At 41.6% G+C, this 144,179-nt stretch overlaps 1 protein-coding gene across 2 annotated transcripts; it reads left to right on the top strand.

Annotated features, from left to right (window-relative positions):
• The first annotated feature begins 25,200 nt into the window (after positions 1–25,200).
• Prag1 (PEAK1 related, kinase-activating pseudokinase 1) lies at positions 25,201–78,684 on the top strand. 2 transcript variants are annotated; one of them, XM_026402915.2, is made up of 6 exons: positions 25,201–25,282; positions 30,045–30,461; positions 32,549–34,371; positions 59,533–59,690; positions 70,112–70,869; positions 77,232–78,684. In XM_026402915.2, exons 2-6 carry the CDS (start codon positions 30,132–30,134, stop codon positions 78,366–78,368), a joined length of 4,206 nt encoding a protein of 1,401 aa, XP_026258700.2. In that variant the 5' UTR covers positions 25,201–25,282; positions 30,045–30,131; the 3' UTR covers positions 78,369–78,684. The 2 variants fall into 2 exon arrangements, with proteins under 2 accessions (XP_026258700.2, XP_026258701.2); XM_026402916.2 differs by having other exon boundaries at positions 25,234–25,282; positions 30,024–30,461.
• Positions 78,685–144,179: the final 65,495 nt, after the last annotated feature.

Raw genomic sequence — 144,179 nt, forward strand, 5'->3', positions numbered from 1 at the left:
ATTTGAGAAAATGGCAAACAGTTGATATTGAGGAGCTCACAGTCTCGTGAGAGAAGTGGATAAAAAGGCAGATAATGAAACCTCCTTGCAACGACCAGGGTTAGGCCAGAAGTGCAGAAGATGCTCACGATGAAACACAGGACAGAAGGCTGCTTCAGACAAGGCAGGGTGCTCTCTACACTTCCTCCCCTTACCCAAAACTTGGCTAGCACCTCCAGAAGATTCCTTCTTCTGTCCTGAGATGCATCTGAAACCTGATCACTTTGATCAACTGTCAAATGCATCAGATGTAATGGACTCAATCAAACCTTCCTTTTATCATGTCCCCACGTCTCTTTGTAACACCTTCTACAAGGACATACTAAACTGTTTGCAATAAATCCTTCGAAACACAGTGAAAGTCTTTCTGTCCACTGGCCTTCTCCATATTAAACACATAAAACAGAAAGAGTTTAGAAAAGTGGTCAGATTTAACTACTTCCTGTATTATTTAGGCTAATATCTATCTTAAAAGATTTTTTTAAGGGATGAGAAATATACTGAAATAATTTTTAATACTTTTAGAAAATTTTCTTCTTAGATAACATTTTGTCCTTTTTGAGTTGTGGATGATTTGAGATGCCTGGATTTTACATCAACCAAAGTGATAAACAGCTATCAAACTATCATCTGATAATGCTGAACTCAATGACTGCCTTGGAAAATGAATGACCCCTTTGTAACACTGCAAGGGGCAAAGTGAAAGCCTGTCCAAAAGGTCTTAGTGTCACACTTTTGCTCCAAAACATGCTGAATATCATGGGCTCGTGTCACATTACCGTGTAAGGCAGTGCCTGTGTCGGTACACAAAACCATACTATGTGGAGCAGATAAGAGCCACCAACAAATATTAATAGTGGCATGAGCTCCAAACCCATCAATCAGCTCAGTCTTTCGACTATCAAACTTGGCAGTGCCCTTTCTAAGCAAGGAGTATGCTATTAAAATTCTTATTTATTATTTAATAAAGGAAAGACAGATTTCAGATTTTTTCAACATCCGAGAAGAAAAATTATTTACATATAAATTCTAATTGCCCCGCTGCACTTTACTGCATAAACTGCATCCTGCAGAGAGCTTTCTAATGGTGACTCTTAATTGAAGATACTTTGGAAACCACCAGGGTGTCATCTGAACTCTCCCTTGTGAGAGCCAACCATTTCTGGAAGGAAAGAAGCTGTTATACTTACAGAGCTTCTTACATTACCTGGCTTGAGTCAACCGTGGGTGTGAGTCTGGGTGCAGTTTTGGTTTGTCTACAATAGTTTTGCTAAATAAGGAAGGTCCCGAAGGCAGTTCAAACCTCTGCTCCAGTCCAGACCAAGAGTGTTTTGGGGAAAGAGGGAGCTACAGGCATCACCCCAGGTGACGGACCCTTCCAAGCTTATGGAGGGAGAAGCTGAAGGTATGTTTCCTACTGACTAAGCCACTGTTACCAGAGGAAGAAGCAGGCAGCAGGGAGGGTTTAGAGAGGCTCATGGATCCACAGAAGACACTTTCTCACCCATAGGCCTATTTCCCCTGTTTCCCCCGGCACCATCTACAGGGTGGCTGTGGGCAACAGAGAGAGGCCAAATTCCATCCAGGGAAAGTCATCCAGAAGCAGTGGCCAAGTGGTGGCCCCAGAATCCTGAGCACCTACCGCCCTTCCTCTCTTTCCTGCCTTTCTCCTTCACTTTGTTGGGAATAGCCATTACTCATCCTTTAAGATTCTCATCAGACACCACCTGCACCAAGAAATAGCTCTTGTTCCAGGATAACTCAGAAGTCCCTGGGTTCCCAGTACCAGGTCCCACCCTCAGGGCGGGTGAGCACCCCCTGAATCCTCCTGATGGTATCATCAAGCTGTCTGTGCATGACTATCCCAGTCACCGCCTGAACATTTGTCCAGGCAAATAAATGCTTTAGAGAGAAGTAAGAATGGTGACATTGAAGGGTGAGGGGAACTTCCCAGGGAGGAGAGAGATTTGCAGGATGGATGCAACCTACTCTGAAGTCACCAGCGTCAGTCTCAGCACAGGAGGAAAAAGGCCAGGGCAAATGTGGTCCCTCTCACACGGGAGGGGAAAAAGAAGAATGGCCTTCTGGAAGCCATGGAGGAGATAGATCAAAGTAAATCTCACAGGGAATAGATTGGCACACCCGAAACGTGTGTGTGTGTGTGTGTGTGTGTGTGTGTGTGTGTGTGTACGTACATACCTGTGGGCCCAGAGACATACACACAACATATACATTGTATACATTGCTCTGTAAACCCATGAGCCAGACCGCGAGGGCCTGTTTCCCTTTGCCTCTCAGGGGAATTTTCTTGGCTTGCCATGACTGGCGTAAATTCAAATAAGATAATGCCTGCAAAATTGCTTACCCTGTCACTCCAAAACCCAGAAAAGGTTCCAAGTCTTAAAGTAATTGTTTCTGTCCTCTCAAAGACGATGAGGCCACCCCACTAATTCCCAGTCTAATCAAAATGAGCTCCTTGAGATGTTTGCTACTCGTGATATTGGCCCTCTCCATAGGTTCAGAAGGACTGCTCAGAACGCCATAGGATGACTAATCTCTGTTCAAACATGAGAAACTGGGCCACAGAGACCTGGCAAGATTGTCCCATGTCTCTAAGATTCTCTCAATGTAATACAAGGAGGTCAACTTCAAGATAAATATGTAACAATGTGGTTTCTTATTATCCAGTCTAATTACTTGTGAAGTATTACTGTCGCATTCTCCCCAGTCAGAGGTCAAAGGTCAACAAACTTTTCTAGAAAGGGCCCCATAATACATACTGTCAACTCCTGCAGGCCAAACTGTTTCTGTCACAGCTCTGCCATGGTAGTATGAAAAAAAAAAAAAAAAAAAAAAAAAAAACTAGAAAATATGTTAACAAATGGTCATGGCTATGTTTCAATAAAACTTTAGAAGCACTGTAATCCCACCAGCTCGGGAGGCTGAGGCAGGAGGATTGCAAGTTTAAAGACACCCTCAGCAAAAGAAAGGTGCTAAACAACTCAATGAGATCCTGTCTTAAATACAAAATAGGGCTGGGGATGTGGCTCAGTGGTCTAGTGCCCCTGAGTTCAATCCCTGATACTAAATGAACAAACAAACAAAAAAAAAACCAACAAACTTTTTTAGAAGCATTTAGGTTTCTGACTTTTTTAGAGTTTTTAATGCCGATTCTGTTTGTTTGTTTGTTTGTTTCCTCTAGGTTACAATAATATACCTCTAGGGTAAAGGATTTTATTCTGGATCAGATCTGGATTTGAATGTTTACACTGCCCCTCATTAGCTGTGTGACAATGAGGATGTCATTTAACTTCCTAAGCCTGGATTTCCTGATCAATAATCCAGGCTGACAATGGTACTGATTTCATGGAGTTGCTGGGAGGGTTAAATAAAACAATAGGTGTCAAGCGTGACAACTGCACAATAGTGCTTGTCACACTCATTTATATTATCCTCGGAAATCCACCAAAATATCTGTGTTTATCACCAAGAGAGCCAAGCGCTGCCTCACCTGCTCATGAACGCCAGGTCATCTTGAACTCCACAGGTGGTCCCAGCTGGTATAAGGTTCTGCTCCCTGGAAGTTCTGTGCACTTGCTCACCTAATGATCCCTATTAAGGATAAAAATTCACTAATTGCCCTTAAGCAAATCGGCCTAGGAAAAGGACCTGGGATCTTTCTGCATTTTTTAAAAAAACCAATTTAATGTTGTCATTTAGTTGCACATGATCACAGTTTTGTGTTCTCCTCCCTCTTCTCCTGGGAACAAGGGACTTTTATCTTCCAGTAATTAGCACAGTGCCTATCATACAGTAAGGACTTAGCAAATGTCTTTTAAAGGAATATCGGTCACAGGATGGAATGGAGAAAAGGAATCAGTATAAGGGAAAGTTCCTGTTTGTGAGTCGCAGGGTATTTCCTTGGGACCAGGACTTCCCACCCTGTATCCAGACTTTTCCAGGAAGAGGACTATCTTCAAAGCAAGGAGTCATTTTCTCTAGGTTCTTCCTGGCGATGGACAAAGCAGGCACTCATTCTTTACACTCAGCTGGGCATGAAATGTTTCTAGATTTTTTACTGTAAACTCAACTAAAATTGTGCCTCTCATCCCCCCTCTGTTGAAGAGACTTAACCCAGTCATTCCAGTTTCTCATTCTTACTCCATCATTGCTTCGAAGGCATCATGGGATCTGAGGTTCCTCTAGTCACTATCTGTCCAACCTGCATCCCTGAGAGACCCAGTGTCCTGCCTAGCCTTGGTCATCGTGCGTAGAGGGCAGAGTGTGCCACCCCTCATGGCCACCGCGATGATTCTTCCAATGCAGCACTCTTTCTGTTCTGCCCCTTTCAGAAGTCACAGAATTGACTCTGCTTGTTTCCCATCGCTGGGCAGGAGGCCTGAATGTCCCAGGTCCTTTATGGAGGGAGGCCAAGGATACGTGGAAACGTGGTGGACACAAGCATGCAAAGAAAACTGGTTCGTAGTTTGGAATTATTCTGCCACATAGATCATCCAAATGCAGATGAATTCAACAAGGAGAATGTCTACCTGTGTGCAAATATCTTGCATGACTCCTAGCTACGGAATTAGACTAATGGGTAGAAGACCTTGGGAAATAGTTCGGACTACATGTAACAAACAAAAGGAGATCCTTTGAGCTGTCCTAAAGTAAAAGTAGCTGCTTCAGTGGCCGCTGGGTTACTGGTCAGGAAATATTTAGCTGAGGTCCAGCGCTTGCTTAGGCAGATGCTAGAGAAGAGATGTATGAACAAAGGAGAAGTAATTGTCTTCAATATTTTCTTAAATGTGATTCTTTAGGAAGGAGAGAGAGAGAGAGAGAGAGAGAGAGAGAGAGAGAGAGAGAGAGAGAGAGAGAGAGAGAGAGAGAGAGAGAGAGAGAGAGAGAGAGAGAGAGAGAGAGAGAGAGAGAGAGAGAGAGTGTTTACAGGGAGCAAGAAAGGGAGAAAGATAAAAAGAAAGAGGATTTGGCATATGCAATTGTGGAGTCTTGGTAAATCCAAAATCTTCAGGGAAGGTCAGCAGGCTGAAGACCCAGAGAAAAGCTAGAGTTCAATCCAAAAGCCACTGCTGCAGGATTCCCCCTTGCTCAGGGAATGCCAATCTTTAATTTAAAGTCTCTAATTTATTCCCCACCCACATTATGGAGGATAATCTACTTTATTTGAAGTCCACCAATTTAAATGTTTATCTTATCCAAAATATAAATTAAGTAAACCTTCATAGAAACATCCAGAATAATGTTTGACATATATCTGGGCACCCCAAAACTGAGCCAAACTAATCACCCCTGCTGTGGTTCTCCACAGAAACTCATTCCAGATCCTTCTTGGTTTCCCAGGTCCTGACAATCATGTAACATCATGTGACTCTAATTTTGAAAACAACTTTTAAGATTCTAAGATAAAAGCTGCTGTATAATTACCCAGGTTTACTACTTCCTCCTCCTCCACTCCCTCCTCCCCTTCCTCCTTCTGTGTCTTCTCCCCCAAACCTCTTTTTCTGGAAAGAGGAAGAGGTTGGAGAAAGAAAAGAAAGAAAAGTTTTAACTCGGGTACTTTTACAGTGTGATACCACAGCATGTTACCACCCCATGATGCCTGAGGCAAATGCATCTCAAAGACAAATTCCATTTTGGGTGCATGTGCTATACAAGAAGTCAGCACTTATAGATCTTAGCACTTTGATGTCTTTATAAGTATTTTTCTTCTTACTCAGGCAGGTAATTTTCAAAATGAAACTGTTGGAACTATTAAAGTTTGGCTCCCCATTTTCTATGGGAAAAGTTTAGAAATCATTCACACCTGATTATATCTTCCCTTTATTGCAATTGTGACTGCTGGATCCCAGGCACCTACCTGTGGCTTCTGTTGTCTGAGCCTCCTCAACTGGCAATCTCTCTGCAAGAGGTTCTGAAGCAGGCAAGAAGCAGTGCTATCTTCCTCATGTGGAAGGTCACAGGCCTGGAATGACAAGTGCAGAAGGAAGGGCACCAATTGGGACATCTATGTTTCATCTATGTGGGACACAAATTGCCCCGACCAGCCTGCCTTGGTTATGGTCATATGTCAAAACAAATACTCCAGTGGAAAGTACAATGGAAAGTGCAAAAGACAACTTAATTTCACACCAAACTAAACATGCAATTGCTAATTGCTACATAAGTTATAAATCGCACAAAAACAAACAAAAGATAAATTAACTTACAAAAAAAAACCCTCCAAGGGGCTGGGGATGTGGCTCAGGGGTAGCACGCTCGCCTGGCATGCGTGCGGCCCGGGTTCGATCCTCAGCACCACATACCAACAAAGATGTTGTGTCCGCCGAGAACTAAAAAATAAATATTAAAAATTCTCTCTCTCTCTCACTCTCTCTCCTCTCTCACTCTCTCTTTAAAAAAAAAAAAAAACAAAAAACAAAAAAAAAACCCTCCAAGTGAATTTTTATTCAAAATTATCAAATCCTGAAACAACCATAATGTCCAGTTACTGGTGAATGGAGAAAGAAATTGTAGTACATTCCTGTGGTGGAATATTACTTAGCAATGAAAAAGAATGGATATGGATCTATAAACCAGAACACTGTCCAAGCCCAATCAGCAGAAGTGTTTGGCTACAGGGAACAACCTGGAGAGAACTCAGAAGTATGATGCTGACTGACAGAAGCCAGACTAATATGTTCAACACTTTTATCTAATTCTACTTAAATGACTTTTGGGAAAAGGCACAACTGTAGTATAATCAGAGCAGCAGCTGCCATGGTGTGGGATGGCAGGAGGAGTTGACAACAAAGGAGCACAGGGAACTTGGGAAGCTGAAGGAAGGATGAATGTGGTAGTCCCACGACTTTATCAGTCTGAATCTTTAGAAATGTCACACCTAACAAGCGTGAATCTACTGCCTATAAATCATAGAACCACGACACGGAGAAAGAGTTCACCGTACATAAATGATGCCTCGGGAAATGTGACTCTGAAAAATGATGTATGGGGACGTCAATGTCTGGAGAAAGAGACGGTGGTTCCCGGGAAATGGGCCCTGAGAAAAAGGAAGACCCATTATGGAGCCTTGCTCTCCCCGCCTGCCAGGGCCCACCAAGAGCCCCAGCCTCTGGTTTGCAAGGGAGGTGGGAGGGGTGGAGCAGAGCTCCCCATGCAATCCTAGACTCTCCTGCTGCCCGAGCTTGGCCTGGGCTGTGGTTCACATACAACACTTCCCCTACCTCTTGGAAGGCTGCAAACACAGGAGTCAAGTTCAAATCTCTTTGTGCATACAGAGGATGCCCAAGTGGCCCAGATGCTGGACTTTCTGCACTAAACAGTCTCTCAGCTCCAGAGTCCTGCTCTCTTCTTTCCGTTTCTGGACCTTGTCTACTCGAGTTTGAATTGGTTTGTCCTCTTCAAGGGGGTAGAAATTTAATTAATTGCTGTTTAGAGGTGAGGCCTCTGGGAGCTGATTAGGATTATTAATAACCAGATAAGATTGTTAGAGTGGAGCCTCTATGATTGAATCGTGGTGTCTTTAGGAGAGAGACCCACTCTACCTATCTCTTGTCACATGCTACTCTCTATCCCCTTTGGACTCTGCCAACAAGAAGCTCACCTCCAGATGGGAGCCAAAACAGACTTCTTTTCTTTATAATTTATCCAGTTTGTGGTACTGTGTCACAATACCAGAAAATGGGCAAAGACAGCACAGTGGTCTGCCGTACCAGGAAAACGGAAAAGACGTGTTTTTCATTTGCCTTGAAGAATTGGGGGAAAAAAAAAAAAGGAGAAGAGTTGCCAGAATAAGTTAGCCAAGGAGTCTCAGGGACAGCGACGTGCCACTAAAAGTGCCAGCCAATGTTTCATTTGGACGCAGTCACAGGCTGTGAGCAGAAGCAGAATAATTGAGCCCTGATTACTATAAGAATGGGGAGAGTTCATGAAATGGGGGGGGGGGGGCTGCACAGGGGTGGGAAGAGGGACTTGAAAGATAAGCAGATCTAGGTTTCCATGGGTTGAAATGAATCTCAAATTGCATCCCACTGTGACTTAACTATAGAGCTACCTCCAGAGTATAATTTAAATATCTCCTTTCCCAGTACCAACTAGACTCCTGATTTGCTGATTTTTAAACTTTATTTCTTGGCAAAATGGGGTCATTAGTAAACTCTCTACATTTTCCCCACAGGGAAATGTGATGAAGCCATTTTTTTAGTCCTGATACATTGCTGACTTGCATTGGGATTGCAATCTGTACCTGAGATCTGCAAAACAAACAAACAAAAACCCCCCCAAAAACCATTATTATTATTACCAGGCTAGTTGGTGAGCTCAGATTTGCATAGCGTATAAAGCTGTCTTTTCCAACCTGTGTGTGTGTGTGTGTGTGTGTGTGCGCGCGAGCGCATGCGAGCGCACGCGCGCGCACGTGCGTGCACACGCGTGCATGTGCCTGCATGCATGTGCGTGTGTGTGTGCATGTGTGTGTGCGTGTGCATGTGTGTTCTTTCCTTTACACACCTAAGACCACTCACTGTACTCGCCTGAATGAATCAGGAACCAGCACTTGACAACTGTGCTAAGAGCTTCAGGAGAGGGGAAAAGCCTATCAGAGCTAATTACAGGGAATGACCTTATCTAAGAAATCAATTGAGTCCGTGAGAGTGCTGCTGTTATTAGTAAGTCTAGTTTCCAAGGAATAGTCTGTCTGTCTTGCCTTTCCCCTTCTGTTGGTCATCTTTTCATCACTACAATAAAATGCCTGACATAACCTACAAAAAGAAAAAGTTGATCGTGACTCCCTGTTTTGAAGCTCAAGTTCAAGATCAGTTGGTTACATTGTTTGGGGCCTGTAGGGAGGTGGCACATCTTGGCAGGAATGTAGGGTGGAGCAAAAGCACTTCATGGACAGGAAGCAAAAGAGAGAGGGTCCCACAATTTCCTTCATTGCATGTCCATCGTGACCTAAGTTAGATCATTCCCCTGGATCCCATCTCCTAAAGTCTCATAGCACCTCTCCACAGTGCTACACCAGGGATCAAGCTTTTGACACATGGGCCTCTGGGGGACACTCGTGCAAACCATGAGTGGTGTTTCTCTGGTCTTCTCTATAATTAGGCTCTGCAGAGATGCCTCTCGGTCCCCTGCCAGCAAACTTCAGAGTAGAAAAGTATAAGAAAGAGTCTATATTCTTTTTTGTGTTTGGCGGGGAGGTTACCAGGAATTGAGCTCAGGGGCACTCAACCACTGAGCCACATCCCCAGCCCGTTTTTGTATTTGATTTAAAGACAGGAAGTGCCTCACTTTTGCCGAGGTTGGCTTTGAACTCACGATCCTCCTGCCTCAGCCTCCTGAGTCTCTGGGATTACAGGCATGAGCCACTGCGCCCGGCTTCTATATTCTTTTTAATAGCTAAAACTTCCTTTCTATGTTCATGTTGTGCTGGGTGCTTTCCATATACTACTTAATTTACTGCTAAAAACAGTGCTACCAAGAAGGTAGTGTTAGCATTTCCATTTTCCAGAAAAGGACACAGAGACCTAGAGAAGTTAATGAACTTGCCGAAGGACATTCAGCTACTAAGAGGGTAGAGATGATCGGTGGTCAGTGCATCACCAAAGCTGGAGTTCTTGCCCCCCAAGCAAAGACTGCTTCATTTTTGTAAAGTCATTTCTTTCTGAAGTAATGGGCATCTCTGTGTTGGGCAGGGTGGAGCATACCTCAGCAACTTGGGAGACTGAAGTTGGAAGATCCCAAGTTCGAGGCCAGCCTCAGCAACTTATACCCTGTCTCAAAAAATGGAAAGAGCTGGGGGTGTAGCCCAGTGTTAAAGAACCCCTTTCAGTCCTCAGTAAACAAACAAACAAACAAACAAAAACCAGTAATGGGCATCTCTAAACATTGCTTCCCATCTTTCAAAATTTGAAGGAAATATAATTAAGGGCTACAGAATCCTGTCAAAGGGACTATGCCATCAGGCAGGTTTAGAGTCAGATCTAGGCACAGTAATTTAATGATCATGTGAACTTAAATAAATTGTTTGCTCTCCCCAATTCTATAAATGCTAAAGTTAGAATAATTGTGCTTGTTTCATTGAATTATTATAATAAATAATCCAATTTAATGGGATAGTAAGTGTGACATTATCTCAAAAAATGGTTCATTTTCTTCAAAAAAAAAAAGTTCCCCAACATCAAATTATTGGGTATTTATTTTTTGCAGAGCTGCGGATTGAACCCAAGGCCTTGCACATGTTAGGCATGTGCTGTACCACTGAGCTACATCCACAACGTGGGAACTTATAAACTGACATAAAAAGAAAAAGAAATCTGGATGCACACAAAGAAACCAGTGTTTCTCAAACTTTAGGAGAAACAAATCCTGGTCTTGGTATTCAATTGGGTACTGGATGTAAAGGATGGAAGGAAATTAGAGATGCTTTCTGCATGGCTCCCATCTTTTCAGGAAAGATCTCCTACTGTGAAGACATCAAGACTGATTTGGGACAAACCTTCTCCCTTCCCATACACCACCCACAATCCTGCCTTTCTATAAAATCTTGATTCATCCATTAATTTGAAGCTAGAATCTTATTGATGATGCTCTATCTCCTGGAAGACATAAGTGGATGGGAAAGCATCGTAGACTGGAAAAACCTGGAAACCAAATTGATTTCTGTGTACCACTGGGGAGTGACCAATTTTTAGTTCTGCACAGTACAAGAATCTCTTCCACAATATCTGGATACCTGAACTCAATCTTTCTATCTTAATAATATTAGGAGCTCACTCACCATGTTACAAAGCAGCTGCTTCAATTTTTAAAGGGATAAACCTCCCTCACTGGTTCTAGCTTCCATAAAACGAAGTCCCACCTCCATGTGACTTCTAACATGTGGAGACAAATTGTGATCCTGCTACTCCCTCCCTGTCATGGAATTTTTAGTCAATGCCTCCATGTATTGCAGATTGATCCTGCATGGTCTTCATCCAACATCATAGTCCACTAAGTCCTCTTCTCTGGCTGATAACAGTGTCCAGGAGCTTGGCGGTGTTAGACCTTCAGCTCTGCTATTACCCCACCTCCAACATTGCCGTGAGGCTGATTGTATGGAATATTCTAGAGAGCCCATCATTTTGCTGTTGGCTGACCTCTGAATTTGGGATGATAGAAATTGCATCAGGAACAGTGGTGAGCCCTGGACTCAGAAAAGTGGTGGAACAAGCCCAGTGTTTGTGGTTAGACTGGGACAGAGCACCAGAGTCTATCAGCACCTTGAAGGTCAACCATGCTGTCTGTGGCAGGAGGAGCCCATGAGATTGACAATAGGTAAACACCAGAAAAGCGAGTGGATTAATTTACAATGAACAATCATTGGCTGCTTTAGGGTCCAGAAATGGTTCAGGTTCAACACAATTGTTTCCTCTTCTTTCACACAAAAATGTCAAGGAATTCTTACTCAATGCCCCCATGCATTGCAGAGCAATACTGCCTGACCTTCATCCATCAGCATGAGAGTCCACTAAATCACCTTCTTCATATGGGAATAAGTGGCCTCCACAGTTACTTCAGGGATCCTCTTGCACATAGACAGAAATAATAGAGATCCAAGTGGGAATAAGCTTGATCTAACAAGATCAAGTTAGACTAAACATCTTTTTGACAAAGAATGACAAGGAACCCTCAAAGTCTCTAGAACACAGCATATGGTTAATCTCAGCCCTGCAGGTTAAGACCATATAAAATGAGATAAATCAGGATTTCTGATCTCTGGGCTTTTTGTTGTTGCTGTTGCTGCTGCTGTTGAGACAAGAACAAGAGAGAAAACTGTAAAATGCAAAAGCATGCAAATAAACCATTGATATAAATGGTACAGGAGTTTAAAATGGATTCAATTAAGAGGGCAAGACATGGAGGTCAGAGGGTATGACCTAAGATGAACTTTGAAAAATGAATAGCATTAAGTGGGGGAGAGGGAATGAGCCAAAAAAGAGCTCTCTAAGCAGAACTGATTAAAACAGAACATATGGAAGAAAAACCCATTGGTGGGGTCAATGGTGACATATTTAAGGAAGCATTGTCTAGGGTGAACTTATATACAGAAGCTTAGGGAAGACCAACCAAGAGGGATTGGGAGAAAACCTGCAGATGAGATGAAAGAATGTGAACTGTTTCTCTGGAACCCAGAGAGGAAGTAGGATTACCCTTTGAAGGCAGAAAATGACAAAATTTGGTAAGATAAAGTATTACTTTACAAAGTAGTTGGAAACATTATAGGACTTCTTAATCTTAAAAGATAGACTATATTTTTGTTGTTGTTTCAAAAGGCAGGAATACAAATTTGTAGTTTATACATACTTGATGGGTTACTAAGCGAAGCCAGGGGTGTGTCGGTCCCCTGACTGGTATTAGCATCTCAAAGGACAGCAACATCTTTTCTTAAATCATTCCTGAACGTTACTATCCAATGACAAGACCCAATGAAGCCATTTTTCCAATTGCATGTCTTAAACAGGATTCTACAGATTGCATTTTCTGAACAGAAACGTTTTCTAACAGCTTGGTTTCCCCAGAAGAACACCTGATCCTTTGTCCAGTTTTCTCTGAAGCAGTTTGTGTTAGGAACCTTGCTTTCTCTATTACCTTGTTTATCCATGACACTTTCTGTGCTGTACATTTCTAGATATTCCACCAGCACTTGAAAAGTATTAAACAACAGATTTTTGAGGTAAGCCTAAAGAAGAGCCTTCTGGTTTATGATATGTTGGTTAAAAATAAGTGCACTATTAATATGCCGTTTGGATAGATGACTTATTTTGGTATCACGCACCCCATCCTGGTATTTCAATGTTAGTTACTTGCTTTCTCTTCCAGCACCACAGAGAGCCTAAGAGCTGTGTGTCACTGATAACAAGTTTCCCTATCACTCCCATGTTTCTATTCCACAGAAGGAGAAGTTTCTACTTTTTAAATTATTTATTTTATAAAGTTAGAGGGCTTTTATGGGAGAGAGAATATGTCTCTTACCACTTTTATGTTAAAAATATTTAAATTACATTAGAATTGCAAAGCACGATTTTTATTCCTTTCTTCTAGTAGAGAAACAATGAAAACCCTGGGGTCCTTAATATTATATTTAACGGGCTCTGCATTTAAATTTTTTACAAAAGTGCAAAGAGATAGCTTGGTGCATATGACTGAGATTGGAGGGGAAGCACATTGGCACAGTGTCTTTGGTCACTGTGGCTTAAGGATTAAGGAAATGCCAAAGAGGTTTTCAGGGAAAGCACATTTGTCTTTATACCTGGAGTAGCCACAAGAAGGTATAGCACAGATAAAATAGCCTTGAGGCCCGAATTTCAACTGAATGGTCTGACTTGCTGTGTGTCCTTAATACATAGGAAGTTGTTTCTCTGAAAGGTGTTGTTCCCTGTTTTTTTTTTTTTAACTCATAGAATCAAAATGATATCAGGGAAGAGGTTGAAGGAACAGAGCTCAGCAAAAGCCTCCAGCTTAGCTGCTTTGGGAGCTACAAAGGTGTTGGAGCTGGTGATTCAGAATGGTTTTGAAGTTTTGAACCCTCAAAGGGGTTCGTGTCTCTGGGGGCTGCCCTGCGCTTAGCACAGATAATCAAGTACTGGCTGAAATAACCCTATGGCAATATGGTGGAGAAGCCCCTGCATCTCTCCTAGTGAGTGTCCCTTAAAGAGCAATGGAGACAGAATACTCAGTTGATGATGGTTCTGACCTGGATTTTAATGTTCTAAAAATAATTAAATTGAGCATATTATGAAGTTGAGAACTTACACATAGAAATTAATATTTTTTTCTTTTTTTATCTTTTTCTTTCCTTTATCTCTTCATCTTATTTTTCTTTTTCTAGCGTTGAGGAGACATGAGGGGGATCTCAAATAAATTGTACTTTAGACCTATAGGAACCTTAGTAGATTTTTTTTTTTTCAAACCCTCCCATCATAGACCAGCCATGTGATATAGTCAAAAAACCTGGAACAAACAGCTCTACATTTAAACTAAATTCCACCACAACTAGGTGCATGCCCTGGGTGAATGCCCGACCTTTTGGAACTCCAGTGTTCTCCTGACCAGGGAGAGAATTCAGCTCCAGCCTCTCAGTGCCAGGATCCTTGTGTTTGCTGGAGTATCCTCCGGGCACCTTCCTGTTTGCATCCATAATCCTCTCCAGGTGTTTCTCTGCAGATCACCTGACCTTTTCTCTGGCATTGTCTGTGCCCTTGTGATGCCAAAGGATAGCAAATCAAATCCTGGCAAGCGCCCTGCAATTTAGTTCTTCCCACTGCACACCAATAAATATTCTGATCCTCCAAGAGGATGAAATTAAATGACAACAGACCAGGTACCCTTTCTGGTATCCCATCCTCCAAGTAGCCAAACTGCATCTTTGCAATCTCAATCCAATGTCAAGGAAGGCCTCTTTGACTCCCTGGACTACAGAGTTCCCTAGCGCTATGGCCTCATAGAGGATGGTTCCTTCAGAGCACCTGTCACAATCTGCCATCAAGAACTCGTGACCAGGGCTGTGGTTATAGCTTAGTGGTAGAGCGCTTGCTTAGCCTGTGTGAGGCCCTGGGTTCGATCCTCAGCACCACATAAAAACAAATAAATAAAATAAAGGTATGTGTTCGCCTACTACTAAAAAAATAAAAAAAAATGAAAAGAACTCGTGATCCCACTTGGCTCTGTCCTTCCTCCCACTATACTGTCCCCCTCATCACTGCACCACTCTGGCTCCCCTGGGTCCTGGCTCAGGGTGAGTCCTCAATAAAAGGGCCCCGTTAGGTGAAGGAATGGATTCCACCTTCTGGTGAATGCTCGAAAACATCCAACGTTTACCAAGAGCATGGTATGTGTCAGGTTCTGAACTAGGCACAGCACCTAACTTAGCTTATTTATCTCTTAAAACAATTCCCTGAAGAAGGTATAAGTCTGATTTTATAGGCAAGGAAATGGAAGCTAATGAAGCTCCAAGAAGAGACATCCAAGGCAGCTCCAGGAGGCAGGGAAGGCTTTTCAAAGGGCTGAGTATGACGGCAAATGCACACACACACACACACTATCTATCTATATATATATATATATATATATATAATATATATTATATCTTTACCGAGATTGACAAGTTGCCAGATAAGGTCCACAATTAAATTTGGTTTAAGCAGGACTTGGAAGGAATTAAGCAAGGTACCATCCTACTCAGCATCTTTTAAATATATAATATAATATATATATATATATATATATATATATATATATATATATATATAATCCCCAGATATTTGTGTATGTATTGTATCCCTATATATATATATATATATATATATATATATATATATATATACAAATGCTTACTGAGACTTTATTAACCACAGGAAATATCAACAAATGAGGTAGCCATCTGGGGTTAAATCTGGCAAAGATGATTACCCAAGGAGGGTTTGGGTTTTTTTGTTTTTTTGAGTGTGTGTATTGCTCTCCCACCTTCACCCCACCCAAACCTTGCTCCTTGGAAACCAAGAACTGAGCCCCCTGGTTCTTGTGAGATACTGGCATGTCTGCCGAAACACAGGTTTAGCTGTATTTCACCCCCAAAGCTGGTGGGTCTTCGGATGACCTCCGGCAATACAATAGCATTGTGATGCCCGTCCTTTCATTGGATGACAAACAAAGCAGCACTATGCTCTGATATGAAAGTCACATTTATTTTCTTGCTGGACCCCAGCTCTGTGGGATCTCGAAAGTGAACGCTGCTGTCATCCCGACTCGGACTTAGTCAGCTGAGTTGGAAGAGATTTTCTGTTTGTTTTATTTATTTATTTATTATTATTTTTTAAAAGAATACATGTCTGTTTGAAAGTGAATTCCTTTTTTGATCAAAACACCAGCTCCCAGGCCCGGCTCTGAATCCTCTCTCTCTCTCTCTCTCTCTCTCTCTCTCTTGCATCTTGGGATGCTGACCTAGAGGTGAGAATATAGATAATGGAAGATTTATTTAAAAGAGAGTCAGAGATAAAACTCCACCATTCCCTCATCTCGCAAATGCACATTTTCCTTGTGCTTTTATATTCTTTGGCTACATCTTTTTGGAAGCTGTTTTCTCATTCAAACAACCCCCACTGGGCAAGCCTGTCTGGCAGCGCTGCAGGTGTCCCTCAGTCCCGCTCACAAAGCCTACTTGTTAATCAGCCCCATCACGTGTCTTTTGACCCCCTTCCTACCCGGCTTTCTCCATGTCTCTCCCAGCCAACCACCACTACCACTTCTAAAAGGGAAAAAAACTGAACAGCCAGTCAAAAGAGCTATTATCTTAAAGACTCCTTAACAAGGCCTGGGCTTTCCAGTAAATTAGTCCAATCTTTTGCTTCCCTCCTCCTTTCTAGACATCCCCCCTTAACCCCCATTCTTAGGCCACTGCAAAGCTAGCTATGTTCTGTGGCCGCTGGACATTCTACCCAGTGTCCCTCTGGAAGCCTCTCAGCCACCATTACTGTTTGTCCTCCCCTTCAGAACCATGAGGAATGTAAATCCACAGGCATATCCTCCTCTCCCTAACCCAAGTGTGGCAACCGTGACATTAGACAGATGCTGTTGGGGAACTTACACAGAGAACCTGGAAGACAAATTAAGCATCTCCTGTGCTTAATTACTCAATGGTCTGGCTATGTAAGTCCTTTCCCTCACTTTCCTGGGATGGAAAATGAGAATATTAATTCCGTGCATGATGACTTAGGGAGAGGTTATTTGCTAATAAGAGCCAGTGTTTGTAGAAGGCTCTGGAGTTGGCGTAGCTAGGTTAGAGATGACCTGTGTCCGTTACATACTGCGGACCTGAAAATGAAGGAAAGTTGCAGGGATCTGTAGGTCCTGGGGGGTGGGGATGGGGGTTTTGTTTTTTTCCCCATGTGTCACCAAGTCCCACTCCCACCCTACCCGTGTCGACATCAGGTGACATCTTTCTCCTGAATGAATTCATGCCCTCAGAATCACAAAAAAAAGAGAGCACATTCAAGTTTTTTTTGTTTGTTTCTTTGTTTTGCTTTGTTTGGGTGTGTCCTGTGCCCTGGACAGAAATTGGAAATTTCTTCAGGGTTCCTTGTGCTGTAACCAAATGCGACTTCCTCAGTGTTAGTTCTTAGTAAAATGCTCTAAGAGTCCAAAGAATTATCTTAAAATTCTTTATGGGCATATTTACTGTGAAAATCAAAAGGAAAAATGGGAATGAAGGAGAAAAGGTCATCCCACATCAAGGATGAATAAGTAAAGAAAACATTTGATTTTTTTAACAGATTTATAAAACTTGTAACATATGCAAATAACATTCTTTTTGGATAAATAAAAATCTCTCTCTCTTTTTTTTTTTTTTTTTCTGCCACGGATCAACACTCAGGAATATTTGTTTGAGGGCATCAGGTTCCCTTTTGCAATCCTAAGATATGGTCCATGTCACAACATCTTCACAACTAGGTTTTGGCTAACAATAAGGAGGGGTCAAAGGCAACGTTACAAAGGAGCCTTAGATAGAAGCCAGCCAAAGAGGCCAGAGGCCAGGACTTGCTGGAGTCTGCTGACCTAGCAAAACCCAGACTACAGCTATCTAGGGTGACAATTTTCAGGGGTGGGACTGTGGAGCCACAGCAGAGCAGGTGCCGCTTTCTCATCTAGGGTTTACCAAGCAACTGTAGACCTGGAATTTTTGTAGTTTTATAGAAAGATATGTTGATCCATTTCCTTCAGTTTAAAAACTGATGGCTTTTTAAATCAAACCGATTAAGATTTCTCAAACTTGTTTCAACTAAAAACCAATTCACACAGGTTTTCTCTCTCTCTCTCTCTCTCTCTCTCTCTCTCTCTCTCTCTCTCTCTCTTAAATTGCAATAAAATATATACAATATAACCAGGTGTAGTGGCACATGCCTGTAATCCCAGTGACTTGGGAGGCTGAGGCAGGAGGGGGATTGCCAGTTCAAAGACTGCCTCAGCAACTTAGAGAGGCCCTAAGCAACTCAGTGAGACCCTGAGTCTAAAGAAAATATTGAAAAAAGGCTGGGGACATGGCTCAGTGGTTAAGCGCCTCTGGATTCAATCTCCAATACACACACACACACACACACACACACACACAAACACACATAACCATCTTAACCAATGGCATTTGGTATGTTCACACTATTGTAAAACTATCATCACCAAAACATTTCATCTTGCCAAACAAGATCTGTATCCATTAAACATGAATTTTCTTCTTACCCCTATCTACTTCAGCCCTTGGCAATCAACATTTGACTTTTTTTTTGGGGGGGGGGTGTACTGGGGAATGAACCCAGGGGGGCTTTACCACTGAGCCACATCCCCAGCCCTTTTTATTTTTGATTTTGAGGCAGGGTCTGACTAAGTTGCTTAGGGCCTCACTTAAGTTGCAGAGGCTGGCTTTGAACTTGTGATCCTTCTGCCTCAGCCTCCCAACTCACTGGGATCGCAGGAGTGTGCCACCCTGCCTGGCTTCATTCCCTCCCTTTTTATAAACAACTTTATTAAGGTATAATTTACATAATTTAATTTAAAGTTCAACCATTTAAATGTTCAATTCAACATTTTTTTATAAAGTTGTCAAGTGGTTCCACAATGGTCTCAGGGTGGGTTTGGAACATTTCCATTATCTCAACAAGATCCCTCAGGCCTATTTACAGTTGATCCTGGTGCCCTTTCCTCTTTACCTCCCCAGCCCTATGCAACCACTCATCTACTTTTCTATCTGCATGGATTTGCATTTCTGGACATTTCATATAAATGGAATAATATCATAAGTAGCCTTTTATTTATTTATTTATTTATTTATTTTTATGTGGTGCTGAGAATCGAACCCATTGCCTCATATATGCAAGGCAAGGCAAGCGCTCTGCCACTGAGCCACAATCCCAGCCCTCCTAAGTAGTCTTTTGTGTCTGGCTCCTTTCGTGTTGTAACATTCTTCATTACGGAATAGTATTCAATCGCATTAGGTATTTCACATTATTGTTCAATTCATGAATTGAGGGACATTTGAGCTACTTTCACTCTGCTGTTGCTAATGACGTTATATGGGCATTTGTGTGCCTAACTATGTGTGCAGAAATTTTCATTTCTTTTGAGTGATACCTAGTAGTAGGATTGCTGGGTCATATAACAAAACTTACATTTAACTTTAAAAGAAATTGTCAAATTATTTTCCAAAGTGGCTTTATTGTTTGAAGATTCTCTTTAGGGCAAATGAACTGAAACTTCAAGTGGGTGATGTTTTCCTTTGATTCTGCCTCTTCCTGACTTTGACCCCAGCTCAGACAGAAAACCAAGCCCAGGGAGTCATGAATTAATTCCTCAAATATTTCCCGTTTTCATATCCTTAGCTCACAGCTAAGTTCACATTTAATCCAAACAGCTTTGAAGCCTCAGAAGAAGTCCTATGAGAACTTGGATGAGTCTTGATCATTTAGAGTCTCAGAGTCCGTATATGTAGGGGAAGGATTAGACCCAGGTGATCTCTAATGTCCTCTTTAGCCACTAGCGTCTCTAGAAGGGTCTGTGGACCCAGAGTGATCCTGTGTGCCTTCGATATGCCTCATTCACAGTGTCAGTATCGAGGCAGAGTTTTTCACCTGTGCATGTGCCAATCCAGTAAACAAACCAGCCCTTTCTCCTCACCAGACATCCTGAAATGGGAGACAGCAGCTATAGGGAAAAGAATGACCATTCTCTTCATAGGACAAGCCAAAGCTCCCAATGAGAGAAGGAAGTGACACCTGACCTTCCCATTACAAAGCAATTCAGCAATTCATCCAGAGTGGGTGGGCGCCAATTGACCTGGCTCCCATACATCACATTCTTATGAGTTGATCTTCTGAAAAGACCAGTAGCAATTATATATATATATATATATATATATATATATATATATATATATATATATATATATATATATCGCTCTTTGAGATGCTTTTGTATTGATAACTAGGATTGTTTTCCCAGGGCTACCTTAGCAAAGTACCCAAAACTGGATGACTTAAAACAACAGAAATTTATCATCTCATAGTTCTGAAGATTAGAAGTCTGAAACCAAGGTGTCAGCAAGGCCAGGCTCTGTCCGATGGCCGTAGAGAAGTCTTTCCTTATGTCTCCTTGCTTTTTGGTGATGGCTGGTGATCCTTGGCATTCAGCGCGTGTCTTATACGGGCATTATGCCCATCATGTGACTGTCTACTCTGTCAGTGTCTCTATGCTGTCTTCTCTCTGCATATGTCTGTCTCTGTTCAAGTTCCTCTTTTTAGAAGGACATTGTTTATAATGTTTTAGGGTCTACCCTAATGACCTCATTTTAACTTGATTCAGTCTGTAAAGACCCTACTCCCAAATAAGATCACAAAATACTGGCCATTAGGATTTCAACATGTCTTTTTAGGGGGAAGGGTATACAATCCATAACAGTAAGATTTTGAAAAATGAAGTTTCTAAAAATTTAATAAACATTGAATGTACCTATAATCATTATTATATACAAAAAGGGAAAATGTGTTTTCTTTCTTCAGCAATGACATGAGCTTTATAGTGCTTGAGCCCAGAGAAAGATCATAAGGACCTTGAATCTTTGGCTCTCCATCCCGTGTGGTTTGAGACATGGACACCCAGGTTATTTTTAAATAATACCTTCCCATCTGGGCAGGAATAAAAATAAATAAATAAATAAATATTCAGTGCTTGGAATATAATACCATAAATTATTTATAATGTTTTATCCTCCTAAGGGCTTCCTATGACTAAAATCAGGAAGGAAGAATAAGAAATTGGATAAGGTTTTAAAAAATTGGGACACAAATTTGAGATGCCATGATCACAGAACAGGATCAACTGATAAGATCACTTCAATTTCTACACCTCAGCGAGGGAAGAGAGTGCTTGGGATTTGCCACTGAATGAGCTGGTTGTCGCTCTGGGAGGAAAGACTTTGAGCAGGACCCTGTATGCTTGCTAGACCAACCTTTAACAGGCTTGCAGGGATACAACCATCTAGCAGATCAGAAGGAACCCAGAAGAGCTCCTCACCACAAGGTTTCAGAAGATCTTTCTCCTTATTTCCAATCTCTTCTATGGTGATTTTGGGACCCCACATAGCATCAGGACAGGCCTGGCTTTAAGCCCAGTGTTTAGTGAGCACGTGTCAATGGTTTGCAGATGCCTAAACTCTCTCCTCTGCAGTTGCTCTCTCCGTTTATAAAATACTCCTTATCTCTACTTGCACCCCAATCAAGTTCTCTTTAGCCATCCCATTTGTCCTCAAATCTGACTCCTTTCTTCCTTGGGGTCCTTCTCAACCTCCTGCTGCTATAAACAAAGGAACTAAGAGCTTAATCTTGTGTCATGCACTCTCAACCTGATGCCATTCTCTAAAGCCTGGAATGCCCTTGGTAACACCTCTTCCTTCCGGCTATCTGTCCTCTTCAAGAGACCTTGTTGCAGACTGCTCTGGAGTTTCAAAGGTCTGGAAGAAAAGCGGCCACCCTTCTTTTCTTCATGGCCTCTTTTAGATCACTGTGTTTGGGTTTAGATCACAGTGTTTGGGTGAGGTTTAAGTGGGAGAAACCACGTCAACTATTGGGTACACAGGGCTTGACATAGAGTAAGTGCTCCGTTATGTAATCTAGTTACATTCTCCAAGTCTCCCTCTTTTCGTCTCTCCAAACCATCCATACACCATCCATCTTGCTATTTCCTTCACTGTCTTTCTTACCAAAGCCCACTGCCTCCCATCTGGACCAGGGATAGAAATTCTTAAGCCAGTCTCCTTATCTCCAATCTCTTCTCCTACTCCCTAATTAATATGGATAATGTTACCCTGCTGCTCAGAAATGTCAATGCTTTCTTGTTGGCTTGCTTTGAAACCAAGCCCTTCCTATCCAGTACTACCTCAAATTTCCCAGTGTGTCTTCAACCAGATTATAGTGGGAAGAAAAAGTGGGAAGAAAAAGTCTTCTACCTCTCCCATGTCTGTTCCATTGTGGGTAATCTTCTGTCAGTCTAGAAAGTCTCCATTATCCACAAGTAGCTATCTTATGGTGCAAAGCCTCCTTCTTCCATGAAACTACTTCTTGTGTTTCTGTTTTTTTCCTGTTTTGAATCTGCTCTGTCCCCAGCTCATCTTCCTCTCCTAGAGCTTACATTTTTTGTCTCTTACTCTTTTTTCTTTAGTTTCCCTGTGGAACCTCATCTAGTGCTTCATAAGGAGAAAGCACTCAATAAATACCCACCGACTAAAATTAAACACCTTTCACACTTTAAGGTGAGAGATTCCTCTCTATTATTTGAGATCTATCCTCCAGCTGGGAAAATATCACTCACGGAAATTCCTTGGCCCAGTCTATATGCTGTGTAATCCTTCTCAAACATCCCAGATTGCATTTTTCCAGGATAATTGAATAGTGTGTTCTTTCTAATTCTGCCTTTTTGCTTTTCCAATTCCAAACTACCTTATCTTGCTCACCCAAAAGCCCTACCTGTCCCAACTCCTTATCTTAATCTCCTATAATTTAACTTCCGTCTTGCACAGAATGGTGCCTGTAAACTAAAATACTGAAGAGAATCACTCTTCTTAAAGGTCTGATCTGTTTCAGGAAGCCCAAGCCCAGTAGTTAAAAGTGTAATGAAAATGGACTGATAAGTAGCAGAATGCTGTGTCCACACAAATTGCACTGCATTGCAGGCAGGGTGCAGTTTGGAAGTTCAAGGAGAATTGTTCATGAGTTTACCATAGCTTGATGAAGGATACCTCATACCTAACAGTCACTAGCTGAGCACTGCAAAAGAGGATGGGGATTTTATGCGCATCTAAGTGATTCTTTTGAAATGTCTTTTGATTCTTTTCATTAGGCAAGATGAATCCATCTTTATGGCCATGTTGCTGGCATAAAAAGATGCACATTATATGTCAGCAACTACAGTATAATGCATTTATTTTGTGTGAGCGGAGCAAACCACTTGAGAATAGTTTATTTTGCAGAAACATGGGATTAACACTTCAATTGCTGTCCCAAGCCATAGGACCAGTGGTCTTGTCATGCAAAGACTTTTACTTCTATTTATTATTATTATTATTATTATGTTCTTTAGTCTGTTCCTATATTAAGGATACACTTAGGTTAAAAAAAATTAAAGTATCTCTTATGTGTTTGGCATGACCTTTATTTATCCTGTAAGGTGGGTGTCCCCTTCTAGTGGATCTTACAAAGGAAGAAGTGAAATAGCTAATCTAAATCCTAGGAATCATGAACTTCTCACAAACCTTGATAGAGGTTCCAGTATAATTGAATTGCATGCACCTCCCAAGTGACTTTTGTATTTCTTTAGTGTAAATGACTTTATACCTACCTGCTTATCAATACATTCCCCTCTTGGGTCTTGGTAGATGCATGGACTGGATCTTTCAGCTCATGTGGATGATGATAGAGCCTAACCAAAGTTTTCCTTACATATTTGTTCAAACGATTTCCCCTTGCACTGGGAAGAGAGATAGGGCTGGACTATCACTACTTGGGGAGGGTGCTGTGAACTCACCTGTCAGTGGAATCAGACAGCCCTTGATTCCAATTCCAGTTTTCAGCTGAGAAACCCTGGCAAATAATGTGGTCCTCTGAGCCTCAGTTTTCTTCTCTGTAAAATGGGGTGGAGGACTTTTTTTTTTTTTAACCCTGCATGGGCTTGCTTGACACAGGATATCTACACAAATGTTAGTTCCTCTCCCCTCTCTCTATACCTTCCTTGAAATTCTATCCATACTCTTAGGAGAAATTGGTGACATTGGGGCAGGAAAGTATTCCCTATGTCCCCTTTTGTCATTTTTCTTTTCCCCCACAGAAGGCAAACATGTCTCAAACATGTCTTCTCCTTCTGTTCCCTCCACCTATCCCTTCCCCCTCACTCCTGCTATATAACTGCCACAAAGGGAGGACAGTAAAGGAATCTAAGGACCCAGCTTCCTCCTGTGGTGTTGGTGACTCATAGGCTCATTCTGGAAAAGGACCCTATTTGGAATTTCAAACACTATCTCAGCGTTTTTTGTGGGGTCTTTTCCTGTTCCATTTCTCTCAGCCTAGAGCCCTGGGAGGTGACTTTGGCCTGGACTTTCTGAGGAAACACCCAGGCCAAGGTGCAAGCCTGTCCTACCTAGGTAGCTGGAGGAAGGGAGGGACTCGGAGTTAAAAGACTTTTCGCCGAGGAGGAATATCTCGAACTCTTTCTATCTCGGTGAATGACTCACTGGAACTCGTGTAAACACAGGTGTAATATGGGCCTGCGGAGGACTTATAAGTCCCAGCGCGATGGTAGGCCAGTGCTCTCTTCCAACCCTTGCATTCCACATGCAGAACACTAAAGTTCAAAGAGGTTAAGCAATTTGCCAGAGGCACCCCGCAGGACCTGGAATCTGCAGCCGGGATTCCCAGCCTCGATCCTCCAACCGCACCACCACCCTTCTCCCAGGGTAAGAGGAACTGGCAATGACTGTATCCACGCCGCTTTCAGAGCCTCAGACCCATACCTGGTCATTCCTCTCCGGGCCCCTCACTTCCTTCTTTCTTCCTCCTTCTCCCTCCCTAACCAGGGTCTCTCCAGGCCAACTGGATGAATGGATGCACAGCACCTATTCCCATAACTATACCTGTGCAAGCACTGTGGCTAAGAAAGCCTTCAAACACGGAAGCTTGCTTGCCCCTGCAGAACTGAGCAGAGTCATGGCTGAGGAAGGGGGTGGCCAGAGGGGGTTAGCTGGGGGGTGGGGGGGCGGGGGTCTGCTGGCGCTGGGAGTCGGGGCGGAGCTTCGCGGTGGCAAGCTGGTGGGCAGGGAGCGGGCGGGAGGAGCGGGGCGTGGAGTTTAGAAGGATGGGGGGGGGGCTGGAGAGCTGTAGCTGCTGGGGCGGGCTCGCTGGGCTGGGGGGACGCGGAGAGGCGGCGGGGACTGCGGAGGTGCGGCGCGAGCCGCGGAGGGCGGCGTAACCGGAGGCGGAGGGGGCGGAGCCGCGCTCACAGCTGCCACCCGGCCGCCGGGCCCAGGCAGAGGCCACCCGCCCGCCGCCGGGCAAGCACCGCGCGCAGACACTCTCCAAACAATGCTCCCGGGCGCCCGGTCGGGCGGCGGACGGCGAGGCCACCGACGGCGAGGCCAGAGGAGCGCAGCCCCGAGGTGAGTCCATGCGGCTTTTTGCAAATTCGGGCTCTTTTTGTCTGGCAAACGTGGCCTCACCGGGTGGTGGTGGTGGGTTGCAAGAGCGCTGCGGTCGCCGCGCAGGGACTCCCCTGTCGGTGTCGCCCTGGGTGACAAGCGGCGGATCCCGGCGAGTGGAGCGACTGAACCGCATGCACCCGGGGTTGTGCTGGAGGTGGAGGCGCCGAGCGGGGAGAACTGGGGAGCCGGAGTGGTTTTCGATTCATTCGAGTATCGCGCTCTTTAAAGGGGGAAACTTTCCTTCGAGTTCCGGGAGCGGGGAACCGACTGTTCGGAAGGTGGTACTGGTCTGGCTGCTGTGTGCGATGGGAGACTGAAACGCTTTCCACCGCGAGCATTGTCAAAGGAGCGGAGAAGGAGAGATCGCCCGGGCTGCTCGGAACAGTTCCCTAGGACGATTTGGGAGTTAGGGTAGTTACCTCTTTTGCAGCAGCGGGCCTTGAGAAGCAACTGGGTGATACCTTTTTCCAAGCCCGAGCTGAGCTCCCTAAATGCAGTGAGCAGGTTCTTAACCTTTGCTTGTGCTGCCCCCTCCCTAACCGGCGAAACACACACACACACACACACACACACGGAAAATAGAACCTCTCTACTTTATGTCTTGTGAATGGGAATGGAGCCGCCTGAGTATTCGCAGCAAGCAGCGGCCACTGGCTCACTGTGTGTATTTCTCCCAGGTAAAGCTCAGCCAGCACATGGTTTGCAGAGCCGGTAGCAAAGCCCAAAGGTCTAGGGGCCAGGAGTTTTGCAATGCATTTAGCCCTGAGTCGGGTTTGAAAGGCTTTATTGATCACTGGGCTGAACTATCATTAACAACGCTCTCTCTTCCTTTTCTGAAAAGGAAATGTGACGGGGAACCCTAGGGAATTCTACAGTTTGCTATCTTGGGGTCCTGTAGAACTCAGGTGTCCTTCTTATCAGTTTAGACTGTAGTGGGTGCAGAACCACATTCCTCCTGCCGAGATTAGATTACACAGCATTGGAGAAAGAAAAAAGAAAAGAGAAAGTTGTGTGATTATAACAACTTATCCTCTGTGTGTGTTGGTTGGGAGGGGGGGTAGTTACGATTGCCACTTTCTCTCTTCTGCCTGGTTAACCCTCGCCAGCAAGAGTGTGTTGAAATCCACATGTATTTCCTTTTTCAGATGTTGCATTAATTTAATTGCAATATATAGATTTTTTTGGTTAGAGTTTTCCGGAATTCTGTCACTTTAGAGTAAGGCATAAGTAACTTGCTGTAAATATGAGGGGTATTTTGAGCCAAGATATTTAATTTTATGGATCTGGCCACCGATTTTCTTCAGATTCTTCAAGAAATGGGGTGAGAGTGTATCTGAAAGCTTTGGTCTTGTAAATTGTAGCCACAAATCTAGCGCAGAAGTTTGCAGAGACGAAGCTATTTTGTCATGGCTTAGATCAGAAAGAATGTTGAAATCTTTTTCTAATCTTACACTGCTGCCTCCCACTGCAATGGGGGAATTTGCATAATTCTGGGGGCGCCACCCCTCAGAGGTAAGGAATGTGGGCTGAGAAGGTGCCATTCCCAGGCTGAGGAGCTGGCACCTGTGAGGTGTGTCAGCTCACTCCTGCATGGTGAGCGCCACTTGCTTCATGCTTCACCATTTTTTACTTAAAACAAATAGGAGGTACTTCCAGGCAAAGAAGTGCAACATGAAAAGGGCCCTTTCTGGCCAAACAGACATGGTGGTAAATTCTGTTTGCTTTGACAGAGAAACCAGTTTTAATAGGATATAGTTAGTGATGATGGCAAATCCAGAGCTTCATTTTGTCCCCTTATTTAATGGTGTCCCCTTTAAATACCCCTCCACTCCACCCTCCATCCTGGAGATGAAACTCAGGGGTGCTTTACCACTGAGTTACACCTTCAGCCCTTTTTGTTCTATATTTCGAGACAGGATCTTGCTAAGTCAGTGAGCCTGGCCTTGGACTGTGATTGCAGGTGTGCACCTGGGCAACTGGCCCCTTTAAACACCTCTGTGTCTCTGGGAAGTTGTGTGGTGAAAGTTGAAACTGACCTGCAGAGAATTTCAGAGTTGAGGCTGAGAGCAAAGACAACATCATAAACTAGGGAGGGGGGCCTCAAGGAAACCTGCAGGATAGTTATCCCAGGCCTACCTAACTCCCAGGGCTATTGCAGGCCGATGGCTATAAAGGAGGGTGAGTGGGGGGGGGGCTTAGAAAGTGGGGCATCTGGCACCAAGCAACGTCCCCATCACAAATTTGGGTTCCTGCTGAGGAAGGAAATGAGATGTGGCCTTGCAAAACGGCTTCTTTGTGAATCTGTGGTAGCCGCTGAGGAAGTGGTTAGATGCCAACCTCCTCAGATAGCCCAGCTTGACCAAGAGCTGGCAGGAAGCTGATGAGCCCACACAGAGCTGGTTTCCAAGCTCTCTTCCTCCATCCCACAGAGGGGGCGTGGGAGCCTCTGCCTGTCATAGATGTGAGCCTGGCAGTGTCTTCCGTGACTGGGAAGGTCTAGTCAGCCTTGGCTCATCAGCTTCCCAGGAAGAACCCACTCCCCTCCCCTGAAGACCAAAACACTCCCTCCGCTTTCCAGCTAGCCTGCATCTCTGACACTGTAAGGGAAAGAGAAGCCCTGGGCTATGCCTCCTCTGCTTGTTGAAGCCCATGACTTGTCCTAGAGAACTTGGCAGGGAATGAACCTACTACTTGGGTGTAGTTGGAGAAGAAGAATTGAAATAGCAATCATTAAAGAAAAGGATCAAAGGCTCTAGGTGGCCACTGACAGTCTGTTCTTCTGGCTGTTCCTTTAGCTTAAAGATGGAGTTGGCTTCATTGTTAGCTTGGGAGGAAAAAGGGTTCCATTTAGCTTCAGCACTCCTTGAGTATAAGCACCTCCGTCTGTGAGTGTGGGAGACAAGAAAGAGGGCGCTTCCCACAAAGGCTCTGGAATTTTCTTTGGAGCTCCTGGCACATTCCACCTGGTTAGTCCTGTTGATTGTTTAGAGAACATCAACCTCAAGCAGATTCTCACGGAGCAAAGTGGAGTGAAACCCTCGGGTGAAACCCTCTCTGAGCAGTGAGAATCTGTTCACCTCCAGGACTCAAGGAAGAACAGGAATGAGGAACAGGGAGCAGCAAGCTCCTCAGTATTTCCTCAGTATCTGGAACCATGAGGTGAGATGAAGGACTGCCAGCAAAGTTGCCTTCTCTTGCCAGAAGCACCAAAACCCGTGTCCTTGGACGAGTGTCAGATTTTGTCCTTGCTGAAGTTTGCCCACCTGTAGAATGGGGATCACAGCTGCCGATGGGATGTTATTCAGATGAATTGGCTAATGTTTGAAGCCCTTTGATCTCCTCAGGGGTGAATTTACAGGGGGCATGGTGCAAACTGGGCTTCCAGCTTTACTCTCAGAAGAACTGAACTCTTTCAAGAAGCTGATCTTCACCCCTGAGCTATGATAGGGAAAATACTATCCGATAATCGCTTCTCTTATATTCTGTCCAGTTTACTTTCAGGCCAGGACTGTGATGACCATGCATTTCTCTCTCTTCTGTCTTCCTCCTTGGCTTGCAGCGCCCAGCTTTGATGACCTCACTCAGCTCAGGCAGGGTTGAACCCAAGGAAGAGGAGGGGCCAGAATTCCCAGATGTCAAATCTCCTGACAAGGTGCCCCTGGAGGATGGACCAGAACCACACCTCTTCCTCACCCATTCCCACCTCCACCTGTCCGGCATACGGATGACAATGCCCATTTCAGCCCTTCTATTTTTTTTTTTTTTTTTTGGCTGGAGGGTGGTGCCAGGGATGGAACTTGGTCACTTGGTCACTGAGCCACATCCCCAGCCCTATTTTTGAATTAGATTTAGAGACAGGGTCTCACTGAGTTGCTTAGCACCTCACTTTTTGCTGAGTCTGGCTTTGAACTCAAGATCCTCCTGCCTCAGCCTCTGGAGCCGCTGGGATTACAGGCGTGTGCCATCGTGCCTGGCCCTGCTTTTATTTTAATAGAGTTCTTGATCAAAAATTGTGAGTTATCTAAATGAAACATGTAATCCTGGCTTGGGGCCTGGAGGCCACCTGTCTGCCCTTAAATTGCTATAAGAGACATTACTAGGATAATCAACATCTTAAAACTACGTAAAGGTCTTGAATCAATATTACTTTCTGGTTGTGAATTGTGTGGTTAGACGTGCAAATTATTAAATGGTTCAGGGGGAAAAGTATGTGTATGTGAAAAGATAAAGCAAAGAAAGTCAATGTAATAAATATTAGAAAATCTGGAAAAAAAATTGTGAGTTATCATCTGGAAGCCATTGTTTTAATTTGTTGTACTACTTTGAGGTTCTTCTTTCTTGGGGGCAGCGCCTTATGCTCTGGACTCCCTCTGCAGTATCTTAAAGAATATATCAAGGAGGTACAGGCCTCCCTTCTCAAACTCCATGATTCCCTCTTATAACTGTCCCACACCCTCAAGTACTCAGTGTTTTAAGGACCTGAAATGTCTTTTATTTTGCAGTCTAGTTTTTGCAGCTCCTGATAAGGTCACTCCAGTAGAGAGCGTCCAAGAACATTGTGACAAGAGCGTGAGGGCCCCAGAATAAATGGAATACTCATCTTTACCTTGTTGCTCCTCCTTACCCCACTGTGTCCTCTGTTCTCTTCCCTAATCAGATAATTAGACTCTAATAGCTAATACACCCGTCTTCTAATCAGGCCAGTGATCTGCCTTTCCAGGAGACTGCTCCAGGACCTACCTCTGTCTTCCACAAGACTACGCCAGAGGGCTGGGCACAAGATGAACCAGCACACTACTGGCCCACGATGCTCCAGACCATCCGACTGAACCCTGAGAGCCCCAAAATGTCTGCGTGCAGTGACTTTGTGGAGCATATCTGGAAGCCCGGGTCCTGCAAGAACTGCTTCTGCCTACGGAGCGACCACCAGCTAGCAGCTGGCTGTCCCCAGCCCAGAGCAGGCAGCCTGCCCCCTCCACCACGCCTGCCCCCCAGGCCTGAGAATTGCCGCCTGGAAGATGAAGGTGTGAACAGCTCACCCTACTCCAAGCCCACGATTGCTGTGAAACCCACCATGATGAGCTCAGAGACTTCAGACGTGTGGACAGAGGCCAACCTGAGTGCTGACGTCCAGCAGGTGAGGCTGACTAACCCCTGTGGTATTTTAATAGGGGCTGCTTCTTTTCTAACACTTGGTGACTGGCTGGCAGCCAGGGAGGGCTGTTGGAGCAAGAATCCCGTAGGATGGCTGCCCGTTGGCTTGCCCAGAGATTGCTTTGCCCTGACTGCTGCTATTTGGCGATGGCCACCCTCCTTTGTATCTGTCCCTTTAGGCTAATTATTGTCTCCAGTCCCTCAGATTTCCTCCTGTGATACGGAGACTTGTCTCAGGGCAGACCAAAAATGAAAAACCTCTTTTAAAAATTTCAACTGATGATTTAGCAAGGCCCTAAGCAACTTAGTGAAACCCTGTTTCAAAATACAAAATTTTAAAAAAGGGCTGGGGATGTGGCTCAGTGTTAAAGCACCCCTGGGTTCAATCCCCCATGCCAAAAAATAAAAATAAAAAATTCAACTGACAATTTTAAATGTATATACAATTAGCAGTCATTACATAATGAATCTCATGCACACAACACTCATCAACATAAGCTTCAAAATCCATCAGCTCATGACCAATCTTGTTTCATCTCTGACCTTATGCACCAATTGCATATCATTTTAGTAATGTTAAAATATAAAAGTTTTTATTAAAAAAAAACAATGCCATTACCACACTTAAAATATTAACACTAATTATTTATTATCTTCTAATACTCAGGGAGGGTTCATAATCCCCCCTCTTTTTTTTTTTTTTTGTACCAGGGATTGAATTCAGGGGTGCTTAAATACTTACTAAGCCTCATCCCCAGCCCTTATTTATTTATTTATTTAGAGACAGAGTTTTATTAAGTTGTTTAGGCCCTCAGCCTTCCAGGCTGCTGTACTTACAGGCATATACCACCACTACATTCAGCTTGTAATTTTGAAGCTTGGATTTAAAAAACAGTTTTGATCTAGAATCTATTGAAACAGTTACATCCCTAAAGGTTAGACCTTTCTGCTCATCTCACAGATAACCCTTAGAAAGTAATAATAATTGAGATGACACGTAGACCAGGGCTGCTGGAATTTGCTGACTTGGGACACATCTTGGAGGCTTTATGTCTAAGACATTCCTAAGAACTGCTTGCTCCATGTTGACCTCTTTGCATGTTCTAGTTTTTCTCAGCCAATGTGGTGAGTGGATCAGGAAGGGTGTGTGAGCTTTATGTGAAAACAAAGGTCAATTTTAAATCAGAGGAGGCTTAAATTGAAGAGAGGCATTTCCTGTGGTTGCTCTGAGTTCCATGTCCCTACAGGGCTGTTCCATTTTCCCTAAACTGGTTACACCCATTCGCCAGGCCATTCCCTACACCTTCAACCTTCACCTACATCAGCCAGGGACTCTCTAAGTTCTGAATCCTTTGGGAAAGGAGCCAAATGCAGGCCCTACTTTGAAACTGTTTCTAAAAGGGGTGGTGATAGGGACTTTAGAAGGGAAGGAAAAGGGAGCAGGGATGGGAATGGCTAGTCCACATCTCTCTTTCATAGCCCAACTGGTCCAGTCACTTAGGCAGCTCTGGCTGAGGTAACCATTGTTAACTGGGAAAAAGAGCAGCTTTTTAGCTTTGCCTGAGGCAGAACCCAGCTAGGAGAGAAGAAGCCTGGACTCAGCTAAGAATGATTCCTCACTTCCTGCCCTGCCGCTCCACACACCCCAGGTGTTTAAAAATCATGACTTCTGTTTCTTCTGGAATGCACCGTGACAGGGTTATCAAAAAGCCAACCAACAGAAAGCAAAAACTTAAAACCCAACCCTCTATTTTCCAAGCCTGTAAGAGACCTATTTCACCCAACACTTGTGACAAAGGCAAAATGTTCTCTTTGAGGGTTTGTGGTTTTTTTTTTTTTTTCCTATCTCACAGACTTAAGCCAAAAGCATTACAGACCCTGGGAGGGAAGCTGGGCTCAGTGGGTGCCCCAGCAATGCTCCTCAGCATGGGGAGATCAGAAGGGGGGTGTGCCCGTGAGTCCCTGCTCCCACGTGCTCGCACTGCACCATAGAAGGCAGTTGACAATGTCATGGCACTTGGCTGTCACTTTTTCTCTCTAAGCTAAGTCTTTTCACCTTGGTCTGTGTAGGCACTCTGGAGACGAGCCCCGGGCAAGCTCCCCCTCCCAAAGCAGGAAAACATGCCCATAGTTTACCTGGGCAGCTTCCGCGGCATACAGAAGCCTGCGGCTCCCCCTGCCTGCGCGGATGGTGGCCCTCGCTGTCCCCCTGCCTACGCCATGGTGGGCCTGCACAACCTGGAGGCCCGCGGGGAAAGGAACATCGCCATCCACCCCGGGAGCTTCCCCGACGAGAAGCCTGGACGGGAAGAAAAACCCTCCTTTCCCTACCCAGAGCTGCCCACGGCTCAGGAGAGCTTCCGCCAGAAACTGGCCGCGTTTGCCGGGATGACATCTGGCTGTCCCAAGAGCCCTAGGCCCTGCCCCTCTCCTCAGCCCCTGCGGGAGTCCCTGCCCTCTGAGGATGACAGCGATCAAAGGTGCTCACCCTCTGGGGACAGCGAAGGCGGAGAATACTGCTCCATTGTGGACTGTTGCCCCGGGAGCCCTGTCGCCAAGGATGCTGCTCGTGCGGAGGGCTCCCGGGGCAGACCTGGCGCAGGGACCTGCTCGCCCACCTGCTGGGAGCAGGGAACTTGTGCTGGGCCTAAGGACGAGGAGAAGCGGGTTCTGAGCTTCCCCAGTGAGTGCTGTGGCCAGGGCCCCACAGCCAACAGGCCCCACCTGGGGCCCAAGAAGCTGTCCCTTGCTTCAGACGCCGCCAGTTCTTCCGATGGCCTGTCCTGCGGCAGCACCCACAGTGGCGCCAGCAGCCCCTTCGCTGCCCACCTTGAGAGCGATTACTGCTCCCTGGTGAAGGAACCAGAGTCTGGGAAGCAACAGGACTCGGGCTGCCACTTGGTGACCTCTAACAGATGCCCAGGGCTGGCTGCAGAGCCCCAGGCCCCACCCCACCCCAGGGACGCTGTACAGCCAGAGCCCATCTATGCCGAGAGCACCAAGAGGAAGAAACCAGTGCCTGTGCCTTCCAGGCCACAGGCCAAGGCAGAACAGGCAGCAGCTACTCAGGGCCAGGGCCAGGTATGGACAGGTGATGTCTGGACTCAGAAAACAGTGTCTGGCTGGAGTCAGGACAGGGAAGGCTCAGACAGGACTCCCCAGGTGTCAGCTACCATTACAGTTATGGCGGCCCACCCAGAAGAGGACCATCGGACCATCTACCTGAGTAGCCCCGACTCTGCAGTGGGGGTGCAGTGGCCACGTGGGCCTGTGAGCCAGAACTCAGAGGCTGGGGAAGAGCAGACCCCAGATGGGCAGGGACCGAGCTCCAGTGAGAGCCATCCTCATGATGCGACTGAGAGCACACCCAAAGGCAGGCCTGCCATCCCCCCCAAGCTGTCCAAGAGTAGCCCTGGTGCATCACCGTCCTCTTCCCCACTGGCTGACCCCAGTGAGGGGGGCTCCAGTGGCAGTGGCATCGGACCCCAGCCTTCATCCCAAGGCCCCACCGACCCCACTTCTTCCTGTCGGATCAATGGCATCGTCAGCAATGAGCCTGCCAGATGTCCTCCACCCACCACCTCTTCAGCCTTGGACCAGAGGCGGCCCAGGTTCCAGACTGGTGCCTGGAGTCGTCAGTGCCGGATAGAGGAAGAGGAGGAGGTGGAGCAGGAATTGTTGAGTCAAAGCTGGGGAAGAGAGACAGAAAATGGCATCATGGACCATTCAAATTCCTCTACCTGGCACCGTCTCCACAGCATGGATGGCTCCTCGGGACAGAATAGCAAAGCTGGGATTGGGATGAGCAAATCGGCTTCTTTTGCCTTTGAGTTTCCCAAGGACAGAAGCAGGATGGAGGCATTCTCACCTCCTCCCCCACCTCCCAAGTCCAGGTGAGTAACAGTGTCCTGTGGGAAAACAACTTGGCTCTTAAGGAAAAGTACCTGCTGGCAGGTCCAGGGCCTCTCTCCAGAAAGCTTGACCTTTGCTGCCTTGCTGGAAGGCCTTTAGGCCCAACCTCCAGGCCTCCCCTCTGGGCAGCAGTGTCTGCCCAGAGGCCATTGTGCCTTTATGTAAATTTTGAAGAGGCCCAGTGGAGCCTTCAGAGAAAAAGAATTATTGTTTGTGCTGGAGCTTTGCAAACAAACTTACAAGCAGAGCCCTGCAGGGTTTGGCTATTTGCAATGAATCTTTAAGGAGCTGGGGTTGTGGCTTAGTGGTAGAGCACTTGCCTAGTGGGTGAGGCACTGGGTTCGATTCTCAGCATGTGTGTAAATGAATAAATCATGAATAAATCAATAAACATCTAAGGAACGAATCTTTTAAAGCTAGAGGTATAGCTCAGGCTGGAATGCATGCTTGAGGGGGACTCTGGGTTCCATCCTCAGCATCACAAAAAGTAAAAATGGTGTTGGGGGGGTGAGAAACCCTGCCAGGCTGTCACCCTTATGGTATCCATATTTTTATACCTGGTACTCTTTTGTTCCATATCTTCCTCTCTCTCTCTCTCTCTCTCTCTCTCTCTCTCTCTGGTACTAGGAACTGAACCCAAGGTTGCTTTATCTCAGCCTTTTTTTGCCTTTTTAAAAATTTTCAGACAGGGGCTTGCTGAAGCTAGCCTCAAACTTGCTATCCTCCTGCCTCAGCCTCCCAAGTTGCTGGGCCTGGGTTTTTGTTCTTTTATAAGTGTCTTCTGCAGGATTTTTTTTTAAGGAACTCTGAAGCTTTTTATTTGTATAAGCATGCAAAAGAGGGCTAAAGAAAGCAAAACAGGCAAAGCCAAGTGTGTGCTTAATAAACTATTACCCGGATGGTGATTAGGTACTGGGGCTAAAATTAGAAAAGAGGAAGCTTTGCACTTGGTTAGTAACTCTCAGATGTTTATTTTTTTATTTCATTTTTTCAGTCCTGGGGATTGAACCCAGGGCTTTGTACATGCTAGACAAGCGCTCTACCACTGAGCTACACCCCCAGTCCTCAGATGTGGTTTTTAAAGGGAAAAAAAAATGTAGTTTCATGTTAGCACGTTGAATCTCACAGCTTTTCGCACAGCCTCACTGCTGTCCTGCCAGTTTAAAGTACCTTTCAAAGGCTCCAGAAAAATAAATGCCTTTTTAAAGGTATTGAGCTGTGCATGGGATTTAAATTGTGAGGGGGGAAAAAATCCCTCAGTGAAAGCAAAACTGATTTTATCAGGGGAAAAAAGAAACCTGCTGTTTTTTTAAAAAAAGACAGATTTCTCTAGTCCTGTCATTGCCAGTATTCTGTTTCAGTGGATGTGCCCTAGGTTGATGTCAGAAACAAGGGAATTGACCACAGAGAGAAGCAGCTGTGACACTTGACTTTGAACGTCAAGGCTCTCAGGATGTGATGTGATCTAACGTGGGCTTGTTCTCATGACCATCATCCCTTTGTTCTGGTAATGCATAGGCTGCCTACCATGCAGAATAGACACCTTTCAGATCTTCAGGCGATTGCAGACTCTTTGGCTACAATTTTAACTCCCTGAATGAATGAGCAATTCACCAGCCAAAAATGAACTCCCATCTATATAATACTTCCTAAGGGCCAGGTACAGATTCAGGTATGTTAGACATAATAACTCACTTCAGCCCTAAAGGGGAAGGATTACCATCGCCAATCCCTAGGTGACAAGACAGATATAGAGAGCTGAAGTAACCTGTCCAAGGCCACAACCATACCTAGCAGTCCAGCCCCAGGTCTGTGCTCCTAAACATACAGTACACATGGTCAGGCATAGGAGTATCAGCCCCTTGTATTTGTGTGCCTCTGTTTCTGGTAGGTTGGTGGAAAGTACCATTGTCAGTGTCAGAAAACCAAGTTTATACTCCATCTCTTTTGTTGAGTGGCCTTGCACCAGCTGTTTACTGTGATTTGAGTTTTCGGGTTCCTCTTTTTCTAAAATGGGATGATGATAAGACTTTCATAACATCCTATTATTGAAATAAGTCGAACAACAGAATCTAATGGGGGAGGTAAGTTGTGATGTAGTCAGAATCCACCCAGAGCTGTTAAGTGTGGCAGCAACCACCCATACCCTATAATAGAAACCAGCCTGGTCCGGTCCCGGAAATGCCACCTGAGCCTGGGGAAATAGCTAGAACTTTCTCACTTGAGAATCACAGTGCTTGGAGAAATCCCAGTAACCATAGCAGCATGACTCAGGAAGGGTTTTAATTAGCATCTGGATTGAGATCAGAGTTTTTCAGTCCAATATGTTTTGATAAAACCCTTGGAATAAATTTAGCTCAAATCAGGTAGGAATCTCAGAGGTTCCAGCTCTTAAAGAACAAAACAAAAAGATTAAAAAAAGTTCTTACTTTGGGAGAAAAATGTGGGAAGTAAAATTAACTTAAGGGAACACAGAAAAAAAAAAAGAAAAGAGCATCTTGTATTATTTAAAATAAGCCAAACTAGTCCATTTGAGAAGCATTTTCATTTTTCAAGCATTGCTGACATAATCCTTTGAATCTTCATGTCTCCCCTGTGAAGAGATAAGAGGGAAGGCTTGGGACCATAAGCTGACTTTTAAATCTGGAATTCCTCTGGGGAGAGAGGGTACCATGAAGTCTAAAGCCTTCAAACCTAGCTGATTGAGGTGTAGGCAAATCAAGAGTGTTAGTGAGAATTCAGCCCATAGCTGATTCAGTACCAACACCAGTGTGCACCAGTAATTACGGCAGGCTGATGTCTATTTTCCAAAATGGAAGTTATGGAACATCTTCAAGCAACGTGGGAAGTTAAGCTGATTTCTTGCATGGACCCATCTGTTAAATGCTTTCTGTATCTAATGATTAGATATATGTATGCTTTATGCGCTCTGAACTCGAGAAAAAGAATTACTTCATGCAGGACTATGTTACTTTCCACTTACATGGTGTGGAGAGATGGACAGATTTGTCTGCTTTCTTGGGGCCACCATGGAAGAACAGAGAATGAATTTCTGGGTTGTCTATCATCCCCCTCCAAACTGGAGGGGAAAAAATAGATGTCAAGAATGACTTGGTTTTCCTATGGTCCTGTTTCTAATGTTTGATAGTAGTAGCCTATCTATCTTTGAGATACTGTCCTCTGTAAGCTCCCATTTGCATTCCTGAGAAACCTCTTGCTGTAAGGTTCTGCAGAACCAAGATCCTCCAGGCACATTTAATGTACTGAAGGGTCTTGCTCTGGATGTGTTTAGGGTGCTCCCTCTTTCTGAGCAGGAAAGGAACAGTTTGAGCCTTTCCTGACCCTCTGCTGCTAAGGCAACCTCCTATACCCGAACGCTGTACTTAGAATGATGGGCCACACCAATCTCTGGGTCATTCTGCAGGTTATAAGGTAAGGATTGACAAGTACTGTTGGTTAAGAGTTGAAATACTGCAGGCAAGAGGCATGGCCTGTTAAACATCACCTTCAAGACTTAAGGCAGTTTAATGAGCTGCAGCACCTAGGGAAACAATTAAGATGCAAAAATAATGACATTTCTTTCTGCCCTTTGTTTCTTTGCAGATGCAAACCTAGTTTGAAATGACTTATGACTTTAACAAGTCAGTTAAAGGAGAGTCATCTAGTTAATGCAGATACGTGTTTCACCCCAAATTAGGATGATAGACCTGAGCATGGAGGTGAAATTGAGGATGATAGGTGAATCAGATATGAGACAGGTTTATATAGTTTTAGTTCCCAAATAGTCTGGTCCCAGGTAGATAAGACTAATCAATAGTTTCCTCCAAGAAAGTGAGAGATGTGTTTGTTTTAAAATTATCACTCAGGACCGTTTTAATTTTAACTCACTGCTGGTCAGGTCTCCCCTTCCTCTCAAGGATGCTGGGGAGCAGAGGGTGAGTATGTCCTTGGGCTTTTTCTCCCTCTTACAGTTGCTCCTGCATTGCTTCTTGGCAGACAGGTAGACACAGTGTCATAAATAGAGCTCTTTTCTGTTCACAGAAGTGGACACTTTGCCAACCCAAGGAACCAAAATGACTTTGTTGTGTGGTCTCTCTTGTAACCTGGTCACTCAGCATGAGCCCGGAGAATGACAATAGAGTGAGTGAGGTGGCTATTTGTCTCCAAACTCCATATCCAATCTGATTAAAGCTCCAGGTGCTTTGTTCTGAAGGCTCCCTGTACTGAAGTGAGTTTCAGGGGGTGGTACCCGTTTACTAGGAAATCCAATAGTTTCGGTGCTGCTTGAGCTTATCTGTGTGGCATTTGAAAATCACAGTTTATATAAGGAAGCTCTGTATTTAGATAATCTTCTTTAACTATGTTTAGGCTTCTTGACCAAATTTAAATAATAAATAGGCTAGAATTGGTCAGAGAGAAATGAATCCTGGGCATACTCCAGTGGGAGAAATTGCCCCCTCCCTACTGTCCCTCGCCAGTTGTACACAGAGATTGGGAAGGAAACAAAGCCTGTGTATCAACAGTGCAAGTTCATACTCTGTGTGAAGCCAGAGGCAAATCAAAAGTTAGCCTCTCCTATGAGTTTGTAGATAGAACCTGGACGCATGGGGGACAGTCCATGTGCCATACGCATTGAAATTGATTCCCATCTTCCTGCTCTGTAATATTTAAGAAAAAAAAATCACTGACTTGACAGTAATTTATATAAACTCGTAAGACATTCTAATTTTGAGCATACATCCTTGTCTAAGGCGAGGAATTAGAGATTCTTTAATTCATCAAATATCTACCAATTGCCTGCTTTTTCTTGGGCTCTGTGCAAGGCGTTTAAAACGCCAGTTACTGGGGTTCTGCCCTAAAGATTCTGAGGGTTGAGTTGATATGAATTAAACCAGCAGATGTGCAGCACAACTGTCAAAGGCTGGCTGCTGCTTTGATTTTCTTTGATGAGTTCTGTTCTCAGAGGATCTGGATTCTTTCTCTATAAATTAGGCCAGGTGCTCCTTGACGATAAAGAGCATGCTTAGCCATTCTGGGAGGTCTAGACTGGTTCCTGGCATAGAGTAGATGCTCAAGAAATGTGTTTTAAATGGGACAGTTGTAGGCAGAGACCATGCCCTGTTTATTTCATTTTACAGAAAAGCATCTGACTTCAGGCTTGGCACATAATAGTTTGCATAAGACTTGTTGAGAGAAACAGCCCAGTGGGGCTTTGAATCTGAAGGATCCATCCTGCTTGCCTCGACACTGTGTTCATGCCTGTTTTTGCATGGAACACAGCATGTCTTCTGTTGCGTTAAAATGGGTCCATGTTTGCTTCTCTTGAAGAAATTGTAAACTTCTGGGTGTGCAGGTGCCACAGCTCTTCCTAGACTTCTCTATAAAGTACCTTTCACAGAAATTGACACCCAACAGGTGTTCAATGCAGAATTGAATTTTTAAAGTCCACTGGGCACTATAGATGAAATATTTCTTGATTTGATTTTTTACTGGATATGGTTTATAATTCTTGGCTGTCCATGCTCAATAAAACATTGTCACCCTAAGTTAAAGAAGTTGAGGTTAATAATTGTTCATGCTTCAAGGTGGGCAAACATCACATGGGCACAATACATACTTTCGTGGATTAATCACTCTCTAATGATTATACATTTCACTTTTGCAAGTGGGTTTTATTACACTGCCCCCCCCCCTTTTTATAAAAGCTGAGCAGGTGTGTAGAGCCAGCCCTCTCTGTCACAAGAATGTTCTTTCAGGGAGCAATCATCTAAGAACTTTTTTTTTTTCTTCCACCCAGTAAGTGACCGAGTAATTCTAGGGTGTGGTTTTGCTTCTCTGAGAACAGATTTTTTTCATAGTCTCTGGGGGGGGGGGTGGAAAACACAAACTTGGACTATATGATTGCGCCTCCTCTGTCTATCATGCAGACAGAGGGACTTTGTTCCTAGAACGGCTGGCCTAATTTTTTGGGCACAAAGGTCACCAATTGGTGAGAAATATTCTCTACTAGTGGCCCAAGGAATGTTTGGTCGTTGGATTGTTGTTTTGATTGAATTTGTACTTCTTCTATCAGGGTTGATTAATCAACTATAAAGAATCATTTGTGCCCTTTTCTGCAGCTAATACGTTTCAGAGTTGGAAGATCTATAAAATAGGCCAGGTGCTCCTTGAAGATAAAGTCTTCATTCTCTATGTTTAAAATTGCTCATTATTTCTTCTATTGACTTTTGGGCAGATCCCTAAAGATGCTGGGTGTTACGAGTGTTTGTGCTGTTCCCAAAATTCCTTGCCTTGATTAGCTTGTGTCCAGTACCCTGGATGGCTTATTCTCTGTGCTTCTCTGTCAGGCAGACTAATAGAAACAATTCTCCTTTGTTCAGTGATAAGGGGAACTTTCAGGTTGAAGACTACCTTAAAAAAAAAAAAAAAACAACTTCCCTTTTACTCAGATATTTTGCTGTTGAGTTAATTTTAGTATCTGTCACTATCAAATGATCTCCTTGACTCCCCGGTAATTTGGTTTTTACCCATTTCATACCCATTTATACATGTGCTATAAAAATTTTTCTGACATGCACTTGTAGATCACTAAGAAAAGGGAAGGAAAGTCTGGAATTTGCATCATTTAATATGATTCTTCATATGTACTGATCAAAAGAAAAATAAGATTTTGTGACTGTGTAATCTTGAACCGTGAAGGCAGTTGGGTTGCATCCTCTATACCAATCCTGATCAGTTGGAAGACTGCTCTGGAGCTCCCTGTGGGAACCCACCCATAGCAAAGTTTGCCACCATCAATTGGTACTGTCTGCAGGTCATTTAGAGGTAGGGGTACAGGCACAGGTGCCAGCTACTTGCAATCCAGTCTTAAAATCTAAAATCTACCATTTAAAATGTGAAATACTTGATAGTCAATAACCATTCTCTGTGTTCGATTAAGAATTCAAGAATTCCCTTACTTTGTGGATGGGGTCTGTGGTCTGTCTAGCCCCGTGGCCCTAAGCTCAGTATTTGGCAGAAGATGTCATCCTCTTTGATCACAGCCTCACATTTCAGACAAGATGCCAAAATGTTTTGTTTCCTCCCAGGGAAATTATCATTATAACTACTCTATGAATTTTAACCTTTTGAGAACTCAGTATTAAAATAAACAGCAACTACCCTTAAGTGTATTACCCATTATTTAAAGTATTGTTTTTCTTTACAAACTTTTTCAGTCCTTAATTGTTGAGCAATGACTGGTCACTTAGCCTTTCCTCTTTGGCTTGTCCCTCTGATTTCCTTTGTCCAAAATTAAGGGTGAATTCAGGAGATGGTAGATGCAGAAGGTGTGTCAGAATCCTCTAGAAGGCTAGTTTAAGCATGAAAATTAGGTATTATCAATTGGGGAAATAGAACAAAACTATTGTTTTCATAATACATAGTTCACAGAGTTTTCTAACATTTCTTGACTGTTAATAAGTAGACTTTTTTTTTTTTTTTTTTTTGGCGGTGCTAGGTACTGAACCTAGGGTCTCAGACACGTAACCGCACAGCTTATCCTCCTCAGTGCTTCTCCATTTTTCCTACAAACCATAAAGAAAGATCTGAGAGCCTTGCATCCCAAGTGGGCCAGACCTTGCAGGTCAGGGTCTGAGACTTTTTATTTTTTTTTTAAATCTTGACATTCATTGATTCAGTAAATATTGAGTTGAAACCCAGGGCCTCACTGGGTATAGGTGAGCCCTTACCATTCACAGGTGGGTAAAGTACAGATGACTCATTAGATGATCTTAGCACACTGGTTTACTGTATGTAAAAAAACAAACACAAAACCACATTGAAACTCCGCTTTATATCATATGTGAAGGTGGACTGCAGATAGTCTAAAGACCCAAATGTGTAAGATAAAACCAAAAATCTAGTTTAAAAAATATGCACAGGAGTTTTAAGGTCCTAAAAGTATAAACCATAACATGATTAATGGATTTGAACTCATCCAATTAAAGATTTCTGTGGATTGGAAGTGCCATAGGCAGATAAGAGATGAGAGATTGAAAAAGGTATATAAAAACCTGAAAGGGATTAATATAGAGACTATCTAAGGGTTCTTATAAATCAACTAGAGAAATCTAAAAAAAAAAAAAAAAAAAACAAGAGCAAAGTGGGCGACAGACAGAGTGAACCAAAGGAGAAACCAAAGCGTATGACAGAATAAGAGCTACTTAACCTCATCAATAAGCAGAGATGTGGCATTAAGGAATAGGAAGCGTTATGTCTACCAGATTGATGAAAATTACAGTCGTATGATACCAATTTGGGCAAAGATCAAGGAAAATAGCTGTGCGTGCCCTGCTGGTGAGGGTGGAGGCTGGGCCAGTCGTTCCAGAGAATAATAGGACAGTTCTCAGGAAAATTAAATATGAGAAAGAGCCATGTCCCCACAGTCCTCATTCCTGAGTGTGTGCCTCAGAGACACCCACACAGAGGTCCACAAGGAGGCAGCTACAGGAAAGATGACAACATTGTTTATAGTAGCAAGGAGTTAGAGCAAATCCAGGTATTCATCTCTAGAGAAACAGATAAATAAAATGTCATGAGTACGAAATGAATTGCTTAGTCAGAAGCAGTGAACTGAAAGTATGCACAAAAACATGGATGGACCTTAAACTGGTATTGATTGAAATAAAGAAACAGAAGATGGAGGATCCTCGCAGAGTGTATTTAATATAAATTAAACACACAGTAGCACTGTATTTTTATTTTCTTCTGGGGATTAAACCCAGGGCCTCACCCATGCTAGGCAAGCACCCTATCACTGAGCCACATCCCCAGCCTACCACTTTATCTCCTTAAAGGAAAGCTACTTTGTTGATATTCTACACAATTTTTTAAAAAGCTGTAGTAAATTGCATATAATATAAAAACTTACTATCAACTATTTTTTTTCCAGTACTGAGGATTATACCCAGGGGCTCACAAATTCTAAGCAAGTACTCTACCACTAAGTTAGATCCTGGGTCCTTTTTTTTTTTTTTCAGGTTTTTTTTTTTTTTTTTTTTTTTTTTTTGAGACAGGATCTCACTAATTTGCTGAAGCTGGCCTTGAACTTATAATTCTCCTGCACTAGCATTCCAAGTAGCAGGAATTATAAGTATGTGCCACTATGCCTGGATTTAATAATTTTTAAGTGCAGCTTAGTAGTATTCACAGGGCATTGATTCCACAGGGGTTTGATTCCAGAACAAACCAAGGATACCAAAATCCATGGGAACTCAAATCCCATGCATAAAATGACATAAAATTCGTGTGTAACCTACACACATCCTTTCAGATATTTTGAGTCATCTCCAGATAACTTTAATACCTAATAAAATGTAAATGCTATGTAAATAGTTGTTATGCTGGATTGTTTAAGGAGTAAAGACAAGAAAAAGTGTCTACACAGATATTCAGTACAGATGCGATTTCTGTTTTCAAATGTTTTCTATTTATGGTTGTTTGAATCTGCAGATTCAGACCCATGGGCAGGGAGGGCTGACTGTACATTCATGTTGTACAGCAAATCTCCAGAGTTCTTTTCATCTTGCAAAACTACAACTCTAGGCTGGGGCTATAGCTCAGTTGGTAGAGTGCTTGCCTTCATGCACAAGGCCCTGGATTTGATCTCCAGCGGAGGTGGGGGGGGGGGGGGACTACAACTCTATACAACTCCCTGTTTTTTTTTCTCCTGGTTGTAGACAACCACCAATTTCCTGTGTGAATTTCATTATTCTGGATACCTCACATAAGTGCAGTTATATAGTATGTGTCTTTTTGTAAATGGCTGTTTCATTGTACCTGATACCTTCACCTTTCATCCATGTTGTAGCATGTTTCAGAATTTCCTTCCTTGGGTTTGCTTGCCCATTCATCTTTCAATGAGCATGTGAGTTGCTTCCAGTTTTTTGGCTGTTGTGAATAATGCTGCTATGAACATGGATGTACAAAAGTCTCTTCAAGACTTTGCCTAACAAATTGATGGATCATTTTGTAACTTTATTTTTCATTGTTTGAGGCTCTGCCTTGCTCTTATCCATAGCTGCTGCACCATGGTGCACAGGGGATCCAGTTTCTGTACCTCCTCTCCAACACTTACTGTTTTTAGTTTTTTTGATAGTTGACCATCCTAATGGTTCTGAGGGAGAATCTCGTCATGGTTTTGATTTGCATTTCCTTAATAGTTAGTGATGTCAAGAATCTTTTCATTTGCTTATCGACTGTTTCTTATAGAGAAATGTCTATTTTAAGTTCTTTGCCCATTTTTTGGTTCCTCATTGTTATTTTATTGTCATTGTTGTTGAATTGTAGAAGTTCTTTAGATAGTCTGTATATTAACCTCTTATCCAATAGCAGAATTTGTAAATATAAACTCCCATTCCATGGGTTGCCTTTCACTCTGTTGATTAGGTCCATTGATACACAAAAGATTCTAATTTTCATTCTGCCCTGTTTATCTATTTTTCTTTTGTTATTTGTACTTTTGGTACAATACCCTAGACACCATGGCCACATCCAGTGTCATGACGCTTTTCTTTGTTTTATTCTGACAAGTTATAGTTGTAAGTCTTCCATTTAGATCTTTGATCCATTTGGGTCTAATTTCCGTATGTGATATTAGGTAAGGGTCCAACTTCATTCTTTTGCATGTGGGTACCCAGTTTTCTCAGCACCAAAAGAATGGTCTTTGCACCTTTGTTGAAAATGTTCTGACCACATGTGAAAGGTTGACTGCTGAGCTTTCCTGTCTTTTCCACTGGTCCATATGTCCATCTTTATGCCAGTGTCACATTGTGTGATTAGCTTTGCGACAAGTTTTCAAATCGGGCAGTGTGAGACATATAACTGTTCTTCTCCATCAGGATTGTTTTGACTGTTTGTGGTTCTTTGAGATTCCATACGAATCTTAGGATAAAATTTCTTTTTGTAAAAAAAAATTCCCCTGGGATTTTGATACGGACTTTATTGAATCTATAAATCACTTTGGGTAGTGTTGGCATCTTAACAATATTAAGTCTTCCGGTCCATGCGAATGGGATGCCTTTCCATTTATTTGCATCTTCTTTAACACTGTATCTTTAAAAATAAATGAATAAATCCAAAATATAAACCAAATACCAAAAAGTAGAAATGAGGAATTTGAGGAAGTAGGGAATTAGACTAGAGATGGGATGAAAGGTAAACTAAAATACAGAGCAACATGAAAATGTATCATTAAATGAGTCTTATGGTTATCTCTGCCCTTGACAGAAGCACAAACAGGAAAAGAGACCATGACTCATGGAGAGATTGAAAGAGGACTTAGTTTTACTTGAGGGAGATGAGTATGGCAATTAAGAAAATGAATAAAAGTGATGAAAGGTTGGAACAGCTTCTTTGGGTTAAGTACAGCATTTCCTGGGAGCCTAGAGAGGTAGGACAAATGAATTAGCCTGCATGGCTGTGCACCTTTATAGAGAAGTACTGGGCTTGCCTGACAAGGTGCAAGAGTGGCAGGTTTTGGGCGGTTACCCAGAGTGGGGTGATTTCAGCAAATGCTGGAAACAGGGAAATGGAACTATTGAGGTAAGATGGTGTTGAACCTCCTAGGTTTCCTCCTAGGTCTGATCCATAATTGGGCAACAGGCTGAACCAGCATGAGAAGTGGGGAAGTAGCTTATTCCAGCAACTTTGTTCCAAGTAGTCTCCCAAGCTAGCAGGGTAGGAATGAAGGGTAGTAACCCGAATAGTTGGACTCACATGCTGGACTTTCAAGTCTAGCAAAGTGGACTTGAATTATTAGCAATCAAGAGAAGGGGCAGGTGGTCCAAGAATTTTGAAAGCAGGGTTACCAAATCCAATAGTCCAGAAATGAAGATTCCCATCAGGCACAGGTGATCTTGGTGGATTAATTCTTACAGGAATAGATCAGGAAAAGAACCACAGTGACTCTCAAGTTCATAAGAGCTCACTACTGGTTTGATTAGTCAATCAGCAGAGGTATATGCTGGCGGGTGAGTTTGGTGGGGTGAAGGGAGAAGGAATCCTACAAGGCTGGAGGTACTCAAGGAAGATTGTTTTTGCATGGGGAAAGCAGGTTAATACAATTAAGGGACTGTTCCTTTTCTAGACATTCCTATAATGGAAGCAGGTGACAGAGCTGAGCAACCTGATGAGCTGAGGATTGTGTTGGCCTCTGAATCTGAGGCTAAACTCAACTGTCAAGCTCGTGAACACATGGATTCAAAATGAGGTCTGGTTGATGGATACATCAACTCTTTCTGTTTATTTTATTTTATTAAATCATCCTCTTGGTTATCTTTCTTCCTTCAGGCTCCCTCAAATGCCATAACAAAAGTAGATGCATTGCTGGGCATGGTGGCGCATGCTTGTAATCCCAGAGGCTCAGGAGGCTGAGGCAGGAGGACTGAGTAAGGCCAGCCTCAGCAACTTAGTGAGGCCCTAAGCACCTTTGCGAGAGCCTGACTCAAAATATTAAAAAGGGCTGGTGATGTAGCTCAGTGGTTGAGCACCCCTGGGTTCAATTCCTACTACCAAAAAAAGTAAAAAAGAAAGAAAAAGTAGAGGCCTCAGGGTGAAGTCTCTGACCCACCTGATTCTGCTTCCATCCAGGAAGCAAAAGAAATCACTCATTTACAGTAGGCTACTGAAGTCATCTCTCTGTTTATCCATCCATCTATCCATTCATCCATCCATCCTTCTGCTTGACTAGTACTTTCCATACACATAGTGCAGTTTTTAGCAGTTTATAAATATTAACTCACTGAATCTTCCTAAGAGATAAGCATTCTTGTTATGTTCATGTTATAAATGGGAAGCTATAACACAGAGAGATTAAACGCTTTCTTCCACAGCCAATAAACAGGGAGCCCTAATGTTCATGCTCTTAACCACATCAGTGGCCTTCCTAGGAGACTCTGAAATCCGTTTAAGAAGTGCTCAGTTGCTTGAATAGCTCTTCTCTCCAAAGGCTCCTGGGCCCCTGCCCACACGGTGCCCACCCGTAGCCAAGGCAGCTGGCGGGAGACATTCTTCAGTGCTTTGCAGTTGTTCGGTCTTTAGTTTCCATTTGTTACCCTCTTTTCATCTCCTCTGCCCGTCTGCCCCTCTCGTGTGAACAGGCGTAGACTTCCTCCTCGACTTTTCCATGCTCCAGAATGGAGAGACAGTGTTCTTCTTAGGTGATTGTGATATAGATGAAAAGTGTAGTGGATTGGGCAACAGGTCAGTTTCTGAGTTCTTCAATTCTATTTCTTTCTTTCTTTTCTTTTTTTTTTTTTTTTTTTTTTTTTTTGAGACACAGATTTATGTAGGAAAGCAGATAGACATTTAAGGAAGAATGTGAACTCTCTCAGGGGGGTAAACTAAGAATTGCACATTCAAAGGAGATCATGGGCCATCTCCAGAGGAAGAGACGGGCTTCAGCACTCCTCTTTGCACTTTAGCTGCAATTGCGCCCATGCGTGCACGCAATCCCCCGCCCCCCCCTTTCTCTTTTGCCTCAACTGAAACCTGCCTGCCCTAGGAAGCTCCAGGCATTTGCCATCCCCACCCTTGCAGCAGGCAGTCCAGAGCTTCTCTAGGAAAGTACACAACCATGAAGACTGGGACCATGAATAAAAGATTGGTTTCCTGAGATACGAATGGCCAGTCTTTAACAAATATTTATAGCTCTCAATGTCAAAGTGTATTTGTCTGCAAATCTGACCAACTTAAACATTTTGATTCCTGATTAAAACCAACTAGTAACCTACAAGTGGTGTCTATGTGTGTTGTGTACACTCGTGCGCATGTTTCTCTAGAAATTTAGGGAAAGGCACATTCAGTTTCTCTGTTATTCTCACTCACCAAATTGTCATTGTAAAAGGGTTCAGGGGGGTTCAAAGAAGTCTCTCTACTCAGATCTTCCTGGTTCTGGACCTGCCTAGCTCTTGACACATCGCTGACAAGAATTTAAGGATGCTTCAGGTTTTGACAAAGAAAGAATTTCATTAGAAAGTGAAATCAGGAGGATCATGAGTTCAAAGCCAGCCTCTGCAAAAGCAAGGCTCTAAGCAATTCAGCCAAACCCTGTCTCTAAATAAAATACAAAATAGGGCTGGGGATGTGGCTCAGTGGTTGAGTGCTCCTGAGTTCAATTCCAGTACCAAAAAAAAAAAAAAAGTGAAAGGTGAAGACAAGACAGGAATTCTCAAAGCTGAATTTGGGCTATCTTGAAAGTGAGAAGGACTTTTAGGGGGTCTCCTGCTCCCTGCCCTTCACCCTTTGGTACTTAACTTTGGGCCTCACTGGTAAGTGCTATACCATGAACCCCATCCCCAGCACTTTTTATTTTGAGACAGGATCTTCCTGAATTTCCCAGGCTGACTTTGAACTTGTAATCCTCCTGCCTCAGCCTCCAGAGACCCTAGGATTATAGCCCACCTGATTTGGCATTATTTTGAAGGAAACTAGAGGGTGCACATGGGAGGGATGTGGGAAGATGTCAGTCTGGTGAATTCGATTCTTTGATCCTGGGTCACAAGTGTCTGGTGCTCTCCAGGAACCGCAGGTTGGCATTGTCTCCTCTGTCTTGATAATGTTTGGAATGTGCCTGTATTATAGGTTTCTTAAAATATGTCATCTAACCTGAAAATATTAGATAGGCCAACATGCATATTCATTTTAATTTAAATGAGGCAATTTTGGGTGAATTTACAATAACTCTAAGATTTGTAAATATCTCATAAATTTGGGAATGACAGTCCTGGAGGAGAAACAGGTTTGGGGAGTAAGTCTGATCATGGGCCTTTTAGATTTACAGGTCCAATCTACTTTTCCTCTGCTTTTGTCTCCTCTCTAGCTATCTTTATTCTTTCTATTTTGAAATGACACAGAAGACTTCTGTGACCAAATATGTGTGGAGTTTTCCTCACACACCAAGCAAGCAATTCATTCTGCAGAGTACATGAGCTAGGTGTCCTCTAATTCGATTCTGTTCTGTCACTATACCTGGAGATGGCATCGGACCTTGCAGATCGAGGGCTCGGTCTCAAAAACTGCCATTCCCCGCAACTTCCGAGGCCAGATGCGAGGCCCAGGTTGTGTCAGGCTCTGACTGACAACCCCCTCTTTGGGCTTAGTTAATGTGTGGAGCAGCTCACAGAATTGGGGGAAATGCTTATAAACAATATTTCAAAGAATAGTGACGAACCCCAGATGGAGAAGGGAATAGGACGAGATGCATGAGAAGACGTGCGGAGCTTTCATGATGTTTCTGGTGCACCACCCTCCGGAACCTCCAAGCGCTGAGCTTAACCAAAAAACCAGTCCTTTAGGTTTTTTTTTAGAGGCTTCATGAATAGATATTAAATCTTTCACCATTGATGATCAAGTTAACTTTGAGCTCCTCTCCTTCCCTGGAGGTGGTAAAGTGAGACTGAAAGTCCCAACCCTCTAATCCTGACTGGTCTTTCCTGTGTCCAACCTCCATCTGGAAGCTTCTGAGGGGTTTTCAGCCCTGAATCAACTCATTAGCACACAAAAAAGACACTATCACTTTGGCAATTCCTAGAATTTCAGAAGCTGTGTGCCAAAGAAACTGGGTAAAGACAAATATATATTTTATGGTCTCATAGTTTCCCTGTCTTTTAAAAATAATTATGGCTATGCTGGGCATAGCCATGCCTGTAATCCCAGTGGCTGGAGAGGCTGAGGCAGGAGGATCACAAGTTCAAAGCCAGCCTGAGCAACAGCGAGGTGCTAAGCAACTCAATGAGACTCTGTCTCTAAATAAAATACAAAATAGGGCTGGGGATGTGGCTCAGTGGTTGAGTGCCCCCGAGTTTAATCCCTGGTATCAAAAAAAAATATATATATATATATATATATATATGACTTTGATCCCGTTTTTATTTCATTGATTTTTTTTTTAAATTCCATTTTTAAATGTTTCCACTGAATGCAAAATTGAACCACAGCTTGGGAGCCCCAGCAGAATTGGTGGGGCATTCACTGTAAATGCAAATTAACAGGCTTGCCTCATGGGGACCATACGGGTCACCTGACCAAAGATGAAACAGATTTTCTATTTTTAAACATGCAAATAATTCAGTGGGGAAAACATGGCCCCAGAGCAGACTAGTCCCATGAATCCTTTCAGGTGGCACTTAGGCATTTGCAAAATAATTCTCTCAGCATCTTCATCAAGAGGCATAAAGACAAAAATGATAAAAGCCTTTCCAGTTTCGTTACTTTCCGTTTTCACCCCTTCTTCTGAAAAGAAATTTCTTTAAGCAATAAGATTTTTTCAGATTCCAAGTATTTTTTAAGACTTGTATTTTGTAGAGATGAAAATGGTTCCGCTGTTGAATCCGTATTCCTGATGTTGTCGGTTGCTCCTTGTTCCTGCCATTTGCAAGTTTTGCTCAGCAAGTGTAATTCTTTCTTAAAGAAAGTATTTATTCTCCCAGATGCCACTGGGGTATTGAAACAGAGGCAGATAAACTTAATCAAGAAGTATTTAATAATTACTCTGTGTTCCAGCACATTCTGACTGTAACACAGCTCCTCAGACTGTTTATAATTTTGGTGTGGTCATAAGCCTGTTTTGCACAAAACGACTAGAATAATTTAACCAGGATTATAACCAAATGCTCAGTGAAGTGATTCAGTGCAGTGTGAGTTACAGAGGGGAGGGACCTGTCAGAGAAGACTGAAATAGGTTAGGAGGAATTTGTCGGTAAGTGAAACCGACAAATGCTGGGTCTCAAGGATGGAAAATTTGAAGGGGGAGAGAGAGAAGAGAGAAGGAATATTGGGTGCTTTGGGACAATCAGATGAACCTGACGGGAACAAAGAATTTGTGAGAAGTGGTAGTATATTAACCAAAATGGTGCTGCTGCTTCTGTGTCTTTTTTTATAAATAAATCAGAAAAAAATATTATAATGCATAGACAATTTTTATAATGTATAGACTGTGGGGAGGAATTTTTGAAAATGATAGTATCAAAAAAAAAAAAATCTGAGCGGCTCAGGAGGCTGAGACAGGAGGATCACAATTTCAAAGCCAGCCTCAGCAAAAAGCAAGCCACTAAGCAACTCAGTGAGACTCTGTCTCTAAATAAAATACAAAATAGGGCTGGGGATGTATGTGGCTCAGTGGTCGAGTGCCCCTCTGAGTTCAATCCCTGGTACCAAAAAAGAAAATCTGAGATGAGTCTTTCTGTCACAAGGAAGTTGTAAGTTGATCCAAAATAGTGGCCAAAGTAGTGTATCTTTACAAGAGCTTTAAGTAGGACTCTGCCATCATGATGAGAGTCATATTTTAGGAAGATTTTTCGAGTCAGGATACTCTTCCCCAAGGTTGCAAAGCTTTTCTGAAGATGTCACGAACTCTTTTTAGAGGAGCTTGATAAATATTTCTGTATCTGTTGCAGACTGTTACAGCACAGGGATTGTGCCAGCTCTGTGCACTGTCATCCCTAAGTGCTAACACAGCACTTGGCACCAAGCAGGCAGGCAGGCAGGCAGTATTTAATATTGAAAAACCCAGGAATGGTATTCAGGATAAAGAGGAAGGAAGACGCATTGCAGTTAATACAGGCATAAGAGATATTAAAAAACGGTGTTCTTATTCACCCAGCAAACTGTGGCTAAATAGTAGAAAATAAATGAGGAGAAACAATGTATCTGAGAACGTTGGAATTTCTTCTAGTCTTGGAGCCAAATAAGACAATTGGAGATTAAAAGCTGCAGGTCAGAGAGGCAGAGCCGTCCCTATTTTCCTGTGCTTTTGCAGGAAGTGCATTTTATAGAAAAGTCAGAGAGGAACTGAGGGGAAACAGAGAGCTCTGAGCTGGGGAATTCATCGCAGCCTGACAGACACCCAGGGCTGCCTCTCAAGCTGGCCCTTCACCCTATGGGCTGCCCCATGGGACCCTGAAGTCACTGGCCAGCCTGTCACAGGGTTGGGGAGGTCACGCTGGTGAGGACAGCACATCGAGCTGGAGTCTATGATGGTAAGAGTTTCCCATTCTTTGACTGAAGCATTCATTGTTTGAATCTAAAGCCAACTTTTTACTTCCTCTTGGTGATTTTAAATGATGTATAGAATTTTTTTAAAATTCATTTATGCTTTCAGAGCCTTAATGTTATTCTTTAAAACTCTCCTTTAGGTCGTCTCCACATCATTATTAAATTGAGTAGTGAATCTGCCCCATCCCCAGACTTGGTGGTGGGAGTGTTTGCTGGGATTTAAAGAGCTAGTCTCAAACTGCATGCTGGTATCATTTGTGTTTTCAGATCTTTTCCTTTAGAGGAAGCCCTCTGCCTAGTGTAGGTTCACTAAACCAAAATCAGGCGGTGAGAATGAAAATTGGCCTCCGCCACTCTGTAAACTGTGCTGTCATCTGAAGGTTCTAGCAACCACGTGAAGTTGGAGATACCCGTCCCTGCCACACACTGGGGCATGGCCTCCATTAAGGATTGCGGACATTCTGGAAGCTCTGCGGGTATTTTTAGATGGGGCTTGTTCCTATGAATGAGGAAGTCTGGCAGATGGCTCTTCCGGCTGGATTATTTTTTTCCAACTTTCTACCCGTGTTGTATGGAGACCACTCTCAAAAAGCTTTGCTCTTAAGGACAATGGGGGGAAAAGCCATTCTAAAAGCCCCTGGGCTGCAGCTGCAGGGCTGAATCTGGCAGGACGCTGTGCCACTGACTCGTGTGGTTCACACAGCTCCTGTGACCCACAGTGGGAGGCGGGAAAGGAAGTCTGAGCAAGAAGTCGTTTATCACAGGGCGTGAGCAGAGACATCTGTGGAGGCCATACTCTTGCTGTAGCTGATAAGAATGTTATTCCCCCCGTTGAAGAGGAAAGACTAGAGCATGTGGTTTGCATCCATGGAAGCCATGACATCAGATTTCATTGCATGACAATCAGATTTCATTTTATAGAGGGTTTGCCCGGGTTTTATGAGGGACCAATCAAATTAACATGGATGAGGGAAACATGCCATTTAAAAAATAAGTCTATTTTTACTATACATTGTTAAGTGCACACATATTGTTAGTTGGCCTCACATCTGACAGAACCCTCCATGAGAGCTCAGAAAGTTCACCTTTGGGAGATTAAGCCTTTCCCAGGGATTCTTAATGTCTATTGTACACACAGGCTGAAGAATCAAAAACATCTTGATTGTAAGTCTCTGCTTTGATGGCAATCTCTCCTTTCATTTTAAAATTTAATGTGGTTTTGCTCATTCCCTAATTAAAGTGGCAATATTCAAAGAGTGCAGATTGCACAGATTTCCAGGGTGAAAGGTTGGTATTTTTTTTTTTGAAGGGAGGATAACCAGAGATTGAACTCAGGGCCACTTGACCACTGAGTACAACCACAGTCCGATTTTTTTTTTTTTTTAATTTAGAGGCAGGGTCTCACTGATTTGCTTATTAGAACCTCAGTTTTACTGAGGCTGGCTTTGAACTCGAGATCCTCCTGCTTCAGCCTCCTGAGTTGCTGGGATTATAGCCCTGAGCCACTGTGCCAGGCTGGGCGGAAGGTTTTTGATGCAGTTCATGCAAGAGTTATTTCTCCTAAGATTTTGTGGCTTGATCTCTGTTTGGCTTTTGTTTTGATTCTGTTTGCAGTGTTGGGGATTGAACCTAGGGCCTCAAGCATGCTCAGCAATCCACTTCTGCATTTGAACTACACCCCTAGCCCTTCCTAAGATTTTACTTTTAAGGAAAAGTGTCACCCAGTGTGTATTAGAAAGCAGGTTCCCTCCCTGTGCACACCTGAGCATTCTCAGTGCCTGTTCAATTTCAGTTGCCTGGTGGGAATCTGAGCTTCATGAACTTTTCCAGTAGGGAAGCAGCAGTCATATCCCCAGAATTCTACTCTAGGCCAGGATACTAAGATTTACCAAACTCTACAGGGGAAGGGTCTCTGCCTTCCCAACACAGGTGCACATGTGCCATACAGAGAATGTCTATCCTGTAATGGAGACTGCTTTTGTCTGTGTTCATGTAGTGAGCTTCTTCAGGGCTGTGACTTCTTCCTTATGAAGACCAGATTCAGGATTAGACCCAAAGTCCCAGACAAGTTGCATCTCTTCCCATTCACGAGGCCATCCTAAGGCAGAGCTCTCACTGAGCGTGTGGGAGGAGATTCCTCCAAGTTACTCTGTGCCTTTCAGAAGCTCAATGAAGGATTAATTGGCATAGCCATCTCCGGACTCACTCAGACTCTGGTGAAGTCATTCCTACTAGACACGTTCATTTGTCAAGTCCTTCAATCATCCAATGAAGTTCTAAAAATAATTCAACTGACACTCAGATGTCTCAGAATTTTTCCAATACTAACATTTTGCATTTGTGTGTGTGTGTGTGTGTATGTGTGCGCACGCGCGCACGCTGGGGATTAAACCTAGGACCTTTACATGCTAGCACACACTTCCTCCACCAAGCTAACACCCCCAGCCCTAGATTTAAAAAAAAATAAATAAAATATTGCTGATAAAGTGAAAGATTCCTTTATACTCAATTCTCATTTTAATTTCCCCCTGCTCCCTGGAGCAATTACTGACTTAAAGTTGATGAGCATCTTTTACATTTTGTTATGTGGATCTACAAAAATATTTATTTCTATGTGTTTTGAAAATGTATATAAATGGTATTACATTATACATGAGTCTTTTGTAAACTACTTTTGATTTTTAACATGTTAAGATTTTTGTTCCATACTGACACATAATCCATTCTATTTATTTTTGACTCTTATGTAATATCACACTATGAGACTGTACCATAATTTGTCTATTCCTGTTTTGATGGACAGTTAGATTGTTTATGATTTTAATTTTAGTATTTGTAACACTAAACACATCCTTGTCCATGTATTTGAAAATTTCTCTAGCTTTGCACTGTGTAGTATGGTAGCCACAAGTTAAAAATGTGATTAGTCCAATTTTCAATGTGCTGCCAATGAAAAATATATACCAGATTTTGAAGACTTAGAATGAGGAATATAAAAATCTTATTAAAAATTTTATATTGATTATGTGCTGAAATAACTATTTTTGATATGTTGTGTTAAATAAAACACATAACCATTTTTGTTAACCATTTTAACATAAAAATTAATATCACTTTTTTTTTTTTTTTTGGTGGTGCTGAGGGTTGAACCAGGCCTTGTGCTTGCGAGGCAAGCACTCTACCAACTGAGTTATATCTCCAGCCCTCATCTATTTTTTCAATATTTTTAGATATAACTACTAAGATGTTTTAATTACTTAAATTATTTGCATTATATATCTACTGTACTAGGTCATTCTAGACCAGGAGTCAGTAACTCAGGGACCACGGGCCAGCCATCTGTTTTTGTAAATAAAGTTTTATTGGAACGCATACACGTTCATTTAGATAATGTCTGTAGCTGCTTTCCTGCTACAGCAGCAGGTCAAGTAGTCGCAGTCTATATGGTTCATGAGCCTCAAATACTTAGCTTTTGCCTGTTTAAGGGGAAGTCTTGATCCTCATTCTAGAGTAATGATTTTTAAACTTTCTTTAAAAACATGACCCACAAAGATCTATATTTAATGTAATTAATATCAATTATTTACATTTCTTTATAAATGTTAATTATAATTTTTGCATTTATGTATAGATATATTTAAAGCAATTAAATTAATAAATATTTTCAATATCAATATATTTTCTATAGGAAACATTTAATATTATGATCCCACACAGACACAATTGAAACAAAAGTTTCATAAATCCTTGCTTTATTTATTTTTGTATTTTCAAGGACACATATACTTCAGAATGGAGTCACTGAGTAACAGGAATGTGCACATTTAACTTTCAGGATTCATTAAAGTGTTAGCCTCTGTGAGAATGTGTGTGTATGAAAGAGAGAGAGAGCAGTCACATGTACGTGAGCTAATCTGTGGTCCCACAAATGGTACAAGAAAATTCCCATTTTTTGTGTCCTTAACTATACCTGGTATTGCTAGTCTGATCTGTGTGTGAAATGAGATTTGTTTTGTGGATAATTGGTTACTGTAAGGTTGATTATTTTTTCTTGTGTTGACTGGCCTTTCATGTTTCTTCTTTTATGAATTGCCTTTCCCTTTTTAAAATGGCTCATTTTTCTATTTCTTACATTTGTAGGCATTTTTTCTATATTTTGAGTACTGATGCTTTCTTTATCAGTCATGTGGATTGCAAAAATGTAGGTTGCCCACTCCGAGCATTATTTTTTTTCACCTTCTTTATAAGGCTTTACATTTTTTCAGACAGGAGTTTTGCATTTTAAAGTAGTGAAATTTTTCCTTTATGGTTCTATTTATAGATCTTATTTGATCTTATTATCTTATTTGATCTTACTCCTTTATGGTTCTATTTATAGATTTTATTTGAGAGATCCTTTTTTCTACTCAAAGTTTGTAAAGATTGTCTCTCATATTTTTAACTAACAAATTTAAAATATATATATATACTTCCCAATCAAAATTCACACTCGTGAATGGCATAGGATGTGGCACTGCTCTCTTTTTCATTTCTGTCTTAAATAGCTGGTGTGAGATCCAGGAACTGACCTGTCTCTATTCCCAGCAGTGTGGTGGTGCTATTTCTCACACAAGTTCCTACACATGGGGTCTGTTTCTTGGCTCTCCGCCAAAGCATTATCAGTTCTAGATGGATCAGAAAAAAAAAAAAAATCTTTAGTGATGTCACTTACACTATGGGTAAGCCTTGGGCCTCAATGCCTTTATAGAAAGTTTTAATGACCTTTCAGGGATCACATAATCCTTATCTTGTAACAATTACACTAGATAATTTAAAAGTAGAAAAAGTTACTCAATTCATTTTGCAGTTCTGATTTAACCAATGTACCAAAACTGGACAAAGAAACAACAGGAAAGGAAAATTACGGACTAGTCTCTATTTGAATGGAAATGTAAAAATCCTAAAATACTAGTAAAACTAAATCCAGCAATGGAGAGTAAAAGAAGTTTATGCAAAATGTGCAACCATAGTTTTATTTAAGAAAAGTTATTAATAACATCACATGGTTCCCTATTAATATGTACAGTTTTTACATTTTTATGTGTCAGTTAAAGATAACTACTGAGCCACATCCCCAGCCCTTTTTATTCTTTATTTTGGGACAGAGTCTTGTTAAGTTAATTAGGGCCTCACTAAATTGCTGAGGCTGGCTTCGAACTCACAATCCTCCTGCTTCAGCCTCCTGAGTCACTGGGATTGAGAACACAGTTCTAACTGCTTCATATAGTTTTCTTGTGTGCATCTCGATAGTAGTATATTCTAGCTTAGAAGCCAGGGTATGGGAATTTCTCCCTTGGTGACTTTCTGGACCTGAAGATAAGACCCTACAGATGATTTGGAGAGGCAAAATATTTGGTTTCCCCTAGAGCCAGCTTCTAGACTTAGGAATTGTCATTATCAGTTTCATGTCCTGGCTTCATCTGAGAAAGCCACTATTGATGGATTTGATAAGCATAAAAATATTGTAAGAGACTTTCTATGACTGTATGTTGCCAAGGGTTACATGAAAATCATCTACTGCCATAGCATTTCCTAAAGTGTATTTCCAAGATCCCAACAGTGATACTGAAATATAAAGAATATGGTCATATGATATTTGACAGCTTTAAAAGCTTTTTTTAATGTGGTTTTAAGGATTGGGAATTAGAGAAAAGACATGTTTTCTGAAGAGCACTTTTCATGGTAGCAAACAAACTTTCTCCAAATTTTTCTGTTAAGAACAAGGGATTCCAATGACTATGAAAACTAACCTAGAGCCAGCAATATTGAACTCAAAAGAACAATCAATGCATTTTTGCCAGTAAGGTCATACGTATTAAATCAGGCAGTTCTGATATCAAATCAATACTGCATTATGTATTTGCTATGTCAGATATTGAGGTATAGATCTGCTGTAGTAGGAACAGGAACATCATCAGGAAATATCAGTTCAGACAAATGTATGTTACCACCTATGGGGAAAGAGCTGGATTGATTACAGTCTGTCTCGTTTCTTGGTGAAAATGTCAAATCAGGAGTGAATATTCATGTTCTTGGAAAATGGGGGAGGAGAAATCAATAAGCTAAACATTCTACCTAGTAATGGAACTGTTTTCTCCAAGGAGAATTGTCTTGTGTTTTTTTTCTTCTTCTTCTTAAAATTGGTCTTCCCATCTCTGGAATGCTGGTAATCCTGTTTTAGAGATAGAACAAAAGATTTTACAAAAAGCCAAAGGGCAGATTCCATAGTTCTAGAATAGGGGTTATGGCCAGATCTGGTGGTGCCCACCTGTAATTCTAGTGGCTCGGGAGGCTGAGGCAGGAGGATCACAAGTTTAAAGCCATCCTTAGCAACTTAGCGAGGCCCTAATCAACTCAGCAAGACCCCATCCCAAAATAAAAAATAAAAAGTACTAGGAATATGGCTTAGTGGTTAAATGTCCCTGAGTTCAGTCTCTAGTATAGGGAAGAAAAAAAAAATAGAAATAGGGGTTATGGTAACTCAGTTCTATTTAAGCATTTCATTGGAAATCTGTTTAAAATTTAAGTAATGTTTTCCTTAATTCCAAGGAACAACCTAGACCTTTCAATGCCAGGGTTACAGCGTACCAGGCAAATGAAGAAATCCCATCTTTAGAGACCTAGTTTGCAATTCACATGTCTCAGGTTTCAAAAACTACCCAGTCTCATATTTCTCTGTACCTTTATTTATATGATAAAAATTTTGATTTTTCTTTGTAGAAATGTAACACATGATATAAGAGATGACATAAATGTTTTGGTAGATGGGGTCAGAATGTGAAGCAGATCCTCCCAAGTCAGGATTTTGGTGCTTGTTTTTATAAACTCTCTCTAATCCCACTCAGGAAATCTTCCATCCATGTTCATAAGATTTCAGACGAATCCCTGTTCTCTCTCCCCCAAATGTATATACATATGTGTGTGTGTGTGTGTGTGTGTGTGTGTGTGTGTGTGTGTGTGTGCAGGCATTGGCCAGGTTTCAAAAGCATAGGAGGTTCATGACCCATCAGCCTAGTCTCTGAGTGGAAACCAAATGGGTTGTTTTTATTGTTTGTTCTTACCTTTTCCAGGCACCTTTTAAAAATGAACAAGAGCAGCTCTGATTTGGAAAAAGTGAGCCAGAGCTCTGCAGAGAGCCTCAGCCCGTCCTTCAGGGGTGTCCCCATCAGCTTCACCACCGGCTCCACAGACAGCCTGGCCTCAGACTCAAGGACCTGCAGTGATGGAGGTAACAGACTGGCCTTTTGGTGAAGAGGTTCAGATTCCCCTGGATCTACCAGGCGGGTCTGAGTTGACTGCTGGGATTTGAAAGGGTTAAGCAAGACCTACTGCTTTGACCTGCTTTCTCCTCCAAGGAGTAGTTAGTTCCTCATTGAATACATGACAGCTGCCTCATCCCTATTGCCCTCTCTTGGCATGGCAACAGGGTGGGAGGGGGTTGGAGTTGGGAGCATGCAGAAAGGTTCCTGATTCCTTGGGTAACCAGCCAGCTGTGTCTGCAGGTGTACTTCCTCCCCTGAGGGCACACCAACCACTGGTCTCATCCTCTGTATTTCTCTCTGTGTGTCATTTGCATGTACGCATGCACAAGCTTACATGGACACAGCAGGTGTTTTACATAAATGTTTGCTGAATTAAAGCATGAAGGCTTCATTAGGTCCAGGCCACTTTTGTGGATTAGACTCTAAAGTATAATAAATGGGTCTTGATGGGCACCTTCCTAAAAAGGAACTGCTGATTCTCTGTGCCTGTGGCCTGGATGGGTATTATTTAAAACGTCTCACCCTTTCAGCCTTCTTTGTGTGTGCCCTCTCCTGTGTTTCTGTTGGACTGCATTAGCATGTTAGTGTTAAACATGTGCTAGTATTACTTTTTTTCTCATTCTTATTTCAGTACTTCTCGGTAGGCAATTCTGGAGTAGAGGGTTCCATTGTAATTCTGTTGTCGGCGACATTTTTCTATTCAAAAGATGAGCACTGGCTAAGATAAAAGCATGTGTTATAAGTCAGACTATGGTGTGTTCTGATGGGAAACCTCTAATAGCTCTCACTTAAAAACAGGAAATATTTTAGTCTTGATTTTGGGGGAAGGTAGCAAAATGCAGATTTTTCCGGGCTCCTATCTTCTTCCTTTTCCCATCCCATTGTGCAAACATTCAGTGAGGCAGATTACTCGCTGAAATGTTGGGCATCTGAACCATGATCCCTGTGATAGTCAGCTCTGATCCACTCGTTGGAGGACAGTGACCAATTCCAAGAGTGCCATCCACAATGGGCCCCTCTGTGGTGGCCATGAGAACTGGAGTTCACTTCCTCAGCACTTTGCTTCTCAGTAAGTCACGATGTCTGCTCTCAGGGCTCTTAAGGACTAGCCAGGAAAGATAAGATTAAAACACAGGACACATGGGTGCGTCGGACAACATGGGAAACTGGGCTGCCCATAGCATGAAGGCTTACGCAGGCTTCCAGAGCCCAGAGACCTGCTGAGCACCAAGGGAGGGTGTGGGAAAGGGTTTTTGAGAAAATGAGACTTCAGCTCCTGTCTGCAGTATGTTGGAATTGAGGAGGTGGGGGTCAAGAGGCAGAGGACTTTTCAGGTTACAGAAACAATAGAGGAACCCAAAGCACAGGGTGGCGGTGCAGAGTGGGAAGGGAAAACCAACTAAGGTGCAGAGGTGAAGGTAGACGCAGGAAACATGGGAACATGGGACGTGAGGTTGGACAGAAGCCAGGACTGGATTTGTTCAAGGCTCTCAAAGCTAGTTTGTCGGGGTAGGACATAGAGAGCTGCAGGGGACTTCAAGCCACAATGGGGACACCCAATTAAGAGAGTTTTTCTTGTTAGTTTTTGAATAACATGAACTAAAAGGAATGTATCTTCCTGGTCCTTTCTTTATCACAAGTTATTCAGTGGAAAAGCACTTCAAAATGTAGGTTCCTACATCAACAAGAAATGTGTACCTTGTCACCAGACGCTGAGCCTTAGGGGCCAACCATTTCTCCCTGTTGCTCTTTCATAGAGCTCTGTACCAGAACCAGGGTTGGAAACTGGCAGGAGACCAAAGGTACTCTTTCTCCATTCAGGTTTGCACCATGAACCAAGGCAGCTTGCTTTAGGTCTGTATTAAACAATTATCTGTCAGTCCCTTGAGTTGTTACTTACTTTTCCCTTGTAGCTGAAATATTTACCCAAGAATATTTATTCTTGACTTGTATTACCACTTGATATCTGGTAGTGAAGCTGAGACCATGGATCAGAATAAAAGTGGAGTCAGTTCCAGTGAAATGGCTCAAAACTAAAATGTAACGTCTACCTCCCTAATGGTATTGTAAAGTGAAAAGATACCCTTAGCACGTACATTTATTTGTCAGTAAGAATTCACTAGTGAGAACTGAATTTTGTTGACTTTTTATATCCACGGTATGGGCTGGACTAGGTGAGCTGAGAGAGTCATTCCGGGGCATATCATCATAGTGGTTTGTAGAAACTTCTTGGAAAATGATCAGGGTTAGTGTTTAAAGCGTGTGATCGGCTACTCAGGTTTTGTGGCTAAAAAAGTAAAATGTATAAGAAAAACAACCAAAATCTTTAACTTTGTTATATTTCTAAATCAGGAGTTTACCCAATTTTTTTATGGTAAAGAAATAGAATTTTTTTTTTAATCAATGTTGATTTTACTTTCTACTTGTATCAGATTTTGTAGTCTTCCCTGCACATCTGTTACTGCATTTGTCCATGGGGCAGTTTGGTTGAACAGGGAGTCAACTCTGTGGAAGGAAAAACCCATCTAAGCAGTTGTCCGCTTGGTTTGGGAGGACAGTGGGCATGTGAAAGCTGCCCTGAGGGAGGTTATCTGTGGTAGGTGGACGTGAGAGGGAAGATGGACAAAGGAACATCAGAAATGGTCCTCAGAAGACTCTTGTGCTTTTAATTAGTCATTTTTACTTATTTATTCATTTATTTTGGTACTGGGAATTTAACCCAGGGGCGCTTCACCACTGAGCCACATCCCCGGCCCTTCTTATATTTTATTTAGAGACAGGGCCTTGCTAAGTTGCTGAGGCTGTCTTTGAACTTGCAGTCCTCCTGCCTCAGCCTCCAGAACCATGAGATTGTAGGCAGGCACCACCACACCTGGCCTCAAGTTGTTTCTTTTAAGTACACAAGACTAATGTCACATTAAGATAATTCCCCTCTTTGATTTAGGATGACATTAAAATTTAGTTAACACGTATCTGTGGATACCAGGAGATAAGATTAATTACAGTTGTCTATTTAATTGAAATGATTGGTACTCACGATAGAGAAGAAAGAGGTCTGACTCACAGTGAGCAGGTATAAACCACGAAAAGCCAAGTGCCAGGGCACTCCTGCTGTTCTTATTTTTAGAGAAAGCAAAGCAGAGTTAGAGAAAGTTAATTATATATTGTAGCAGTCATCAGCTCGTTTTTCTCAACAATAATGCCAAACAGAATTTTTATACATGCATTAATCATCCGATAGATAGGTGTTGAACGCAGACTCTATGCTGGGTATAGTTCAGCCTGCTGAAGATCCAACAGTGGAAAGAACTCTCCCGTCCCTTCTGTCTTGGGGCAAGTAGCTGGTAAGTCAGGTGGCAGTAAATTCTGTGGAGGAGAAATCCAGCCAGGAAGGAGGTAGGCAGGGGGGGACGGGAAGTCCACAAAGATCAGACCTCAGTTAGAATGAGTGACAGCCTGACCTTCACCAAGCACTGGCTCCCCTTCTCTGATTCTCATCTGTGACTTGGTAAGAAGAAATTCTATTTTTAAAAAGAAGATTCTGGAAAAGGCATCTAAAACTCTCTATTTAGACTCAGTGTATTTTCTAACTAGCGAATAGGCTTATTAGAGCCCTTAATATTAAATTCACTGTTTGAGTCTAATGTAGTACACTGGTGTTTAGCCTAATACAGAAGGTATACCTTATCCAGGAAGGTAAACTGAATCATGGATTCTCTTCTGGTAAATCTGTTACTGAAGGATAAAGGTTATATTCCAGAGGGAAGTATATATGTCAGATTTCTGGTGTCTGAGCTGCAGTATCAGCAAAGTGACGCTTCATCTTAAACTATTCTCATCTGCAGCTATTATCTTTAAACTGAGTTTTAAAGATTAATATGAATATCAAGTTAATATGAATATGATAAAAGTCAAGTTAATATGAATTGATAAAAATTCAAACAATACAGAAAAATACAAAATGAAATGTGAATCATGGGAACCCTCATCCCACCTCTTTCTACCACTTTGAACATTTTTTCTATTTTCCCAGAGTTTTTTTTGGAGGGGCGGAGGCGCATACCGGGGATTGAACCTAGGGGCACTCAACCATTAAACCACATCCCCAGCCCTATTTTGTGTTTTATTTAGAGACAGAGTCTCACTGAGTTGCTCAGTGCCTCACCCATTGCTGAGGCTGGATTTGAACTCACAGTCCTCCTGCTTCAGCCTCCTGAGCCACTGGGATTACCTCTCCCCACCAGAAGTTTTTTAATCTATATTTGGGGATGTCATAAAATTCAGTTCTACTCATTTTTATACTTAATGTACTTTGAAGTCTTTTAGAAAGGAGATCTACCTTATTTTTTAAAATCACTGTATATATTTTTATTGGATGAATCAGTGAGACCCTTCTATTCCAAAGCATGTTTAGATTTTCATTGAAAGACTATAATAAGATCCTGCAATGTCTGTTGGCTGAATTTGGCAAGCACATCTGTAAGACAAATTCTTAAAAGACATTGAACTGATCACAATGGATATGTATTTCAAATTGCTATTACCAAATTAACCTCTAAAACGTCAGTTTGCCTCTCTGTCAACAGTATATGCAAAGTGCTTTGAATGAACTTTTAACTCTTTTGGAAGAAACTGCTTAATGATCAAGTCAAAAAACAATTCAGAACCATAGTTGAACTACAGGCAGGGGCTGAGAGGTACCTAGGGCCTGTTTTCCTGGCTTTCCATCTTTTGCATGTAAATCACACTCTCCTCTTGATTATTGTTTCCTGGGATGATTAAGTGGTCTGGAGAGATTCCTCACAAATGCCACATTTCCATCTAGTTGTAAAATGTTAATAACATGCTTCCAATTTCAGACCACGTTTACCTTCTTGAAAAAGCAAAGCATTCTTTTAAAAGGAATGCTGAGCCTGTTCTGACTGTAGACCCAAACAAAAGGTTGCACAATTTTCCTTTGGAGGAAAAAGTTACAAGTGGAGCTCCAGCACCCCTCACCCTCACCCTTCACATCCCCTGAGGGGAAACACAGGGAACTGGCAGAAACCTGTAGGACTGCCACTTCATGTTGACAGTAGCTGGTTGCCTACACAGATGGCTGTTGTTTCCTCACCTCTAATGTGAGGGGACTGAACCAGGCCACAGGGCCTAAGAAAGTTTTCCTCCATCCACTTTGTTCCCAGTGCCTTGCACTTAGTGTGTGCTGAAGAAACACTGACTGATAGGTGGACGAATCCATGTAGCCGTTTGCTGCTATACAATCTGGTATCCTCATTAAAAAAATGGATCCATACAATATTCCAATAATTCAGTTTGCTTTATCTTAGTCAAAGTTGGAGAAGAGTCAAACCCAAAGCAAAGAATTTAGGGAAACCATGGGGACTGTGTCTTTTGCCTCCATCTTTGCTCTGACCCAGCTGCCACGAGGCAGCAGAACCCTGCACAGAGGGAACCCAGCACTCATGCATATGGCTCAGAAGCTCAAAACACAGTGACCACTTCCTCTGTAAGTCCAGTCCTCATTTGGCTGTAGAAGCAATGTAAGTGCCCGTCAAAACCTGAAAAGGAGGACTCTACCCTAAGGTAAACCACACGGTACCACGTTTGAACTTGTGCTCTGCGTTTCTCCGTAGGGGTTAAACTGTTCTTCCCAACCACTGAAATCCTGATTAGTCAGTCTTCTTTGCCTTCTAAACATAAGAACACAAAAGGAGTACACATTTCCCTCAGCCCTTTTAAGATTCCACACTGAGCGCTGTAGGTGGTGGGTGGTTTCCCACTAGAAACGCTGTCTCTTCTCCAAAGCACATGCACTAAGGAGATGCCGGTGCTTTTCTCTCTAGGTCCTTCCTATAGATGTAGAATTGGAATTGAAACGAAAACTTAGGAACTGGTGTTTAGAACCTCTGACCCAATTAGTACGCAAAATTATTAAAAACTTCCCAAAGAGGTGATCGTGACATAGTCATAGTTACCAGGAAGGTTTCTCACCCCCGTGATCCTTAATTGTAAGCCAGAATTTGGGGACAGTGATCTGACAGCAACACATAACCAGGATATAGTTATAGAGTTGAATTAGTTTCATGTCCCTTTTGGCTGTTGGCCAAAGTTGGTGTTTTTTTTGTTGTTTTTTGGTTTTTGTTTTTTTTTTTTTTTGTAGATTTTTTTGAACCAGTGGTTTGCCTATGAATTTCAAACTATTTCGGTGTCAGGGCATGTTTATTCTCTCTTCCTGGCTTTTCTAAATTCAGAGTGTAGCAGCTGCTGCATATAGTAAGAATTCAGCCCCTGCCTCGCCCATGGCCATATTTATGAAGGGATCGTTCCCCAGTCAGAGTCAAGAACAGTGCCCTCTGATCCTGGAGAAGACAGCCACTTGCTGGTCACTGGTGGAGACAGACGGGCCACATGTTAGCATCTGTTTCAAAGCAGCCCTAAAAATATTAACACTTGAGAAGTTACAGGATCCTGAGGTCCCTGGTGGGGAGGGAGGCTCTCAGTGAATTGCAGCCTTCTGACCAGTTGAGCTTCCAGAAATTCAGAAGCCTGCGTCAGGCCGGAAGATAGGTGTGCTTGTAACAGACTAGGGTTTCCTCGCTTCCTTCCCTCCTTCATTTCTTCCTTCCTTTCAGTACAAAAATCCTGATGTAATATGTAATATGAAATTCCCTGTAATATGGAATATGTAGACATAATTCCCAGTTATATGTGTGAAGTCCACATGTCCCTTGAGTCTCAGGGCGCTAATAAGTTTTGTAGAACTTCCAGCTTTCCCCTCTGTTGAGCAAGGGTGTGATCGCGGAGTATTTCTTACATGGGGCCATCCTCTGCTTAGTAGTACACGCATCATGGAGTTATTGTCGGAAGAGGCTCTTAATATATATCTAAGAAATAAAGAAAAATGAATGGTATGAATGAACTATGTAAATGCACGCCGTTAATTCATGAAGCCATGCCTCCCTCCTGATACCTAGAGCTCCTTGCCAGATTGACCCCAGAAGCTCCCGGGTTTAGATCTGATTGCAGCCACTGGCCAGCACAGTTCCCACGGGAAGGCAAGAGAACACTGTGTAGGGTCAGGGAGACAGGCCCTCCTCCCGCTGCCTGAGCACATAGCTACTGCTCTGGGCCCTACTGTAAAGTCTGTAGCAGAAGTTCTTGATTCTCTTGGGTGATATAAGAAATAAGAAACATTAAAGGTCATTTTTTAAAGATGCCTGCTATTCATAAAGATTAAAAAGTTTTCCAGCAGCAAGCTGTGGGAACTAGAGATAGAGGGAGGAACTGTGGAGGCATGATAACCATCTGCCTACAGGTATTTTTATTTTGGGCCAGCTTTTCAGACAAAATGCATGTTGGGAGAGACTGAAAATGGAGAGTGGCTATAATTATAGACTATTAGTGCTGCAAGGGGGGGGGGGCTTTCCAATGATGCAACCTGGTCCTTTTTTTTAATGAGGAAACAAAGCCAGGTAAGGCCACCAAGTTAGGTTAGGGTTCATCCCGACACTTGCCCTCAAATCAGGGCAGATGCAGAAAGGGGCGTGTTGGAGACATCCAGAAAGCTGACGTTAAAGACAGGACCCCACCAGTAAAGATGGGGAAGTAAACACAAAGCTTAAAGAAGGGAGCAGTCAAGAAACTGGTATGTTTGAAAGCCTCTTCCAGACCAGGAGTCCTGTCCCCGGGCACACTGCCCTGTTATTGAAGGCTCTGATTAAAGCACCCACTGGGTGCTGGGCTCCTGCTCCAGTCCCAGCCTCTTCTGGTTTCTGCCATGATAGTAATTGAGAATCAGGCGTCTCCATGGGGATAATAGTGTCTACCGCCCAGAAGGCTGAAGACTTGGGAAATGGTGTACTTTGGCCTCTTCCCACCCTCTTGCTTATCAGTGCTGGGAGAATGCATAGGGTAGAGAGGATTCCTGTGCTTGGGTGTCTTCTTCCTGGTCTCTTTAGCCTAGAAAAGCTAGTGAATGGGCCTCTTTTCTCAGCCTCTTCTGCAGAGGGAGGAGGGAGAGGAAGTGAATCATCTGTTCACGCTGCTGACCAAGCTCTTGGAGCAGAGGCGCTTTCCTGGGAAGCCTGGGACTGGAGACCTGTGAACTTCCGGGTCTCAGAGCCCACGGAGACCAGCAGAGAGTAGCGTCTCCACTCTTCCTCGGGCTGTTCCTGGAACACACTCTCTTCTGACTATTAGGAGGAATTCCTGGGCATATCAAGCTGCTGGTTAGAGTATGCCTGTGCTGCCTGATTTATTATTAACCTGAGTCCTCCTGGAAGGGACATAAATCACTCACTCAGCCTTGCTGGCAGGAGCTCTGCCCGCCCTTAGCAAAGCAGGGAGAAATGGGAAAGTGCCCTATGGTCATGATAAGCCACTAGCAAGCCAGAGTGGTTACCTACTGGGACGGGGAGTGTGTGAGGGAGGAGAGGAGATGGAGCCAGGGAGGGTGGTGTTGTGCAGCTGGCATGACAGTCTTTCTTGCTTGACTGTTGGGGTTTTCAGCCTGAATCCACAGGCTGCATGCACCAGCTCTGTCCTCCTGTGAACTTTGCATTCAGGGCTATGCTAGGCAGGCGGTGCCGGCTGTCACACACTGATGCTGCATCTGAGAGGCTGGGGCAGGAACTTCAGCATTCTTTGCCCTGAGCCCAGAGGACATGCACATCTGACATGCTCCCAGGGGGCCCCTTCCCTCCATGGAGTGTCCCAAGGAAGGAGACCCAGTCTTGATCTGAGGGGCTTCAGTAAGGCCCCCAATGTCCCTATTTGGGTTGGAGAAAACCAAAAAGGTTCAGTGAAGCCCTAGAAAAGTCAGGGGCTTCCTTTCCCAGTATTTCTCCCCTTGTTAGTCCTGTGATTTATGTTTTTTTTTTTTTTTTTAATTGTTGTTGTCTGTATTTTCTTTGTTTTTTTTTCCCCCTGGTCTCACTGCTAGGACTGCAGAGGTAAAGAGAGGTACTAAATGTCCTGCCCTTTAGGTGACCTGTCACAGTAGACTAAATATGAGGTATACCTCCTAAGTACTCATTGCTTTGAATCTAAGACCCGTGTTTTTATTCACAGTTTAAGATTCAGGATAATAGGATGCATTTTACAACATATGAATAATGTTAACATTTCTTTATTCCCCCCTCAAAGCTGTTATTAAAATGGTGGAGACGTCTTATAGTCAGTTCTTTGAAGGAAATGAGTATTTTTGGTACTTGGGATTGAACCCAGGGGCACTAAACCGCTGAACCACATCCTCAGCCCTTTTTATTTTTTATTTTGAGACAGATTCTAATTTGCTGAGGCTGGTTTTGATGTTATGATCCTCCTACCTCAGCCTCCCAAACTACTGGGATTACAAGTGTGCATTTGTGCCCAGTTTATATATATTTTTAATTTTAATTCTTGTTTCATTGTGAGATAAGTATTTCATACATTAATATAAAAAATGTGGTTCAGCAGTCCATTTTGCTATCAGTGTGATGGCTAGACAGGTTGTCTGAATGTCCCCACACTCTTCAGAGATCTGTGGCCCTGACTAAACCTCCTCCCAATCAGATTCAGTGTGACTCATGTTTGGCACCCTGGGACCCAACCTGGGACCTTGGAAAGACTTGCTTTCCTTTGATTCGTTTCCTTATAAAATCTTCTTACTAAGATGTCTATGAACCAACTCTGTCCCCTAAACCAGCAAGATGTTTGTGAAAACTCAAAGAACTACACAATAAAAAGGGAGAAATTTTGCTTTAGGTAAATTGCACCTTCAATACACCTAACTTAAAAAAAAAATGTACTCAAACCATACATGTTCAGGTTTGCAAAATATTAGAAACAACCAAAGGGTTCATCAAGAGGGCACTAATTAGGGGTTGGGGTTGTGACTCAGTGGTAGAGTGCTCGCCTAGCATGCATGAGGCACTGGGTTCAATCCTCAGCACCACATAAAAATAAAATAAGCATACTGCATCCACCTAAAGCTAAAAAATTAAATATTAAAAAAACAGGGACTAATTAAATTGTGATACATGCATGTGATGGTTATGGTATGGTATTCTGAACAGTGGGTACTATTTGCTCTCATTTTGTATAAATGTGTGTGCTCACACTCACACAGACGCACTTCTATTTGGACTGTTAGAAGGATGCATAAGAAACTGCGGAAATAGTCTGGCAAGAGGGACTGAGTACCAAGGGACAGAGTAGAGACTTAATGATCAATGTGTACCTTCTTTGCATTTTGAATTTTGTCAAGTGTGCATATATTGCCTATTCGAGAAATAGAAAAGAAGTAAAATGAACTGAATTACTTTGATGGGGAGAAAACAAAAGCTGGCAAGACCTGGTGCCGAGTGGCATTGGCCTCTACCCTGATGTTCCTGCTTCTCTCTTTCAGGTCCACCCTATGAGCCGACCCACTCGCCCACCATCAGTGGGAAGAAGCTTTTTGCTCCTGTCCCATTCCCTTCGGGCTCCACTGAGGATGTGTCCCACAGTGGCCCTGCTCAGCCCCCTCCACTGCCCCAGAAAAAGTTAGTGAGCCGGGCAGCCTCTTCTCCTGATGGCTTCTTCTGGACCCAAGGCTCCCCCAAGACGCGAACCACAAGCCCTAAGCTGAACCTTAGCCACTCGGAAACCAATGTCTGTGTCCATGATGAGACTCACTTTAGCTATTCCCTGAGCCCTGGGAACCGCCATCACCACGTTTTCTCCTCTTCTGAGCCTCTGGAGAAAGCTTTCAAAGGCAATGGCCACTGGGTCCCCGTCCCAGGGCTGGTGGGCAGCAAAGGCAGCTGCGGGAGCCCCAGCCTCCAGTGTAAAGCCGCCACCTCCACCTCGTCCTCCCAGCTCAGCGTGTGCAGCCAGGCCTCCTCCAGCAGCACCCAGCTGCAACTCCACAGTCTCCTGAGCAGCATCAGCAGCAAGGAAGGCACCTACGCCAAGCTGGGGGGGCTCTACACGCAGTCCCTGGCCCGTCTCGTGGCCAAGTGTGAGGACCTCTTCATGGGCGGCCAGAAAAAGGAGCTTCACTTCAATGAGAACAACTGGTCCCTCTTCAAGCTGACTTGTAACAAGCCCTGTTGTGACTCGGGGGACGCTATTTATTACTGTGCTACCTGCTCCGAGGACCCTGGCAGCACCTATGCTGTGAAAGTAGGTACCACCCCCTTCTTCTGTTCTGTACCAGGACGACTACTGGTCCTGGCTTGAGCGAATCTCCTCACCTCTCCATGCTTTAGGAGTGTTGGTTCTCGAGCTTCCTTTTAACACTTAGTGCTCGATGACTTCACTCTCTGCCTGGCCCGGGACATGGTGCAATGAGATCTATAGTACAAAATGCATTCTGTGCTTTCAGGAATGTCTTCAAACATGTGGCCGGAGGAAAATCTTTAGCGTGTGGGTGTTTTCCAGGCTATCTCATTGGAAAGGAAACAGTTAATCTTTTAATGCAACAGAGTTCATTCATTTATTCAAACTTTTACTAAGCTCATACTCTACACCAGGTATTTTGCAAAGATCTCAGTAGGTAGGGGTGAATGTGAGATTCCTTAGAGAGTTAAAATCTAGTGGATGAAATGGACAATTAAGATATTGTTCTTCAAATGTTAGAGTCTGAGGAAACTCTAATGGAGTTTCAGCTCCTTAGATCTAGACATCATCTTGAATAACACTATCAAGTGATATAACATTTATTGAACATTCACTGTACATATACTCTTGACTGGACATAGTAACTATTACCCATAGTTCCAACAGTAATTTTGCAGGATAGGTAGATTTTACAGATTGGCAATCTGAGGCTCAACATGATTAAGTAATTTGCTCACAACTAGTTAGTAGCTGAAATGGATTTGAATCCTGGTTTATTTATGTCCACTTAAGAAAACTAAAGTTCAGAGAAGTTAAGTGATTCACCCAAGATAACATAAATCTTTAGTCTTTGATGCTGGACTGTGGGTGTTGGTACCACACCTGATTGCTTTCTCAGAGTGAGGCAGCTCTGAGCAAGCTAGTAGAATCACCCACACTCATTTGCAACACTGTGATCTGTACCAGGGGCTCCAGTCCTTCCTGGTGGGTTCCTGATCCTTCTATAAATGCAGGCTTCTGTAGGGAGTGAGGAGAGGGCCTGAACTCTTTTTCTGCCATTATCTCTATCCCAAGACATATTATTTTTCCAGTTAGAAAAATGCAAAGAGTGAAGTAACTTGAAATGGCCTTGGTGATGTAGCTTGCTCATCAGCAAAGTTTTTAAAAATAGGATGATTAGCCAAGGAAATTGCAGGGAATTTGTTTTGAGATTTTGCTTTTCAGAAATTTGAGATTGAGAATCCTGATTAGTATATTCAAGGGGCTGTCTGTAGTTACTGGCTGCCTACCATGAAAAAAGCAAGAGGGGAAGCTACTGGGAAGATCCAGTTTATTGTGCAGAAATCGAGGCTTTATAATCAAGTTTATGGCCAAGGTGGCGGGCACTGGAAGGAAGAGCGCACACAGATCCTGAGATTCTAGGCTGCTATTTCTCAAACTCCGTTGCCTCTTTATTATCTACACCCAGCAGCTACCTTCTTGGTAAGCTATACTTCCCTGTCACTCCCACAGTCCAAGTTAAGAGAAAAGAAACCTGAGTTTCCCTTCCTATTATGACTGCTGTATCAAGTATGGCGACTCTTCAGCTTAACAATGGTGTTATGTCCCCCCAATCCTTTTGCTCTGTCCTCCTGAGCCACTGGGATTACAGGCATGCGCCACTGTACCCGGCTATGGTCCCTCTATTTTGTGGAAGGAAAAGTCTGCTGAAAGAGACTTAATCCCTCTTTCCCTTGGTATAGAAATCGATGGGACCACAGCAGAGAAGCCTGGCCGGCTGGTGCAGGACACGTGACTCTGCCACCAATCTGAACTTTACAAATGAAAGGGTTGTTTTATATCTGATTGTCCGGTGCCATTTGAATTCTAGGGCCTTTATAATAATGTAGACTTAACCGTATTCTCCAATATATCATGCAAAGAAATGTGCTTTCTGAGAGGATGTTAAAAACAAGCATCGCCCCTAGAAGTCTAAGCCGTAAGGAAACCAGAAGATAAGCCGCAGTCTCCAAAGAAGAGAGTCCCAGGGGTACTTTAATGGACTTCCCCAGAGACTTGATAGCTCAAGGACCACCTCTACCATGTGAAAAGGTGAAAAGTGGAGTTTGGAGAACAGCGAAAAATATTCAGAGAATAGGAACCTTGGAACCAGATTACCAGGAATGACAATATCAATTTGCAAATGTGCCTCATCTGGTAATTGGGGGGTGGGGGTTGTGAGCATCATTTTGCACGTGCAGCTGTTCCACTTCATTAGCACTCCAGTCTAGACGGAATATAGTCATCTGGGAGCCGGAGGGAGGGGGAGCCGGGCTCCTTCCCAACCAGCCGAGCTCATTTCGCCTGCGCATGTTAAGCAGGGAGCCCACACTGAAGTCTGACACAGCCTTGGTTGCAAAGCCCCAGTGAACAATAGCAGGCTTGCACCTGTTCTTCCTTCATGTCGGATCCCCCATCCGTGGGCTGAGGGACCTGCAGCAGTCAGGAGATAAAACCAGCTCTTGAAGACTGACTCCTCGGACATGTGGCCAGAGGGAAATCTTTAGCTTGTGGGTGTTTTCCAAGCTGTTTCATTTCTCAACAAGAACTTCAACTCCAGCTCGTAATTAGGAGTCTGCGTTAGGCCTCTGGGCCTTTTTTATTTAACAGACGTGACTTAGCCCAGATTTTCACCCATCAGTGAGACCCCTGGCTCCAGAGTTTAAAATGAGACTTGGCTCAGCAAAAAAGTTGGAAATTTGAGCTAAACCAAAGGTCTATGTAAAGTTCACGAGCCAAAACCCAGGGCAGGACCCTGTGAAAGTAAAACTGGTGGAGGAGGAGAGGATTGGGTGGAGAAGAAGCTATTCTCCTCTGTCCATCCCCCCATCCCCCATCCGGCACTTTAGAATGATCTCAGGGGATGCCCTGCCTAGGGCTCCCAGGGCTGGTTAACATGCCCTGCACAGCCCTCTCCAGTGCAGGCTGTGAAGAAGTTGGAGGTCTTGCCAGAGGCCCTGCTCACTGATTTTGAAATGCATCCAGCCCAATTGCCATTTACCCTGCTCCTTCATTTACATCTCTGTGCAGATTGTCAGTTGCTCAACTGGAGCTCTGGGTCCAGGTTTGCTGGGCCTAAGCTTTTCAAACCCTGGAGGAAAGGGGGCCTTGGAAACACCTCCCAGCTCCTGGCAGCTGCCTTCTCAGAGTTGCACAATACCTGCAAGCCAGCTCCGGATTGCAGGGCACCACCACGTGGCTTCAGTGAAATGGCAAGGGCAGTCACCATAGCAACATTTCACATCGAGTACTCACCGTGGGCCAGGCCTGGTGCTGAAAGCCACATACCTGTATTATTTCACTTAATCTGCACAATGGCCCTGTCACGATAAAACTGTCACTTGCAGTTAAATCAAGAAGAAAGTGAGCTTTGAGATAAATACCACTGATCCTCATTATTCGTGGATTCCACATTTACAAAATCTCCTACCCACTCAAAGTTATTTGTAATCCCACAAATAATATACTCAGAGCACTTTCGAGACATTTGTGGATATGTGCAGGACAGGCAAAAATAGGAGTCCTGGCATGTACTGGTTCCCAGCTGAGGTGGAATAGAGTCACTCTGCCATCTCATTCCACACTAAAGGAGCAAGTGCACTTTTTGCACTGTATGTTAGTGCACCCCCCTGGTTTTTTTATACTTTTGTGCTTTGTGTTAGTGAGTTTGCTATTTAAAACGGCCCCCACATCTAGTACTAAATGCTTTTAGTGGTTGCAAGCACATGATGGCTTACAGAGAAAATGAGTTTGCTGCAGAGGCTTCCTTCAGGCCACAGGGCAATATTAATGATCAGCACCATATACTAAATAAGATGTCTCCAAACTGAAGCACACATAAAGCAAGGTTATGCATTGATCGATTGATACAAATATTGTGACTAGAGGTCCACAGAAACCTCAGCCTCTTACTTCCCCTGGGATCCCTGCTTCGGTATTTGTTAATTTGATGTTTGCATCTACTTAATAGAACATAACTTCAAACAACTTGCCAGTTTATGGAGTTGGCATTTAAGCCCAAGAGATTTTTATTCCAAAGCCCATGCTTTTAACAACCAAAATACTGCCCAGTTGTCTAATCTTAGGCAAATAGTTTCACCTCCTAAAACCTTAGTTCCTCCTCTGTTATAGCATCCACCACTTTGGGTGAATGAGATTTGATGAGACACTGTGGGGAAAGTGCATGGTGTTGACACAGGGTCTCACTTGTGCAAGGGTCCAGTGTGTCTGCTGTGGTGAGAAGGTAGTAGGGTGCTCTTGCCTCGTGTGCACTGAGCGTACTACAGACAGTGGTTACACAATCACTGAGTGTTTATATGTAAGACTCTTTTGTTGAAGATCCCCTCCCCCCACAAGTTTTCTTTAGCTTAATAGTGTTCCAGAAGACTGCCATTTAAAACCTGAGGACAGCTAGGTGGGCTAGAATAAGAAAGAGCCAGAAATAATGCCCTTTGAGCATGTATTCCAAAATCATTTTTGTTAGTGCAATAGAAAGCAATGCCTGGGGTAAAGATACTTCCCTTTTATTTCTGTTCTGCTTCCATAATAGAGAGATTACTAAATTAATGTGCTACCTTCTCCCTCCCCCAATTAGTTCAGGGGAAAAGAAAAAAAAAAAAACTTTCCTTGGAGGCGCAATTCTTTTCTGTGAGGTTTCATGCTGAAAGGTTTGTATAGCTACAATATAAATAAATCTCCTTGAAAAGGTGCTTGCAGTAGAACTTCTGAAAACATCAGCCATAAGCATTGTGGCACTTCTGAAACACTGCCATAATCATTTTTGTGCAGCAGCCCAAAGCAAGGGCTATTTGAGGATTATTGGCCGGATGGTATTTTATAGGTAGATGTGAGGTGCTTTTCTTCTCTGGATTACCCACTGATCCTTGCTTTTACAAAGCCTCGGTGAGATTGCCCAGTCTCTGACGGAGAGAGACCACTGGCCATCTTCAGTCCCTTTCAGTGTAATTACAGAGAAATTGAGGCCTGAGAGAGGACTGTTAGGGCTGCCTCAAGACTCTCCAGTTGAGTGGCAGCTCGATGAAGATTAGTGCTGCTCAAGTGGCTGATGCTGTCCTTGATACAGCAGAAGAGATGGAAGAGGCAAGAAAGACACAGTTGTACAGATCCCCCAGGCACTCTTTCCACGGAGGAGCTTGAGATCACCCATTTTGTTTATTCCTAACTTCAGTTCAGAGGATGCCTTTGGGCACTGGGGGTTCCCATTCCCTGGAGAACTTAACTGTTTTCTTTCAGCTGCTGTGATTCATCCCTGGAGGAAAAGCCTGAGGCTTCCGCCTAGCAGCTCCACTAGATCTGGACCCACAGGTCAGGTCAGCTAGGCATTGCATATTTACCTGGATCTAAAAACTAGCTCAACCTAAGAGAATTTGGTCAAGTCCCAAAGATTTAAGGTCTGCATCTGCATCTGCCCCTAAAATTCCCCACAGACAACACATCAGCTTTCAGGTAGCTGCCATGTCAGATGAGAGGATTGTGGAGTGAGGCTGAGTCCTGTGCAAACCCTATCTGGCTTTAGGAGGATGCATCCAGCCCCCAGGGCAATGTCCTCCTACCATCCCACAATGCCACACTGTTGGCTGCTCTGCAGGGACCCCACTTACACTGGGTCATGTGGTTGTTTTATGTTGAAGTTTTAAGAAGTTGGAAAACCTTGTTCTAAAGTGGCTGCACTATTTTATATTCCCACCAGTAATTATGAAATTCTCCTTTTTGGGAGGAACTCAGGGGTCAAGCTTTAGGATTTGCCCAAATTCTCTTCTGTTGCCCTAGTTTCTAGATCTAGGTAAATATGCATTGCCTCCTAGGTGGCATGACCTGCAAGTCAGCCTTAACAGAGCTACTATATGTGAATGATGCACACTTTCCTCCAAGGGTAGGCCCATTCTCCACATCCTCAGACACTTGTTAGAGTCTTTTGTTTGTTTTATTTGAGACAGCATCTCACTAAGTTGCTTAGGGCCTCACTAAGTTGCTAAGGCTGGCCTTGAACTTGCAATCCTCCTGCCTCAGCCTCCTGAGTCACTGGGATGACAGGCTTGTACCCTCATTTTTTTTTAATGCTATATCTCAAAGCACAAAAGTTTAGAATTATGAAGTCAAGTTTATGAATTATTTTCTTGTGGACCATGCTTTTGGTGTGGTATCTAAGAAATCAGCATTCAACCCAAGGTCTTAAAGATTCTCTTTCATCTATCTTTAGCTCTTACCCTTAAGTGTATAAAATCCACTTTTGAATCAATTTTATGTATGGTATGAGGTTAAGTGGTTAACTTTAGCTTTTGGCATGTAGATACCCAAATGTCTTAACTCCTGTTGAACAGAACCATGGATCACACTCCTGAACTCACTTCTCCTTCTCCCCACAGATCTGCAAAACCCCTGAGCCCAAAACAGCCTCATACTGCAGCCCCTCTGTGCCCGTGCACTTCAACATCCAGCAGGATTGTGGCCACTTTGTGGCCTCAGTGCCCTCCAGCATGCTCACCTCTCCGGACGCACCCAAGGACTCTCTGCCCGCTCCACCTTTACAGCCCCCTGCGCAGGAGCAGGACTGTGTAGTGGTCATCACCCGAGAGGTGCCTCACCAGACGGCCTCGGACTTTGTGCGGGACTCTGCTGCCAGCCATCGGGCTGAGCCTGAGGCTTATGAGCGGCGCGTGTGCTTCCTGCTTCTGCAGCTGTGCAATGGGCTGGAGCACCTGAAGGAACACAGGATCATCCATCGGGACCTATGCCTGGAGAACCTGCTGCTGGTGCACTGCAGTCCCCAGGCCTCCCCAGGGCCCTCCCCTAATGTCCCCGCCCCTCCCACCACCACATCCCCTAGCCCTTCTGCCCCCCAAGCCAGCGTCACTCCCAGTCCCCCAACTGTTCCCACCTGTCAGGGTGTGCCTAGCGAGAAGCAGTTGCCCAGGCTCATCATTAGCAACTTCCTGAAGGCCAAGCAGAAGCCAGGAAGCACTACCAACCTGCAGCAGAAAAAGAGCCAGGCCCGGCTGGCCCCCGAGATCGTGTCTGCCTCCCAGTACAGCAAGTTTGATGAGTTCCAGACAGGCATTCTCATCTATGAGCTGCTGCACCAGCCCAACCCCTTTGAGGTGCGGACCCAGCTGCGGGAACAGGACTACCGGAGGGAAGACCTGCCTCCACTACCCACCCTGTCCCTCTACTCGCCTGGCCTGCAGCAGCTGGCCCACTTGCTGCTGGAGGCTGACCCTATCAAGCGCATCCGCATAGGTGAGGCCAAGAGGGTGCTGCAATGCCTGCTGTGGGGGCCCCGGCGGGAGCTAGTGGAGCAACCGGGCACCTCTGAGGAGGTGCTGTGCAGCACCCTGCATAACTGGATCGACATGAAGAGGGCCCTGATGATGATGAAGTTTGCAGAGAAGGCGGTGGATCGCAGGCGAGGGGTGGAGCTGGAGGACTGGCTTTGCTGTCAGTACCTGGCGTCCGCTGAGCCCGGAGCCCTCTTGCAATCACTGAAGCTCCTGCAGCTTCTATGAACAAAGCCCCCACCTTGCGCTTTTACTGCCCCCTTCTATACCTTCCCCTGTGCCCTTGCCTTGCCTTGGAAACATCCATGTCTCCCCGGGAAATGGTACAAACGACTGTCATACCTGGATGTAAAATATATGTACAAATAATATATAAATTTGAAAGACTAAGGACATCATTGCCCATTCTAGCCTCCCCTCCTCGCCACCCCCCCCCACCTGCCATTTTCTCCTATAATCATGTAAATTTCTAGATCAGTGCAAGGAATTAAGTTCTGCCAACAACCTGAAGCCAAGATTCTGGCCTGACTACCCCATTATGGAATCTCTTCACCCTCTTGTCAAACTGTTATTTAAACAACAATAAAAAAAAAAAAAAAAGTTTTAAAAAGCAACACTAGCATTGGACCAAAGCTTTAGGTTGGGTCACAAGCCAAGGCTGTTTTATCCTCATGAGCCTGGATGCACTAAGATCTCTGGACGGCATTGAATCCAAACCTCTACAATCATAGCAGGGCTCTCTTGAAATGCTTGGTCTTATACTTCTCATGAAATGGCAGCAGTCAATAGAGCCCTGAATGTGTTGATACCAATTAATCCTCCCACCTAGCAGCCTCCTAGAAAGAATCCAAACAAGGCTGGTGTGATCCCAGCCCTTTGGAGTTCAACCCACTACTTCAAACACATTTCCAGTTTGCTAAAACTGATCATCTTTCAAAGGCCTGGCTGAAAACACAGTTCACCCCCAGATGGTTCAGATGAAAAGATCTTTAACGGAATCACTTAGGAAGTTCTAGACAAGCTAAGGAACAATCAAAAGAGGATGATGGGTGGGCAAGGGGTACAGATTAGTTGGTAGAGTGTTTGCATTGCATGCACAAGCCCTGGAGTTCAATCCCCAGCACACCACACACACACACACACACACAAAGGATGATGGTGCAAAAGCAAGAACTGGAACTACTACAGAACAGGCGCCACCTGCAGGAGGAGTTTGCACTGTGGTCCAGAGGTGGAAGAGGGAAGAATTTATGTATTTCGTAACCCTCTTTCCCCTCTGTCATCTCCAGGCTCAGACCAATTGGGACACCACATAGCAAGGACATTTGGATATGCTGTTTGCAGGGTCAGCTTCCTGGGCGGGGAGAAGGTAGAGAAAGATTAGGGTGTTCTGTGACAAACAGCCCATTGTTCCGACTGTGCCAGTGCAAGAGTGGAACTCAGGAGTTTCAAGTCCCAGACCAGTATTTTCTTTGCTGTTCTAAGTTCCTTCTGGTCTCCTTTTCTTAAATTATTTAACGTATGCTTTGAGCCAGGGATGAAGGCTCACACCTTAATTCTACCAACTTGGGAAGCAGGAAGATGGCAAGCTCTAGACCAGCCTGGGCAAAAAAATAAAAAAGGGATGTAACTCAGTGGTAGAGCACCCCTGGTAAATTATCAGTACCATAAAAAATGAATAAATGTTTCTTGGCACCTGCTACCCACCAAGGTCAGTGTTTGTTCCCATGCGTTTAAAAATGCACCAAATCATGCCTGTAATCCTAGCTGCTCAAGAGGCTTAGGCAGGAAGATTGCAAGTTCAACACCAGCCTCAGCAACTTAGCAAGGCTGTAGGCACTTAATGAGACCCTATCTCTAAATTAAAAAACTTTTTAAAAACTGGGGATGTGGTTCAGTGCTTAAACGCCCCCGAGTTCAATTCCAGATATCCAAAAAAATAAAAATAAAAAAAGTAAAAGTGCTCCAAGTGGATTAGGAGACATCAGATCTTTCCTTTTCGAAACTAGTCACACAAAAAAAGTAAAAAATAACTAATTTGGAAGGAAACAGCCCCAAGACCCTTGTATTTTTACCTAAAAGTGAACTAACTAATTAGTTCTAACTAGTGAACTAATTAATTTCTAAGACCTTGTTAATGACCTATGGACAATTTAAAACAAATGCATAGATGTCCTGTGTGGTTAGCAATCAGGATGGGGAACTCTCTCAGGTCTCTTCCTGCATATGAATGTCACCTCTTCTGCAAGCTTCACCTTCTGCATCTGGTTACACATAAACACATCTACATTTTCATGCATCAGTGGTTAAGACCTCACCTGGGGGTACAATTGTAATTTTCATCATTGCCTGAGCTTTTGAGGAAAAGAGCTGGCTAAAGTTAGCTCCCAGCTATATACAAGAGGGAAAAAAAAATCTTTTGAGCATGGAAATCATAATCCTCCGCAAGATCTATCTGTTTCAGGGGGTGTTATTTTGTCAGTTGTTTTTTCTTGGGAATTTTCTAGGCAAAACCCTCCTCCCTCGATTTGCTTTTGTTTTCTTGTCCTTTCTCATTTCAAACAAACAATGGAGAGGGAGGAAACAAACATGTCGCCAGGAGTATACGTGGTGCCATTTGGAAACACATGTCGAAGGAGGCATCTTTTTAATCCCTGAATTAATTGCACCTCTTTAATATGCCACCCACTTTGGGGGCAAAATTAGGTTGCACAAATGGTTTTAAAACCAAAATGAAGCGAAAAATTAAGTTGGTTAAGAGAAGAAACTATAGCCATAAATTCTGATTGAGAAGAATCAGAGCAATTAAACTTAACTTCTGAGCTGCCCACCAACCTAGAAAAAGAAAACAGGGGTGGCAGAATTCCTTTTGTGTGATTTTAGGGAACTGCTCATCAGGAGGAACAAACCTTTGCCCAGCACTTGATTCTAAAGGAAATTTGTCAAGGAGTCTTTGTTTGAAGACATTGGAAAATCAATCAAAAACAATTTTTAAAAGCAAGAAGAAAGCATTTTTTTGTTGTTGTTGTTTTTTTTGAAATCAGGGCAATTTCTTGTATCCACCATTGGTAAAATCCAAGTGTGTAGGGTTTATTCCCAGGTCTGTCAAGGTGACTCTCTGGAGTCATTGCCACCTATTGGTACCCATGGGTTGGCTTTTGCCATGAATGGTAAGTCATGTAGTTATAAAGAACAGGTTTGGTGAATAGCTTCATTCACAGTAAACTCACGGGCTCAAAATAACTGGTCTTTTGTTAACTTCATACATCTGGAATGCACAGCTTTATCTCACAGAAAACTCCAGCACTAAAATGATCAAGTCCAGAAGCAATAATTTCATGTAGAACTGAGGATCAGAAGTAATCAGGAACCCTTGCATGGGAACTGTCACATGGCATCCAGCTATTTAATACTTTTGCTGAGGTTGAGTGTGGCTTTGTTTAGAATGTGAGCTTAGCATGCACAGGCCCTTGGTTCCTCAGACTTCAGCACCCACCACCAACAACAATAAAATCCAATGAATATAATAAAAGAGTTTTAAAAAAATATTTCTGCTGTGAGTTAATCTCCCCTTTTTCTTGGCTTCAAACCTAACTACTGGTATTTAAATCTCCAATTTTTCTTCTCTTTGCTCTGAGGCACAAGTTGCCCCCACATCCTTTCACATATGTGTGGCTTTTGTTAATGGGCCTTTCCCATTTTCATGCCAAGATGTAGAATCTTCTTTTCTGTAGGAGTTAAGATACCTCCCATCTAAATTGTTGATAGCCGTGCCAAAAGCAAGATAGGCTCTTCAGGGAATATGTATTTATCACAACACATAGTTTAGCTCTGAAAAGACTGGGCTCTGGGGAGATGTAGTTATCACTTTATATAACACTCCCTGTTTTTCAAGTACTTAGGACTAGAGGAAACTCTTTAGTGATGCACACATGGACACAAAACATGGTGAAGGAGAAAGACAGTTGCTTGAATGACTTCTCCGAAATTTGCTCTTTAAGTACATAACCAATAAGTGAAGCAGGCCCTTCCCACTCCACTCTGCTGAATATCTAAGCATCTTTGAAGAGCTAAAGATAAGCTTACTAAATCTTACTAAAAGGAATAGATTTGTAATGTAAATTCACTTGCTATTTTTAATAAAGTATGATATGAATGGAATTGATTCATTAGAAACCAAAATTTTAACCCAGCTGAGGTCATTGCTAAAAATAGAAAGAAAAAAAAAGGAATAAAATGTTTGGAGCATGGGTCATGGAGTGAATGTTCTGACAAATTACTTTCTCTTTTCTAGTACTAATTAATGTGGGCAAAGGGGCAGCTTGTGTGTAAGAGATGTCCTGGGAGAAGACTTGCACCCTGGAAAAGTAATTAAAGAGGTACCCTGTTGGGTTTTAGGGCCCAGGAAAAGAGTCCAGAGTAACCCCAAAATGATAAGGTCAATCAGGGGAAACTGGGGCCGGATCAGAATGTCAATGACCAATTTGGAGCCTTACTGGATCCAGGGTACTCCATCTTCTCTCATCTAGATCTTTCCTCCCAAGACTTCACTGCATCCATTTCCAACTTTACAGGGTGGAGTAGCAAAGTCAAGTTGACTCAGGATTCTTCTGCATGCCAACAGGCTCACTTGGACTATCCCGGTGGAGACTTGAACATATATATTGATCATATATTCTAAATGCTGCATTCAAATCTTTCCTCCAACTCCTTTACCAGGGGAGTTTATAGTTATTTCCTTAAAGAGCACTGTCCTGGACACTGGATTGTCTAAACTGTCAGGACTTTTATGCACTCTCATAGACTGCAGGGTATTTTTTGACTCCTACCTTACAGCCTTATTACCTCCAATAAGGCATGGAGACAGGTTGAAGAAATTGAGTGGATGACAAAAGAGCGAAGAAAAGGCAGGAAACGAGAACATAAGATTTGGAGATAAAACGCTGTTGATATTCAGAGCCTGGATCCAGCCTTGATGACATCCCACATCCTGGAAAGGCCATTCATGTCTGCCTGCCCTTTACTGGGATGATACAGACTCCCGAATGTCTATTCTCTTCTCAAAGATCTCTAGAGATGAGGAAGCTATGCCTGTTTCCCTTTTTTTAGATTGTAGAGTTCAATTTTAGAGTTGGTAGCAGACTCTTTAAAGGCTAGAAGATTTTAAAGGCCCTTTGTTTTGTTTTTTTTTTTAATTTTTTTCCTGACCCTTCCTACCTCCATGATAATATAGACAAGTTTCCGTTTTCCAAAAAGAGTAGAAGTTTCTCTGCCTACCTTTCAGATTTTGATTTTATTTATTTTGAATATGGGAACCATAACATGGCTCTAAGTCGAAGCTATTTAAAAACTCAGAGGAAAATACTTCATGATAATCTAAAACTCAGAGGAGTATCATTCTCCTGTGCCTTCCACCTGCTCTTCCCTTTTTACCCTCCCTTCCCACCACCTATAGTAGGCAAACTCACTAGTGTCAACCTTATCTGTGTGTGTGTGTGTGTGTGTGTGTGTGTGTGTGTTTAAAGATCAAACCCAGGGGGGCTGGGGTTGTGGCTCAGTGGTAGATACTTGCCTACCTAGCATGTGTGAGGCACTGAGTTTGATTCTCGGCACCACATGTAAATAAATAAATAAAGATCCATCAACAACTAATAAAAAAAATATTTTAAAAAAATTCAAATCCAAGGCCTCACTTGTGCTGCGCAAACCCCCTACCTCTGAATTTACCCTCAGCCCCTGCTGTATCCTTCCATGTTTTGTTTCCACAAATGAGCAACACAGTACAGATGGCCCTCTGCATCCTGGGATCCAACCAACCAGGAATTTAAAATATCTGGGGGGAAAAATTGTGTCTATCACTGAACATGTATGGACTTTCCCCCCCTTGTGTTTCCTAAGCAATACAGTGCAACAACTATCAACAGAGCATTTAGGTTGTATTAGGCATTATAAGTCATGGAGAGGTGACTAAAGCATACAGAGGGATGTGCTTAGGTTGTATGTAAGGCACTTGAACATCCAAGGATTTTAGTGTTTGCAGGGGGTCCTGGACAAATCCCCCCTCCCACCAGATACTGAGTATTTCCTCTTTCCTTCTTATACGGAAGTTAGTACAGTAGACATGTAAGAGATCTTTGTTTTCTCAATTAGCAGGACCTCAATGGGAATGGTATTAAGGGAGTGACTTGATCTCTCCCTTAAGTCAGAGAATGACAAGATTTCACCATCCTTCCCAGGTGTTAAATCATCCTTAGCTGCTTAGAGAGTCACTAATCTTAACTATCCTTTACTGGTATTGCATCTCCACTTATGCCTTAAGACAACCATTGTATTTTTTAAAAAACATTTATTTTTTAGTTGTAGTTGGACACAATACCTGTATTTCAATTATTTATTTTTATATGGTGCTGGGGATTGAACCCAGGGTCTCGCATGTAGAGTTCTACTGTTGAGCCACAACCCCACCCCCAACCATTGTATTTCTACTGGGAGATAAGGACTGTTTTTCTTCTCAAATGGAAATCCTAATGTTTGCCCCAAACCGAAGCTGGGAAGCTGGCATCGGCAGCAGGTCCCTAAATTCAATGGTAAAATCTGTCAGCAGGCCCTTACTAGTGCCCGGAGTGACACTGTCAGCCTTGCACTTAGAACTCAACTCTTCTTTAAGAAACCTAGTCCATCTTTCACAGCAGCCTCATGACCAAGGCCAATGCTCAGAGGAAAACACTTCCTGATGATCTTCCAGGATAGGGTTTAAGGAAGAATGAGGTCTTGTGACTGATTGTGTCCTGGCTTTTCAATGGCTCCAACGTGGCCATCTCTTTCCGTGACTTTAGAGACCAGCCATGGAAGCCACAAAGACTCCACTGACTGAAATCATTTATGGAACTTGCAGTTAACTCTTAAACAAAAGAAAGCCTAGTGCTGTTGGTCTTGGCTGAGTCTGGCATGAGTCATGTACTGTTTCCAGTACCTGATTGAACATGGATAGAATGAAGGAGCTAGCTGGGTGTGGGCCAGTGGAACAGAACGGTTCCCTGCGGAGACAAGAGCAGGGGAGGGAGGCGGGGTGGAGCTCCCAGCGGAGAGCACACACACAGGCACAGTGCAGAGCGCCTTCTTGGCCAGTACAGACTGCGCCCTGCAGCTGGAGTTGGCAGCCTCCTCCCAGCTATGAATCACACATTTGATCCCAGCCCTCATCCTGCCGACAGGCCCAGCCTGGGCCAGCTGCTGGGCCCTGGCTTATCACCCGGCAGCCCCCTTTGTTTCAACTCTGAAAAGGCAACAGCCCATGGGAGACAGCATTGGAATTAAGAAAACCAAGGCATTGTTAAGACGTGAGGGCAGCCATGAATGTCATTTTGGTAGGGTAACCATTTCTAACAACACCCAGCTCCTATAAAAGGGCTTTTCACCAGGGTGTAGGCCTTGGGAGCTGCTCTGCTGGGGGCTGGGGGTGGGTGGGAGATTATCACATTCCAGGGACAGGCCCTGTGAGGTCTGGAATTTCTCCTTTGTGGTAATTCTAAAGTTACCATAAAGGGAAAGAAAGGATAGAGGAGAGAGACACTTAATATTCCTGGAGTGAAGTTGTTGAGAGCATGCAGCAAGCCCTGAGAAAGAATGGCCATGGCTTGGCTTTGTGCAGTATCTCCGAGTCTGGAAACAGACACCACTCGGTTTGGTGAATAGAAACTGGCATGACATCCGGGTCGTTTGTCTAGTTTTCATTCACATACCCTTGTGGTCTGTGCACCAAGAAAGGAATTCATTAATACCAGCGACCTATCATTCATAGACACCCTGGGTTGCATGAACAGAAGGTTTTGGTATGGTGTCTGATGAAAATATTGAAAAACAATGAACGACATTAATAATAGTCTCTTTGTTTATTGGCTTCTCTGCTCCAAAAGACTTAAAGGCCTGGCATTTGAAATATTATTTTACCTTCTTACAACATTTCTCTGACATATGGAGAAAGCTAAATAGGTAATCTACCGTTTAACCCATTATATCCCAAGTTTTCAATTCTGCACATATTTCAACGAAATCAACACGGTTGCATTAGAATAGGTTGGAAATAATGATCTTGAGATTATTATTAATAAAGTATATATTAATATTTTTTTCATATTCTTATTTTTATATAATTATGTTAACACATTATATAATTATATACCATATTGTAGATTTGTTGGTTTTTTCTTTCTTTTTCTTTTTGTGTGTGCACTATGGGAGATATAATTCAAGGCATTTGACCCCATAGTTACATCCCCAACCCTTTTTATTTATCTTGTTCTCAATAAGTTGTCCAGAGTGGCCTCAAACTTGTAATCCCCTTGCCTCCCGAGTTGCTGGAATTACAGACATGTTCCACAGTGTCCAGCTTATATTTAAATTTTTTACATGTTCCACATCTGGGACAATGAGACAAAACAGGTTAAGGGTAAAGTCCCAAATGGAAAATTGATGGTGAAGGGTAAATTTGAAACTAGTTTAGATTCTGCCTTCCGTTCTCTGCTAACATGTGTGTGACCAAATGTTTACCAAATGATGGGCACCCGAGTATCTTGGCAGTCCTTCAGTGTTCAGCTCAAGTACTACTTTGTTCATGAAAGCTAGTGTCCCTTTCTCTGTACTCACTTCTAGATCCTTCTTGACCTGGGAAACATCTTTTTTTTTTTTTAATTTAAATTTCATATTCTTTCTCATTAGGTTGTCTATAAGTCCCTTGAGAGCAGTGACCATACTCTAAATTCCTTTGTTATCCCCTTCCCTGGCCTCTTGGATTGTACAGTAGTTGTTTAATAAATGCTGTGGTGACATTAATGATGATGCCTATTTTACAGTTCTTGACCATGGCAACTGCTGAGAAAAATGGTGCCCACCAATCATACAGCACTTCACAGTGGGCAAAGTGCTTTCCCGTGCCTTACCCACCACAGCCCTCTAAGGTCATACACCATCCCTAAATAAAGAGCAAGACGATGAGCCTCAGAAAGACTAAGTGACTTGCTAGAGAGTTATGACGGGCAAATGACAGGACTCTGACTGCAACTGAGGGCTTTGGTATTGAAATCCAATGTTCCCTCCACCACAGGGCAACTGTTGCTCTGGTTTTTAAGGAACGGGGCAGGGCCATTACCCAGGGATCTGCAAAGCCTCTGTCCTTTACACTACTAGTAGTAGTTACTTCTAGTAGTTACTTCTCTTACCTAGTAGTTACTTCTCTTACCCTGAGCAGCTTTCTCTGCAAGAGTGACTATGACTCAATGCTCCATTGTTAATATCAAAACTTGAATTCAAAGGAGCTTTTCGTATTTTCTTATGCAAATGCTACCTGCCTCTCCAAAAAGGGTCTTGATGAGGTAAGTAGAGGTAACAGATACACATAACTTTGATTAAAAACACTTTCAAATCAAACATGATGATGCCCAGCTGGTAACCCTGGAGGAAGAACTTTCTTTCTCAGATCACTGGCTCCAATCCACCCAGCCAAGTTGCAGGTCCCCCTTGCTCCAAACCCTGGCAGGGCCTTATCAGATGGGCATGCAGGAGATGTGCAAGGTGCCTACCTGCCCTCGGCCCCTGCCATGCACTGCACCAGGCTCCACTTCTGCCCCTCTAGGTAGCAAACCTAATTCAATGCTGACTCCACAGTCACCTTCTCAAGGTACATGTGGCCCCTCTGCTTCTCATGGTTGCACCCAACACCAAGCAAGACAGGCAGACGGACAGCACATGCAATTTGTTTTAGAGAGATAAAACATCAAATTTCATTTTTGTCTCAAACTAAGGCTAGCTGGAAAGGAAGGGAATAAGCATCTGTAAACTTCCCATACTGCTCATTTTTTACTCTGGATTGTGAGACTTTTTCTACTAAAGTTTGAATGTTGTCAAAATACCAGGTTGGTGGGCACTTCAGGTTTATGAGGAGGGTGTCCCAAGACTCTTAGCTTTTTATATTTGTTACAGACCTCAGAAGCAGGATTCAGAATAACAGCACTCTGTTGAAGGGTATGCCAGACAGATGCAAATCACTTAAATATCGTCTGTGATTCCGAAAGAATACTGTCCCAATTCCCTGGACAAACATCCATTTATGAAGAGTGATTCTCTCTTTCGTTTCCTCAAATTCGGATCCCTTTTAAAAGATGTGCTTCCATTTCTTGACAATAGTTCACGGGCACCTTCTTTCTGAGCTGCTTCCCCCTATTTTGTTTTTACGGCAAGAATTAGTTTTCCAAAATAATTTCTCTGGTTTCCCAGGATAAAGGCACCTCCTGAACCCACTCCAGTGCTCCTAACAGCTGCAGTTGGTGGAGTTCAGACCTCTGCCTGGTTTCTCCCCCATTTCTGGTTTGAAAGATCCATCAAAGCGAATGAACACCTTGCAGATTATTTCATGGGGCCTGATACAGGCATGTCAGAGCTCTGCCAGAAGAATCTAGTTTCAGAAGCAACTTTCCTTTTTAAAGTGCCAGAGCAATCATTTCTGCCCAGAGTCATGAAGATCGCATTGCAGGAAGCACAAATATGATAGCACAGCATCTTGGCGGGTAAGTGTCTTCCTTCTCCTCCCAGCTTCCAAACAAATAGCTCTCTGGGGGAGTGATGTCTACATCAAAAGCTACTTGTCACTCCGTGGGCCTCCCAGATGAGGAAGTGTTTGTTTTGGCTGAGAATGACAATTTTCTCTGCATCCGGAGCAGGAGGAGGAGCCGAGGAGCAGCAGAGGAGCCTGCAAGGACTCTGCCTACAGCAGGTGGATTAGAAGCTGCTTCACCTTCCCTGGCTCCTCTCAACCAGAAAGGTCGGAGGAAGTGAAGACAGTGCACAGGCTTTCTTGGGGCCCCAGACAATAACTGGAGATCTCCAGAAGTGTTCAGAGATTGCTGGTTATGGTACATGTGGTGGGGAAGGTGAGGAACTGGGGAAGGTCGCAGAGGAAGTGACAGTGGAAGTGAATTTTGAAGCATAATTAAAGTCTGTACTCTAGACCAGAATGAAAAGGGCATTTTATTTTTTAACAGCTGTTTTGAGGAAAGATATACGTATATAATGACGTATATATACTTATATCATGGATAAGTGCATATATTTATATAAGGATAATTAGAAGTCTGCAATCCAGACAAGAGTGGAAAGGACATTTTATTTTCAACAGATGTTTTGATGTGCTATATATATGTATATAGTAAATTTTATATATATATATTTAAATATAAATGAACTTAAGTAAAACCTTAGTAAGTTTTGGCATATGTACACACACATCCATAAAACCATTGCTGCAATTAAAATAATGAACATATTCATCACTCAAAAACATTTCCTGGGGTTCTCTTTAACTGATATGCTCTTTAACTGATATGCTTTCCCTCACAATACTTTATATTTTTCTAGAATTTGGTATAAATAGACCCTTTTGTCTCTCATTCAGCATTAAACATTTTGAGATTGACATGTTTTATGTATATCAGTAGCTTATTCATTTTTATTGTTGAATGCTATTCCGTTATAACACGGTCTGTGATATTCATCTTCTTTTTCTTTTTTTAATTGATATATAAAAACACAGAAACTATATTATTAATTAAATACCATGTAGTGCTTGATAGATGTACATATTGTGCAATGTTCAAATCAGGCTAAACATATATATATATATATATATATATATCCTCAAATATAGGAGATATATATGTGTGTGTGTGTATATATATAAATTTATATATATCCTCAAATATTTATCACTTCTTTATGGTGAAAACATCCTTTCTTCTAGATTTTTGAAATAAATAGCCCATAATTTTTTTTTAAACCAAGGATTGAGCTCAGGGGGCTTAACCACTGAGCAACACCAGCCACCACCATGCCCCCCACTTTTTTTTTTTTTAATTTTGAGACAGGATTTCACTAAGTTGCTTAAAGCCTCACTAAATTGCTTAAGGCCTCACTAAGTGGCTTTGAATCTGCAATCCTCCTGCCTCAGCCTCCTGAGCCACTGGAATTATAGGCATGTGCCACTATTATTATTATTAATTAATAATATTAATATTAATAATCACCTTTTGATGGATCTCTGAGTTGCTTCCAGCTTAAGGTTACTATAAAGAAAACTACTGAGAACTCTCACCTGCAAGCCTTTGGACAAATGTTTGCATTCTTTTCTCTTGGGTCTATATGTAAGAGTGGAATGACTGGCTCTGAGAGCAGGTGTTAGTTTGACGTTTTTAGAACTTTCCAAATAGTTCTAAAGTGTTTGCACCATTATACATACTCACCTACAGCATATGAGAGTACTTACTATTTCCTGTCCGTAGCCTGGCATCGCCAACCTTCCTAATTTTACACATCTGTGCTTGTGTTGTGGGGGATGGGGGATGGGCATCTGGTGACTCCCTTGGAAGAGAATCACAGAAATAATAAGAATCTTTAATCTCATTTCATATCACAAGGTGACATTTATAAAATTCTGCCCTCATTTACCTTCCTCACACGGATTTTATCTCATGGACCTGCCTTCACGTTTAAAACTCTCTTCATTTTCCTCAGAATTCCCATACTGCATGGTGCCAGGTATCATCTTTCAAATAGGGTAGCGTGTGTGGAAAAGGGTCTTTGGGGGCATTCTTGATGTTGTCTGTGGCCCCCACGGTGGCCCCCAGCTCTTTCATGACCCTCTTCAGAAGTGTAGACTCCCCTCACAGGGTAGGAGGGAGATGGCGAGGAAGAAAGGAGATGCAGACTGTAGTGAGAGAACGAGAAGGGATTGTTAAGAACATCCAGCCAGGTCTCACTTCCAGATCATTAGCTAGTTCCTTCCCCAAGTATAGAATTACTTGGAATTCCTTTAAGTATGATTAAAGCTACAGCTTTTATTTTTCTGTGTCTTAAACATGACTTAGTTGTGATCACTTAGGAATATGCTTTTTTTTTTTTTAAATAATCATCTGTCTACATTTTTTTGGGAAAAATTCAGCCCAGGCATTACATTAGAAGATAATTTCTAATGTCTTTTCCAGTCTTTCAGTTCTCCTAAAACCATTTCCCTTATTTAAAAAAAAAAAAAAAAAAAAACTGACTACTGTTTCTGTCAATGTAGGTAGCAGTGAAGTTTCTACAGATGTTAAGGAACTTTATTGGGAATGCAATCCTATCATCTTACGTTACTGTTTGGCTTGGGAATTCTGGAATTTACTTTTCCTGTCAAGTTTTACTACACCGTGATTCCTCATATGGATGCCTGGCAGTATATGAGGTTTGCCTCCTTAGACAACCAGCTCACCCCACCCTGTTAAGGAACTAAACATAATGGTTCTGGTTAAACATGAGCCAGACCCAGCTGAGGACTCAGCACAAAAGATAAGGACTTCCCAGCCTGTGGTGCCAGCACAGACTCTCAGCAGGGGTGTCGGATGCCACCCCTGTGTTTCTGCTGTCCCAAGGGAGCTTCTGAGCTAACCTTTCCTGTGCTCATAGGTACTGCTGGCCTAGTCATGGGCCTCACAGGGAGGTGCAGGTTGAACTGTTCACTACCGGATGCAGCCATTCTCTTAACTTACAATTAAAGTCCTTTAAATGTGATGATTAAGGTCCTAATGAAGAGTCTCTAACTTGCTCTTTTCCTTAGCACCATTCTTCTGAGATAGCTATTAGCTAAACCTTTCCCTGAAAGGCTAAGGCCATCTCAAGATGGTCAAATGGCTTACTTTGGTAGAGATTTTCTTACATGTTAACATTAGTTTGTCCCTGACAATGAGGGCCTCTGCACTACACATTGCTTGGTTCTTCTTCTCACATTATCTTTTTCTCGCTCTCTTTAGCTTTTCCTTGATTTCTATCTTCCATGCGTGGGGAGCCATTTTTGCTTATTAAAACACCAACCGGAGAGTCATCCCATCAAGTGGAATTTCCCAGATGAGTCTACAGACCTTCCCAGCTGGCCAGCTCTCAGGGGTCACTGTGCACAGTCTTTCTGAGCCTGTCCACCTTGTTAGGCAGAGCTTCAATTCTGAAGTCCTAGCCCAGTGGCTAACAGCCAGAGAGGAATTCTCTCCCACACTTGGTTTTCCGCAGTCCTGCTCTGGCCTAACTGAACTCCTAGGATTTTTTTTTTTTTTTTTTTTTTTGTCCATTATGCCTGCACTGCTCAAGTATTCATGCTCCTTCTGTATTCTTTTAGAAGATGATTGGAGAAACCATTAAATCTATACAAAATAAGAAGGAAAATGGAGGAGGACACCTAAGTCACCCATTGCATCATGGGGCTCCGCAATAACTTGGAGGCCAAGCCAAGTCCCAATATTTCAGCATCCTGTTCAAGGTGTCACCTGAATTACTGGGCCTTATTATGTCCTTTGAACCAACCCAGTCTCTTCCCTTGCCCCTCAGAGGGCTCTGTTTTCATATCCATACTGGGACTTTTAGCACAGAACCATGAATGTGGAGAAGAGACATCCCCCACCAACCCCTTCCCCAAGGCCACCTCTTTCCTGTGTTCTTCCTCGCCTCACTGAACGGGAGAGTTCCTTAGCAGCCTATTTTCACCACTCAGGTACCTGTCACCTAGGAAATGTCCCATTATCCTACAGAGTGTCCCAGCAGTGGCACTGAATCCCCTAAGCCCTGCTCCTGGGCACTCCCCTTCCTGATACCTGAATCCCTCTGGCTAGGTTTGTTTCACTGCTCTGCAGAAGCCCCACTTCCTTGGGGAAGTGCTAAGGTCTCTGAAAAGGTCTTACTTGCAGAGTTCCTAAGGAAACTGTCTACTGTGTGTGTGTGAATGGGAAGGTGGCAAGCCAGCATTGGTCACAAATGGGTGCCTGCCTCCAATGCCCTTGCAAGCTAGGGTGGTGACAACTGCTGAGGTCAGCCTGATGGAACGTTTCTCAGTAACACTCCCTCCCTGTAGAGGTCAAGGTCCCCGAGTCAGAGGATAAGAGGCACCCTGCGTTGATGTGAGCATGACTCCACACCAGGGGGCAAAGAAAAGGAGATTAGTCACTCTGCTCCTGGGCCTAGGGCAGACTCTCAACCCATTGAGTCTGGCACATTCTTTTCTATCAAATTTAACCTTTCTGTTGCTCTATGGATGTTGCTTTTTCCAGAAAGGCCCCTTGGGAGTGAGTGCAGGAAGCTCCTGGCTGCCACCAGCAACCCCTAGGAAGGGAGGGACTGTTCAGGGGTGGGCAAGCTGTGGCAGGGTCTTGCCTGGCACTGAGTAGGGGATCCAAACCTAAAGCATTCACTGAGATGCGAAACAAGAGTCTGCATATGCACCGCATCCCAGAGGTCGGTCCCCCAAACCCCTGCTGAATCACATTTTCTCAACACAATGGATTGAACTCTAAAGAATTCGCTGCCTCAGAAATGGCACAGATGGGCTCAGCACTTCCAAAGATGAGACTCTGGCAACCGAGAGAAGATTATAATGATTGTGATGGTTGGGATGTGGTTTATGGCTCTCCCTCAAACACACAGTCCCTCTCTCAAATTACAGTTTGCCTCATCTAGATCTGGGTTTTGCATAATGGGATTCAGCCAAGCTCAGACTGAAAATACTAGGAAAAAAATTGTGTCTGCACTGAACATGGACACTTTTTTCTTGTCAGCTTTCCCTACATGATTCTGTATAACAGCTATTACATAGAATTTATAGTATTGGGCACTGTGAATCATCTAGAGATGATTGACCATGCACAGGAAGATGTGCATAGACAAATACTCCATCATTTTATATAAGGGATTGAATATCTGTGGATTTGGGTATCTGTGGGTACAGGTGCATGTGTGTGGGGTGGGGGATGAGCTCTTGGAATCAATCTCCTGAGGATTCCAAGGGACAACTCTAGTTTTCACAGAGGTGTCATAGGTTACCTTGTATCTAGCCAGAGTAAGGCTGGTGGGTCTAAACCTGGAGCTGGGCAAGTGGGTTGCTTGCAGTATGGGCTTAGTGTCCTGGGTTCTGAAGGACTCTGAAAGCCATAGTTGTGGTTGGGCTGAGCATGAAGAACAGTGCACAGTGATGGGGAAACTCCCCTGATTTTGCTGGCCTTTGATGCTCACAATATACACTTGACAGGCTTAGACCTTGCTCCACTCCCAGAATCCCTCATTCTTCAGGAAGGACCAAATGCAAAGTGATGAACTTGACCTTGGCCATGCTCAAGTCATAAGGACTAGGTGTAGAAGCCTCAGCTGGACCAGCCAGGTAGATGAGGACTTTCACAGTAAGGTTCAGTCAGGCACCTCATTCACAGAAGAGAAGACATTGATTTTTTTACAAATGCCTTATCCCACTCTTCCTTCTTACAGCATGGTAGTCTCTTACTCTACTGGCCTTAGAGGAAATCTAGGTCCTTATTGTTTTCATATCAACAATCTCCCCTCCTCTTGTCTTTCATTTATTCTCCCTCTTCTTTCATTCACTCTATTATGGGTGATTCCAACATGCAAAGGCCTTTGCTGCACACAGGAGTACCTTGAGGATCTGTGTTCAGTTCAGTGTTAATGGTGAGAGGGAATCATAGTGGGGACAAAAACTAGGGACCTGACAACCAGACAATGAAGGGAAGAGCTTCTCCAAGAACGGCAGACTGGAGCTTCAAGCTGGGTGGTGAATATGGAGTGGTGAATATGGTTTTCCATAAGAGGAAAATGGTGCGCAATCCAGGATCTGAGAAGCATGTTGCTCTTGGAGAGCAAGAGCAGCCGAGCATGCCGAGTCCACGGCAGCCTCCCCAGGTGGAGCATCCTCATCCTTCATCTGAAAACCTGAGATGCAAATGCTCCAAACCCTGAAACTTTCTGAGCACCAACCTGAAGCCACAAGTGGAAAATTCTATGCCTCACCTTACGAGATGAGTCAGTACTGGAGTACTGGAGCTTGTGAGATTACTTTAGGTGATGTGTACATAAAACATCAATGAATACAATTAAAACACAAATACATATTATATATATATATATATATATATATATCACACACACACATACACATAAGACATAGATGAATTTTGTGTTTAGATCTAGGTCTCGCCCTATGATATTTCATTATGGATATGCAAATATTCCAAAATTTGATCCCCCTGCCCCCAAATCATCTGAATCCCAAATGCTTCTGGTCCCAAGCATTTTGGAAAAGGGCACAGCCTGTTTTTACAGGATGAGTTAGGCCCAAGGCTGGTCTTCTGCCTTCTGACACTCCATCACGTCACGAAAGGCTCATATGGTATCTGAATTTGAAGGGAGCTTAGAGGAGCACTGAAAACTCTCCTCCCAATTGCCTCCTCTCCTCTTCCAGGCTAATTTACTGCTATACCCCTCTCACCTGGATCTTGATGCCCTTCCCACTTGTTCTTGATTTGACTCTGAAGTACCACTACCTTCCCTTTTCCTCAGGTAAGGAGGAAAAATGAGTGCGCCTAACAGCTAAATAAACAGAAAACCAACCTCATCAGGAATCCTGGCAGAAGTTCTACACAAAAGCAGGAAGGATGTTTAAAAACAATCATTGCACAGGAAGTGGGGAGACCAAACTAAAAATGTAAAAGAGAAATAAGCAACTGAGGTCACCTGTGGAAGATACTAGGCCATCTAATGAAATACAGGAAATGAGAATGATTAGAAACTGCCAGGAAAAAAAATAGTAGTAGCTAAAACTTAAATAGCAGTCACTACACATAGCATTTTTCTAAGCATGAAACATATATTAACTTCTTATAGCCTCTGAGAAGCCCTGTGAGTTGAATTCTACTATTATTCTCACTTTACAGATGTGGAGACGAAGGCACAGAGAAGGCGAAAACCTATGACTATATGCAACAGGTGAGAATTGGCCATCTGCATCGATTATTATTGTGATGCTGCTGCTGCTGCTGCTGCTGCTGCTGCTGCTGCTGCTGCTGCTGCTGCTGCCAAGGATTGAACTCAAGGGCACTCGACCACTGAACCACACCCCCTATTTTGTATTTTATTTAGAGACAGGGTCTCACTGAGTTGCTTACACCTTGCCTTTGCTGAGGCTGGCTTTGAACTCGAGATACTCCTGTCTCAGCCTCCTGAGCCACTGGGATTACGAGTGTGTGCCACCATGCCCAGCTAGCCATCTGCATATATTATTACACAAGTTTACAAGGAGTAAGATTAGGTAAGGGGCTTGGAAGTATTCTCTTCTCCTCTTTTCAGAGCATTTACCTGCTGTTCTCAGGGGAGAGTTTACATTTGGATTTTTTGGAGTGTCCTGCCACCTTAAAACTCATCTAAAGTCCTACTCCGGGACACAAACATGGCCAGGCAACTAGCAGACTATTTCTATGAACACAGAAGTATCTTCTAGAGAGGAAAACCACACGCATGCTTCAAACTGGTATTAAGAGAAAGAGGACAGGCAGGCTGACTCGCCTCTTTCTAGATGGAAGGTTTAGTGACCCAGGAAAAAGATGGATGTGTCTGCCTCTCAGATCAGTCCTCTAGTCCAGCCACATGGATTCAGCCTTGAATCTTATTCTGAATGGAGTCTAAGTAGAATAACAAATAAGTAACAGTAAATAGAGCTGATTTTCAAAACACGTAGTTTCTGAGCCAGTTTTCATGAAGCCTGGCACTAACAGCAGCCAAGAATTTTCTACTTCGACAAGGAATGTTGTACAGCCCATCACCCAGGTCTCCCACCCCTAAGGGTTCTGTATCTCAGTATCTACTGTATAGGCTCCAGGTATCTGGGACAAAGACAGGCAATGGGAGGCAGTTGTGGTTGGCAGAGTGGAGAGGGTAGCAGAGGCACGTGGAGAGTCAGCCCCAAGTATGGAGGGGCAGCACATCATAGCCAGTCATGGGAGCCATGGAACCAAATAGAAGCTTCCACACTACCTGGAAGTGAAGGTGAGGCCTGATTATTACTGAAGCATCTAGCAATGTGACACCTAAAACAGGGGGAAAAAAAGGAAAATAATGTTATTCCCAAATAAGAACAAACTTCGAATATGTGGCAAGAGCAAGAAATACTGTAAATGTAACCTTCAATTTTAAATAGCTTAAGTACCCTTATAGAACAATATTGAAGTTGCTTTAATTTTGACTTAGACTTTAGGTAAAAATCTGTTTTAGCAGAAAAATGTGTTCATATATAATTATTTTCCCAAGAAGAAAAAACATATTTTAGGTTATCACAGTATCAGGCCTAAAGTTAGTGGTTAAAAATCATAGTGTTTCATAAGAGTTTATGTTTATTTGAATTTTCCTCAAGTTTTGCTAATTATTAATGAACCTTTTCTACATCCTGTTCTTTGGACAATAATCTTGTTTCTATGAACAAAAATCTAACATTCAAGAATACAAAAGAAGTTTCATGGCATTTAGGTCAATGTGTGTTATTCAACTCATTTTTTTGAGGCATGGCCTTATCTATTCATCGGAATGACATTTTGGCATACTGAAAGGGCAATACTCTGACAAATAATAAGGCAAAAATATTTAATCTCTTTAGTCTTTCTGTATCCCCTTCATTTTACTTTAAAGGGCTTGTGTGTAGACAGTGTACTCAACTAGCCCTTATAGTAATTGCCCTGGTTATACCCAATGTGACGAATACTATTCAACTTTAACAAATAAGAATTTTATACTGTCTGGTTTGTTCTTAATTCTTCCCTAAGGGCCTATTTGGTTTAGCATCAAATACAAGATTAAGAGACTCTAAACTTTAGCTGAACAGCCACTCAAGGGATTTAGACTTGATCTCTTTACACATAAAAAAAGAGTTAGCATACATCTGACATCCCTGCACAAGGAGCACATATTTATCCATATAATGGATCTCTGTTTCCTAATGTTCATTGTTTATTTGAAAGCCGAATGAAAAAAAATTATCATATCCTCAAAAAAATCTCAGTTGTGTAAAACTTTGAGCAAGCTAAGTCTCTATCAATTTACACTGAATAAAGCAAAAGAAGCAAATGAAGACTATAGCAACTGTATAATCACATAAAATATATGTGCATAGTTACATAGGTGTTATATGTGTATATATTTGCATATATCTTATATTTGCATAACAAAATTGAAATGGGTAAACATGAAAGGAATTCTTAGCAGGCTAAGTGACTTGTCAAACCCAGTTATAGGCTTAAAAGGAATTCAAACTTCGGTCTCCAAACACCAATTTTAATGCCCCTTGCATCACCTTGTGCTGTAACCCAAATTGCAATGGAAACTTACAGGGCAGAGGAGAAAAATTTAAAAAATGAAAAAAAAGGGGTAATATTTTTCAGTCCCACCAGTTGACTAATGATTAGATATTTTTGCATAAGTAGTGAACCCGAAGTATGCAATTTCTCAAGTATTTAGACTTCATAAAATAATTTTAACAGTTTTAAAGAGATGACAAGGATAGAAAAACAGGAGAGATGGATGACCCCAAAGGTAAAGGGAACCCCCTCTTTTTCTTTCAGCTTTTTTCAAAGAACTCCATAATTCCCAAATGTAACACTATGAAGTTAAAAACTGGAGGAGGAGACTTAGAAATAGTCCAAGGAATGGAAAAATGTACCAGGGCAAGTTCAGGAAGACAGAGAAAGGTCAAACTACAGCATACAGCTTGGTCAGACCTGGCTCAGCTGGACATGTTTCGTGTCACTGGGCAGGAGTACAGCAAAGTCTCTTCTATCAATTAGTCTCCAAATTTATTTGCATATAAGAGAAATGTAATTTTTAATACTGGACTACTGTTTTTGAAGAGTAAATGCAAAATCTGAATATATTTAAATGACTTAAATGACACATTTAAGGGTGATATGATGGTTAAATTTTCTACAATTAATCATTTCCATTTCCACAATGCTTGTGTGCACATGGAATCATTGGATGGAGAAGAGTACAGAGGTTATGTGCCACCCCTTCTATTTACTGAGGAGAGATGGATATGCATATCACATATGGTGTGCAAATACATAGCTTATGCAAAGTTATATTTTTAAATGTGAGAGTGTAACTAAATATTCAGAAACTATTTAGACTTTGATTTTTCTGAAGTCCTAAGTTTCCTGCAAAATGGAATTAAAGTATCGCCCTGGAATTAAAGTATTGCAACTTCATTTCCTTCCAAATTTGTCACCTTTTGCCCTAGTAAGAAATGCTGGTGGTATGGCAACGGCAACCAAATAAAACAAATCACATGCTCTTGGAGAAAAAGTATTACTCATAAATCTGTATACATCCTGTCAATTATCCCTTCCTGATGAATAGTATGTGACCGGAAACAAGGAAGTGATAAAGCATCTTAATAACCCCATCTCCTTGGAGAAGAAGGTGGAGCAGGTGGGTGATTGCATACCAGGCCCTGTGCCACATACATACCAAGGCGGGCTGCAGGGGTTGGGTCCATTCATCCTGCAGTCTGCTGTAGACAGTTTCTGCTCTGTTAAAGGTGTGTGTATTAGGGGGCTGGGGTTGTGGCTCAGTGGTAGAGTGCTCGCCTGGCATGCATGAGGCACTGTGTTCGATCCTCAGCACCACATAAATGGAAAATAAAGATATTGTGTTCACCTAAAACTAAAAAATAAATATTAAAAAAAAAAAAGGTGTGTGTCCAACAGGGCTCAACATTCAGGTCTAAGAAGTAAAACGATAAAGGATTCCAAATGAAAGTCTCATCCCAAACTAAATTATCAGTTAAGAGTGTAGAGAGGAGGATAATCGTGCAAGCAGAGAGTATATGAAAATATATCTTTTGTACATTTTTGTAAATGACATGATCTAATCAATACACCATGAGTCCTTTTTTTAACTCTTTTACTTTTATTTTTGTGCTTCAGATTGAATCCAAGGCCTGGGTTCAGGATAAGCACTCATCCTACCACTGAGCTTGCTTTGGTTTGGATCCAAGGTGCCCACCAAAAGCCCCTGTATGAATTCTGGAATGTTCAGAGATAGAACGATTAAATGGTGAGTGCTGAACCTAATCAGTTCATCCTAGTGTGAATGTCGGGGCGGTAACTGTAGGGAGCTGAGGCATGGCTGGGGGAGGTGGGTCACTGGGGGTGTGCTCTGGCAGGATGCATCTTCCCCTGGCCCCTCTGCCTCTCTCTCTGCTTTCCTGCTGTTGTGAGGGAAACATTTTCTCTCCACTGGATCCTTCCCCCATGATGTGCTGCCTCACATTGGGCCCACAGCAATGGAGTTGGCTATCTGTGAACTGAGACTTCTGAAACCGAGCCAAATGAAACTTTTCCTCCTCTCAGTTTTTATTATTGGGTGTTTTGGTCACAATCGCACAAAAGCTACACCCTCAGCCCACCATGAATCTGGTTTTCATATTTCTAAGTATGTCCATAGGCAGCAATAGTTTAGTTTTAGCATAAAGACTCAGAATTGCAGGTATCCTAATGGCCTTCGCATCTAATTCTCATTCTATAAAGGGACTCCCTCTACAATACCCTTGAGAGTGGTCTAGATCCAGTTATTCCTGAGATGTCACTAGTACTGTGAGCAAATCGTGAGCTAACCAGGCTTGACATTCTACTTTCAAATACTCTGTAACAAAATTATTATGTGATAGAAAGGGGCTGGGTTTTGGATACTTCAAGAAGTCTGCATCTCCTTCAGCTGTTATCTTTGTGTCTAAGGTGATATGATTGGGAGCTTTCCTTGACCAAAAGGAGGAAGTCAAAGGGGAGACAAATAGAACAAACACTACACGGAATTTCCTATCTAGCCCTTTGGCCTGGTTGGAACTCCCATGGAAATACAGATTAAAGGCCAGAAAAAAGAAAGACTCTGAGCACAAGCCAGCTTCCAGGGAACCCAGTGACCAACTGCGGCCAGCAGAGAGACTGTTCTGTAGTCCTCCATAGAGCCCAACTCTTTGGTAACCTTACTGAGCATGGGAAGATTTGGGAGCACGAGCAAGGACACCTTTGTACAGACATTGGGCCTTATTTAGAACTCGATCTGGGGCTGGGGATGTGGCTCAAGCGGTAGCGCGCCATGCCTGGCATGCGTGCGGCCCAGGTTCGATCCTCAGCACCACATACCAACAAAGAGGTTGTGTCCGCCGAGAACTAAAAAATAAATATTAAATATTCTCTCTCTCTCTCTCTCTCTCTCTCTCTCTCTCTCTCCTCTCTTAAAAAAATAAAAAAATAAATAAAAAATAAATAAAAAAAAGAACTCGATCAGCTCTAGCAAGATAGTGGTTGGCTCAAGTGCCCTGGTAGGCAGCAGACATGGAAAAGGGAGAAACAGAGAAGGAAATGAAGAATGTAGCAGATGTCTTGGGGGTACTGATGTGGCCGGGCTGGTTTGGCAACACATGTGAATATTTAGAAATTCTCAAAAATATTTTGGTCAGGAAGGAGCGGGAACAGGAGGACTTTGTGCAAGGAAATGCCTGTGTGTAGCAGTGTGGGCAGAATAGGCTCCCTGGGTTGCTGGTGTTAAAGGATACCCAGGCTGGCGAGCCAGAGCAACATTTGGGCTACATTTATGTGGAACCGCAGTTGCTGTCTTTGCAACAGAGGCTAATTCAATTACTTCCCAGTCTCAAGATTATAAGGATCAAATGTGTAGCCAACTCTCTGAGCAGCATTTTTCCCCCCCTCAAGTCACAAATTGATTTTGTCAACAGAAATAATTTATGACTTCTATTTTTTTCCTAGAATAAGATATGCTACAATCTAAAGTCATATTGCAGTAAGAAGTGCTGCAATAAAGTTAAAAGCTGTCACTTAAAGAAGAGTGACTATATAATCTATCATCCAAACCCGGACACTTTTGAGTGAAAAGGGGTATTCTTACTTATTATGCTAGATGCTAGAACAAGAGATAATAACAGGGTCTGCTCAAGTAAAGTGGGAAGTACAGTTACCCCACCAAAAGGTGATTTGTGATTGGTAAGACGTGAGCCCTGAAATCAAGTGATGTCACTTGTATTTATCCAGCAGTGTGGAATGCAGCTTGAATCCAGCTGGACCATCTTGAAGCCACCCTCTGCCTGCTGATGCTAACCCTCCCCACCAAGAGTAACAAAGAAAAAAAGTGCAGACAATTCCAGAAACCTGGAAGACAGGGATGTAGACATTTTTTTTAAAACAGGGTTTCTTGAAGCGAGTGGTTTTAATGACTGCATCATGAATGTAACCAAACATCCCCAAATTCTTTTTGCCTCTTCTCTTTCCCCAAAGTCTCCACTGCAGAGGTCCCTTTACTCTCCCTCCCTCTTCTTAGTGCCCCCCCACAGCTATTCTTCACTTTGTCTCTCTCATCATTCTCCCCTCAAATCGGTCTTCTTCCCATCTGCCAGCCCCTCCCTGCCATTTCAAAAATATCAAGGGGAAAGAAGGAAATCGTGAATATGCATGCATTAATTTCTTGTGTGTGTTTGTCACACCTTTTAGAATCTCATACAATAAAATTTAAAAGCTAAATTGGAGCATTTCATGACCCCAGTGTGAGACACATGTTGGAGACTGCAATTCAGATGCAGGCTGGAGAAGTAAGGGAACCTCAATTATCAAGCACAGACCTCTAAGCACTAGGTGTGAAAATGGAGTCCTCCTGTCCTGGTTTGTCTGAGGCCTGAAGATAATGGATGCTATATTCCTACCCTATGGAAATATTAAAGCACATTAGAAATTTACTATTCCAAGAGTAAAAAAGGTGTAGGAATTTGAAGGGGATTTGTCTAGGTTATTTGGCTATTGCTGTTCATGTATTATGCGTTCCACCCATTCCTGCTTCTTACAGCAAGCAGAGAGGGGGGGCTTCAGGGGACCATTCAGGAAACTCATGTTCCAGAATCTAGATGAATCTAGCAGACTTGGATTTGACTCAGGCCTGAGTAATCTGAGACCCCTCACTGGCTGACTGGCCTTTTCAATGACAGAGTAAAGCGGATTGTCAGACAAAAAGATCAACTCGAGTGCCTAGAGGTTTTATGAGTGTTCCAGATGGACCTGAAGAGAGGAGCTCATGATAAAGAGAAGGAATGAGCCCACATCTTAGAACTTGTCCCATGGACTCTTGGAAAAGAACCAGACCTAAGCTGCTCTGTTCTTGCCCAAAGGACCGGGGGAGTGTCATCAACCATTCTACTAGCCTAAGCCAGGCACTTTGAGCAGGGGCTGCCTGAGATTGGATGGGTCAGGGGCTGGCAAGTGCTAGCCTGTGGGCTGGCTGCCTATTTTCATAAACCCAGGTTACTGGAACAGTCACACCCACTCACTGACACAATGTTTTTGGTGCTATAAGGCAGAGTCAAGTAATTGCAGTAGATAGACTATTTGGCCTGCATAGCCTCAAATATTTACTACAGAAAACATCTGCTAACTCCTGGGAAAAGTCCTCAGAAAGCCTTCAAAAGTGTCGCTGTAGTAAAGAGTTAGACGTAAACAGGTTTCACATTCAGAGCATGCAACCATTTGAAAATATTACCACGCAAGCAAAGGCTTCTCACTTTTCTTGCATCAACCTATTAGGGCCAGAAATGGGCAGGAAAAGACAAAGAGGGTAATGACCTGCCCTTCTTTCCCATTTCAAGGGGTCAGCCCTCAGCAGGCCCCCTATGAGTTGAAGGACAATGTGGGAATTTAAGTCAGATTTTAAATTGTGCTTATTCCTTAAGCCTTGACACTATCAAAATTAAAATTTTATGGTTAAAAGGAGCTGCACTTTTCTTTCAGAAGTTAGGAAAGAACTTCCACGGCACTGATTAAATATACCCACAGGAATGGTGGGAGATGAAATATAGACTTACCTTTAAGATAATGTCCCAAGAGACCTGCACATTAAACAAATGTGCTGTTTTCACATATATTTCTTCAGTTAGGAAAGCTGGTTTCCAGAGATGACTCTGACATTATTCATAGGATACAGGATAGTGCGTATCCTTTCTGGAACTTGGTTTTCTCTTCCTCAGAGTAAGGGTCGGAGGATGATTCCCTTCAGCACCAATATGCTCTCATTCTAGAACTCCAGGTCTGTCTTTCAAGATGGGTTATGCCTCTTATAACTATGGCAATGTGCACTTGGTGTTAGAGCTTGTGTGCAGTTGCATATAAATATTGGAGAAATGATTCTCGGTATATGCATCCGCTCACCCTCACCTCCAAGATAGACGCTGAGAGTTTTCCAACTGGCCAATCTTTTTACACAGGGTAAAAGCGGCTGAGGCAGACAGGCTTTTGGTGCAAAGTTTTATGTTTCTGGGTAGGAGTGAAGCTGTGCTTACTGTTTGCTATAACTGTGGTGTCTCTGTTGTTTCTGAGTTTTCCTAGACACTCCTTAAATGGGATCTGCGGCTTGCAATTCCTTCTTCTGTATTCTTCTATGATACAGGAGCTCTATTGATGTGGTAAGGCCAGCTGATGAAGAAGAGGAATTTATAGTCCAATGGTTAAGTCTAAAGTCTTTTCAGGAATGTCATTTGGGCATTTCCTTTGCCCCTGTTAATTAGGCTTTGGTAAAATCCTAGTAGGTTAGACTCCTGTAAAATAGTTTTCGTTCAGAGCAGGCCTTTGTAAAGAGAACAAAATGTTCTGGGAATTTTCAAAATGCTTATTATGCACCCATTTCTATCCTGGAAACTTGAGGGAATTTTCTTCTGGTTTTCACAGAATCTGGTAGGTCTCTTGCAGGTAAAACTCATAAGTTGGGGGAGGGGTCCCCTAAAAAGGAATTTTTCACTCTCAAGCCCATCCTCTGAGCCTCCAGCAATTTCTCAATTACCAGCTAAAGTGTTCTTATTAATTTTGGCTTTAGCCCTAGGTTTCTGCTTCTTGGACTTCTGTCCTCAGTAAATTGTGACTCTTCAAATCTGTCTCTTCTCTCCAGTTGTAGGGGAGGCAGTCAACCTTGTGACCTTAATTCTATGACAACTCTAAGAAGAGTTGTTGATTTTCACTTTATTCAGTTTTTTTTTCTTGTTGAGAAGACAAGAGTGACAGTTTTCAAGCTCTTTACATATCTGACCAGAAACCAAAGTCCTTTAATTTCTATAGATAAACTATATAAAACTGTTAAAAGAACACAATATTTTCCCAACAAAATGACAATTTCATATGTTCAAGCAAATGAAAAAAGAAATTAATACAGTGTAGGGAAATTGCTGAATCTGAGATTCTGAGGAAACTGTTCCAGGTGACTCCAGAACTATTTTAAACACTTCTTATATTGCAAAATTCAGTTTGAGGAATTTAGTTATGTAAATCTCTTGAAAATAATTTTTTTGACTTTGTGACACACCCTAATACTATTTCATAAGAGATTCTTATTCCTGATCTTTTAAACAATACTCGACATGTATTTTATTTTTAAAATAATAATTACTTCCAGCATTTCATACTGTACACAAATTTTTCACATGCATTTTATCCAAAGTGCATCTCTTGAATTCCACAACTTCCTATGGCAGTGGGGCCAGCATGTGTGTGGCCATCCTGGGAACAGAGGATGCTGCCCTATGACAAATATTTCTGGAGGACATGCATTTGCCAAACCTAAATTCATGAACAAAAGAAATATAATTTGATTTGAGAAACTTAATTCCTGAACACTCTTTCCTTAATTTCCTATTTTTGAATTTTAATGAGGAAGTTCTGTGATATAATGACAGAATGCAAATTAATCTGCAGAATGATACTGAATAAAACTCTGAAGGACGATCAGTACATTTCTTCTAAATGAGGTTCTCTGAAGGCAAACACATTATAACATGTGACTCAACAAAGCGGAGAAATCATAATAGCGCCTTGAAGTTGAGACAGAGCCAGATACACAAAAATATGTCTTTAAAAGGTACATGGCACAATTAGCTTGATAAAATGACGACCTTGTAATGTCACCTAAATGTCCCTGGTTCCAATCCAGCTTTTCTAGCTGAGCTTGCTCAACAGGAATCAGGGATGGTCAGAAAAACAGCCAGACAAAAATACCAATGAGAGCATGCCTTTAATCCCAGTGACTTGGGAGGCTGAGGCAGGAGGATCGTGAATTCAAAGCCAGCCTCAGCAAAAGCGAGGCACTAAACAACTCAGTGAGACCCTGTCTCTAAATAAAATATAGAATCGGGCTTGGCAGGTGGCTCAGTGGTCCAGTGACCCTGAGTTCAATCTCCAGCACCAAAAAACAAAACAAAACACCAACTGGAATCAGAAAAATCAAAGATGGTAGTGGAGCACACACAGCTATATGCAAAAGGTGCCAAGCACAAAAAGATCTGCAAATGCTCCTCCTTTATCTGCCTGGACCCATGACGTTCCTATCTTTCTCATAAAGGGAACCCCTCTTTTGCCCAGAAGGTGCCCTTAGAGAATGAACTCTGGCTGGGGCTGTAGCTCAGTTGTAGAGCACTTGCCTAGAATGGCTAACACTCTGGGTTACATCCCTGGAGCTACAAAAAAGAAGAAAAGGAAGAAAAGCAGGCACTTTGACCAAAGAATGAAATATTTGCTCTTTCTTCTTAAACCAAAGTTTGTACCATTGGCACCAGTGACAGCAGGGCAGAGTATCCTTCAAGGAGAGTTAGTAACAGTGGTTTGAGACAGAAGTAACTGTGAAAATTAGAACATTGAGAGTTAATAGTAACAAAATGCAGAATAAGAAATAAATGAGTGAATGCAATTGAATTATTTTATTAAAGAAACTATTGGAATGATGCTTTAGTAGCCACTGAATGCAGGTCTATAGTTGTTGAAAGATGCTTCTCTGATCAAAGATGTAGCACACCCAGGCCTAGGATTCTTTCCACGACTTAAGGTATACATCAAATAATCTTACACGAGTATAATTTAAGTCATTTAATACCTATCACAATCAGTCATCAATGATCAATATTCCATTGTTCTACAAGACCTAGAGGTGTCTGATTTTAGGTTATTGACATGGCCTTTTTCTTTTCATGCTTTGATTTCTGTATTTTGCAGGCATTCACTAGTTACTGTAATTACTAAACTACCCTGTAGTCTAGAAGCCCACTGAAGCATGGAATTCTTATATTTCTACTGGAAAATAGTCCCTGAATTCTTGCCCCTGGCTATAACAAAAATCTAGTCAAAGCAAAAATCTGTTAGAATGTGTTTAGGGCATCAGGATAGGATAGAAGAGGAGATACTGGGATGAGGCATCCAGTTAAGGGATGAAATTTCTTCTCTGGTCAGGTAAGCAGGCACTGCCTCAAGCTCCCGAGTTGCGGGGATTACATGTGTGCACCTCCGTGCCCAGCATCCTCTGAAGTCTTACAGAGATTTCCTCGAGAAAGCTAGTAAGTTTTGCATGTGTCTGCACATGCAGTAAACTACCTCTTTTTCTGGCAGTATGGCAGACAAGATATTCAGATAGACCTCTTTATGTATAACTCACTTAAAATGCATAGGTGTATATTTACATAAATATATGTATATGTGTGTTTGGTTAGATAGATAGATATTACATGACTTAGCTGGTGGACACTAAGGAAGTATCCAGAAATGATAAGAAATCTTGAGTCTAAGGGGCAACTGTTGACACTGGAGTTTTTCTTGAAAGTATCTTGATGGCCTGGTACCCCACAGCCTGGTAGGGTATCTTGGTGGCCTGGTGCCCCACAGCTTGATTCCCTGTGGCCTAGAGCCTGAGCATTATGAGAGATCACATATGAGAACCCCTTCATAATGCTGTACCTCCATGGGTGACACGTTTAGTATGAACTAGAAAGAACTTGCCACAGAGAGGAAGCAGATCTGCTTGCCTTGGTTTGAGTTGTGGTGGGACTAAGTGAAAATAGGAGAAAACTTTACTGTGAGAATTTCTAACCACTAGAGCATGCTAACAAGTGTCCAAGGCCAGAATGTCTATTACTATCTGTGTGACTTGGAAAATCAGATTTTTCTTAAATCTCTTAAATCTCTTAAAGTAGTTCTAAGGAGATAGTTCCCCTCTCATGGCTTCCAAATCACTTGAAGAATGTACACCCTTCAAACCAGATCTTCCTCCTACCAATGAGGAAGAAAGCCTGGGCTGTTATGAGCCTGATAAATATTGGTGTTGTTGAAGAATATATAATTAGCATGTTTATCATATTTAGAGAGGGGAAAAGAGGCAAATTAAAAGAATGATAACATAATACGAGTTCAATGAAAAAAAAGGTGAAAAACTGGAAATTGGAAATTCAATGAAGATTCTGGGAAAACAGATGGTGAAATTACGCAGACGATAACCTAAATAAACATGGAAATGAAAGAGATAAGCAATCAAGAGAGATGGTCTGTGGAGTAAAATCATTCAAATCCTTGGTGTCCCTTAGGGAATCCTGGTACATCAAGCAGGATGGAGTGAACCCTCAGCCCCCAAGAGTCTGCACATATTAATTGAGAGGCCTGTCATTTCTTTTCAGAGCTCATCCAATTCCCTATCACTTCCTTCTGCAAAGGAGGAAGCCCATCTAGATCCTAGGGTCTCAATGACACCCCTTGTAAGTCCTGGCTATTGTGATGCACATAACCTTGGATTCTGGAATGGAGGATAAAGGGACTCTTGCACTAACATTATTCCGAGAATCCCCTGCCCAGATGTTTTTCCTGTAAAAAGAGAAAATTTAGACTAGTGTTCGATGATATTTAAGGGCTCTCTCAAAAAAGATATTTTTTGAGCTCCAAAAAAATCAATGATTAAGTAAGAAATAAATAAGTATCCACAGCTACAGTAATTTATGAGATTAGAATGAGTCATGAAAGAAACACTTGAGGGCGAGTGTTTTTAAGAAGGGAATAGTTTTTAAGGCGTAACACTGTTAGAAAAAAAAATCAGAAGACAGGGGATCAAGCTTGGAACTGAGTGACAAATTCCTCTTGAGCTGTGAATCTCTTAATTCTGATCTTATATAGACCATAAACTGTTTTCCTACTCATCATGTGCAACAGTCCTTCTTGACCTTTAATGCACACCTGAATCACACCGGGAGATGACAAGGCGGGTTCTGATTTCCCAGGTTAGATTCTTTTTTTTTTTTCTTAGCAGCCAGGATACACACACTGGGATCACAATTCAGTAGACAGGCGTGGAACATTTGTAGTGGTGAGTAGACCTCTGGTGGCCACAGTGGAAATGTACACTTTGTCACACACCCATCAATTCTTTTCTGGGGATTGTTAAGACAGTTCTCTCCCAAAGCCAGCAACTCTGTCATATTATCCACAAAGCAACATAGTTTACAAATCTGGATTCTAACCAGCTCAATATTGGCAAAGCCAACATGATTTATTAATTGGGACTCATGGAATTCGATGTCAGACCACACTGCTAGTGATAATCAAAGAAGAGACATGTTTAGTCTACTTAAATTCTGAGGCAAATGCATTTTTTTTCCAAAGAACATGTGAAACCAACCTAGCAGCAGCGTTTATATACAAATAATGAATGAGTTACAAATGATTTGTCTTTATAATTTTTTTTTAAATCCTCAGGCTTTTAATTTGATTCTTCTACCTCTGTCAAGGGCTGTCATAAATTGTATTTCTTATAAAGCATTCTCTAATTTATTCCTTTGTATGAATCAGACTGGCCTCCTCTTTAATTAGGAAAAAATGAGGGCAGTTTTATAGTAATTTTAAATTTCTCTGTCTTTTGGCTCCTCTCAGTCTGTGCTTCTCAAATGGAAAACAAAAATGGCCACACCATGTGATTTCTGTCAGTAGTTCAAACTAAAAAATAACCCATAAACTTTCGAAAGATTTTTATTTTTGGAAACACTACTTTTTTCTTTTTTTCCAAGCTGCAAATAAATTTTTTTTTTATTTTGAATGTCAATAAACAAATTTCCTGGTTTTACCATGGTATATAGAGAAATGCTCCAGAAATAATTCCATGTTTTGGAGATAACAAAATTATTATCACTCCAGGATGGAAAGGAAACATCCCGCCCCAAGAATGTGCACATTTTCAGACTTGAAGTCCATCCAATTGAAACACACCGGCAATGAATATCAATATCAACTTGATATTGATATACACCTCCAATCATAGCATGAGATCTTATCACTAGACTTCAGTTCTGAGCAGATACTGGAAAATGGTGTGTTGGCTTATGGAATTTTTCTGGAAAATAGTCATGCTCCAGTGTCCTTGCATAGGGACACTAAGATCCCCAAACCGGTCTGTTTTCTTAGCGGGCTTTCTATAGCATCACTAGATCCATTTATGTTACAAGAGTCATACAGATCTTATGTGTTGTAGGAAGTTTTATATGCCTATTCAAACCTTTTATTTTTCAGCCTTATAAAAACATCTGGAGTCATTACTACTAAGGACGGGGACTTGGCAGTCACTGAGAGAACTGTCTGTGTAGACAAGTTCAAAGGCTTCTGTTCAGGGGGTTAGAAGTAAGGAAGTCTTGGGGAGAGAGACAATCAGTGGTTAATTACAGATATTTCTATATCCTTAAAGTCTATAAAGTCACATAAAATTTCAAATATATCTCTGACTCAGGGATTTCCAGGCAGTTCATGGACATTACCAGACATCTCTTGGCAGTGGCTCTGATAGCCGTGTGTTTACTCACCTAATAGTTTCATTGCATTTTAAAACGTCTGCCACACAGGTTGTGGGTTGAAGTGAGCCATGCCTAACATCAGGTTTTTCTCATCTGCAGTTCATATGTTTTCATGATAACAGATCATAAGAAAGGAACAGTCGGGCGTGGTGGCCCATGCCTGTAATCCCAGCAGCCTGGGAGGCTGAGGCGGGAGGATCACAAATTCAAAGCCAGCCTCACCAATGGAGAGGCACTAAGCAACTCAGTAAGACCCTGTCTCTAAATAAAATACAAAATAGGGCTGGGGATGTGGCTCAGTGGCCGAGTGCCCCTGAATTTAATCCTCCACACCAAAAAAGAAAGGAAGGGACTTCAGAACCTCAATAGATACTTCCTAAAATGCAAAACATCAAATATTTTCCATTTGAAATTTGAACTTACACTTTCCTTAAGTCTCATTTTATTCCCCTCCCTGTTGTTCATTCTGTGGAGCTCTTCTGTCAAGTCAAGCAGAGAACACAAAAGGTCTCAATGGGAGCGAATGTTCGAGCTACTGGAAGTAAATAGTTTCTTATGCCAGTGCTTTGCAAGAACTTCAAAGAAACAGTAAAGAATTAACATTGGTTAAAGCAAATATGTATTTCACTACCAAAACATACAATCACACAAGAAATTGAATACCTGTGTTCTCCTATATCTTGCTCTCCACTGTGATAGAGAGAACATTTGAAAAACCCAAACATTAACAGAATCTGTAAATTCAGAGGTTGAGTAAATATCAAGGAAATAAGGCCCAATTAAGGGTGGACTTGGGGAGATTCCATCCCCCATGAAAGAGTGCCTCACACCAGCTTGGGACTTCTTGCACCTTAAATATTAAATGTGTATTGTTACATTTACTGATTTCTAAAAAGCAGAAATATGTAAGATATAACTAAATGCATTACGTGGGTACTAGCAATTTTCACATGAGATAGAGTCAGTTCAACCAGATTGCTTTCCTCCTACCTGTCCAGAGCCCTGAGGGGACAGCAGTTTTCCCAGGGATTGTAGATTCTAGAATCATCTCTACAATAGCCTTGTTGAGTCAGACGAGGCTGACAAAGGTGTACACTCAGACTGTGGGTTGGGTGGGGCAGAGGAATGAGTGTCTGCTGCTGGGAGTTGTGGTGCAATGTACAGACAGGTAAATTCTGAAAGTCGAGTCCCTGATGAAATAAATCAAAGTCAGAGTAAAAATAAACATCCTAAACTGGGTCAGCAATCCTAGGGGCCAAATAGTGGGAACCGAGGGAAGGTGCCAAATGGGTTAGAACAACAAAAAGGAACAGCTGAGTGACAGACTATCGGGAAGGATCCAAAGATGCAGTTCTTTGAAGTCACACTGACAGCATTCAGCATTTAGAACCAGCACCCATCCCAGCAGCACCTCCAAGCATTCTCCTCTAGGGTTTTTCTAGTGGGGTAGAAGACATTGTAGGGTCTGGAGCTTACGTTTCTTTTCTTTTTGTTCTTTTTAGTAATACATTTCAGAAGAAGCCACTTTGATATAATTATACAAGCTTGGAATATATCTTATTCTAATTAGGACCCCATCTCTAAGGTGGAAGGAGGTACCATTGTGACAGTGAGTAAGTCATTGGAACTCTTCTCGGAGTCCAGCGTCTTATTGGAGGGTGGTCTGGCTGCAGCAGTGATCTGCATGCGGAACATGATTTGGCTGTTTTCAGAAGAATGAAGCTGGGAGTGGAAAACTAAAAAGGTCAATGGCCTTCGAGGGCATGGAGGACTCAAGTGGTCCTCTGGTTCCTGAAATGTCAGGTCTGCAGGAAACTGAAGGAGATCTAGCATCTTCTACTGAGGTGTCCTTTGGCAGGACTGAGAGCTACCAGTTGATGGTTAATTTTGACCTTCAGCACAACACAGGGCACAGGGTTGACTGGGGGTCCTTCTAGTAGTCTGTGGTGAACAGACTATGCCCTACTCTATGTTACTCCAGGATGTGTAAAACAGCAGTTTTGAGGCTCTCCCTAGTCCTGACTTCTGCGATTTTGTAAAGCAGTAGTTCTCTGTAAGTCATTTCATTTTGGATATAAGTGCAAAGACTCTGCGCCTTGTTTGTATAAGTAAATAGGCACCCTCTACCCAGTCATAAAGGACAAACTGACAAATAACTTATGACAATAGAAAATAATTTATCAAACAATGTCAGGAATACATGGACTAGGGCATATCAAATCATATCAGAAATACCAGACACAGGAGCTTACCAATCTCATCAGATATAACCCCCTCATCTGAGACCCATAAAAGGAGGAGCACCCCAAGACTGGACACAGCCATACATTGACCCTGGGGTGAAGCCACTTGTCGTGAGCCTTGCTTAGGAAAATGAAGATAGCTAGGAACTTCCAATTCTCTTTCCCCAGGCTTCAGCTCAGCAGTTGCCTCCTGCCCTTGACTACCACAGCAAACTTCAAGCTGACCATTAGAAACTGCTTACAGTCCCCAAACCCTAACCTTGACTCCAAAAAATTGGTTTATTAAAACTCTTATCTATCTGTAGTGACTCTGCCATTTGTATCTGTTTGCTGCCATTTCTCTTGGCAAGGCCTGTTAAAACCCTGTGGCTTCCTTGTCCCTCTCTTAGCCTTTCTGTAACCTCTATACATGATGAGAATATGATCTGTGACTTGAGTGTTACAGATATTAGTGACTAAGACTGAAATGAAATAAAATAACTTGTGATTGCCAAGGTGGTGACACCAAGTGAACCACGAATATTTAGTGAATTAAAGTTAATGAAATTGATATAGCTTCGGAACTGGTTATTCAATAAATTTTGACCTTGTGGAAAGACATCAATGTGTCCAGTCTATGTTAATGACATAGCTCACTCATGACGGTGTTATAGCCTCCACTTACTCACAAGTGCCAGTCAACTGCCAAGTCCATAATGATAGAATGGAATATTGTTGGGAAAGGTCTACAGTATTTTTTTTTGTTCTAGAAAACACCAGAGTTGAGGTGGATGCACTAATTATTTTGGATCCTTAGAGCTGTAAAAGCTTCCTACCTTGTTCTTTTACCACACTAAGGTTGACTAATTATTTATGCAAGCCAAGCACAATAAGAAGCATTTTATAAGCACTTCCCATTGAATCCTTATGACACTCTATAGGAGACCCTTCCCCGGGTCCAGAGCGCCTTTCTTCTTTTCTACCTCGTTCCAATTAAGTTACCCACCTCCCCAAGCTATCTGCCTCATAAGAAGGTCACCTCATGCTCTTCTCCAGGGTGGTCCTGATTATTCTGCGTCTTCTCCCCTTCCTCCAGTCAGTTCCTGTCTCAGGAATGAGTCTATGACCACATTTTGGCCAAGAAGACTTGAAGGGACATGTACCAGGGGTAGGGAAAGTATTCCCTCATCCCTAAAGGAGTGGCATCTGAAGGAGTAGCTTTTCTTCTTTCTCTGTTCCACAGTGCGTAAATCTAAATCCTGCAAATGCCCACTGGGTCATTGCCCAGGGTTGAAGGAAGAGGGCAGTCCCAGAGAATCAAGAGAAATGCCATCAGAGTCCTGATGTTCTGTTCTGAGCAGATGCTTGTCTGGAGTTGGCCGGGTGGGGAAGGTGCTTTTGGAGGCCTAGGACAAATAGAATCAGGAATTCGGATGCAATAAAGGTCGGAGTACATAGGGATGAGTAGGACTCACTCTATGTTACATAAAGACTCTTATTCATCCTTCATGAATAATCTTAAATGCCATTTCCTCAGTGAGATTTTTCCTCCTACCTCCCAGAGTTGGCCAAACTCTGCATTACATTCTCTCTAGGACCTAAATTTCCTTTGTGTACCTGTGTTCGTCTGATTTTCATCTCCGTGACCAAAATATTTGACAGAAACAACTTAAAGGAGAAAGTATTATTTAGTCCACGGTCAACTGACTCCATTACTTTGGGCCCGAGATGAGGCAGAATATCCTAGAAGGAGAGTATAATGGAAGAGAATTGCTAAGTTCATGGCACCCAGGAAGCAGAGAGGTGGTGGTGGGGAAGGGTCCAAGTTACGGTACCTCACAGCACACCCCCAGTAAACTACATCCTCCTATAGTTTCCATTACCTCCCAAAGTCCATTCAAATTACAAATCCATAAAATGGATTAATCCACTGATGAGGTTACAGCCTTCATGATCCAATCCGTTCTTTAAAACCCTACCAACTGAACATTGCTGCCTTGGGGACCAACCCTTCAACACATGAGTCTTCTGGGACATTTCATAACCAAGCTGCAATAGAACTCTAGCTGTAATTAGTTAATTGGTTAATGACTCTCTTCCCCGAGAACTAGAGATTTTATTCTTTCACTGTTTCCTTTTTTCTCAATCCACGTCTGCCCTAGCCATTTATTTGGTTTTCACATCAGATGACGTGTGTGCGCCTATCAAAACAGACAAGACATCTATGGGGTATGGGCCAGTCCTGAGTGCTGTGCCACATGGAGGCAGGGGCTTAGGGAGAGATGTCACTATGTCTGAGTATAGAAAGGAAATGGAAGGAAACCACGGGTGAACCTCATCTGTTTCAACATTTCCACTGGAAATTCCATATGTAGAAAGGAATGTCTTCTTTGATATAAGGAGGGCAACTAAGAACAGAGCAGGGAGGAAGAGCATGAGAAGATGATTAACATTAAACAGGGATGAGAGGTGGGAGGGAAAGGAAGAGAGAAGGGAAATTGCATGGTAAAGGAAGGAGACCTTCATGGTTATACAAAATTACATACAAGAGGAAGTGAGGGGAAAGGGAAAAAAAAACAAGAGAGAGAAATGAATTACAGTAGATGGGGTAGAGAGAGAAGATGGGAGGGGAGGGGAGGGGAGGGGGGATGGTAGAGGATAGGAAAGGCAGCAGAATACAACAGACACTAGTATGGCAGTATGTAAAAACGTGGATGTGTAACCGATGTGATTCTGCAATCTGTATACGGGGTAAAAATGGGAGTTCATAACCCACTTGAATCAAATGTATGAAATATGATATGTCAAGAGCTTTGTAATGTTTTGAACAACTAATAATAAAAAAATTAAAAAAAATTAAATGAGGATTAAAAAAAACCCTTATGTACCTTATGGAGGGACTAAACATGTTAATATTTTCTAGCCATTCAAAATAGTGCCTAGCATATTCTAAACGTACAGTATATATTATTTGGTTTTCCTTGTTTATAATAAATATTGGAGTCAGACTTTTTAATCTAAAAAAAAAAAAAAGAAAAGAGGGACAAACACTATCACCTCTTCACCAGCAAGACACACACACACACACACTCACAGAAATACAAAAATAAGGGAAATTGAGCTAATATTTTTGTCATTATCATCAAGTTATATAAGGTTTTATGAACTGGTTTGAAAACTTCTCTGTCACTTGCAATTTAGTTCTTGTGGGAAAATATTTTCAGAGTTCTCCAAATATATACTGCAGACAGACTTTTTGTAAAATACAAATACTGCTTTGTATTGAAGTGAATTTTGTTGATGATTTTTGGCTCCTTCTAAAACCCAGTGTACTGCCTGGAACCTAGTAGGTGTTCAATAAATACTTGTTAGATTAAAGAAAAAAATGGATCACTGACCAGGCATTATTTCTATGCAGATAATGAACATAATTTTTTTTTTTTTTTGCTAAGAATGCATGTTGCCAAGGATGTTGCTGCCAACAGAATTCTCTTCAACCAATGTTGACTGAAGAAGATAAAAGAAAACAGCAAAGAACCACAAACTCATTAGAAGCAAAGGGAAGCAGTAAGAGTTGCTCAGGTCAGCGCAGGGCTTGCTGTTTCTTCCTTTATATCATTAATAAGGTGTCTATTCAGGACAATACTCACAGTACCATACTAGCTATTACGAACTACACATAAGGAGGTAGAATACATGGCTGTGTAAGGAAAAATGCCACAGTCACACTGACTTTAAAGTCAGAATATGGGCAGGGTATGGTGGTGCACACCTGTAATCCCAGCACTCAGGAGGCTAAAGCAGGAGGATCACAAGTTCAACACCAGTCTCAGCAACTTAGCAAAGCCCTAAGCAACTCAATAAGATCCTGTCTCAAAATAAAAAAAATGAAAAGGACTGGGTTTGTGGTTCAATGGTTAAGCACCTCTGGGTCCAATCCCTGGTACCAGAAGATAAAAAAGATTAAAAAAAAAAAAGTCAGAATGTGGACATGTTACTTTCCATTGCACACAGAACAATCTTCAATCTGCATGTCTTACTGTTTGCCCATCTACTCTCCAGCTAGTCTCCTGCTTGACTTTCTGCTCTCAACTCTTCCCATGTTTCAGTCCTTAGAACACTTAACTCTCCTGTCCCCATGCAGTTCCATCTGCCTGAAGTGACCTCTCTCTCCCTTCCCATAGTTGATGCCCAACCATCCTGCTGAGGTCACATCAGTCCCCATGCATTCAGGAACATTCTCCTATAGTCCTAGGCAGAGTCCAGTGGCCATCCTTGCCCTGGCACACAAGTTCTCTGCCTCTTCAAAAGTACTTATCCAGATAGCAATTAACTAAACATGCAAGTTATGTGTGTAATGATCTTCTCCTCTCCAGAATTCAAACTTGAAAAAAGCAGGCAAATTATCTTCTCTCTGTGGAATTCCCAGGGCTCCGTGGTGATCTGTCTGCTTTTGTTCAGTGAATGAATGCATGCTTCCTCTCATGTCTCCTGCTTGTATGATCTCCCCAACTCCGTTCTGTTGTGGGCTTTTCATATCTCGACCACATAAAAAAATCAGGGATGCTTAGGGTTCTGTCCTGAGACTTCATTGCTTCTGTTTAGCTAGCATTCCAATGAGATCCCAGCAAATACCATCCTGGTGCTCATGACTCATATATGTATACCTCCCATCAAGACCTCCCTCCACAATTCCCACCCTCAAAACAATGGCCTCCCAGGCATCTTCATGTGGATCTCACACAAGTGCCTACGCTTCATTTTTTAATGTAAGCCCCTTTGTAAAAGTCTTGTCTAGTTTTGCCCACTTTCTTGTCTTGTCTCAGCCTTTCTGAAAATCTTGCACCTTCTCTCCTTTACCCGTGTGTCTTTGCACAGCTGTGTCAAAACATGTGGGGAGGAATTTGTGGGAAAGATGAAGTATAGGCTTTTTTTTTTTTTTTTGGTAGGAGAATAGCATGAGGAAAAGTCTTTCAGGAAGCTTTATTTCACTCTGGCATGTTAATATTGTATTTCCACCAATAACTTGGATGATGAAATACAGTGCAATATTCATGAAGCTGGCAGGGAATATTCATAAGCTTTTAATTAGAAGGAAACTTTGTGATTTGGAAAAACAACAGAAATATAATTAAATTAACTGAAATGAGAAGAAAAACAGAGTACCGAAAAAAAGAGGAGAATCTACAGATGGGAAAAAGAACATTAAGCAAATGTGGCTATGAAACACCAAGAAAAAGAAAATGGAGTCCTGGTGCAAGATGTCTTCAGTTTAGCATGATGGCACAAGACTTTCAGAGCTAATTTGCTTCTGGAGTAAACAGGAGGAGCTGGGTTGTCAGTAAAAACGTCCCTGGGTGTGGGGTCTGAGGATTGAGAGAAATTCAATTCCACTTCTATCATACATGAAACTCCAGCAGAATCGGATCCCCTTAGATTATGAGAAAGCTTAGAGTGATCCAATCCAAACTTCTCATCTAAAGATACGGAATTTGAGGGGCTGGGGCAGGGGGCGGGGGTGGTTCAGTGGTAGAGCACCTGCCTAGCATGTGTGAGGCACTGGGTTCAATTCTCAGCACCTCATATAAATAAAATAAAGGTTCATTGACAACTAAAAAAATATTTTAAAAGATATGGAATTTGAGCTGATATCTAAAGGCTCTCTGATACAACTTACCAGGAATAGCAGGGAGAGGGGTTGGGGATAAAGAGAGTTAGCATGTGTGTTACATCAGCTTTTCATTGCTGTGACCAAAATACCTGACGTGAACAACTTAAAGAAGAAGATATTTATCTTGGATCATGGTTTCAGCTCATGGTCAGCTGGCTCCATTTCTTTGGGCCCAAGGTGAGGCAGAACATCATGGTGGAAGGGCAAGGCAGAGGAAAGCTGCTCAGGATATGGCAACCAGGAAGAAGAGAGAGAGGAAGGGACCAGGGATAAGATATAGTCCCCCCAAGGGCACACCACCGGTGACATACTTCCTTCAATTATGCCCCACCTGCCTACAGTTTCCCTCCTTCCCAGTAGTCCATTCAAACTATTAATTCATCAAATGGATTAATCCAACAAATGGATTAATTCACTGATGAGATTAGAGATCTCATTATCGAGTCATTTCCCAAAGCCTCACACCTGAAAATTGTTTCATCGTGGATCATGCCTTCAACACATGAGCTCTTGGTGAACATTTCAGATCTACCTTACAGCATCCAATAGGATTTCTTCTAAACCTTGTATGTCATGGATTTATTGGGAAAAATAAAAGAGATTCTGCTTGCAAACAAATATTTAATGTTTAGTTTCAGTGGAATGATTCCTAAAAGGAACTGCCACTGGTAATTCTCATTTATAAAGCCGTACTGATCAAATCAGAAATAGCTGTCATCAGCAAAATAAACAATTTGATGTATTTCTAAAGAGCTAATGGAGAGTTAGAAAAGGAGAAGTGGTGGACTATAAAGCTCTAAGAAATTGTTCAGGACACTTATTATCTTCTGTGAATATTTATTAAGCACGCAGTAAGGCCCTGAAGTAGATGCTGGGGATGAAAAATGATACCCAGTACCACCTTCGTGAACTTACCGCCAAGTAGGAGGAAGCAGACATGTAACAAAGACATTCACTAACACTGCAGGATTATGTTCTGGGCCCAACAGGGACACCAAGGAAGAAGGAACTTAGTTTTCCCAAGAGAGACGAGCTCTTGGTGAATAATTACTAAGCCAAAAATTTGTGCTGCCAAGAAGTGAATCTGTCAGAGACCTACTTACACTCAAAATGAGAAGAATGAGCTCACATTGTACCCTCAAAAGAGGTAGATAATAATATCTTTACAATGGAAGTGAATCTACAAATTATTTGCTGTAAATGGTATAGAATATTCTTTCTCAGAAAAGGGATAGATTTTCATCTGACTGGGATGATTTGACTATGTTAACTAAAGTTCTCAAGCTCATTCAAATCAGAAAACTTTATTTTTTTCAAAACACATTTACTTTAAGGCTTGATTATAAGCAAGACTGCATGCAGACAATTACTGTTTATACAGTGACTCATACCCCACGGCGTCTCTTAAAACCTGACTATTCTCCAAAGCTTTAGAGTTATATATGGAAACTCTCATAATTACAAAACTTATCATTTACAAGTTGTCACAAGAGCAAAGCTATTTTCCAGAGCAGAAACATCAACATGCTTACTACCAACAGATGGCAGTAATAGTTTTGCAACAACATTTTAGTTTGGTTATAGTTTTGCCCAAGGGGATTAGCCATTCGCCTAGTGTGTATTTGCTCTGCTTAAGGTTAACATGGAGGTATTTTAAAGCACCATTTACTCCTTTGTCTTCAATAAATACAAAAGCAATAAAGCCACTTAAAGAACGTGTTAGAAGAAGCAGACAATTACAATGGAAATTAAAACAGAAATATTCTAAAAATTTTAAGAAAAAGACAACCTACAAAAGACTTTATTTGTTGGCTCTAAGGAGCAATTCAATACAAAACAGCAATGTGTAAAACAGATGCTCCAATCAATAATATGGTGGAAATTGAGCATGCCATAAAATATTCTTGCCATATTCAACTGAAAGAGAGCCCACACCGTGGGAGAATATCCTCAGGCCATAAGCAATTACTCTAGGAACTACTTACCAGGCAAATCCAGCAAAACAGCCAGCCTTATCTTTAAGATTGTATTTTTTTCTTCCTTGGTGACTGTCAACAAAAGTGCCAACTTTGACTGTAAGACTAAATGTACGTGGTAACTGCTGTCGTTTGCAATCAGAGCCTGCCAGCTCTCTCAAAAAACTTGGATAGATTTATCTTGGGGGGGGGGGAGGCTAATAAAACCCCCAACTTTCCTTTGCCTTCTGGACATACCAGAGACCTGCCTGGCCTGTGCGTGGGAAATCCCATTCTTCATCTCAAATAAAAGTTCCTTGATTGGAGATTTTTGGTTGACTTTGACAATATTTAGCAAAAGATGAGCATAAATAACTATCAAAATGAAAAGAAAAGATGGGAGGGCATGGCATGTTTAAGAAGAAGGATGGAAGATTATCCAAAGTTAAGGCGTGAGTGAAGTAGCAAGCCACTATTGGTGGAAAGCAATGGATCCCGAGGCCATTTGTGCAATGTAGAAGTCAGTGACAGTATATTCAATGTGAATGGAGCAGCTGCTATTCTGCTGGTAGACTCAGACCTACACAGAAGCACAACCAAGTCTAGGATTTGTTACCGCTGTTGACCGGTGATGAGTTCTTGCTCCCCGATGTTGAAGAATAACACCAAAGAAGCACGCCGAGGCAAGGCCAGAGTAGAGATTAGAAATTTATTAAAGGACAGAAGAAAAGACTTCTCCCGGAGGAAGAAGGGGACCCAAAAGGTGGAAATCCGTGGAAGTGCAGTTGTCTCCCCTTTTTATAGTTCTTTCAGTAATGGAATGTAGGTGGGAAGGCCCAGGGGTGGGACACAGGTGGGCCAAAGAAGTAATCTGGGCATTTCTGAGTCAAATTTGCTGTTCATTAACATTTCTTTGGGATGGGCTATCTCCAAGTCTGTTGGGGGCTGTATCCTGGGCTTCATTAACATTTCTTTGGGATGGGCTGTCTTCAAATCTGTTGGGGGCTGTTCATTAACATTTTTTCCAGGTGGACTTTGGCCTAGGGCCTTTTCGGAACTTTATTAACTTTCCATGAGTTGTCCTGTTTTCCCTGAGTCATTCCCAGCATGGCCTCCATTTTAGATTTCACTCGGTATTAGACCCGATTTACCTAACTACACTGACTACCTAACTTTAAATCTGGCTTCAGATTCAGCCCCAATTTGCCACTATCGTTGGGTGACCAACCTTCATAAGCAAATTGATTTCCAGAGCTCTCCATAACACATGTGACGCTCATGCTAGAGAGGGACACATGCCCAACAAATTTTCATTACAGTTGAAACTCATCTGGTTTTGTCACTGGACAGGAGTCTGAGGAGGTCCCTTTGAGGGGCAGTGGAACCTCAATGTGGCCCATATGAGTTCTTGACTTAAAGATGCTGAAAAAAATTTCAAGACACATTGAAAGCAAGTCACAGGCAAAGTAAAGGTATACACATCCCAAAGGCAGAGTGGGATGTCCCTTACCTCCCAGAGAAGAGGAGTGATATACCGTGGGTTGAACTCTCTGGTTATGTATCCTGGGGAAAAAGGGCAGGTTCCCAGGCAAGATTTTGTGACAATCAAACCATATGACAATCATTTGATGTTTGGGATTCAGAATGATTCTTCCTGATATAGCAGCTAGCCATAAATCAGCCGTGGGCACATTGTGAAGATCTTTGAATCTGTTGACATTTAAATTGATTATGCTTTTGTTCTAGTTGATCTGGTACAAGCATATGCTTTTTATTTTATTTTTTTTTAAATTTATGCTCTCTGTGAGCATGGTTGGTCATGCTCATAGATCCAGGTCTCTCTCCCAGAGCGCCCACCTATCTCTGGAAACAGATGCCAGGTAGAACTTATATTAGCAAGAAAGAAAAGATTCTATCTGATTTTAAAGCACTTAGAGGAAATTTGCTCTTCTATAGGATGAAAGTACATTGGAGGATCACAAACACAACCTCTCTTAGTCATTAGAATTGGTAGAGGGGAAAATGTTCATTAGCAGCTTTGGGATGTGGTTGGTTATATACAAATATGGCCACTGATAATGTCTTTCCTCCCTGTTTGCACCCGCTTTTTCTACAGTGAAGAAATGAAATCTATTTCTCCACCCCTTGAATCTAACGTGACTTTATAACTTTCTTTATTTGTTTTAATTTCTGTCCTTAAAACAGAATGAAACAAAAGTGACATTCTGGGAATTCTGAGACTATGTTTTAAGAGATAGGAAGGAACTATCTTCTCCCTCTTGGAAGCCAGTTGCCATGCAAAAAGCATACAAATATACTCAATACACCAAGTTCAATAGCACAAGACCTGAAGGCAAGAAATTGAATAATACTGTTGTATAATTAGACTGTGTATATTAATATTCTTGCTGCATAATAGATTACCTCAAAATCTAAAATCTCTAAACAAAATATGTTATTTCAGAGTATCTGTGGATCAGGAATCTGGATATGACTTCACTGGGTTAACTGTTTCAGATTTTCTCACGGGCTCTAATCTAGGCATTGAGCTAATCTGAAAGGTCATCTAGGAGAGTGTCCATTTCCAAAGTCACTTGTGGTTGTTGACAGGAGTGAGTTCTTCAAGGACTGTCAGACTGAGGACTTTAGATCCTTACTGGTGGTTGACAGGAGGCTATACTGACTTCCTTGCAACATTTTGTTTCATCAGAGAAAGCACCAAAGAAAAATCAGAGAAAGAGAGAGAAAGCACCAAAGAAAAAAGCAGGGTGGGTGGGGAGAGAGAGAGAGAGTGTGAGAGAGAGAGAGAAAGAGAGAGAGAGAGAGAGAGAGAGAGAGAGAGAGAGAGAGAGAGAGAGAGAACTAGTGTGAATCTATCAACTCTTGTCACTTATCATGGCAGAATAAATGAGAATTACCAGTGGCAGTTCCTTTTAGGAATCATTCCACTGAAACTAAATATTAAATATTTGTTTGCAAACAGAATCTTGTTTGTTTTTCCCGATAAATCCATGAGATACAAGGTTTAGAAGAAATCCTATTGGATGCTGTCTGGGTTAAATCTGAAATGTTCACCAGGAGCTCATGTGTTGAAGGAAGAGGAAAAGCTCCAGCAGAGGAAAGCTTCTCAGCTCCTAGATGCCAGGAAGGAGATAGGGAAAGAAAGAGGCCAGCCATAAGATATAGTCCCCAAGGGTACATCTCCAGCGACCTATTTCTTGCAACTATGTCCCACCTGTCTACAGTTTCTACCTCCTCCCAATAGTCCATCCAAAGTATTAATCCACCCAATGGATTAATTCACTGGTGAGGTCAGTGATTTCTTATAAGCCCCACCTCTGGACATTGCTTCATTGGGGGACCAAACCTTTTGAGCTTTTGGAGGACATGCCAGATACAAACCTTAACAACTAGCAAGATGGTTCTCTTTTGTAACCAAATCATGAAAGTGACATCTCATCACTTTTGTCCTTTCCTTTTGATAGACGTAAATTGCCAAAATCAGGCCAGGTTCAAAGAGAGGAAATAAGACAAGAACGTGAGTACCAAGACCTAGAGGTTATCAAGGTCATCAAAAATCTATTGCCCACATTGTACGTAGGAATGTGTATTATTATTTGACAGTCGAATGTGCTAAACCGCAAGTGTGTCTTATAAACTCTACAACAGCCATTAAAAACAAAACCAAGAATTATACCTCCTAAGAAAACAGATTTGATAAAGAGAAATGTTGAAATATTCAATTAATCCAAAAAAGGCAGATGAAGACAAGAAAGCATGCAGAGAACAGATGAAACAAACTGCACTCAAATATCAAGATGATACGTTTAATGAAAACTATGTCAATAACATTAAATATACATGATATAAAAAATGATGTCTATTTGGACTGCCATAGCAAAATGCCATTGACTGGCTACCTTATAAACAAAAGAAATTTCTTTAACACAGTTCTGGAGGTTGGGAAGCCCAAGATGAAGGCACTGGCAGATTCGTTGCCTGGTAAGAGCCCATTTCCTGGTTTATAGGTGGCATCTTCTTGCTGTATCCTCATATCATGGCAGGAGTAAATAGGTTCCTATGGCCTTGTTTATAAAGACATTCATCCTACTCATAGAGGCTCCATCTTCACAACATAATCACCTCCCCCAAGAACCCACATCCTCATGCCATCTCCTCATGAGTTAGCATTTCAACATATAAATTCTGAGAGGACATAAACATTCACAGCAAAGCACACTTTGACAAAGAGGCAGAGATTGTTAAATTGGGTCAAAAAGAAAAATCAAGACCCAAAAGTATACTATCTACAAGGTACCCAGTTTAAATAAAAATGCAGTTAAAACGGTTTATAGGTAAGCATAACATACCTCCATTCAAAAAGCAGAAACACTTCACTCAACCAGCTTCATTTCTACTTTAAGAATAAAATAAAAAAGCATACATAAAATAGACTAAAAATAAAAGCATGACTTGTACCTGATACCAATTTAATAAGGAAGACACAATTTTGAAGAAAACAAACAAACAAAAAAAGATTTATTTTTCTTCTAGCAAGAGAGAAGCACAGGGAACTGTCTCCCAGGAGGCTGTGATTCTGCTCATTAGGGAGAACAGAAGGGTTTTTTAAAGAGGATTGAAAGACTACAGTCCAGGTGTGTCCTGATGTGGGTCCCAGGCACTCTGTGATGGAGTACTGAAATTCACTTGTTAATTTGGGAGACAATCACTTCCTAGATCTTCCAGAGACATCTTCTGAGGTGGCTATATGCTTAAGGACAGATAACTAGGTCCTTGTAGGGAGAGAGAGAGGGAGAAGAGGGAAAACAAACAAACAAACAACAACAACAACAACAAAAAAAACCCATGTCCATTTAAACCTCAAAGGCAGAGCAGCAATGGCTATAATCAATACACAGTGTGAACCACTGTTACAAAAGGGTTTCAAACTATATACATAATGCAAATCAAAAGAAATCAAATATATAGAAGATTTAAAAGTAAAGAATATTAACAAGGATAAAAAATGCCCACTTGTAATGATGTGATGACAATTTTTCAATAGGATGTAACAACCCTTAGCATAATAGAGCTTTGAAATACCTGGAGCAGCACCTAGCAGCAAAGCAAAAAGAAACAGATAAATCCACAAGTTTAGCTGAAGATTTCAATACTTCTTTCTCAATAATTAATGGACCAAATAGATGAAAGAAAGAGAGAAAGAAAGAAAGAAAGAAAGAAAGAAAGAAAGAAAGAAAGAAAGAAAGAAAGAAAGAAAATCAGTAAGAGTACATAAGATTTGGAAAATACTATTAACCTACTTGACCAAAGACATACAAAATATTCACATAACAACAGCAGGTCACACTCTTTTCAAGTATATGTGGAACTTTTAACTAAGGTAGGTCATATGCTGGGACATCAAACAAATATAAAAATATCCAAATCAAATTAAAGAGAGATCAGTAGAATAGAGGAAAGGTGGGGGAGAGGGAGAAGGAAAGGAAAACATTTGGCCAACACTGGCCAAATTATGTTGTTATGCTGTATGCATGAATGGATATGTATAACAACAGTTCCCACCATTACATACAACTAGTGCACCAACAAATATGGGGAAAAAATTGTTGAAAAAAAAAAAGGATTCAAGTCATACAAAGAATGCTCTCTGACCACAATGGAAATAAATTGGATATTAACAAGAGAAAGATTCTTAGAAATATCCCGCACGTATTTGGAAACTAAATAACACAATTAAAATATCTCCAAAAGTTATTCTACCTATTTAAAATGGGTAATTAGAAAGTAACAACTGATTAAAATTTGTGAAATGCAGTTAAAACAGTTTAGAGGTAAGTATAACATGCATACATTCAAAAAGGAAAAAAACATCTCACTCAACAACTTCATTTCTACTTTAAGAACCAAGTAGAAGGGCAACATAAAGTAAGCAGAAGAAAATAAAGAGCATGAATCAGTGAAGTAGAAACAGAAAAGCAATGGGAAAAAAAAATCACTGGCTCATTAAGGAGAAAATAAAACTGGTAAACATAGCCAATCTTATCAAGAAAATAAGAACAAAGGCACAAAGTATCTGTATCAGGAATGAGAGGTGACATAACTATAGATGGCATCACTCTCAAATGGATAATATTAAATAACATAAAAAATTATGCCAATAAATTTGACAACTTAGATGAAATCTATGTATTTCTCTAAAGACACAAATGATCAAAGCTCACTCAAGAAGTAATAAGATATGCTGGATGTGGAGGTGCAGCCTGTAATTCCTGTGACTTGGGAGGCTGAGGCGGGATGATTTTGAGTTCAAAGCCAACCTCAGCAAAAAGCAAGGTGCTAAGCAATTCAGTGAGATCCAGTCTCTAAATAAAATACAAAATGGGGCTGAGGATGTGGCTCAGTGGTCAACCCTGAGTTCAATCCCTGGTAACAAAAATAATAATAATAATAATAATAATAATAATAATAATAAGTAATATGAGTAGTCCCACATTTATAAAGACATTTAATTTGTTAATAAAGCCTTTTTCTAATGAAAAGAAACTCCAGGCTCAGATGGCTTCACTGATGATTTATACTCAGTGCTTAAGAAGATGTAACACCAGATCTGTATAAACTCTCCTAGAGAAGTAAAAATGAATGAAAATGGTATTAATTAACACATCCCCTGAGGCCAGCATACCCTGATACCTAAATCAGATAATGTTACAAAAAAGGGAAATTACAGATCAGTATCTCTCATATACACAGATGTAAAAATTCTCCTCCTTTTCTTCCTTTTTAGGAAAAGGAACAACTTTATAGATGTAAAAATTCTCATCAAAATTTTATTAAATCTAATTCAATGATACATTAAAAAGAATAATGTATCATGATTAAATGTGTCCCCCTAGAATGAAAAGGGTTTTTTTTTAACATTTTTAAATTACTCAATCTGAGTACATACATATATCAACAATCTGAAAACTAAAAACCATCGATAGAGCATTTAACAAATCCAACATCCGCTCCAGATAAAAACTCTCACAAACTTGGAATAAGAGAGCATTTTATCCACCAGATAAGGAGTAGCCATAAAAAGCCTACATCTAACCTCATACTTAACAGTAAAAACTTAAATGTTTTTTTCTAACAGCAGAAATAAAGTAAAGATGCATGCTCTTATCACTTTTATTTAGCATTTTACTAGAAGTTCTAACTGATGCAATAAAGAAAAATTAAATAATTAATTAAAGGCATTCAGATTTTTGTTTGTTTGAAGTGCTGGGATTGAACCCAGAGTGTTGCCCATGTTAAGCAAGTGCTCTGTCCCTGAACCATATCACCAGCCTTAAGATGCTCAGATTTAAAGGAAGAAGTGAAACTGTCAATTCACTAATGACATTTTGTTGAGAATGTTATAAAACCTATCCAACTGTTGGAACTGATATGTGCATTTAGCAAGGTCGCAGGTTAAAAGATTTCTATACAAAAATCAGTTACATGTCTATATATTAGCAAGAAAAATTAAGACTGTAATTTAATAGGCAATTTGCAATAGTGACACAAATACAGACTATTTGAGGATTCATCTATCAGAAGATGAAAATTTCAAAATATTGCAGAGAGAAACTAAAGATCTAAATAAATAGAGATATGTACTGTGTTCATGGATCAGAAGACTTAATAGTGTTAGGATATTGATTCTCACAAAACTGATAGATTCAATAAGGTCTCAGAAAGTTTGCAGAAATTTATAAGCTTATTATACAATTTATAAAGACTTGCAAAATACCTTAAACAGACAAAAAATATTAAAAAAGAACAAAGTTGGAGGACTTATACTACCTGAATTCAAGGCATATGTTTAAAGTAGATCAACTGAAATAGTGTAGTTCTGACAAAATTAGACAAATCAGTGGAAAATAATAGAATCTATAGATAAACCTACAGACATATGTTCATTTCTTTTTTCACAAAGATGCAAAGGCAATTTAGTAGAGAAAAGATAATCTTTTCAATAACTATTATTGGAAAAATTATGTATTTATATTAACTTTAATTAACTAAAATTAACTTTAATTCATACCCAGTTTTATATACATAAATAGTAATTCAAAATGTGTCATAGGCCTAAGTGTAATATAAATCAAAAATTATAAAACTCCTAGAAGAAAACATGGGAGAAAATCTTGGTGACTTTGGTTAGGCAAAGATTTCTTAGATTAAAAATCTACAGATGAAAAATTAGTAAACTGCTATCATCAAATGTAAATTTTACTCCTTGATGAATGCTAAAATCATAAAAATTTTATCAAACACCTCAAAAACACAGCATTTAGAGAATATAAATAAATACAACAACATAATTATAAGAAAACAACTCACTTTTAAAAATGGGCTTTAGATCTGAAGAAAGATATCATCAAAGAAGATACACAAATAATAGATGAGAAATGATGCTTAGCATAATTAGTCATTGGAGAAGGGCAGATTAAAGTTACAATGAATTAGCACCACACACTAATTAGAAAGTCTGAAATTTAAAAATCTGAACATATCTAGACTAGGTGAAGCTAGGTGAAGTTATAAAGAAATTTAAGCTCTCACTCACTGCTGGCGGGAAAGTAAAGCAGTACAACCACTTTGGAAAGTTTGATTGTTTCTAAAAAAGTTGAATATACACCTACATTATGACCCAATCATTCTATTTCTTGTGATTTAACTATGAGAAATGAAAGCACATGTCCGTAGGAAGACTTGTAAGCAAATGCACCTTGCAGCTCTCTACATAATAAGCAAAAACTGAAAAAGTCAAATATGTTTATTACTAGGTGGGTGGATAAACAAATCAGGGTATATCCAAGTAGTATAGAATACCACTCAGCAAAAGAATGAAATAAATGATTAGTACATGCAACAATATAGATGAATCCTGAAACAACGAGGCTAAAGTTGAACAAAACCCAACAATACACATGACTCCATACATAAAGTGCCAAAAATCACAAACTAATCTCTATAGACAAAAAAAAAAAAAAAAAAAAAAAAAAGCAGATTAATGGTGCAGTGGGAGGGGCAGGAGGAGGAAAGGCAAAGAAAACACCTGGAGGTTCACCATAATGAGTGTGATGATGGTTTCATGAGTGTATACAAGTGTTAGAACTTAGGAAGTCCTACAGTTTAAAACCCTGCCTGTACATGTTGTATATCCATGAGAAGAGCTCCAGGGATACCTGTGTTGTAGTCAGACTTTTCATTGCTGTGACCAACGACCTGACAAGAACAAATGAAGGAGGACTCATGGTTGCAGAAGTCTCAGTCCATAGATGGCCAGCTCCATTCCTCAGGGCCTGAAATGAGGCAAAACATAATGGCAGAAATGCGTGGCAGAGGAAAAGTGACTCTGGATATGAAAATCAGGAGAGAGAGAGAGAGAGAGAGAGAGAGAGAGAGAGAGAGAGAGTCTTAACTTCGAGAAACAGAGAGCATGCTCCATTCTTCAAGGACAAATATATACCCCCAAATCATGTCCCCAATAATGCACCTTCTCCAGCCACACTATACCTGCCTATAGTTATCACCCAGCCAATCCCTATCAAGGGATTAATGTACTGATTAGGTTAAATCCCTTATAACCCAATCATTTCATCTCTAAACTTTCTTGCATTGTCTCACATCTGAGCTTTTGGAGGATAACTTACATCCAAACCATAACAACTTGCTCATATGGAAAAATTTCCAAAATATGTTTTTATATAGGAAAAGAGAAAGCTTATAGCAGTATTTATAGTGTAACACGATTGTTTCTTCTTTCTCCTTCATCTTCTTTTAAAACATATACCTATGAGCCAGGCATGGTGGTGCATGCCTATAATCCCAGTGGCTTGAGAGACTGAGGCAGGAGGCTCACAAGTTCAAAGTCAGACTCAGCAACTTGGTGAGGCCATAAGCAATTTAGCAAGACCCTGACTCAAATATAAATAAATAAATAGTGCTGGGTTTGTGGCTCAGTGGTTAAGTGCCCCTGGGTTCAATCACTGGAACCAAAAAATAAAAGGAAGGAAGGAAGGAAGAAAGAATGAACATATGTAGTCTAGTTACTGAAGGAAATTTCTGAGAGAATTCACAATAAACTGCCAATAAAAGTTCCCACTGAGTAACCTATGATTTGGGGAGGATACAAAGGAAAAAGTCATTTTGTACCATTCTATACCATTTGGAGATTTTACATAGTTTATAGGCTATCTTTATTCAATTCTTTTTCACCAAAAACAAATAAATACCAAAAGCGGTCTAGAAAGAACTGGGCAAAAAAGAAACATTTCAAGAGTAAGTTTTGCCTGAATGAAACGGAACAGTCACTACTGTTCAGTGGTAGATAGCGGTGAAGGCTGATGATCATGCATCTTCTGTCATTCAACCTTTGTGTTTTGCTAAATCACAAGAAAACGTGAAGACTTATAAAAACTGCTACACTGCTGCACGCTGACCATGGTGCAGAGACTTCTATTTGTTCCTGTTTTCTGTTCCCCCTTTTTCGTACAGCAATGGAATTTCAGCTGCCCAGAATAATAGAATAACCACCTCTTCCAGTTTCTCCCTTCCTTACTCCTTCTTCCTCCATCCTCCTCCTTCCTTTCCCCATCTTCTCCCTGTGGAGATGTCATGGTGGTCAGCCCTCTTACCTGTGTGGCATGTGAACACACCACAATTAGTTTCTTCATGACTAAAGGTTCCCAGGAGGAATCACCTAAGGGAAACTAGCAGAGGTGTTATACCTTACCTACCTAGGAAATCTCTCAGCATTGCTTCTGCCACTTTCTGAAGACTGAAGGTCTTCCTGAGTTCAACAGGAGGGATCACATACTCCATTCCATGATGGGAACCTCCAGGTATTTGTGGATATGTTTTAGACCTGTTCCCTAAAGACATTGTGTGCATGGGCCCTTGTCCTCGTCCTCATCTCTCCCTCCAACCTGCTGTCTAGAATATGGCTTCTGCCAACCTGGATAATGGAGCTGAGTCCAGGTCAAGAAGATGGAAGGGCTCTGGGTCATTGTGAAACAGCACAGGGGCCCATCTACTTTGATTCCTATTTCCTATTATTCCTATTAAGAAAATGTTGAAGTTTTCCATCACTCCCAGCCAAACCTAATACATACTGATTATCAAAGTCAGTAGGCTTAGGCAGTTGAAACTCTAAAAGAATTAGGCAAAAAAGAGTAATCCTATGAAAATATAATCACACACTATTCTGCTAGCCTACCTCCTTTGAAAATGTGAATTATTTTTATGACCTTGTAAGGAAGAAATCCTGTATGTGACTTGCTATGGGTAGTCAGGGAGGAGCCCCCAAACACTGGGATACCTCTGCTGAATTTGAAGAGTACTGCAACTAAGGGGTAGGTACGGGTGGAGTGTGTTTTGAGGGAAGTGAAACTGGGAGCCCGGTAGGCATGCTCCTAACTCTTATCTCATCAGATCATTTGATCAAAACTCTCACAGATTCTCAAATCAGAACATTTCCATCACTCAAAACTGAAAAGCACATCTTAACCCAAAGCAGGGCTTAGCATCATTAATGAGCTCTGGAGCATATTCCCAGGGCTGCTTAATACAAGAAATTATTCAAGTGAAGGAATTATGAGTTGTTATATATAATACATACATGAGTAACGCAAGTGTGAGCCACACCCACTCCACAAGTATGACCCACAATTGACACATTTCTTATATAAAATATTCATGCAGTTGCTTTCCTGCGAAAATTTTTACAAAGTGTCTCTGAAATTATTTTGTTAAATCTATGCTGTGACCATCAATGAATTGGGGTTTTCCTGCATGTCACATCCATTGGTGTGAGTTCTTTCTAAATTGAGGATTCTAGCAGAATTAATTATGATGCATCTTAATGTCATTCTTCATCACTAGTCATTCTTAAAACACTATAAATATTCTGTGTTGGGTATTGCCAAGTATCAGGCATCATATTCTACAGGAATAATCTTTTTGCAGATAATTGCTGATGAGGCTTATGGTTTACTGACTTGCTGGGGTTCATGGAGATTTATTGACTCAGTGCTAATTAAATTGTTGCCTGCTGCTTTTGAAATTCTGCCATAGAATTCTGGCTGCCATTAGCACAGCCTTTGTGTTGGAGGTTTTAGTCAGGAATTTCGACACAGACATTTTTCCTAAGTGCTTGCCTTGGGTGGAGCAGAGAAGGTGGCTTCACAGAGATTAAGGATATGCATACAAAAATTGAAGAGGCAGGGCTTGTTTCAGCATTTGTGGTCCTTCTTTTGATTCTTGGGGGTGGTTTAAAAGATTTTGGAACAGTATATTTAAGCTTGCTACATTTCCCTTCCAAAATCTCTCTAGTGTAAAGCTCTGTTTGGCGGTCATCTTGCTTTCTTTTAACATAGAACTTTTAGGGAAAATTTTAAAACCATATATTATGCTGCAGGGCTGTGAATATTTCAGTCCTGTGGGATGATTTTATATATATATATTTTTTTTTTTTCAATTTAAGATATGGCTTTAGAAGCTATAAGAGTAGAACTAATTGTTATTTATGGTCGAATTAGAACAAATTGTTATTTATGGTCAAATTGTCTAAGATGCCCCTTAGCATCAGGTGCTTCAGGATTAGAGCCAATCCAGAAGGCAAGATGTGACTTGGAACCAAGTCGCAGTGGTGCGACCTCTTTGTCATTGGTGTGTCATTTCATCTCCTCTGCCTCAATGTCCTCCAGAAAATGGTGATAGTAATTGTGTAACCCTATAGAATTGCATGGAGATTAAGAGACCACATAGGAACAGCTTCTAGAATAACAGGTAAATAAATATATAATATTACTTGTACAAATATTGGTTATCATTGTTCATTTTCATTTCAAACATAATTAGAGTGATAAAACTCACTACTATGCTGCCTTGTACAGTTCACAAAGCTTTCACATCTGCCATCTCATTGACCTCAACCAGATGTAATAAAGTTGTGTATTATTTTTATTATTCTGAGAGATGAGGAAACTGAGGTTAGAAAGTTTAAGAATGTTTTTCAAATGACTGTTCGATGATCAAGAAGCTGACACTCATAGGTAGCTCTGCTAAATTCAACCTTGACTGTGTATGGCCTACTCTACTTTTTTTTTTATCTTATTAAATTTAGAACTGAAGGAAATACCTGAAAACATTTAATCTGAGCCTTTTAATACATAGATGCAAAAAACGAGATCCAGAAAAAAAATGATTTTGCCAAAGATATATTTTGGAGATGACATTCAGTTCTCAATGACTATCTAAATGCCTTTTTTTAAACTATCATATGTCGGATAAAAATTCCATTAAGATATTGAGGAAGAGGGGGTTGGGGTTGTGGCTCATCGGTAAAATGCTTGCCTCACATGTGTGAGATACTGGGTTCGATCCTCAGCACCACATAAAAAAATAATAAACAAAATAAAGATATTTTAAAAAAGATATTGAGGAAGAATGCCTTCCTCTTTCACAAATAGTACGTCCCCCTTCCATAACATAAGAATTTTAATATCATTACTCTTTTGAAAGTCAATGGTTGTGGAATTGCTATTAAAGGCAAATAATATCCTTTGCATCATTGAACGACTGTCATATTCAGAGGATCCCTTTGGTTTCTCCTCCTAGCAAAGATTTGGGTTTGTAACCTAGTAATTTCTCCCTTTCTCATGGAAATATCAAGAATCTCATGATAACTGCCTGGCCCTGTTGTGATATTCTCATGTTTAGAGTTTTCAGGAGTTGAGATTTGTCTAAAAGACAATGATGTCGATTTTCACACGTGGCTTCTGGAAGCAAAGAACAACAAGAGCCTGTTGTAACACATGAATCTTAAAACCTCAGTAGAGTGAGCGCCTACAGTTTTGTGGTACCAGTTTTCTTAGGCACTTCCCCAGAGCCAGATAAAAGCCCATTCAGGGGGCTGGGGTTCTGTGGCAGAATACTCCCATGAGCAGGAGGCTCTGGGTTTGATCCCCAGCAAAGAAATAAAAGAGCCTATTTGGTACAAAGGATAGAATTCATGAAGTTCACTCTTTCAAGCCTGGGAAACCTAGAGAGGACATGAGTCATTTCTATCAGGTGTTTATGGCTGGTACAAGCAAATCTTTTAGGGATCGGAAATACATCTATCACCATGTCTGAGGAGTAACTAAACTGCTCCCTGGAAGAGAACAATCTCTGCAAAGTCTTTCCTCTCCCAACTCTTCATTAAACCATGCTCTCTCTCTGGTTCGGGGAGACTGCTACCAAATATTGCAAGATCTTTTCCACCTCAGAGGCTGACACATTCTATCGCTTCATCTGTAACACTCCTCCCATGGCTGGCACTTCTTGTGCTCATTAAAAATGTTTTCCTTAACCACTTATCTAAAATAGGTCATCCAGCCCTGCTCTTCACATCCCCGTCCTATTTGATTCTTTTCTAGTACTTCATTGTTTTACAGGAGATATTCTATCCCTCCAGCTACATGTGAAGATGCAGGAAGGCAACCACATTCAACCTCCAGTTCGGTACTTTTGTGGTGCTCAGTGAACCTATGCTGAATGAATATATGTGGTTTGGTCAATGAGGTGGATAACTGAGATCATTGTTAGAAAATTAAAGTGAGATATCTTGGCAAAAAAAAAATGGAGTGAGATAAAATTAAGGTGTGACAAGAAAGTAACAGCTGACGTTTTGAACCAGAAAATTAATTTTTTACAGTGGTCCTAGAAATGTAATCCCAATGTCAGAAGCTCCCTATTCTTAGGAATCAAAGGAAAAGTATTGAGTCTATACCACATGGTAGTGTCTCCAGTTCCTTCCAGGTTTAGACAGAAAAGCCTGGTTTGTAGCAATTTTGGGTCACCTCTGGTTCTATCTTTCATTTTTCTTGATTTGTTCAGCTTGTAGATGTCTATAGCATATATACTCTCCTGTCCTTCCAGATCCCGATGTTGAACCTGATCTGGTTTTATGTTCTGATCCAGAGATGGAGCCCAGCTACAATAAACACTCAAACCACACTGTCCTTCCCCACTTTCAAATTCCAGCACTTTTCTTTTGTAGTAGCTCATCTCTCTTCTGCCAAGTTATGCCTTAGGGATTTTGAAATAAATCCTAAGTTACTCTCCAACTTATTTTTCTCAGGAAAAAAACAGTTCCATCCCTAAAAGAAATCCTGAAGCTCCTAAAGCAATTTATTAGTTTATTTTGTTGTATGAGCTAAAGTTCATTTTGTTATAAATTACACAATCTAAATCAAGCTAAGGTAAGCAAGTTAAAGAACTTATTGTAAGGACAACGTGGCTTCTTTTATTTTTTTCTCTTTTTTTCCACCACAAAGATATTGTGGTTTTTACTGCAGCTCAAGGAAGAACCAAAAAGGCAGATGGTACAAGCACAGTTCTCAAAGATCCCAGAAAACATTGCTTATATGATCTTCTGAGTTTAAAGATCTGGTTCCATTCCTCAAAGAGATCAAGTTCATTTGAACCATTGTCTATAGAATAGTTCCAAGAATCCAGAGCACTTCTACATATGTTTTCAAAATTTAAAAAGAAATAGTCTTTGTTTCATTTTAAAACATCTCTTTTGCCATTTAAGTGTGATATGTCTAAATGTGAATAAGAAGAAACAATTCATTTTTAAGCTAATGGTCCATAAATCACACTGAACTTTGAAATGATCATTTTCAAAGACAATATTTATTCTAACAGTGCCGCCAATCTTAGTATTTTTTTTTTTGTGCACCACTCTATATCCCTGTGTCTAACAAATGTTCAATTCCCTAGGAGAAAATTATTTTACCATATCCAGATTCATATTTAGTAAATCCATTCATGAACCACATAACGACAAAAATGCATATGATGGTGGTCCTATAAGATGATAATGAAGCTGGAAAATTTTTTATCACCTAGTGACATCACAGCTGCCATGACATCCTAATGCAATATATTATTCACATGTGTGTGATGATGTTGTAGATGGATATACTGTGCTGCCAATCATATAAAAGTAGAGCACACACAATTATGTACAGAACATACTTGGCAATGACCAATGGATATGTTACTGGTTTATGTATTTAGTATACTATACTATCATTATTTTAGAGTGTGCTCCTCCTACTTGTAAAAAGTTTACTGTAAAATAATATCCTGTGTTATACTGATAGCAGCCTCATACAATACTTACTGTATCTCATGATTATATAATTTCTCTTGTGTTTGATTTAATTTCATGTAGCTTTTTTTCAGCATGGTGTGTGTGTATAGTTATCTATATATCTACATGGACTACACCCCATATAGCCAAGGTGTGCAGTAGCCTATATATACTATCTAGGTTTGTGTAAGTATATTCTATACTGTTTACACAATGACAAAAATCTAATGGCATTTTTTAGAATGAGTTCCCACTGTTAAACAAGATACATGAATATTCATTGATGATTCAGGCTCCAAAGACATGGGTGAAAGGTGTTCGCCACATAATAAAAAGAAATAAAGTTATTAAGAAAATGAATGGCCATACTTCAGTACATATTTTTTTTTTTGTTTAAATGAGAAAAAAAGTCAATTGTGCAGAGCAGAAAAAAAAGTCAATTGTCCATTCCCTGCTGAAGCTGGCAAACACAGCGTTTCCTACAGACCCAGCAGCACCACCTAGTGGCACAACAGAGACATACACCTAGCGAATGAGTCATTTTCTTCATTGAACGCCTAAATCCCATTTGTAAGAGCAACAGAATAATTTTGGCTCCTAACTAAAAATAAAATGATCGAATATGCTTAATTCCTTAAAATATTTCACAAAATGGAGGTAATGAAAGAAAAATGTTATTACTCCACAAAGAGACCTGGAGATAAGCCCCAAGGGGATAAAAAGTCTTCAGTACTTAGAGATGACCTCAGAGACAAGCAGGCTGAGCCTAGACCAGGAGGATTAATGGAGGGAAACAAGGCAAAGCCACACACGCCACCAACCTCCTTTCCATAATCTACTCACACTCTTTCTTGGAGAAACTAAAAGTACTGTAGAAAAGTTTAGCCATGCTGAGGCCCTGAGGGAGAGGACCCTGCCGGATGAGCATTCTGTGAAGCACACATTCAGCAAATCAAAACGACGGGGAAATGCAGACGGTGGAAATAAAAAAGACTCCAGGAAGGAGGAAAAGAGCTACACTTAGTATTATCAAAAGAGAATGTCATGTACAACAAATGTGTTTTTAAAAAATTAGAGATCCTTTGAAATTTATAAAAGTAGTAACTAAGAAATTCCATAAATTCTGCACATAGCAGAAAATAGATAAAATAGGAGACAGAAGAAAACTAGAAGCTAAGAACAAAACTAAATGGGGAAAATCTCTGGTCTAATAGGATTTTCAGAAAGAGGAGAGAAAGAGAAAGCAGAGGTGTTCTGTAATTTCACAATGACTTACCTTGGCAAGGCCTTTCCCATATATTATGAGGGCTATGTGGCAGGCCTCTCAGTAAGGAGACTTGAGTCATTCCATTCTGGGAAATGTTCTTGGAGAGCCTTCCTTGTCAGCAGGAACACAGGACATTTTTTTAATTGCTCCCTAATAATTTATTTGTCTATAACTAAATAGCATATTTAACTATCCATTCTACTGATCAGTACTTAGGTGTTCTCTATTTTCTGGCACCATAAACAATGCTACAACAAATACCCTATAATCTTTCTCCTTGCAGATGTTTGAATCATTCTAAGAAATATCACTGAAAATAAGATTTCTGGATGGCAGAATATTAACATTTTTAATTAAAAATTCAAAGTTTGCCCCTTCTTATGACATGCCAATTTGCATTCCCATCAATAGAGTTCAAAGGGCACTTTTCCATACCTCAGCAATTACTGTTAATGACCCTTTGAATTGTTTTCCAATCTAATAGGTTAAAAAATAACCTCTTATATATTCCTGACTATTATTGAGATTGAATAATGACTATTATTGAGGCTTAATTTTGTGTAGCTTTGTTCATCATGGCCCTAGGAGCAATTTTATATATATATATATATATATATATATATATAAATAAAATTATATATTAATTAATATATATTAATATATAATATATTCACACACATACATATGGAAGACTTATAAAATGACACAGTATTTGCATATTGCATATTGCAAACATCTTCCTATGTACTTTAAATCATCTCTATATTGCTTTTAATATTTAATGCTATATAAATGCCATGTGTATAGCTGTTACACTGTATTGTTTAGGGAACTGATCCACATTTGGTTGAATCTGTACATATGGGGCCTGTGGATATCAAGGTTACTACAAGCCCATCGTATAGCTGAATTTCAGAGAAGGTTTAACTGCGGCTTTCTAGTAGCCCTAGAAAAGACACTCATAGGTAACTTTATAGCCAGAGCATTTACAATGCACTTTGTAAAAACAAGAGCAAGGGAAGAGGGGTGGGGAAAAGAGTGGCTTGAATTTAAGGTATAAGGGATGTCACAGATGTCACAAGGAATGATGATTACATAAACTCACAACTGTGAAGAGACATAAGTGGATATATCTGGGGGAGTATATCTGGTGATTTTCCTCCAACTGAGACTGGTATGCAGTCAATAGTGTTAATACAGTAAAAGGAGAGAACTGTAACATGTTGACAGAAATGCCTGTCTTTAGAATCAGAGAACGGCCGAGAATTTCATCTGGACAATGGTCTCACTCTGACTTTTCACTCTTTAACATAGGTGGCATGGAAGTATCCATCAAATATGCTATAAACTAGTGAGAGATGATGGTGGGAATGAAAATGTGTCATGTATTTTTAAACAGTGCCATTTTAATACCCAATGTGAGGTTGAAGTTTGGGTATTTATTCACATGTTAGCATCACTCGTTACGAATTTTTGGATCTTTGAAAGCTTGTAGGTGTATTTTTGAATTTATTGAGACATTGCTATGAATGAGGAAAGGTGGCAGATGGTACTTCCTGCTGCAATATTTTTTTTCCAATTTTCTACCAATTTATTATAAAGAAACCTCCAGCAAGCCTCATCTGTCTAAAATCATATCCAAATATGAACAGAGGCTTACCATTTATAGGGTTAATTGAAATAGTGAGGAGGAACGGTAAGAATATTTTGCTTTTAGCTTTTTTAAGTGCCTGTATTATTTTTCTTTTTAAAGGTATGCATTATACTTGTAATTACAGAAAAGCAAGCCAATGAAAGCACCATCTAAAAAGAGCATGCACAGAGGCCTGGCAGGGAGGTGGCAAGGGCCTAGCTTTTCTGGTGCATGAGCAGTGTTCTTCACTGCATTTTATACACTATGGTTACCAGTGGGAGACAAGAAAGGAAATGTGAGTCTAAATGTTGACAAGTAAGTCCTCCCATTTCCTCCACACTTTTCCCAGGACTGTGAAGGAAAACTGAAAGGCTAGAAAGATTTTTCAAAGGCTTAATACTTCAGGCTGTAGTTGATGCTCTTGGCCACTGGGTGACGCTGGTGTGTCTCTGCAAGGGAAGCTGGAACTCCACAGGAAGATCCTCCCTGAGTTCCTTGTCACCAGAAAGAAACCTTCCAAAGTCTCCAGAATCTTAGCTGTCTGATATGCTGCTTTGTCTATGAGTCCTCATTTTTGGCGACCTTATCTCTCTACTTGAAAATTCTCCAACTCCAGTTCCTAGACTCAGCTGCAATCTAAAACAGGGAGCTCTGAGCCTGTCTCAGCTCCACTCCTGAGCAGGCCTTGTATTATCACCCCTGTTGTCTCAAATTAATGCGGTCTTCTTTTGCTAGGGTTACCATCACCAAGTACTACAGAGAGTGTCTTAAACAACAAAAGTTATTGTCTCACTGTTCGGAGGCTAGAATGTTCCAAATCAGAGTGTTGTAGGATCTTGCTCTTCCTAAAGGTTCTAGGGAAAGGTCTTTCTTGTCTTTCATGCAGACACAGGACTCCAGTCTGCCTCCATAGCCACAGGGCATGTTTCCTGTGTGTTTCTTGTTTTTCACATGTTTTCTCTTCTCTATGTCTCTCCCTTTTTCTCGTATTTGGCATCAGTTATGTTGAAGTAAGGATCCACTCTCTGCACTGTGACCTCCTTTTAACTTAACTAATTATATATCTGCAAAGATCCTTTTGCTAAATAGGTTCACATTCATAGATACGGGAGGTTAGGACTCCAACATGTAAATTCAACCCATAACAAACAGCTTTAGTCTTCATAGTCCAAAACTAAAAACAACCCAGATATCCTTCAATTGGTGAATGGATAAACAAAATGTGATATTTTTATATCACATAATATTACCCAGAAATATAAACAAATGGATTAATAATACCCACAGAAGCATAGATGAATCTTTAATGCATCATGCTAAGTGAAAGAAATCAGACTCAAGGACTACGCTTACCAAACAGTTCAACAACCTCCATGTTCTACCTTCTGGAAAAGGAACACCCTATAAGGCTAGTAAACAGATCAGTGCTCACCAGAGCTGGGGGAAAGTTTGACTACAAAGAGGCATGAAGGACTTTAGAGGATTGATTTATTTGCTCAGAATTTTGATTTTGAAGCTAGTTATGTTGAAAGGGTAAAGTTTCTAAGCTGCAAAGCCTGAGTTAAAATGTAAAGGACCCGGCATTGTAAACCTGCTTCTAAACTGCAAAGCCTGGGTTAAATTCCTGAGGCAGTTAAGACAATGCCCTACTGGCCATCTGGTTGGTTAATAACTTAGAACTCTGTGTAGCCCGGCACATAGGCATCCAGGCCCCAAAACCAATCAGTTTGAATGTGTACCCCGCTTAGAAGTGACCAGTCACCCCTGCCCAGCCTGTTCCCGCCAATGAATGTACTAATCAAGTCTAAGAATTATTGTTTGATTTTCCCTCGGTGTATGGTGATTTGTTAAAAGAGACTGTGATGTATGCAAAGCCCCCGCCCTCCCCAAAAAGTGTACTTAAGTACTGCTCAACCCCTGCCCGGGGCTCTGGACTGCTCTCCTTTCTTGAGTGGGCACGGAGCCCCAGCATGCTGGTTCAATAAATCCCCTTCTGCCAATTGCATGAGTGGTCTCTTGATGGTCTCTTTCTCTGACGCTTCGCCGGACCCTTACAATGTGACTACATGTTTGTGAAACACCATAGAACTATACTCCAGAGACCTGAATTTCATAAATGTAAATTATAACTCAATAAGCTTAATCTTCCCCCAATAATTCTAGAAATATTAGCTATCCCATCACTATGGTTTGGATATGGTTTGTCCTCCCCAAAACTCAGGTTGAAATTTAATACTAAGATACTAAGAGGTAGGACCAGGTAAAAACTTTAAGGTGTGATTAGGGTTCTGTTAACGAAGAGTTAGTCCTGTCATGTAATGAATGAATTCATGGGTTAAGGGGCTACCTTGAGAGTGGGTTGGCTATTAAAAAAAAAAAAATAGCTTGGATAGGTCTCTCACATGCTCCATCTCTTGCATATGATACACTGTACCATCGAAAATGTAGTTCCTTGATGCCGGAAGAGAACCTAGAACCAAAATAAACCCATTTTCTTTATAACTTACCCTGACCATGGTATTAGCAACATAAAATGGAATGAGACATCCACATAGAGAAAAAATAATCCCATCTTACACAAAAATTAATTCCAAATTGATCACTGACTTAAGGGTAAGAGCTCAAATTACCAAACTTCTAGAAGAAAATATAGGAAATCTGCACTACTTAGAAGAAGCCAATTTTCTTAGATATGACTTGAAAAGCAGAATCCATAAAAAAAGAAAGAAAAAAATCTGGACTTTAAAAAAATGTTGAATATTTTCTCTATTAAGAAAAAAAAGGTAAATCACAGGTTAGGAAGAAATATTCAGAGCACATATATCTTACAAAGGAGTTAAAACTGGGATACAAAAGAATTCTTATAACTCAATAATAAAAAAAAAAAACAAATGACCCAAAATAAAAATAAGTTAAAGATTTGAACAAGTATTTCAAAACGTGGATAATAAGCACATAAAAAAGATACTCCATGTAAATAGACATCAGGGAGTTGGAAATTACAATTCAGTGAATTAATGTTAGATGCTCATTAGAATATTTAAACTTAAAAGCACTGACAAAACAACTGTTGGCCAGTAAGTGGAGAAGCTGAAGCAGTCATCCGTTGCTAAAGGGACTGTAAATGGCAATAACAACTTGGTGACCTATTTGAGAGGTTTTTACAAAGTTAAATATATACTTAATATACAACCTGCTTTTAAGAAATCACCCAAGAGAAACGAAAATATATTTACATAAAGACATAAACCTCGTCTGGATATATTTACCTAGGTACTGGGGTTTCTGGATCATATAATAAATAACATTTAACCTTCTGAGGAACTTCTAGACTATTCCCCAAAGTAGATGTGCAATTTTAACATCCCATTAACAAACAGTGTATGCAAGTTTTAATTTTTTCCAAAAATCTCAACACTTGTTATTCTCCATGGGTTTTGCTGCTGTTTTGTTTTCATTTGCACTTACTACCTATTTGGGAATTGATCATTTGAACATGAGAGATAATCCAGGGATCTGTTCTACCTTCACCAATATGGAAATATTCTTAGGACTAATGTTCTATTTTGCTCTCACTCCCTACCATGAATGAGTATTTTAAAAACATTTGCCTTGGCACTTTTTTTTGTTGTTGTCCTTGCCCACATGTGTTTCAGCAAGTTCTACAGTTCAACAATGATTTGCTCTGTATGTTGTTACATTATTATTTATTTACACATTCAATTTGTTTGTAATAGTAAAATTCACTTCAGAAGCTCTTCATGTAAACCCCCCTTCCCCTCCCTGTTTCCCTCTCCTCCTCCCTCTCTCCTTCCTTCCTTTTGCCTCACCTTTGGAAGGCTGTGATCTCTCTCTTTCTTGGAGCAACCTAATTCCAATACCATTGGCTTATAAATAAATTAGACAAATTAAGGTTTTGGAAGCACTCATTGAGTCCTCCGTGGTAAAGGCATCTTAAAGAACACAGAAGATATTATAAATATTGTGCACATGGCGTTGGGAGATTTGCCTGATTTAAATATTATATATTATGGTTCCATTATTTTGTCTTTTTACTTTTTTATGATTTTTTAAGTTAAAATAGTACCATATTATCCACTGTTCAAACACAGGCAGTGAGCTGACGTCCTACTGAGGATTCATGGGAGAGCAGGGGTTCCTGCCAGGCCTTCTGTGTTCTCTCCTTTCAATGTTCTCCCCCATTGTCTTAGTCTACTTTGTGTTGCTGTGACCAAAATACCCAACATGAACAACTTAGAGGAGGAAAAGTTTACTTGGGGCTCATCATATCAGAGATTTCAATCCATAGAGGAGCAACTCCATTGCTCTGGTCTCAAGATAAGGTGGCACACATCATGGTGAAAGGGCCCAGAGAGAAGAGCTGCTCAGCTCACGGTGGGATCAAAACGCAGAAAAAGAAGGGGACAGGGGTCGCCGGGAAGAGGCACCCATCCAAGGCACATTTGCAGCCCACCTCCTCCAACCATGCCTCACCTGCCTACAGTTACCAATCATCCAGTCAGTCCATTCAAACTAGGATAGATTGATTCAGTTACAGCTCTTATGACCTAA

The sequence above is a fragment of the Urocitellus parryii genome, chromosome 14, assembly GCF_045843805.1.
Source record: "Urocitellus parryii isolate mUroPar1 chromosome 14, mUroPar1.hap1, whole genome shotgun sequence".
NCBI classification, from domain to species: domain Eukaryota; kingdom Metazoa; phylum Chordata; class Mammalia; order Rodentia; family Sciuridae; genus Urocitellus; species Urocitellus parryii.

Excerpts from the sequence above, each read along its gene's own strand:
- Prag1 (XM_026402915.2), top strand. The coding sequence starts at position 30,132 with ATGCTCCAGACCATCCGACTGAACCCTGAGAGCCCCAAAATGTCTGCG. Across the intron at positions 30,462-32,548 it reads TGAGTGCTGACGTCCAGCAG|GCACTCTGGAGACGAGCCCC; the intron begins GTGAGGCTGACT and ends TGGTCTGTGTAG. Across the intron at positions 70,870-77,231 it reads GCAGCACCTATGCTGTGAAA|ATCTGCAAAACCCCTGAGCC; the intron begins GTAGGTACCACC and ends TTCTCCCCACAG.